Genomic DNA, 144,179 nt, shown 5'->3' on the forward strand with positions numbered 1-144,179 from the left:
CTCTCTTTGTTTTTTGGACCTGGAACTCAGTCACCAAGAGTCCAAAATTATAGCTAAAGGTTACACCAAGCCCACACCAGGGAATTCTTTTTTACATTTCACCAGCTGTCACCATCCGAGATGGGTTAAAAATTTCCCCAAAAGTCAATTTTGCCGGTTACGGCACAATTGCACTAGGTTGGAGGATTATAATGCACAAAGTGTTCATCTCAAACAGAAATTTATAGAGAAAGGCTACCCCCAGACCTCATTGATCAGGCTCATATGGTTTACAATACCGATGACATTCCAAAATCAAAACAGCAATCACAAGAAAATGTAGGACCAAGATTCATAACTCAATAATACAACAAACCCTGGAAAATGGAGAGCGTTTTTAAAAAACACTGGTCTATACTACAGCAAGACCCACACTTAAAAAACACTATTCCTACAGTGCCACAATTTGCCTATAGGAAGGCTCCAAATATGAAAGGGAAAATTGCTCCTAGCAAAATTAAATCTGCCCAATCTATTTCCAATAACATTCAACTAACACTCATTCCTCTGGTGGGCATGTTTCAGTGTAAAAACTCCCTGTGCCTGACTTGTGCTCATATTGAACATGGTCAAAAATCCTTTGCTCATAAGGGTAAGACATACACATTCAACACCTTCCATAACTGTTCTTCCATGTTTGTGGTTTACTGTCTAGCTTGCCCTTGTGGCATGCTATATGTGGGCCATACAATCAGAGCCCTTAGAGCCAGATTTGGGGAACATCGCAGATTTGTCGATGCTGGTCTCCCTAAACACAGTGTCCCCCGCCACTTTCTAGAATATCATAAACAATCATCCAAAGATCTAAAAGTTTGGGTCCTTGAATCAATTCCAAATAAATTTCCCCCAGCAGAACGTTTCAAAAGGCTGTGTCGTCAGGAAACATATTGGATTTTCACTTTGGATACTATGTCGCCTAGAGGAATGAACGAGGAGATCGAAATTAGCACTGTTATTTAATCAGGTGCTGGTGTGATTTTCCCCCGGTCATGTCTCAGTGGGTTGCCCGGTTACTGGTGAGTGGATACCCAGTTTTCTCCACTAAACAGCTCATTTGGGCAACAAACACAAATTTGTCACCGCTTTTTTTTATACCACTCCCTTTTTTTTACCACCTCTTTGTCCTTTTTAGTTTTCCCCCTTCCCTTTTTTATACAATATTATGTTCCCTCTAGAGAGTATTGGGACAGAAAGATGTTTGTATATACTCACGTATATACATGCGTTTGTTGCACATGTACATGTACGTGCAGGTATGTGGGTATGTATATGCATGAGCTATTATTGTATTTGTGTGTGTATGTGTATGATTATATGTGTGCACACATATATACACAGTAGGTAAGATCATACCAGTGCCCCAGGCTGCAAAGGGAAGACATTTATGAGACACCAGGACTGGCGATTTTCACCACATACTGAACTCATCTAATTTAACCTGTGAGTTACTACTTGTTTTTATTAAATATATGCTTTATACTGCACTCAGTCTGGCACCTCTCTGTTCCCATTAGTATACATACCTTGCTCAGAATGTATCAGAGCACAGAGCTAACAATCCAAAGAGCAGCATCAAAGATTAATGATCAGCAAACTTCAAGATAAGAAGACACCGTGTGATGTCATTCATATTATCTTAACTAGCATAATTTAGTGGCCCAAGCATATCTCTGTGAGGTGAGAGCCCATTAAGGCATTGTCCAAGGCTTGGATGTCCTCCCGTAATTCCCAGGTTTATTTAGCAGCCCTAGTGTTTGTGCTCACATATGAGGCTCTGGTACCCACCAGTACCCGTGTTCCCACTCTCCAGACCCTAGTTGGCTGGCTAGGACCAAAAGCCCCGGGAACTGACCTGTTCCTGGGCCGGCTGCAGGATAACTAAACTGCACACATTTTCAATCTGTCTACAGGCTGCCTCATGGGCAATATCCAATAAGCCGCTGTAATATCCAGAATATAGTATATTCAAAACGCCCAACTAATTTCCATAAGATTTACCGAGATTCTCTTTAAATGTGCCAAAGTGCGCTAAAATTTGGAGCATCACTCTGGTCAATATCTCCTTTGTCATATGTACACAATTTGCCCTAAGGTCTGACTGACTTCATTATCTATTACTGGACACCCAAAGCATCCCTTGCTTTTCTTCAGAGAGAGTTTTTAAATGTTACTGTTTCATTTACCCCCTATTTTTCTAAGCGTCAAGACATTTCAATTATATTTTTATGCAAATGATACGATGCTATCTCTATGTACCTTACTCCTCGACCCCATTACTTTTCAATAAAAACAAAGCACAAGAACATTTTGTAGGCTGGCAATGCTGACCTCTCCTGAAAATGTTAGTTGCCCAGCTTCCTAAAGATGCTTTGTGTTATACACTTTGAGTCATTGACCTGGAACAAGTACAGACACGGGGATTTCTGACTTTTCTCTGATTCCTATTAACTTGCATGTTTACAGTTTCATTGAAGTCAGTCATTCAACTAGCGTTTCCAGAAGACTTTAGCTTTCATAATGCTCTGATGTTTGTCAAACACTTCCCTGTGTTGCTTCATTGCAAAAAATACCCTCCTTCCCTTTTTTTTCTCCTGTGGGAGGGTCTGCAGGGGATAAAAGAGTGGAACTGTGTGGGGGATGACAAAGTCTTTAAACTGGTGCTGGTGACAAACAGAGAGGAGTCCTGCAGACATATAGGAGGGGCGCTTTACCAAATTTTGTGCCCTCGTATTATAGGGTGCCAAAAGAAAAAAAAATCACACTCAATGGCACCCCCGTCATTGTTTCTACTGGTCACAGCATGGATACTGGCCATCCATCATGCTACTACATGTAAGTAATATTGCATTTTGTCTCTGTAAGAATTTAAGTAGGGCTGATACAAAATATTTATGGAAAGCATTAAGCATTTTTTTCTTCTGCAATCCAGCCACTTGCATTGGACCACTCTGTAATTTAGCTTTCCATGCAATATTTGCTTAACTATTACAAGCTCACATATAGCAATTCTGGTCGGGCTGTAGGTGCATTCTGGTTGCATTTAAAGCTGCACTTAAGTGGCTGCTAAAAATACAGTAGATTAAAAGTGAACCTGTACTTTACAAAAACTAAGAGCTGGAAACTCAATAAAACATCAAGATTTCTAAATATGCAAAACAATTCCAACAAGACCTCTAACTGCTTTTAGAATCATTACTGAAATCATAAGTCATGCCTGTATGAATCAGCATATAATAATTAAGCTGGTGTATTAAGGAGCGGCAAACATGCAGGAAAGCTTTTTAGATCCTTTGCACCAAAACATTTTTTTGTTGAGATGTGACCTATGGCCAACCACAATTCTCTAAGCGCAGTAGCAACTGGTTTACTTGTATGGGGAAGGGGTAGTCCATACTGCTGGTATACAAAACTCCCCAAGAAATATAATTTCCTGCTCATGTGATTGGCTCACTGATATTCACAGAAGTATCTGTGTTATCACAACACTGTCACTGATCACCGATTATCAGCGTTCAGTTTGTGGGAAGTGACCACGTATTACATTAGATATGGCTGCATACATTTCTAAAATCCTTGAAATATATGTTACAATACTGACCAATAAAGTTTTATTTTTTGTCTCAGTAACACTGTGGGGTTGATTTACTAAAACTAGAGGGTGCAAAATCTGGAGCAGCTGTACATGGTAGCCAATAAGGATGAGCTCTGGCGCGTTCGCACAACCCACGTGCAGAGCCCGCCAAAGAAGTCGGCACTGCACTGCGCTAATCACAGGCAGTGAGACATTGTCCTAACTTCAGCTTGTTTAATTAAGATTTGACAGAAAAAAACAAAAAACTTTGCTGATTGGTTTCTATGCTGGACTGCACCTAATTTTGCACTCTCCAGTTTTAGTAAATCAACCCCTTTATGTAATAAGGCAACTGTAGTGTGCAAAAGGCAGCCACAATGTATAAAGTGCAACAACCCAAGCCAATGAAGAAGCAACTGGTTTTAAAGTGGTTGTAAAGGCACAAGGTTTTTTACCTTCATGCATTCTATATATGTGTATGTCAGTGTATGTGGTTTTCATTTGGGAAAGTCCATTCAGTCCAAAAATGAATGTTAAAGTGGTTGTAAACCCTTACAAACCACTTTGACCTACAGGTAAGCCCAGATTAAGGCTTACCTGTAGGTCCAAGAAATATCTCCTAAACCTATATGGTTTAGGAGATATTTGACCGAAAACAGGCACCGCTGTCTACGGCGCATGCGCGTAGACAGCGGCGCGCAGGCGCACTGAGCGCGGCATTCTCAACGACGGAGCTGCCGCGCGTGTCGGCTCCCGTGCGCATGCGCGGGAGTGACGTCATCGCGGCTTCGCCGAATGACAGCGGCGGAGCTGCGAGACCCCACCAAGAAGATGGATGCGGCGGACTACAGGGGACAGTGGCGACTTCGCTGGCTCCTGTGTCAGGTAAGTGACACATAATGGACTACTATGCGATGCATAGTAGTCCATTATGCTTTCCCTTTGCAGGGAATGAAAGAGGAAGTAAACTCATCAGGGTTTACATCCTCTTTAAAGGCAAACTAAATGTTGAAGCATTTTCAAACAACATACATAAGGCCATTGGATGTACCGAGAATTTTCGGATGAATGTTTTATCTAAAGTTTCCCTGCAAACGCTACAGATGTCTTCCAGTGTAATCTAATCTGTAGATGATTGGTCATTATTTTGACAGTGGAAATCCCAGTAAGCAGAATGTGTGTCTTGTGTAAGGTCATATTTCATGAAGTGTCATATAGAGAAGCTTGAGCAGACAAAGAGAGGGCATGTAAAGTATGCGAGATTCGTCAGAACTCTGGGAGGTGTGCTATGCTCTGAGAAAGGAAATGGGGACACCAGAGAGTAGTGATAGGAGCCTGGGTTGAATGCGGAGTAAGTGTAAGGTGATGCCCTTCGCGAGAGAACCCCATATACTCTACTAAGCTGCATGGGTGGGGTTGAGAATACCACACCATCTTGATTCTATGTGTTCTTCTGCCTGATTTGCAAAGCATCATTCTGCCCAGATTTAGTTGTGAGGCTCTCCAACACTCAGTGATGTCCAGGCAATCTCTAGATTACCTGCTGCATCCAGACTCACTGTAGACATCCATGCCACTCCTTGCTTTGCAGACATCCCAACCTGCAAAAACAGATTTTAGGGAGGGGGCAAACTCATTTCAGGCCTGCAACTCCAACCCAACCAAACCCCCCCGCGGCAAAATAAAGTAACTTTTTAAATATTTTTTTCGCAGTGCTTCTGGGGAAGGGGGTGGGTGGTATGTGGCAGTGGACGGTGTCAGTCGTTTTTTTTTTTTAATAATAGATTTTTTTACAATTTAATTTGTTTTAAAAATAAATCAGTGTCTTTTGGGGGGAGGGGGTTGGTGGGGCAGTGGACAGTGTTGGAAGCGCAGGGCAGAGTGATGTCAGTAGTTTTTTGTTTGTTTTTTTAGAATTTTTTTTACAATATTTTTTTTTATATTTTTTGGGGGGCTTTGGTGAGAGGCAGTGAACAGCACATACAGATAAGTGTTTGGGGACTGGGGGAGTAAAAGGTACTGGTGTGTTTTTACCTTGAAGTGGTTGTAAAGCCTTAAAGTGGTTGTAAACCTTTTACAACCATGTTAAACTACAGGCAAGCCTATAATTAGGCTTACCTGTAGCTGCACTGGATATCTCCTAAACCTGCGTGGTTTAGGACAGGGATATGCAATTAGTGGACCTCCAGCTGCAGATCCCTGGTTTAGGAGATATCCCTGTATTTGCATGAGCCGACGTCATGCGGCACATGCTCACTTAAGCCAACTGAAGCAATGAAAGTATGTGTCGTTGCTTCAGTTGTACTGTGCCATTCGCGGCGGGTCCCACGCTCATGCGCGGGAGTGACGTCATCGCGGCTCCAGCCAATCACAGCACCAGAGCGGCCTGAGGGGGAGACGAGGATGGCGGGGGGGATTCGTTCTCGGGTAAGTAATTCATAATGAGCTAGTATTCTAGCTCATTATGCCTTTATCTTGCAGGGTGTGTTTTTATTTTATTTTTTGCAGGAGGGTTTACTTCCTCTTTAAGGTAGAATGCATTGAGGTTGAAAACCCTACTATGCTGCAGCACCCTCTCAGCTATCCTCCCCCCCCTTTTTTCCTTACCTGAGCCCAATCAGACCCAGCGATGTGCACAAGCACAGTGGCTCCAGCTGCTGTCTCTCTCCTCATTGGACAGATTGATTGCAGCAGGAGCAATTGGTTGCTGCTGTCGATCAAATCCTGTGACACGGGAGCAGGGGGCGTCAATAGACGCAGCAGCAGGGGGACGCGGGAGCGAGAGCACATGGGTGCCCCCAGGGAAAGTGGCTTTCAATGGGGGCACTCTATAAAGAGGAGGGGCCTGGAGCACTGGTGGGGGACCCCAGAAGAATAGAATTTGGGCTGCTCTGTGCAAAACCATTGCACAGAGCAGGTAAGTATAACATGTTTGTTATTTTAATAAAAGAAAACAAGGGTTTACAATCACGTTGATGCATTAGTTATTGTAAAAGCACCTACTATTTCGTAGCATTCAAAGTGAATACTATATTATAAATAAATGGCACAGCTCAGGACTTGTTGTGTTGTCTTACACATACTTGTAATCTACTGATTAGGAACTTGGCCAATGTAAACATTTGTCACAAAACCAGTTCTCCCAATTCATGTCGCAATCACGCTATATCCCTGGACTCTGATCTGAACAAAGTGAGGGTTTCTTGTGACACTTGTCCCTACGGCAGCATATTCATTTATTTTTGAAAGGTTTCTTGCACCTACTGTATAAGCATTATCATACAGATAATACATTATTTAACAGTATTTTGACTAAAAATGACTCATGCACAAAAAATCATAAAAGCTCACTTCATTATGCATAGTGAAAAAGGATGTTGAGCAGACATAGGAAGTTGTACCATGCACTTAGCAAGTGACAACAGATTCCAATATGCCATAAATTTTAGGATCTTAGCCTTTCACACCAAGGGTGTTTTGCAAGCACTATAGCGTTAAAAATAGCGCCAGCACTCTGCCCAAACAGCTTCATTGTGTCCAGTGTGAAAGCCCGAGGGAGCGGTGCGCTGGCAGGAGGTCAGGAAAAGTCCTGCCAGCAGCTTCTTTGGAGCGGTGAAGGAGCAGTGTGTTTACCGCTCCTCCACCGCTGCTCCCCATTGAAATCAATGGGGCAGCGCGGCTATACCGCCGGCAAAACGTTGCTAATGCAGCGCATTGCGGGCGGTCTTAATTCTTTCTAGGCCGCTAGCAGGGTTTAAAAGCACCCTGCTAGCGGCCAAAATGCGCCTCAAATCCAACGATAAAACGCCTATAAAAATAGAGGGGTTTTACCGCCAACGCTATGGGTGGCGCAGTGTGAAAGGGGCTTAAGAGAAGTGTTATTGTGCAGTGTCCATGTAAATACATTGTATAATAACACCAGTGCTAATAATTACACCAAACATACAGTACAAGAAAATGATGTGAAGGACACCTATTAGCAAAAGTATGTAGGCATAGGACACACCCCCTGTCACACCCCCTTAAAAGGAGAATTATACATACAAAATATTAGTTAAAGTGGACCTTCAGTCATTTCTTTCAACTTTCCATCCATTAAATCTTCTTTTTTTTTATTTTGTTTTTATGCAACTTTATAGATCAGACCAAAATTAGGGACAAATGAAGAGGACAGAGGGACAGAGGGACTTAGTTCCCAATCAGGGACAGTTGGGAGCTATGCATTCTGCATATAGCTATTACACCAGTAGTAATAATTACACATACAGTACAAGGGAAAACTTTCCAGGCAGTCCACATACAGATATAACACCAGTCCAGTACTAATAATATCACCAAACACACAGCACATGGGAACATTATATTGTGCAGTCTCCTTATAGTTATTATACCAGTACTAATATTATTACCTAACATACAGTACAAAAGAAATGATACTGTGCAGTCTCCAGATATAATACCAGTACTAATAATAACACTGGACATACCGTACAAGAGAAATAGAGAGGCCTGGAACGGAAAGAAAAGAAGAAAATAGTGCAGGGCCGGGCATGACAGTGTGCAAGGGGAGACAACAAAGGGTTAACAAATGTGAAGCTAGAAAGGGTACCGGGAAGGGTTGGAACAGTTTGGGAAAGACTGAGGGGGTGGGGGCTCATCGGTAGTATGTTCCCCTCTGGTGTATTCCAGTAGAACGGTTAGCTGGAATGCAGTAATGGTTGTACTGTGGGAAGGGGGTTGTCTCCGAGCTGGTGGTATGGCTGGAGGCCTATCATGGAGAAAGGTCCCGCAGTGTAGTGGTGGAAGAAGTGTGAAGTTTGGGGTGCCGTCAAAGACCAACAGACTGAGGGTGAAAAGTTGTCTTTACAGATGTTATGTTTAAAAGTTTTGAGTGATTGATACTTTGTTAATAAAAGGCTGCTATGGCCAGTTATACTCCAAATTCAGGCGTGGTCTTGTTCATTTAGAATGGTAAGAGGGGGTTGGTGGAGTATGAGTAGTTGGGCAGTCTAAGAAGGTTGGGGACATAAGGATTACACTGGTCATGTACTGTGCAGTGTCCACGGCCAGTGGACTTGAGAAGTGAAATTATGTCCATACATTATTGTGTCCATACATACAGAATAAAACAGAATTGAACACTGCCCATTTAGGGCCAACCTCTAAGCGATACTCACTTACTTGTACTTACCTTCCGCATGCTTCCCCACCTTTTGCTCCATCACTGTCTTTGGTAAATACCCAGTGCATCCGTGTATGTGAAGCAGTACCCAGGCCTAAGAGTCACACAGTCACCCAGTAAGGAGGAAGAAGATGATTCCGCCAACTGACCTGGAAATTACTGATTGTTAGACTCCCACCTTCGACAAAGGAACACTCTATGGGGGAGAATTATGAAGGTAAGTATTAGTGGGTTTGGGAAGGGGGGGGGGGGTGAAGATTCTTAATGTCAACCCAAAGTGGACAATGTGACAAAGTCTTTTTAAAATTGCACCTAGCATACAGAGCATTGGTACTGTGCACACTCCATATGTACAGAGCTATGAACTCCCCTCTGACAGCGCTGATTCTCACACAGAGTGGAGCACATTCCCCTCCATACACAGAAGTACCAGGAATTTCCTTTAGATTCCAGTGCTGAATAGCATAGCAATGGCAGGAAAGCAGAATGTGCTAGTGGGGATGGTTGGCAAGGGGGAAGGTGGAATGAAGCAAACCAGTTTTTTTTTTACCCTGGATGAGCAGAACACAGGTTTGTTTTAACCACTTCAGCCCCGGAAGGTTTTACCCCCTTCCTGACTAAAGCACTTTTTACAATTTGGCACTGCATCAATTTAACTGGTAATTGCGCGGTCATGCAATTATGTACTCAAACGATTTTTCCGTCCTTTATTTCCCACAAATAGATCTTTCTTTTGGTGCTATTTGATCACCTCTGCGTTTTTTTTTTTTTTGCGCTATACACAAAAAAGAGCGACATTTTTTGAAAATAAAAAACAATATTTTTTAAGTTTTTGCTATAAATATCCCCAAAAATGTTTTTTAAAAAACGAATTTCTTCATCAGCTTAGGCCAATATATATTCTTCTACATATTTTGGAGAAAAAAAAATCACAATAAGCATATATTGATTGGTTTGCGCAAAAGTTATAGCGTCTACAAATTATGGGAAATATTTATGGCATTTTTTTTTTTTTTTTTTTTTTTTACTAGTAATGATGGTGATCTGCGATTTTTAGCATTTTTGCGACATTGCGACGGATAGATCAGACACTTTTGACACATTTTTGGGACCATTGACATTTATACAGTGGTCAGTGCTATAAAAAGCACTGATTACTGTGTAAATGACACTGGTAGGGAAAGGGTTAGCACTAGGAGGGGATCAATGGGTTAAATGTGTGTTCCCTCAGTGTCTTCTAACTGTATGAGGAAATGACTGAGTAGGAGAGGAGACATATCGCTGTTCCTACTTACTAGGAACAAACGACATGTCTCCTCTCCTCTGACAGCATAGGGATTTGTGGGTTTACACCCACAAATCCCAGTGCTGGAGCTCGTTCACGCGATCGCGCATGGCTGGCAGAGATCACAACTGCCAGCCACGCGCATCGGGTGCCCCCGCCGTGCAGCAGGAGCCCGCGCCCTCTGGCGGCTCTTAACCACTTTCAGACCGGACCATCTTGCTGACTTAAGACCAGACCACTTTTTGCGATTCGGCACTACGTCGCTTTAACTGACAATTGCGCAATCGTGCAACGTGGCTCCCAAACAAAATTGACATCCTTTTTTCCCACAAATAGAGCTTTCTTTTGGTGGTATATGATCACCCCTGCGGTTTTTATTTTTTGCGCTATAGACAAAAATAGAGCAACAGTTTTGAAAAAAAACGCATTATTTTTTACTTGTTATAATAAATATCCCCCAAAAATATATAAAAAAAATTACTTTCCCTCCGTTTAGGCCGATACGTATTCATCTACATATTTTTGGTAAAAATCAATCGCAATAAGCGTTTGATTGGTTTGCGCAAAAGTTATAGCGTTTACAAAATAGGGGATAGTTTTATGGCATTTTTATTAATAATTTTTTTTTACTAGTAATGGCGCCGATCAGCGATTTTTATTGTGACTGCGACATTATGGCGGACACATCGGACATTTTTGACACATTTTTGGGACCATTATCATTTATACAGCAATCAGTGCTATACAGATGCACTGATTCCAGTGTAAATGGCACTGGCAGTGAAGGGGTTAACCAGGAGGTGGCATTGTAGGGGTTAAGTGTTCCTAGAGGCGTGTTACTAACTGCGGGGGGCTGGGCTTTGTGTTAGTGAACACTGATCGCTGCTCCAATCCAATCACATGGAGCAGAGATCAGTGTCACTTGTTGCTAGGCAGAACAGGGAGATGCTGTTTACAACGGCATCTCCCCGTTCAGCCTCCCCGTGAGACGATCGTGGGTATTCCCGCGGCGATCGAGTCCGCGGGACCTGCGACCGGACTCATGGGGGTCCCGACCGGCACGCGAGCGTCCCGCCAGCGGCACGCACGTGATGGCAGGGCGGCATATAGAAATGGACGTACCTGTACGCTAATATGCCTGCCCGTGCCATTCTGCTGACGTACATCGGCGTGCGCCGGTCTTGAAGTGGTTGAAGGAACCCTGTACCCATACGAGTTTCACGCAGGGGAGACATTCTTCCCCTGTAAATACAAGTGAGCTGATTGGGAGCCGGTTAAAGAGACCCTGTCACCAGAATATTTATTTATACCAAAACCTTCCAATAAGATTTTATGAGCATGAAATGTGTTTTATGCATGGAATTTACCTGTAAAATCCTCCCATGTGTAGTTCAAAAGCCATGAGACTGCTGCTGGGTGACCCCATCTTTGATGCAATGTCAGCAGCCTCAGCAGACTCAGAGCTGCCACTCAACGGGCAATCTATAGTATGTTCCCCCAAATTCTACATACTGTAAAAGTTTAGGGGAGGGGTGGGGAAGCTGGACCAGCACAGAGAGCGATTTAGACACTCCCAGAAGAGGAGAGGACTATGACATAAGAGGAGGGAGGGGACTTAGGGAATTGACTCTCCCTGGAGTAGTTACATTTTCTATCAAATTCAAAGGAACATCACAAGTGAATAATAATTAAAAAAAAAAAAGGTATGGAAAGGAAAAATGCTGCAAGTAAGCATGGCTACTTTGGCATGAGGTCATGTGACCAGGAATGGTGCATGGTTTCCTTGTTACAGCAGACAAATACGTTTGTGCCGAATCTGCAAAGTATTATTCATTCACTTCCTTCATGATCTAATTTTATTTCAAAGGAGAAAAGAAGCTTGCCAGTTCTGTCCTCTCTATCTGAAAATATAACGTGCCTGGCTGTAATACTGATTTAAAGGCTTTACCGTACTTTACCAGTTACTGACCTTCGACAGGTCCATGTCTCAAAGTAGTAGTTGAAGCCAGAGACCCTTATCCATGTGTCCAGCCCCTTTCTGGACACCGGGACATGGATTCTAATGCGGAGGAGCTGTTTTTTTTTAAGAACCAATTACAGCAAGAGGCTCTAATATGCTTCAATATAAATGGGCTCAGGTCGCAGAGTGTGCATCCAAGCCCATCCAGGTGTGTTACAACAGCAAATCAATATTCGCTGTTGTAACACTGATTCTCCTCCTGGCCTATCAGAAAGCTGGTTTTGACACCGGTCACCCGATTGGCTGAAAGGACAGGCGATCCTATTGGACACCTAGGAGGAGGAGGGAGGAGCCGCTGTGATGCGGAGAGGACACAAAAACCGCTTCCCGCCACCCATAGGGTGGCGGGAAGCCCACAACCCGGCCGCTGCCCGTCATCTGTAGGAGCCCGTCCGCGTGCAACTGATGGAGTAAGTGCCGGGGTGGGGGCGGGGGGTGCCGCCGACCGACCAACCGCCACTGGTGTTTTGTAGTATGTGTCCCCACTTCCTACCCTTTCCTAGAAGAAGTAGGAGTGGATTCCATCCTTGCCCTACGCTGACCAAAGTTGCAAAAAAATGTTTTGGCTGTAGCTGGTCATGCACTAGTAGAATTACATTTTGTTTTAAAGCGGAGGTCCACCCTAAAGTGGACCTTCCGCTCATTGGAATCCTCCCCCCCCTCCGGAGCCACAATTGGCACCTTTCAGGGGGGAGGGGGGTGCAGATACCTGTACAGTACAGGTATCTGCACCCACTTCCGGCGTAGATTCTGCAGAAGGTACGCCCCTTTCCGCAGAATCTACGCCCCTTTCCGAAAGTCCCCCGCTGCCTGCTGGGAAACACACGGATCCCAGAGACAGCGGGGACCATCCTTATTACGCAGCGCGACTCGCGCATGCGCAGTAGGGAACCGGGAAATGAAGCCGAAAGGTTCCACTTCCTGATTCCCATACCTAAGATGGCGGCGGCAGCACCCGAGAGACGATCGAGAGATCGGCTTCGGGTGCCGACATCGCGGGCGCGCTGGGCGGGTAAGTGTCACTATTTTAAAAGTCAGCAGCTGCAGTATTTGTAGCTGCTGGCTTTTTTTTTTTTTTAAACGGTGGAACTCCCGGCGGACTCCCGCTTTAAGAACGTTTCTTCGATTTTCTAATTGTTAGCGGGGGTTCAAATTGACATTTGTTTTTGGCTGTAGTGACAAGAAATATCCAAGTAGTAGGATGGAAATTTTTTCTTGAATGAACAAATATATAACAGTGTATGTGTGTTTTTATTTGGCAAATGACATTCATTTTAAAATTGAATGTTAAAAGCAATAAAATTCTAAAGTACTTTTGAACGACATTTGTCATCAACTGTACTGAGAATGTTCATACAAAGTCCCTATACTGCAGGAACATAACACTGTTTACTGTAAGTAGTTAAACAAACTATTTTAATTTGCCCCCTTAATGACCAGACCATTTTTTGCGTAACGGCACTCCGTCGTTTAAACTATCAATTGTACAGTCGTTCGACATTTTACCCAAACATGTCCTTTTTTTCCCCCCACAAATAGAGATTTCTTTTGATGGTATTTGATCACCTCTGTGGTTTTTATTTTTTGCGCTATAAACAAAAAAGGCTGACAATTTTGAAAAAAAATATTATTTTTTACTTTCTGCTATAATACATATCCAAAAAAATATATATATATATAAAAAACAAATGCATCACTTTAGGCCAATATGTTTTCTTCTACATATTTTTTGGTAAAAAAAAAATCACAATAGGCGTATATTGGTTGCTTTGAGCAAAAGTTATCGTGTCTACGAACTATGGGATAAATTTAGGGACTTAAATTGTATTTTTATTGTTTTTACTGGTAATGGCGGCAAACTGCGATTTTTACCGGGACTGAAACATTGCGGCGGACAAATCTGACCCCAAATGACACTTTGTGGGGACCAGTGACATTATTATATTGATCAATGCTATAAAAATGTATTGATCAATGTATAAATGACACTGATAGGGAAGGGGTTAACAGTAGGGAGCGATAAAGGGGTTAAATGTTTTCCCTCAGCGTGTTCTAACTGTTGGGGGGGGGGTGGACTGCCTTGGACATGACAGAGATCGATGTTCCTGATCACTGGGAACAGCAGATCTCTGAGATGCCCCTTCTCAGAATGGGGATCCGACTTGTTTACAATGGCAGATCTCTGACCTGCTTCTGTGTGCCTGTGCGTGCCCACAATCTCACATGCACAAACTGACATACGGGGACGTTGGTTCGAGCAGCAGAGTCGACCTGCTAGATTATAAGTGCGGTGGCTGGTCAGCATGTGGTTAAGTTTGGGCTTTTAAATGATTGTTGCCCAGTCCAGCATGGTTGGCCATTCTGAAGCCACACAAAGGAATCTGTAGTAGCCATGACAAGAGAGAGGGCTTGAGAATTGACGCGCTCCATATCTATAAAAAATTGTTGCCTAATACAATGGTAACCCGTTAAAAAGGGCAGTTGGACTTAACCGTTTTTTATAACAACCTGCAAGGGTGAACAAAGCCTGCATTATGTAAGGTTGGCAAGCAACTTCAATGCCAAATTATTGCAAAATCTTCTCACTGTATAAGGAAGTGTTTAAAATAAAGTTTACACAATGTTCTGGAGTTATGCGTTTCCTTATTGTACTGTATATTGTCTTACTAGTTATCTAAGGAAGCTCAACCTATGCACAGGTACGGAAGAGTTAAGTGAAGTGAAGTACACGCATGGAGTTCATGCAAGGTGCACGGTGGGACCCCATACCGTTACTGGTAGTAAGATAGCAGGGATATGTCAAAATAACAAACAGCTGCATCTGACGTGGACTCCAAGTAAAGTTTATTGGAATATGAAAATATCCATAATGACACTAGAGGACACCAGCAGTGGTCAATGTAGACGCGTTTCACACAATAGAAATGTGCTTAATCATTACAAAGACATTCCTAACTGATACTTGCTATATACAGTATCTCACATAAATGAGTACACCCCTCACATCTTTGTAAATATTTTATTATATCTTTTCATGTGACAACACTGAAGAAATTACACTTTGCTACAATGTAAAGTAGTGAGTGTACAGCTTGTATAACAGTGTAAATTTGCTGTCCCCTCAAAATAACTCAACACACAACCATTATTTTTTAAAAAGCTGGCAACAAAAGTCAGTACACCCCTAAGTGAAAATGTCCAAATTGGGACCAAGGTGTCAATATTTTGTGTGGCCACCATTATTTTCCAGCACTGCCTTAACCCTCTTGGGCATGGAGTTCACCAGAGCTTCACAGGTTGCCACTGGAGTCCTCTTCCCCTCCTCCATGACGACACCACGGAGCTGTTGAATGTTAAGGACCTTGCGCTCCTCCATCTTCCGTTTGAGGATGTCCCACAGATGCTCAATAGGGTTTAGGTCGGGAGACTTGCTTGGCCAGTGCATCACCTCTACCCTCAGCTTCTTTAGCAAGGCAGTGGTCATCTTGGAGGTGTGTTTTGGGCCGTTATCATGTTGGAATATTGCCCTGCGGCCCAGTCTCAGAAGGGAGGGGATCATGCTCTGCTTCAGTATGTCACAGTACATGTTGGCATTCATGGTTCTCTCAATGCACTGTAGCTCCACAGTGCCAGCAGCACTCATGCAGCCCCAGACCATGACACTCCCACCACCATGCTTGACTGTAGGCAAGACACACCTGTCTTTGTACTCCTCACCTGGTTACCGGCACACACGCTTGGCACCATCTGAACCAAATAAGTTGATCTTGGTCTCATCAGACCACAGGGCATTGTTCCAATAATCCATGTCCTTAGTCTGCTTGTCTTCAGTAAACTATTTGCAGGCTTTCTTGTGCATCATCTTTAGAAGAGGCTTCCTTCTGGGACAACAGTCATGCAGACCAATTTGATGCAGTATGCGGCGTATAGTCTGAGCACTGACAGGCTGACCCCCCACCCCTTCAACCTCTGCAGCAATGCTGGCAGCACTCATACATCTATTTCCCAAAGACAACCTCTGGATGTGATGCTGAGCACGTACACTCAACTTCTTTGGTCAACCATGGCGAGGCCTGTTCTGAGTGAAACCTTTGTATGGTCTTGGCCACCATGCTCCAGCTCAGTTTCAGGGTCTTGGCAATCTTCTTTAAGCCTATCTTTATGTCCCATCATGCCTCTCCCTCTGGGTGTCATGCTTGCAGCTGTCAGTCTTGCTATGCCTCATGGGACTTGTAGTTCTGCAACAGCTGGAGGTCCGCTAATTACATATCCCTGATGTAGAGCAACAATTTATTTTTTCAGATCCTCAGAGAGTTCTTTGCCATGAGGTACCATGTTGATCTTCCAGTGACCAGTATGAGAGAGTGAGAGCGATAACACCAAATTTAACACACTTGAGGCCCTGTAACACAAATGAGTCATATGAAATGTGAGGGGTGTACTCACTTTTGTGAGATACTATAGATCCATCCCCTGTACAAGTGCTAGGGGAAGGACAATCGGAGGCAGGTGACAACCTTGATCAATGATTAAATCAAAACATACAAGTATAAACACATAAAAACAAATATTCACCAAGTCAAACATTCAAACAAAATGAAAGAATCAATAGAAGAAAAGAAACAAATTATAATAAATGAATACATACAGGATGATAAATATAAGATGTTTTCGACTAAAAAAGATATTGGGTAAACACAGACAAACTAGAATTAATAGTTCAGACTATATGACTACAGATACACACTAATTGTTGCATGTGGAAGCATATTGTACCATGTGACAACTCTGAATATATGTAAAGTCACACAAGGCCAAAAATATCACATCCACAGGTGGGCGGTAAAAGTTGGGGAAATATACTAAAATTCCATCAATCCTATAGGGTGGTAAATATACCAGTTACTTATGTCCACCCTAGACATGTATGAAACCATATGTGGTCAAAGATCTTACATCTGCAGATGGGCGGTGAAAATTGGGGAAAATATATTGAAATGTCATCAACCCTTTAAAAGTTGTTTATGATGATATATTAAGCCATGTGTCAACCTTGGACATGTATACAATCACACATGGCCAAAAGTATAATAGCTGGGCGGTAAAAGTTGGGGTAAATATACTAAAACCCCCAGAGACCCTACAAGGTGGTAAATCTACCAGTTACCCACGTCCAACCTGAACATGTATGAAACCATATGTGGCCAAAAATCTCACATCCGCAAATGGGCAGTAAAAGTTGGGGAAACTATACTAAAATCCCATCAACCCTATTAATATTGCATGTGAAAACATATTAAGCCATGTGGCAACCCTGGACATGTATAAAATCACATATGGCCAAAAGTGTCACATCCATGAGTGGGCGGCAACAATTGGAGAAAATATACTAGAGTCCCATCATCCCATAATATATAAGTTACCTATACCCACCCTGGGCATGTATAAAGTGATATATGGTCAAAAATATCACATACACAGATGGGTGGTAAAAGTTGGGGAAGGTATGCTAAAATCCCGACAACCCTATGAAATGGTGAAAGTACCAGTTACCTGTACCCACCCATTGCATGCAGGACAGGGATGTAGGACCAAAGTAAGAGAGATGTGGTTGGAAACAAATACTGATCCAGGGGACCAAGAGCCGGCAATGGGTATAAAAACTGAAAAAACAAAGCAGAGAAGAGCAGAAAAGAAGAACAGCCAGTCGGAGCTCTTCAGGTGATGGAGGGAAGTGTTGTTCAGACTCATTCATAGAAATGACTCATATCCCACTCAAAATTGAGTCCCAGGGGAATACGAGTCTGGAGATGGAAAATCCAAAAACACTCTCCTCTGACACAACAACCGAAAAGCATCTCCTGCCCTTTTGGGGACCCTGATCTTATCCATGACCTAAACCTGTAAAGATGCCTCTCCCGCCCCCATGGCATGTGTTGAAGTGTTTTGCCAAGTTCTTTCCTGTACTATACAGATGTTTCTAGAAGCGGTCACGGAGAGGCCTTGTTGTCCTACCCAAATATACCCACAGGGTACAAGTAATAAGATATACTACATACCTGGTGTTACAATTAAAGAAAGAGTGAATTTCAAATTCCTTCAGGTTTGTGGTAGAGCAAAACTTGTTTCCTCCATCAATGTGGTTACAACACGAGCACTCCCTTGCCCCGCACTTATAGTCCCCCTTGAAGTGTAACCAGATGAATGATTTGAAGGGTTCTTTATAAAAGAAACTGTGGAATAAATAGCGACCCAGCGTGGGGGCTCTACATGAAACCACATTCACTCCATCCCGAAAAATATCCATGCATGTTTCATCTGAATGTAGGATGGACAGGTGTCTATGGAAAATTCTCTTAATTTCATTGAACTCATTACTTTAGGGCATAGAGAGGGTGCATTTATTTTGTTGTTTATTCCTGTAGGGGTATCTTTTCCCTAAAATTTCCCCTCTACTCTTCCATTTGTCTATGGAGAAAGCCCTGACCAACATCCATCTGGGCTATCCCGATCCAAGAATCTCCTGTATAAAGACATAGCCTCCTGTTCAAAACATTCATCATCACTACAGATGACTCTAACTCACAGGAATTGGCCAACAGGGATACCTGATAGGGGTTTTCTATATAGTCTTGAAGACACCCTCCCATCACCTCCAGTTAGGTGAACATCCATGTAACACACCTCATTGTCATTCGCATATCCAGTGAAGGAAAGTTTTCTATCGTTTCAGTTAGGCCCCTTTCATACGGGACGGATCCCTCCAGAGAACATCCGCTTGCTCAGCGGGGATCGCTTTATTGATCCCCACTGAGCCGGCGGATGACAGGGCGATCCCTGCACACTGTGCAGGGACCGCTCTGTCAGATCTCCACTCTCCTCTATGGGGGACACGTCATCCACTGTGTCTCCTGTCCTCTTCTGTTGTCTCCCCTACCCCCCTCCCTCCCTACCTGTCAACTTCGTGTCCGTGTCTGCCCCCTCCCCTCCTGCTGCTGAAATTACACATAATTATTTTTCATACCATCCTCTCTGTTTAGTAATAATCTGCCCCTGTATCTGTGTTTTATTAAAAAAATAATGCAGCTATATACCTGATTTCAGATCGCCGATTGGCGCTCATGTGACCAGCCAACTCTCTCCTCTTCCCCTCCTGACTGACGTCAGTGGGGGATCTCAGCCCTGCCCACTGCAGCTCTCAGGCCGAGAGAGGAGAAAGCTGGCCAGCAGGGCAGGACTTAGGGTGGTGGGGGCCCCTGGGCTTGCGTCACTTTCGGGCCCTACCTTCTATACATTATCGTATTTACCGGCGTATAACACACGCACCCCAAGTTTAGGAGGGAATTTTAAGGAAAAAAAACTTTTAGGAGGGAGGGTTAAGGAAAAACTTACATTTAAATGCCCATCAATGCAGCCTTATCAGTGTCCATCTGCAGCCTTGTCCCAGTGTCATTTGCAGTCTTGAATTTGAAAAATGGTGCCACCGAGATACAAAGTCCTCTGTATCTCGGCGGCTCTCAGCAGTGTAACAACATATTCGGTGACCCATCGCAGTTTGCTACAGAAGTAATGTTCTGTCGCCGCCATCTTGATACACCCCACACTCGTCCACAGTAAGGATACACTAAGAAGGGGGAAAGCGGACATGTTGTTACACCCACCGGAGTTTTGCATTTTACACGTATTTATAACAGTAAAGTCAGTTTATATAGTGAATTACAGGACTTAGAACTCTGTATGGCTACTTAGATCTTGAATTTTAAAAGCAACGGCAACCCTGCTCATCTCACAGGTTTGCTAATCTGACAGAAGTTCGCTGCTTTTAAAATTCAACATCTAAATAGTCAGAGTTGTGAGTACTGTATTTCACTATATACTAACTTTAATATTATAAATACATGTACAATGCAAAACTCCGGTGGGTGTAACAACATGTCCACTTTACCCCTTCTTAGTGTATCCTTACTGTGGACGAGTGTGGGGTGTAGCAAGATGGCAGCGGAGCCGATAGTAGCCGAGTACTCGGCTCGGCTCACAGTCACGCCCAGTCCCTGTGTCATGTCCATCATAGGGCGGGACTGGGCGTGATTGTGAGCGGAGCCAAGCCGAGTACACTCGGCTATGTATCTCGGCGGGGCCCCCTATTGGGCGGGGCCCATGGGCTTGAGCCCAGTCAAGCCCAATGGAAATCCAGCCCTGCTGGCCAGTCATGTGAGTGCCGAGTGCCGCTCTGAAATCAGGTATATAGCTACATTTATTTTTTTATAAAACACAGACATGGGCAGACTACATTATTAAACAGAGAGGATGCTGTGAATTGTATATAGTGGGTTGACAACCACTTTAAACATGCTTGGGATAAACATAGATCTACAGTATATTCCGACAAAAAAAATAAAAAAAGGGCAGAGTCAATGGACCACTTTTCTGCCATCATTCTTCAGTGATTTTATGCTTTATGCTATAGCACATTGTAAATAATGATGTATTATTGTACTATTGAATAAGACACGTGTTTTTCTATTTAATAGGGGCTGACGATGTTCATTGTTATGCTGAGGTTAATGATGTGACAGGTGAATGCGAAGATTATCTTGGAGAAGGTGTGCCTGAGGTGGATTGCTGTCTGAATATAAAATATGCCTTTAAGCGGGATTCTCAGTCTGAATGTCAAGCCTGCCGGTAAGTGGGGTGAAATAAAAAAGTTGTCTGACAACTAAGTTGCATCCATGTTGTTGCTTATTTTCTTCCTTACTATTGCACAGCAGCTCTGGTGGTATCATTATTCCTGTGTCCCTCCTCTATGGCTGCGTCTCCCCCTCCTAACACATTGCCGCTGTGTGCTGTCATCAAGATTGTGCCACCACTCATCTATGGCTCTATCTCCTTGGTTCTGTACGGCAGGTTGTGCGCTTCCATCCTCACTGTCCTGTCCTGTAGACATGTGCAATTTTGCAAATTTGCTTTTTTGACGAAATTCGACAAATGTGTACATTTGGAAAAATTCTAATTAACAAAAACCCCATTGACAAAATTTTCTGAAATTCTGAAAGATGAAAATTCGAAAATCCAAAAATGTTAAAATTCAGAAAATTCGAAAATACAAAAATACGAAAATTCTAAAAAACAAAAATACGAAAATAAGTACGAAAATCTAAAAATGAGAAAACCCGAAAATTCAAAAATCTGAAATAACTAACTAATAATAACTATTACTGACTATTACATTATAGGTATTGGAATTTCCTTTCAAATTTGACTGTTAGTGAATGTAATGAATACAAATTTATCCAAGGTTACAAATTATCCAAAATAATGAATGGAACGCATTGAATTAATAATAATAAATGATAATAAAAAGTTTTTTTTATTATTATTATTTAATATTATTAATTTATTGCGTTCCATTCGTTTAGATACGGCATTCGTTATTTTGGATAACTCGTAACTTCGATAAGTTCGTATTCGTTACGTTCACCAACAGCCAAATTTGAAAGGGGATTCCAATACTTATAATTAAATAGTTATTATTAGTTGGTTATTATTTCGGATTTTCGGATTTTCGTTCTTATTGTCGGATTTTTGTTATTTCGAATTTTGGGATTTTCTTCCTTATTTTCAGATTTTCAAATTTCAGAATTTTCAGATTTTTTAATTTCCAAACTTCCAAATTTTTGGATTTCTGAATTTTCGAATTTCAGAATTTTTGAAATTACGAGTTTTCAAATTTAGGAATTCACAAAGTTATTCAAAATTGTGATCATAACGAATGACCCAAAAAAAAAACCATTAAAATGAAAACAAACACATTTTTGGGCAGTGCACATGTCTACTGTCCTGTCCCCTTACCTCTGGTTCTATCTCCTCTTAGCTCTGTACAGCAGTTTGCCTACATCTGCACTCTTCCTTTTTAAATTCCTCACCTTTGGCTCCATTCCTTCCTTGGCGCTTTGCAGCAGGTTGTGCGCTTCCATCTGTACTGTTCCATGTTATTACCTCTGGCTCTCTGTAGCAAATTGTGTGCTTCCATCTGCGATGTTCCAACCCCCACCTGTGGCTTTGTTTCCTTCTTGGCCCTGTACGGCAAGTTGTGTGCTTTCATCTACACTGTCCCATCCTCTTACCCCTGGCTTATACAGAGCCAAGGTAAGGAAAGAGCCAGGGGTAAGAGGATGGGACAGTGTAGATGGAAGCACAGAACCTGCTGTACAGGGCCCTGTACGGCAGGTTGTGTGCTTCCATCTACACTGTCCCATCCTCTTACCCCTGGCTCTTTCTCTTCCTTGGCTCTGTACTGCAGGTTAAGTGCTTCCATCTACACTGTCCCATCCTCTTACCCATATCTCTTTCTCTTCTTTGGCTCTGTACGGCAGGTTGTGTGCTTCCATCTACACTGCCCCATCCTCTTACTCCTGGCTCTTTCTCTTCCTTGGCTCTGTACTGCAGGGTAAGTGCTTCCATCTACATTGTCCCATCCTCTTACCCCTGGCTCTTTCTCTTCCTTGGCTCTGTACGGATGGTTGTGTGCTTCCATCTGCACTGCCCCATCCTCTTACCCATGGCTCTTTCTCTTCTTTGGCTCTGTACAGCAGGTTGTGTGCTTCCATCTACACTGTCCCATCCTCATCCCTGGCTCTTTCTCTTTCTTGGCTCTGTACGGCAGGTTGTGTGCTTCCATCTACACTGTCCCATCCTCTTACCCCTGGCTCTATCTCTTCTTTGGCCCTGTACGGCAGGTTGTGTGCTTCCATCTACACTGTCCCATCCTCTTACCCCTGGCTCTATCTCTTCTTTGGCTCTGTACGGCAGGTTGTGTACTTCCATCTACACTGTCCCATCCTCTTACCCCTGGCTCTTTCTCTTCCTTCGCTCTGTACGGCAGGTTCTGTGCTTCTAACTACACTGTCCCATCCTCTTACCCCTGGCTCTATCTCTTCTTTGGCCCTGCACGACAGGTTGTGTGCTTCCATCTACACTGTCCCATCCTCTTACCCCTGGCTCTTTCTCTTCCTTGGCTCTGTACGGCAGGTTGTGTGCTTCTATCTACACTGTCCCATCCTCTTACCCCGGCTCTATCTCTTCTTTGGCCCTGTACGACAGGTTGTGTGCTTCCATCTACACTGTGCCATCCTCTTACCCCTGGCTCGCTCTCTTCCTTGGCTCTGTACGGATGGTTGTGTGCTTCCATCTACACTGTCCCATCCTGTTACCCCTGGCTCTTTCTCTTCCTTGGCTCTGTGCGGCAGGTTGCGTGCTTCCATCTACACTGTCCCATCCTCTTACCTCTGGCACTATCTCTTCTTTGACCCTGTGCGGCATGCTGTCTTCTGTCATCCGCACTGCTCCCCCCTGACCTGTACCTGGGTAGCCCATAATGACTAATCAGATTTTGAATGATTGTTTTCTCTCAGCCTTCTGTTTATCCACATCGCATTGGCACCATGTTTATAATATGACTGTCTCTCCCAGTTTAGCAGAGTGGTCCCAGTGGGGTGAATGGAGCCCATGTACTGTGTCGTGTCAAATAGGAGTTCAGAAAAGAGAGAGGGTCTGCATAGGTCAGGGCGACTGTAATGGGGACAAATTGGAGGTCCGTTCCTGCTCGCTAAAAGAATGCTGTCCTCGTGAGTATGAGCAAAAATTGACTGCTGGAGCAAAATAAGTGCATATTAGTTTATTGTATATTTCTAAATATGAGCTATGAATATTGAAATACCTATCCTGCAGAAGTGGCCTCCTTTCCTGCTTTCTGTCTAGCCTCCATGTATAATAGACAGATCAGCCTATGTAAAATTATTTCATATTAACTTTTCCAAAACATTATAAAAAAAATAATGATAATGAAAAACATTTGTTGATCTTTGAACGGGCTGTTTAGGCAAAGTGTAAGCTCTCTCAGGACAATGGCAAGAGTGTGCGCCCGCTGCCAGACCATAGACATTAAAGTAGGAACATACAATATATTACCAAAAATATTGGGACGCCTGCCTTTACACACATGAACTTTAATGGCATCCCTTTCTTAGTCCATAGGGTTCAATATTGAGTTGGCCCACCCTTTGCAGCTACAACAGCTTCAACTCTTCTGAGAAGGCTGTCCATAAGGTTTAGGAGTGTCTATGGGAATGTTTGACCATTCTTCCAGAAGCCCATTTGTGAGGTCAGGCACTGATGTTGGACAAGAAGGCCTGGCTCGCAGTCTCCACGCTAATACATCTCAAAGGGGTTCTATCGGGTTGAGCTCGGACTCAGTGCAGGCCAGTCAAGTTCCTTCACCCCAAAACTCACTCATCCATGTCTTCATAGACCTTGCTTTTGTGCACTTGTCCAAATAATTTGGTGGAGGGGGGATTATGGTGTGGGGTTACTTTTCAGGGGTTGGGCTTGGCCCCTTATTTCCAGTGAACTCTTAAGACATCAGCATTCCAAGACATTTTGGACAAGTTCATGCTCCCAACTTTGTAGGAACAGTTTGGGCTGGCCCCTTCCTGTTCCAACATGACTGTGCACCAGTGCACAAAGCAAGGTCCATAAAGACACGGATGAGCGAATTTGGGGTGGAGGAACTTGACTGACCTGCACAGAGTCCTGACCTCAACCTGATAGAACAACTTTGGAATGAAGCCAAGCCTTCTTATCCACTTCAGTGCCTGACCTCACAAATGTGCTTCTGGAAGAATGGTCAAACACTCCCATAGACATCCTCCTACATGGGTTTCCCGCACGTTGTTCTAGTGTGAACCGCCACTTAGTTATGTACTCACTTTTTAGAAGAACCCACTTTTTATTTACGGTATATTAGAAAGTTGTCAGGCTGTCAAGATTTTTGTTACAGTATAATGTAAAGGGCTTATTTACACTTGCAGTCAGGGGTGGGGGTATGATAAAAATAGTTAGTTGAGGCAAGGTTTTACCAACCCTCTCAGGTTGCAAACATGCCCTGGAAAAACGTATACTCCCTGTAATTTTCAGTGGGCAGTACAACTGACAAATGCAACTCATTCAAGCAAATGAGCCGAACCACAACCTCTTTGCAACCACGTGTAAAAGTGCTGGCTTTTAAGGGTTAAAATGGTCACTGAGGAGCTTCCCAGTTGCTTGTCAGCCACCATCTGATCCACCATAAATCAGTTTATAGAGGAGTGGCAAGGGCTGCCACGAACGTTAATTAGGTTTAAATAGGCAGTTTTTTCAGTGCCTCTGTTGTGAATTTTGAAGATGAGTTTATCCACAATGCATATAGCTACAGGGTAAAATAAGGCTAGTTGTAAAGTTCATTGTTCAGACTACAGTATGTAAATACTTTAAATTGCATAGACTGGCAACAGGTTCACTTTAAAGTAATGGCAAGAGATGTGTGCTTTCTTTTACAATATTTATTGAGCCCTAAACTCTATACACAGGACCCACATGTTATTAACTTTGCTGCAGGCAATACCAAATAACAGATTCCTGGGAAATGGAGGTCAATGGATAAAATAATACAGAAAAAGCAAAAGATTACCTGCAACTTGTTCATTCTGTGTTTAGACATGTTAACTCTAGGTAGACAAATTGCATGTGTACTGATTTATACCATCACACTGACACCCCTTATCAAATAAAGCAAAACATATACAAATTGTGCTCTCAGTATGTCACTACCCTGTTTAGGATAACTTCCAAGTTTTAATTACATTTTTGTATTATGGAATATTGTTAATTAACAGAAGCTGGAGGCTGGTCACAATGGAGCGCATGGTCTGCATGCTCTGTGACCTGTGAAAGTGGACAGAAGAAACGCACCCGGGAATGCAATAGTCCTTCTCCATCGTGCGGAGGGTCATGTCGTGGTACTAATGAAGAGGTTGAAAAATGTGACACATTTCAAATCTGCCCAAGTAGGTGACCCCAATCTTTTAATACACTTTTCTGTATACACTTTTTATCGCTTTGATATGAGCACTACTATCAATGTAAAGTTCAGCTCCAAACAAAGCTATTGTTTTCATTTTCTGGTCTCATGTATCTCTTAGGAGCTGGTGAAATAACCCCAGGAGAATTGGCAGCTCCTCTCATCTCTTTTATATATGCCAAGTCTGGAGTTGTGTTTCTTTCCGTAGGTTCAAAATAATATTGAAAAAATTACTTTTCTTCCAACTGTGTATCTGTGACATCTTTTTGTGAATGGATGGAGAAATTTGCCCATTATGGTCTCTAAATAATACCAAAAAATGGTAGGCTAGTATTTTGGAAAATAGTACCCGTCACCTCCCTAGGATCTAGAGATATCAAAGTGGCAGAGGTGACTTTCAGGTTCCAATGCTGACCTACTCAATATGCAAGTTGCCTTGCCATCATGCCTAAAAAATAGTTGGATGCCATTCTGCATCATTATTGTCATCTGTGAACCAAACAAGAGCTCCTTCACACCCCCCTTTTGGATTCTCCATAGAAATATATGCAGTGTACAATTTACACAGAGGAACTAGGCAGCTGTGCTCACAAGAGTTAAAGTACCAGAGGTGGTGCAGTTCGATATCCTCCTCCTTCAGACCTGTTGTACTTCAATTAGTAAAGAAAGGCTGTTTTAATTTGCCACATTTGAACTTAAATGACATGACAATAAAGAGTAATAATGGCTTTTAGATCTTTTATTACATTTTTTTTCCTCCTTCCAGCTCATGGACAATGGGGTGCCTGGGCAGGCTGGGGCCTATGCTCCTCTACTTGCATTGTTGAAGGTTCTGGAATATTCCCAATTCAGTCTCGATTCCGACAGTGTAACAACCCAAGTCCTTCAAGCAACCCCCCAGGAAACCAATGCCCAGGAAGTAATCGTGACTCTACAGATTGCACTAGCCTTCCCTTTTGTCCAGGTGAGCATTTAACTCTTAGGGTTGCAACAGTCATATTGTCATGTCCTCGAGATGATGTAGTGGAGGCCTGTATAGCCCCAATATTGACAACGTGGCCCAGACTGGCTATAGGGCACACCGGGCACACGCCCAGTGGGCCGGAGCCACCTAGCCACATGTCCTGGCAGAAGTGGCCTATTGGTTACCGTACCACACAGTGGAAGGTGGGCATTGGCCATGGTCTGGACAAGGCTGACCCAGGCCATGGTCGCCGCTCACCTCCCGCTGTGGGGCCATGCAATGTGTTTCCTCTCCCAGTGTAGCGTGAAGACTTGTATCCTTTGCAGCAACCACGCATGCGCCAGATTCAAAATAAGCCAAGGACCAAGCTGCATTTGAAGAGGTAACTGAAGTTAACTCCTTACATGCTAAATTGTCAGGAGGGACACAGGAACGACACAAGCTCGGTCATCTTGACAGCCGAATGGGGGCACAGTCACGAGTCATCCTTATTAACAGTGGGTATAGGCTGGGGATACATAATTTCACAGTGGCTGTAGCATGAAGATTGGGTGAGGGGCGTTTGAAGCCTGTCAGTGGAGGGAGGGGGTGGTATTTGGGGGGTTGGGAGTCTGTCAGTGTGGGATGGAGGTCAGTAGTTGGGTAGTGAAGGTCTGTGAGTGGGGGAGGGCACTGGGTGGGGAAGGGGTCTGTCAGTGGTGGGAGGGAGCAGTAGCTGAGGTGCAGGAAGGACAGTAAGTGGGTGGGTCTGTCTGTTGGGGGTGGAGGATATTTTGGGGGGGTGGCAGTTGGTGGGATTTGCGTTTTGGGGGTGTCCTCCTTATCCTGGTCCCTGGAGGAATTGGCTGCTTGGTCTGGAATGACCAGCCTGTCTTTTGTCCCAGTCCGGGCCTATTACCAACTCCAGTATTATGCTGACCTTACACCTATTGAGAAAATGGTTATTGTATCAACACAGAGTGGTACAGTGGACACTACATATATATAAGGTGCCAAGCCTCATTTAGATTGGAAAAAAATTGGATAAAGAGAGCTTGGACTTTTTAGGCACAACAACACAAAAGTTACAAAAATATAAATTTATTTAGCAAAAAATTAACAAAACATATATAAAACCACACTGATAAAATTAAACAATGAAGAGAATATATAGCTAAATATAACCAACTTATAGCTGCATGGAATCTGACAACAAACAAATTTGCTGTATAGTAGCGGTGAGTCCAAGAGTAAGGTTATATTGCAGTGAAGTTATATCTTGCTCTACGTGTTATGCGCCTTGCACTTCTTTAGGAGAATTTAACCACTTTGCGCCCGCGCTATAGCCAAAAGATGGCTACAGCTTGGACGCCAACTGCCGGTAGGACGTCCCTGAATGTTCTCCTGTTTACTTCCCCTCTGCACGCCGCTGCGGGCACGCATTGGGGAAGTTCTGTGTTGGCCCTTGGACAGATCGTGCTAAATGGCCAAACACAGCGGCCATTTAGCACTCGAACGGCATGTCCAATGAGAGGTGATCTCATATGTAAACATATGAGATCATCTCTCATCGCCGGCTCTCCCTCCTCACACAGAGACAGCGTGTGAGGAGGGAGAGCTTCCGTGCTGCAGCTGCAGCATCAGTGAAACGTGAGTGAACAATAACACAGTGAAACACACATAAAACACATGCCCACCTGTCCCCAGTGCCACCTATCAGGGCCATCTGTCCCCAGTGTGACCTGCCAGTGCCATTTGTCCTCAGTGCCACCTGTCTGCAGTGCCACCTTTCCCCAGTGCTACCTGTCAGTGTCACCAGCCATCTATTATCAGTGTCACGTGTCATCAGTGCCACGTATCAGTGCCATCTGTCATCAGTGCCACCTGTCAGTGTCACATGCCACCTGTTATCAGTGTCACGTGTCATCAGTGCCACATATCAGTGCCATCTGCCATCAGTGTCAGGTGTCATCAATGCCACGTATTAGTGCCATCTGTCATCAGTGCCACATCAGTGTCACGTGTCATCAATGCCACATAGTGCCATCTGTCATCGGTGTCATGTGTCATCAGTGCCACGTATTAGTGCCATCTGTCATCAGTGTCACATCAGTGTCACGTGCCATCAGTGGCATGTATCAGTGCCGTCTGCAATCAGTGCCACGTCAGTGTCACGTGTCATTGTCCTTGTGCTCCAGGACCTTCAAAAGTGTAATAGGTAGACAACAAGTTAGATGTGTAATTTATGCTCTTAGAACATCTGATGGTGCTCCCTGCATGTTTGGCCTCTCTATGTGGCCAGGCTGTGAAAAAGTCCCACACATGTGGTATTGTAATACTCAGGAGGAGTAGCAGAATGTATTTTGGGGCATTATTTGTGGTATACACATGACATGTGAGCGAAATAACCTATTACAATGACAATTTTGTGGGAAAAAAATAAAATAATCTTCATTTTAAAAAGAATTGAGGGAAAAAATGACAACACGAAAAACCTCACTATGCCTCTTACTAAATACCTTGGAATGTCTACTTTCCAAAAAGGAGTCATTTGGGGGGTATTTGTACTTTCCTGGCTTGTTTAGGTCTCAAGAAATGACATGAGGCCACCAGTACATCAGGTGTGATCAATTTTTTTATAATTTGCACAACAGCTTGTAGACTCTCTAACTTTCACAAAGACCAAATAATATCCACTAATTACGGTTATTTTTGCCAAAGATATGTAGCAGTATAAATTGTGGCCAAAATTCATGAAGAAAAATTAATAATTTGCAAAATGTTATCACAGAAAAACAGAAAAATGCATTTTTTTCAAAATTTTCGGTCTTTTTTCATTTATAGTGCAAAAAACCCCCCAAAAAACCCAGAGGTGATCAAATACCACCAAAAGAAAGCTCTATTTGTATTAAAAAAAAAGACAAAACATTCATTTGGGTACAGTGTTACAGTATTTGTCATTCAAAGTGTGAGAGCACCGAAATCTGAAAATTGGTCTGGGCAGGAGGGGGGTTTAAGTGTCCAGTAGTCAAGTGGTTAAATAACTATTTAAATATGAAGAAAAGACAAATACAACATAAGAAACATATAATGAATACAAACATTTGACAAGGTATAACAATTGTTACGGTATTCCATTTCACCCATCCCGCTATGAGGTGGGTAGTGATGGACGAACTTCCGACGGGACGTTTCGCGAACGCGAAACGCGAACGGACACAAACGTTCGCGAAAACGACCGTTCGCCGCGGGCTCCATTGACTTCAATGGGAGGCGAATTTCGCAAACCTTTAGGTCGAATTTGCGGCCACGGGGTAATTATTAGGGGGTAGCACGTAGTCCCACCACCTGGACAATAGCATAATACATGTATGAGGTGAATTTGGGATCGATAACTACAAGCATTTTTTTTTTATTTGGGAAATTGTTCTGACAATTCAGGACTATGGAGCTAATGAAGGCAATGGAGGAGAGGGAAGGTCAGGGACCAGGGTAGGCAAACAAGAGGGTGCAGGAGATACAGAGCACTGACAGCAGCACCGTAATACAGAGCACTGACATCAGCACCGTGACATACAGCGCTGACAGCAGCTCCGTGACATACAGCGCTGACAGCAGCTCCGTGACATACAGCGCTGACAGCAGCTCCGTGACATACAGCGCTGACAGCAGCTCCGTGACATACAGCGCTGACAGCAGCTCCGTGACATACAGCGCTGACAGCAGCACCGTGACATACAGCGCTGACAGCAGCTCCGTGACATACAGCGCTGACAGCAGCTCCGTGACATACAGCGCTGACAGCAGCTCCGTGACATACAGCACTGACAGCAGCTCCGTGACATACAGCGCTGACAGCAGCTCCGTGACATACAGCGCTGACAGCAGCACCGTGACATACAGCGCTGACAGCAGCTCCGTGACATACAGCGCTGACAGCAGCTCCGTGACATACAGCGCTGACAGCAGCTCCGTGACATACAGCGCTGACAGCAGCTCCGTGACATACAGCGCTGACAGCAGCTCCGTGACATACAGCGCTGACAGCAGCACCGTGACATACAGCGCTGACAGCAGCTCCGTGACATACAGCGCTGACAGCAGCTCCGTGACATACAGCGCTGACAGCAGCTCCGTGACATACAGCACTGACAGCAGCTCCGTGACATACAGCGCTGACAGCAGCTCCGTGACATACAGCGCTGACAGCAGCACCGTGACATACAGCGCTGACAGCAGCTCCGTGACATACAGCGCTGACAGCAGCTCCGTGACATACAGCGCTGACAGCAGCTCCGTGACATACAGCGCTGACAGCAGCTCCGTGACATACAGCGCTGACAGCAGCTCCGTGACATACAGCGCTGACAGCAGCTCCGTGACATACAGCGCTGACAGCAGCTCCGTGACATACAGCGCTGACAGCAGCTCCGTGACATACAGCGCTGACAGCAGCTCCGTGACATACAGCGCTGACAGCAGCTCCGTGACATACAGCGCTGACAGCAGCTCCGTGACATACAGCGCTGACAGCAGCACCGTAAGCAGCCCCAGGAGGAAGTCAGCACAGCACAGGGATGGTGTGATCCCCTCATAATAAGAACCCCCAGGAGGAAGTCAGCACAGCACAGGGATGGTGGGAGCCCCTCATAATAAGAACACCCAGGAGGAAGTCAGCACAGCACAGGGATGGTGGGAACCCCTCATAATAAGCAGCCCCAGTAGAAATATGACACCGCTCAACCTCTTCAAAGAGGAGGGTAGGGGCATATAGTACGGTGTGCTTTTTTGGGTCAGGGAAGTGAGCCAAATGAATTAAGAAGGTCTGTGTGCTTGATTCCAAAAATTGTTTATAGACATATACATGGTCTACTGATCACATGTGTTGAATTCCTCCGAGATCCATGCCTCATTCATTTTTAGAAATGTGAGGTAGTTAACACTGTGGTGAGCTAGGCGAGTACGCTTATCGGTCACAATCCCCCCTGCTGCGCTGAACGTCCTTTCGGACAGGACACTGGATGAGGGGCAAGCCAACAGTTCGATTGCAAATTGGGCAAGCTCTGGCCAGAGGTCAAGCCTGCCCACCCAGTAGTCTAGGGGTTCATCACTCCTCAGAGCGTCCACATCGGCCGTTAACCCAATGTAGTCGGACACCTGACGGTCTAGGCGTTCCCTGATGCTGGATCCGGATGACACCTGTCGATGGGTCGGCTGAAAGAATGACCTCATATCCGAAGTCACCAACACATCTTCAAACCGGCCTCTTCTTGCAGGCGCTGTTGGATTGGTACCCGCAAATCCTTCTCTGGGAGTGGGAATTGCTCCTCTGCCAGCGCACGCAAAAGCAGAATGCAGCATTTCTCGAAGCAAGGCCTGGAAGTGCTGCATTCTGACAGCCCTCTGCGACGGCGGTAACATTTCCGCCATTTTGTGTTTGTACCGGGGGTCTAAGTACGTTGCCACCCAGTACTGGTCCTTGACCCTCATGCTTTTTATACGGGGGTCCCTATTAAAACACTGGAGCATGAAGGCCCCCATTTGCACTAAAGTGGAAGCGGTGTGGTGGCCTGGCTCCTGCTCATCATCCAGGATAATGTCGTCCTCTTCATTCTCCTCTCCCCATCCTCGCACAACAGGGATCCCAGAAAGGTTTAAAGCATGCTCTTCTTGCTCCTGCTCATCCGCCCCGGCACCATCCTCCTCTGACTCCTCATCAGACTCCTGTTGTTGACTTGTCTCAGATAGAGTAGCCCCCCCTGGGAATTCATCCAGCATTGCGACTTCCTCATCTTCCCGCTCCTGCTCCTCCACAGCCTGATCAATGACACGACGCAATGCACGCTCCAGAAAGAAGGCATAAGGTACCATGTCACTGATGGCGCCATGGCTGCGACTGACCAGTTTGGTGATCTCCTCAAATGGCCGCAGAAGTCTGCATGTGTCGCGCATGAGCAGCCACTGGCGCGGTGAAAAAAAACCCAGCTCCCCAGAACCGTTTCTTTCGCAGAGTTCATACAGGTAGACGTTAACTGCACGTTTCTGCTGGAGCAGCCTATCAAGCATATAGAAGGTTGAGTTCCATCGCGTCGGGCAATCGCAAATAAGACGTCTGACCGGCAGATGGTGTCGCCGCTGAATGTCAGCAAGGCGAGCCATGGCCGTGTAAGATCTTCTGAAATGGGCCGAGATTTTCCTTGCCTGCCGCAAGATGTCCTGGACCCCAGGGTATTTGACAAGGAATCGCTGCACGACCAAGTTTAAGACGTGTGCCATGCACGGCACGTGCGTGATTTTGCCCTGTTTCAATGCGCTAAGCAGATTGGCACCGTTGTCACACACCACTTTACCAACTGTCAAATTGAGCGGTGTTAGCCACTCATCTGCCTGTGAACGCAAAGCTGAAAGGAGTGCCGGGCCAGTGTGGCTCTTTGCTTCCAGGCACAACAGACGCAGCACGGCATGGCAACGTCTCACCTGGCATGTGGAATAGGTTCTGGGGAGCTTGGGCGGTGCAGTGGAAGAGACGCTAGCAGCGGAAAAGGAGGAGGCAGCTGAGGAGGAGAGGGAGGAGGATGGAGTAGGAGGAGGAGAAGAAGAGTCAGGCCTGCATGCAATCCGTGGCGGTAAAACCAAATCTACACGGGTGCCACGGGTTACATGCTTGACGGCCGTCAGAAGGTTCACCCAGTGGGCAGTAAAACTGATATACCTTCCCTGCCCGTGTTTGCTAGACCACGTGTCTGTGGTCAGATGTATCTTGGCACCGACACTGTGTGCCAGAGATACATTCACTTGCCGCTGAACATGGCCATATAGCTCTGGGATGCCCTTCTCTGAGAAATACTTCCTTCCTGGGACCTTCCATTGTGGTGTTCCAATGGCCACAAATTTGCGAAAGGCCTCCGAGTCCACCAGTTTATATGGCAGTAGTTGGCGGGCTATGAGTTCTGACAAGCCAGCCGCCAACCGTTGGGCAAGAGGGTTATCCGGCGTCATCATTTTTTTACGCTCAAACATTAGGCCCACGGAAGCCTGCCTTTTTGCAGAAAAATGTGAGCTTGGCGTGATGGAAGGTGGAGTGGAGGACAATTGTGAGGAGAGAGGAGAAGGAGAAGTAGAAGACGAGGCTGGACGGTGAGAGCCTGCAGTGTGGCTTTGTGTGTTCCGTTGCTCCCACTGGGCTCGGTGATGGCTGCTCATGTGCCTTCTTAAGGCGGTCGTCCCTAGGTGAGTATTGGGCTTACCGCGACTAACGCGTTGACTGCAAAGATTGCAGATGGCAACGCTATTGTCAGCAGCGGACACGTTAAAAAAAGCCCACACTGCGGAGCCATGTGCCGGTGTCCTGGGAGCGCCAGATGTGACCGTACATGGTCGATGACTCGCTCCTGATACATTTGCAGTCTGCTTTGTCCCTGCTGTGCAATGTAAGTCATTGCTGCTTCTCCTCCCTATCTGCTGGTCCATATCTCCCTCTGAACTCCCCTCCTCTTCCTCTCTTGTGGGCACCCACGTGACATCACTAGACACGTCATCATCAACGTCACCTTCCCCACCGCTATAAGTAGAGTAGGCAGCAACACCGGGGACCAACCTCCTCCTTGGGCTGATCTGGGTACTGGCGTCAGACTGCTGAGTAGCGCTTGTTGCTACCTCCTCTTCCTGATCCAATACCAAGAGTGGCTGCGCATCAGAAATGTCCTCTTGATATGGATCGGAAAATAATTCCAGTGACTCAAGCGGAAGGTATGTGGTGGTGGTGGTGGTGGTCGTGTTGTTGGTGGTAGTGTCTTTGGGGGTGCACATAGCAGAGAGTGAAGAAGAGGGTGCAGATCGAGAGGATGAGGAGGGTGCAGAAGAGTAAGGCTGAGCGAGCCACTCAACCAAGTCTGGTGCATCCTTTAAAGTAATTGAACGCACCTTCTGCAACTTCCCACTTTGGCTCAAGCCTGTTGCTCCTGCCCTACCCCTACCACCCCTGCGGAAGGGCCTGCCTCTTCCTCTGCATGTCATTTTTTAAATGACCCTGTGACAAAACTCTTAGTCCCTATACCGCTGAAGGACTGCTGCAGTATAGGTGAGCGGTCAGCAGTGGTGCACGTCAACCCTATCTATTGTGGACCTATAGCGGTCCTTACAGAACAGCAGACTGTACCGCACTCAAGCCTATGTACCGTAGCACCCTATACCAAGTTACCAGTCCTTATAAGAACTTTTGTGGACCAAGCAGGTTGTGTATTAGTGTTTAGCAGACTGTACGTCAGTCCCTATACCGCTGAAGGACTGCTGCAGTATAGGGCAGCGGTCAGCAGTGGTGCACGTCAACCCTATCTATTGTGGACCGATAGCGGTCCTTACAGAACAGCAGACTGTACCGCACTCAAGCCTATGTACCGTAGCACCCTATACCAAGTTACCAGTCCTTATAAGAACTTTTGTGGACCAAGCAGGTTGTGTATTAGTGTTTAGCAGACTGTACGTCAGTCCCTATACCGCTGAAGGACTGCTGCAGTATAGGGCAGCGGTCAGCAGTGGTGCACGTCAACCCTATCTATTGTGGACCGATAGCGGTCCTTACAGAACAGCAGACTGTACCGCACTCAAGCCTATGTACCGTAGCACCCTATACCAAGTTACCAGTCCTTATAAGAACTTTTGTGGAACAAGCAGGTTGTGTGTTAGTGATTAGCAGACTGTACGTCAGTCCCTATACCAATGAAGGACTGCTGCAGTATAGGGCAGCGGTCAGCAGTAGTGCACGGCAACCCTATGTATTGTGGACCGATAGCGGTCCTTACAGAACAGCAGACTGTACCGCACTCAAGCCTATGTACCGTAGCACCCTATACCAAGTTACCAGTCCTTATAAGAACTTTTGTGGACCAAGCAGGTTGTGTATTAGTGTTTAGCAGACTGTACGTCAGTCCCTATACCGCTGAAGGACTGCTGCAGTATAGGGCAGCGGTCAGCAGTGGTGCACGTCAACCCTATCTATTGTGGACCGATAGCGGTCCTTACAGAACAGCAGACTGTACCGCACTCAAGCCTATGTACCGTAGCACCCTATACCAAGTTACCAGTCCTTATAAGAACTTTTGTGGACCAAGCAGGTTGTGTATTAGTGTTTAGCAGACTGTACGTCAGTCCCTATACCGCTGAAGGACTGCTGCAGTATAGGGCAGCGGTCAGCAGTGGTGCACGTCAACCCTATCTATTGTGGACCGATAGCGGTCCTTACAGAACAGCAGACTGTACCGCACTCAAGCCTATGTACCGTAGCACCCTATACCAAGTTACCAGTCCTTATAAGAACTTTTGTGGAACAAGCAGGTTGTGTGTTAGTGATTAGCAGACTGTACGTCAGTCCCTATACCAATGAAGGACTGCTGCAGTATAGGGCAGCGGTCAGCAGTAGTGCACGGCAACCCTATGTATTGTGGACCGATAGCGGTCCTTACAGAACAGCAGACTGTACCGCACTCAAGCCTATGTACCGTAGCACCCTATACCAAGTTACCAGTCCTTATAAGAACTTTTGTGGACCAAGCAGGTTGTGTATTAGTGTTTAGCAGACTGTACGTCAGTCCCTATACCGCTGAAGGACTGCTGCAGTATAGGGCAGCGGTCAGCAGTGGTGCACGTCAACCCTATGTATTGTGGACCGATAGCGGTCCTTACAGAACAGCAGACTGTAACGCACTCAGGCCTATGTACCGTAGCACCCTATACCAAGTTACCAGTCCTTATAAGAACTTTTGTGGACCAAGCAGGTTGTGTGTTAGTGATTAGCAGACTGTACGTCAGTCCCTATACCAATGAAGGACTGCTGCAGTATAGGGCAGCGGTCAGCAGTAGTGCACGGCAACCCTATGTATTGTGGACCGATAGCGGTCCTTACAGAACAGCAGACTGTAACGCACTCAGGCCTATGTACCGTAGCACCCTATACCAAGTTACCAGTCCTTATAAAAACTTTTGTGGACCAAGCAGGTTGTGTGTTAGTGTTTAGCAGACTGTGCGTCAGTCCCTATACCGCTGAAGGACTGCTGCAGTATAGGGCAGCGGTCAGCAGTGGTGCACGTCAACCCTATCTATTGTGGACCGATAGCGGTCCTTACAGAACAGCAGACTGTACCGCACTCAAGCCTATGTACCGTAGCACCCTATACCAAGTTACCAGTCCTTATAAGAACTTTTGTGGACCAAGCAGGTTGTGTATTAGTGTTTAGCAGACTGTACGTCAGTCCCTATACCGCTGAAGGACTGCTGCAGTATAGGGCAGCGGTCAGCAGTGGTGCACGTCAACCCTATGTATTGTGGACCGATAGCGGTCCTTACAGAACAGCAGACTGTAACGCACTCAGGCCTATGTACCGTAGCACCCTATACCAAGTTACCAGTCCTTATAAGAACTTTTGTGGACCAAGCAGGTTGTGTGTTAGTGATTAGCAGACTGTACGTCAGTCCCTATACCAATGAAGGACTGCTGCAGTATAGGGCAGCGGTCAGCAGTAGTGCACGGCAACCCTATGTATTGTGGACCGATAGCGGTCCTTACAGAACAGCAGACTGTACTGCACTCAGGCCTATGTACCGTAGCACCCTATACCAAGTTACCAGTCCTTATAAAAACTTTTGTGGACCAAGCAGGTTGTGTGTTAGTGTTTAGCAGACTGTGCGTCAGTCCCTATACCGCTGAAGGACTGCTGCAGTATAGGGCAGCGGTCAGCAGTAGTGCACGGCAACCCTATGTATTGTGGACCGATAGCGGTCCTTACAGAACAGCAGACTGTAACGCACTCAGGCCTATGTACCGTAGCACCCTATACCAAGTTACCAGTCCTTATAAGAACTTTTGTGGACCAAGCAGGTTGTGTGTTAGTGATTAGCAGACTGTACGTCAGTCCCTATACCAATGAAGGACTGCTGCAGTATAGGGCAGCGGTCAGCAGTAGTGCACGGCAACCCTATGTATTGTGGACCGATAGCGGTCCTTACAGAACAGCAGACTGTACCGCACCCAAGCCTATGTACCGTAGCACCCTAGACAGACCAAGTTACCAGTCCTGATAAAGAGCTTTGTGGAACAAGTGAGTTGTGAATGATTAGCAGACTGCAGCAGAAGGGCAGCAGTCAAGTATAATATTCTTTCTATATTTGGAAGAAAGAATATTATACGTGTACAAGCCTATTACCGTACCACTGATACCAGTCCTGAAAAGAACCTTTGTGGAACTAATAGTAACAGCAAGTCTTTAAAATTATCCTCACTGCCTGACACACTGCTTCCTGCCTGTCCCTATACAAATTGGCAAAAAAGAGTAGGCTGGAACGATTAGCTGGAACAGCTCTTTTGTGGACCTGATAGTAACAGCTAATGATGATGATGATGATGATGATGAAGAAAGACTAATCTGGCTGAGCTGTCCCTAAAATAGCAGCATACAGCGCTCTGTCCCTTTATCTAAACTGACAAAAGAAACTCAGGCTGCTGACCTAACACCTATACCAGTCCTGAAAAGAACTTTTGTGTACCAAATAGCTAGCGTTTTCTCTGTCCCTACTCCACACAGGATCCTTTCCCTACAGTGACAGAAGAAAGAATGTAAAATGGCCACCGGATCGGGTGTATTTATAGGTTAGGGGGAATGTCCAAGTGTCCATGAGCTGTCATGTCTCAATTGGTTGTCCTGTAACACATGATAAACGTGTCACGAAAGGTTAAAGTTCTTGTATACATTAAACACGTAAGTCCGCCGGGGCGAACGACGGAAAAAGGCGTTCGAACCCGCGGACGGCGAAAGTCGGAAATTCGCCGCGAAACGACCGCCGGGCGAACCGTTCGGCCATCACTAGAGGTGGGTAGCCCACAAGGCAACCACACAGACAATAAAAGCAAACCAGACAACTATGGGGACGTGCATAACATGATATTAAGAATAAAAATAATGTATAGTATATAAGTATACTTTAATGCATGAAGTAAATCAATTGGGTATACATCCAGTACTTACAATCAGAGGCGGACTGACCATTGAGCCACTCGGGCACTGCCCGAGGGCCCTGAGCCACTAGGGGGCCCCATCAGGGTTGCCAGCCTCAGTAAAACCAGGGACAGTATGTAAAAATCTGTGTTTTTTTTTTTACATCTGTCTCTGAAATGTCCCTTACCGACATCCTTTTGGCCTTAAAATCCTAGACTAGACTGCGTTCTAAACCCTGCCAGAGATGACAGTGCCACCTATGATCAGGCAGAACACCATGCAGATCCAGCCAGACTGGTGCTGAGGTCACAATTTGAATTAATTAAACCCAAAAACAAACTGTGGTTTAAGGATAAAGTTAAATGACAAAAACACATAGCGCGTGCTCTTCAGGAGTCGGCGCTACATATGCAAATAATAATTGGGGTTTAAGTGTGTTTCTGTCCAACAATCTATTGTTCAAAAATGCATATAAACTCCAAAAAACAGTGTCTGAACATATCCATAAATCGGTGAAAGACTTAAAAAGAAAACAATAGTGTCCAATTAAAATTAATTATGAATCCTTTTGGTGTTTTCCAGAAGTGATGAAACAAACTCGAATATTTGTGTTCTTGTGAGTCACACCACCGCCACTTATATGGGGATACTCTCACCTAAAATAAATGACCAGTTGGCAACAAGGTCTTTCAAACATATCCCTTTTAGAGCCAGGATAAAGGCTATCACTCCTCCAATGGTGGTAAAGATGTCAAGGCTTCCAGGATAAAACGACTTTGGCAAACTTAAGGAAAACAGAACAGGAACAACATAGTGCTCACTGTACAATTGGTATTTATTTAACAGAGTAAAATGCACTTACTGCATGCCTTTTTTTAAATGTAAGTACATTTTTCTCTGTTAAATAATGTAAATACCAATTAGATTATGAGCACTATGTTGATCCTTTTGCATTTTCATTGAGTTTGCCTAAGTGGTTTTATCCTGGAAGCTTCAACATCTTTACCACCATTGGAGGAGAGATAGCTTCTGTCTTGGCTCTAAAAGGGATATGCCGACAAAACCTTGTTGTTGAAATGTAATTTCCTGTTCAGCAGTGGAAGTGTATTCTTGGCATACAGCCCAGACAGCTGATTGGAGGAACGGCACACACTCCCACTTCACATAGGCAAAGGAAGGAAGGAATGTGCAGAACTGTGCTGTGACAAGAGAAGCTCTTTGCTAATCTATTTATAGCAACCTCCCACTTTAAGGCTGGTTTTATCTTATGTCAGAAGTTATTATGCTGATAACAGAGCAAAGAAACAGCAGAAACACACAGGACTTAGTGTTCTGGAGAGAGATAAGGAAACACTATAGATATATGCACTCAGGTCAAATTTCATGAATCAAAGTTTGATCTAGGTCAGTGCCAGGTTTAAAGTTTGGGTCAGGGTCAAAGGTCAAGATCAAAGGTCAGGATGAGGTTTTTTTGGACAGGATTTTTTTATCAGTGTCAGTATCAGTGTGTTTAAAGTGGTTCTGCAGACATTTGGCTATGTTTGGCTCAATCGTTTCTACATGCACTAAAGAGTTCACAATGGACGTTTAAATACCTTTTTTTTCAATCGTACCTGTTCTGCTTTTCAAAGTTATTTTTCTGTCCCTGCGGCAGTGGGCGGTGTTTATGCGGGTATCCGCATCATAACCGGTGACCGCCGCACTGGGATCTTGTGTAATTAATCCGAGGAGTCAGTGTGGAGGTCCGATGCGAAATCTCGCGTTATTTCAAGGGCGTGACGTGACGTCATTGTCATGCCAACATTTAGAATTACGCCGCTCGTAGCTGTAGCCACTGAGCATGCGCGGGAACCAACAAGGAATGCTGGTTCCTTCAAATTGAGAGAAGGAGGAAATGATTGCTTGTGGGCTTCAAATGCCCACAAGCAACATGACATCGGCTGACAACAATTTTATAAACAATTGATTCTATATAAAAATGGACCTGGATAACGGGAAGCATCATTACAAGTAAGGATGTTGTTAACAAGACCTCATTTTTAAACGTTAAAAAAAATAAAAAAATAAATAACGTCAGTGCAGAACTGCTTTAAGATAGGATGAAATAAAAAAAAAGCAAAAAGCACACTATTGTTTCTGGGCTGTAATATGGGCACTACGGGTACAAGCTACAAATAACATACACATATGTAGTATCACTGCGATTGTCAGGAGCAGGAATTTATTTTACCGTATATACTCGAGTATAGGCCGACCCGAATATAAGCCGAGGCCCCCAATTTACCACAAAAAAACTGGGAAACTTATTGACTCATGTATAAGCCGAGGGTGAGACATGCCTGTCCATCCCTGTGTGTCCGTCCATCCCTGTGTGTCCGTCCATCCCTGTGTGTCCGTCCATCCCTGTGTGTCCGTCCATCCCTGTGTGTGCAGCCTTGTGTGTCCAGCCTACCTGTGTCCCGAGCCTGCGTCCCGAGCCTGCGTGCTTCTGCCATGCCAGGATCGCCACTCTTCTCGTCTGACAGACGGCGTCGGCGCCTCGGCGGCCATTCCACTGTTCAAAAGCCGCGCCTCCGTCTGTGATAGGCGGAACACTCAATTTCCCAGCAGTCTGTGTTCCACCTATCACGGACATCCTCTCATCCTCGTCCGTAGTATGAGGATGAGCGGATGTCCGTGATAGGCGGACCACTGACTGCTGGGAAATTGAGTGTTCCGCCTATCACAGACAGGGAGGCGCGGCTTTTGAATAGTAGAATGGCCGCCGTCTGTCTGCTCAACACGCTGATCGGGCAGGCAGACGGTGATGACTCGAGTATAAGCCGAGGGGGGCACTTTCAGCCTCAAAAAAGAGGCTGAAAATCTCGGCTTATACTCGAGTATATACGGTAGGTTGTTCTTTGGTGGTATATTTATAGTAGTAGCAAGAAATATACAGCTAAATAAAAATTTTACTATTTTTGGCCAGTTTTCCTTTGATAATAAAAAAAAATAAAAATCAGCAGCTATCCATTACCATTTGCCACCAAATGAAAGCCCAATTTGTCTTGAAAGAAACAAGGTATAATCCACCTGGTTTGAAAAATTAGTTGTGATGATATGTACAGTTTTACTAACACATATCAAAGTTGCAAAATTGGGCTTGGGCATTAAGATTTGCTTTACCTTTAGGCGCAAAGGGGTTAATAAACTTTAAACTGGGAAGCTGCAATGGCAGACTATATGGTTAAAGAAGAATTCTACCTTTTGCAAAAAAGTATTAAATGCACATATTTTGCAAAAAGCAAATATGTGCATTTATTTCATTTTTACCTAAAAAAGTATTGCAATCGCAATCAGTGAGCCAAGGGTGCAATGCTCTGGCTCTTGTAGGCTCTTCCTCCAACCCCTGGTCCATACAGAGATACAGACCTTCAGTTAAATAGCTGGGAAAGTATTAATACGATGCAATAATGGACTCCAATAAGAACCCTGGTCTCTCTGGTGCAGTGGCCTATGAGATTTGTTTTTTCATTCACACATCCTTGTGAATGAATGATTCGGCTGTATGGGCAGAGCCAAATACAGTTTGTTGACCTCAAATCTGACAGGAGCCATTGGTAATAAGGAACCTGTAATTCTGTAAGTGTGGTTGCCAGTTTGGGGTGGGAGACTTTGCACTCTGATCATGTTTTATACTACACCCTAAATATGGGTCTAACATGAAATATGGTCTGGCTGACAATAAAAAGTAAATAGTGAAGTCCAGGAAAATGGTCAAAAACTAGGAAACGGTGGGTCTCCACAGACTAGGTGGTTGAAAAAATATGAAAATGTATGAAAATGTCAGGAGTCCATACAACGATGTAAGTCAGTATATCAATAAAGTGACTACTTCTCCAATATGTCACATCATAAACTCAACTCCCATCTGTAGTGTATATCCAGTAAAAAATTAGCTCACAGAACTCTCGCCTCAAATCTATATATAACCAGCATCAACAGCATATCGCCAGCCTTTTTTTTTTTTTTCAAATATAGTTTTTATTAAACTCCACAAAGGGGTGGAACCCAGGCAGTACAGAGATATTCGGTATTCAACAATCATGGTGTGTGCTGAGATTTCTAAAACAGAATGTATCAAAAATGCTAATGGATAATTACCACTCAGTTTACGAGTTGGTGTACACAGTGTGCGGTTGGCACATTTCCGATAATCCCATGTTTGTATAATATTTATTCTTATTTATATTCAATTTCGTATTCTGACCGTAGGCCACCCAATCTACCTTTTTCTGTTTTCTACATAGTTAACAAACAAAAAGAAAAACTTAAGAACAAATTGCAGAGAGGAAGAGAGAAAAGAGAAAAAGAGTGAGTTAAAAAGCAGTACCTGGTCCAAGGGATCAGTAAGAGGAAGAAGAGGACGGGGAAGGGACGGCAGTATGACATGGGACTTGTTCTGCTACTCCTGTTTCGGTGTTTATGATCCAAAGAGGGCTTTTCCTTCATCTGAAAATTTGTATAGATTCCAATATCCCCATGTTTTGTTGTAGGTCTCCTGTTTATCTTGCCCCGTAAGGATTAAGTCTTCCATTTTATTTATTTATTCTATTTTCTCTATCCATGTTGATATTTTCGGGGGATGTTGTTGCTTTCACAAGCGAGGGATACAAGTCTTGGCAGCATTTAGTAGATGTCTTATGATGGATTTTTTGTAAACTCTAGCCGATATGTTCGATGCATGCAATAGGAAGAATGCTGGTTCTAATGGTATAGCGTGCTCAGTAAGCCCTTGGATGACTTCGCGTACATTCTCCCAGAAATTTTATAACTTCGGGCAGGTCCAGAAGATGTGTAGCATCGTTTCTCTTTCTTTTGACACCTCCAACAGAGATCTGACATTTCAGGAAAGATTGTATGCAGTCTACTGGGCGTGAGATACCAACTATGTAGTATTTTAAAGTTAGTCTCCTGTATTTTGGTGCATATGGAGGATTTAATGGAGAATCAGATAATGTTTTCTTTCTGTTTTGAGGTGTATGTGCGTTGTAATTCTAATTCCCATTTTTCTATACCTGCTAATTTTGGTTGTGCCTGGGGTGAGTTCAGTAGGGAGTAAGCTTTAGAGAGGACTTGTGGAAGGTGATCAGTGCCTAATCAGTATTCCTCATAGGTAGTCAGTTGTCGTGTGAAATTTTGGGGGTTTGGGATGGTGTTAGAGGTGCGCGATTAATCGCAAAACAATCGCGATCTTGATTCACCCCCCCCCCCCCCCGTGCGATCTAAGTTCTGGGTGACCCGCGATTTTCTTTTAGCGACGCCGGTTCCACATAATCAGCGTGGAATGCAAATGGCGGATATCGGAACTGACGTCAGTCATTGGAGCGTGCGATGTGGCGTGGCGCTGCCTGGTTGTGGGCGGGTACAGTGGCCGGGAAACAGCAGTGCGAGTACGGACTGCTATACACAGTAGCAGTAATAAAAAAGACAGGCAAGATCACAGATTAAGTATTCCCGTGAAGGTAACCTAGATAGGACAAGGCTCCAGAGGGTTTGCAACGCCATTATTGAGTCATCAGGACATATTTACACACACGGATTAAATAAAAACACAATTCGGAAAGTGGAGGTGTTTTTCAAAAAAAGATTGACATCTGGACCTGCATAAATCAGCAGCCAGTGTAAGCAAGCCACGGCGCTGCCAAACAAATAAGTGTTTGGATAAAATCTGCAGATCTATTCTGTACCGATGCAAATTCATTACTACATCTGCAAACATCAACGGACAACATTAAACTAACAAAGCTCTGATAACCTAATGTTCTCAGAGATTGTACATTTTTCAAATAAAACAGTTTTTTGAGAATCGTGAGAGAATCGTGATCTTCATTCTAAGCAAAAGAATCGTGATTCTCATTTTTCCCAGAATCGTGCAGCTCTAGATGGTGTGTAGGAAATGGTGGATTTTCACAGGGCCTGTAAAGACCCATACACACGATAGGACTTTGTACAAACTTTCCCTTGGATTTTTGTACAAAGGGCGTCGGCCCTAAACTTGTATTGCATTCACACAGCAGGACTTTTTCAGCCAACTTTCACCAAATCACATGGTTTTTCTGCTCTTTACTGCCACCTTTGGTCAACTTCTGTATTGTTGTCTGATCTTTTGCATTGGTTCTGAGCATGCCTGTTTGTACTTTGTACAAAAGTCCTATGGTTTTCTGTACACACGATCAGACTTTGCTCCATCGGACTTTTGTTGCCAGAAAGTTTGTCCGTTCGCACAGCCAACAAAAGTCCGATGAAAACCAAAAAAGTTTGTCTGATGGAGCATACACACGGTCGGATGTTGCTCCAAAACAGCTAATTTGCATGTTTGTTGTCAAAAAGTCTGATCGTGTGTATGGGCCTTTAGAGGTACAAGTATTTTGGCAGGATACTCATTTTTATGAGATTACATCTGCCGAACCAGGAGTGGAAGCCTGTATTCCATTTATCTAGTAGTATTCGGGTTTTGGCCAGCAAAGGGGGGAAGTTGCGTTCGAAAATCCGGGATAGGTCAGGCGTAATGTAGGTGCCTAAGTATTTAAGGTGCGAATTTGTCCATTTGAAGCTAAAATTATTTTGTAGGTTTGGCAAAAAGTGTGGGGGCAATGCAATCCCCATAGCTTCAGATTTAGAGAAGTTTATTTTAAGGTGAGACAATTTCCCGTATATGTCAAATTCCTGTAACAAATTAGGTATCCATATTGTGGGGTTTGTCAGAGTGAAAAGCATATTGCCCGCGTAGGCGGATATCTTGTGTTGAGTGTCTCTGCATATACCTTGTATGTCAGGGTTCAGTCTGATTCTACTCAAAAAAGGATCTAGTGAGAAAGCAAATAGGAGCGGAGATAATGGCCATCCCTATCGCGTCCCATTCCCAATAGAGAATGGACTGGACAGGGTGCCATTTGCTTTTACCTGGGCCGTCGGGTCAGAGTATATTCTGGCTATCCATCTCTGCATCACCTCCCCCAGGCCAATGTGTCGGAGAACTGAAAACATAAATGTCCATGTTACCCTATCGAACGCCTCTGTATGCTATATGAAGAAGGTTCAACACTTTAGTTGTGTTGTCTATAGCTTCTCTGCATGGGATAAATCCCACCTGATCTAAATGAATTAATTGCTGGAGATGCTGAGCTAGACGGGTAGCGAGGATTTTTGTAAATAATTTGAGGTCTACGTTCAATAATGATATTGGTCTGTAGCTACTGCATGATGTAGGATCTTACCCCTCTTTATGGATTACCGATATGTGTGCCCTTAGGGTGTCCCTGGGGAGGTCTACATCAGCACTCACAGCATTAAAAAATTTAAGCATGTGTGGGCTCAGAATCCGGAGGAGTACTTTGTAATACGGTATGGTATAGCTATCTGGGCCTGGAGACTTGCCCGGCTTCATTGATGCTATAGTCTGCTGGACCTCCTCCAAGGTGATTGGGGAGTCTAGTTCTGTTCCCACTTCTGTTGATATAGAGGGGAGTTGGGAGGATGTGATATATTTATCTATGATATTTTGAGGTGGCAACTTATTTGGTAAGTTATATAATGAAGTGTAGTAATCTCTAAACTCCTTTGTAATGTGTGTAGGTAGCACTGCTTTCTGCCCCTTGGGAGTTATTATTTGGGAGATATACATGGACATTTTGTGTTCTCGAACCATCTTTGCAAGGTATTTCCCACATTTGTTACCTGAGTTCTTGTTTGAGGGTGTGAGAAGGGGTATGCTTGTGGTTAGACTCAATGTTTGCAAGTTTTTTAAAAAGTATGGATAATTGTTTGTTACGTTCTCTTTTAATTCTTGCACCATGTTTTATCAGTACCCCCCGTATGACTGTTTTGTGAGCTTCCCATATGATGCCTGGGTCGCAGTCCAGTTGGTCGTTTGTTTGGAAATAATGTTTCATTTCTTTGGATACGTCCGCTAACACCTCAGGTGTGTGCAGTAGGCTGTCACGTACCTTCTAGTAGCGAGCCCGGATTGCGGAGAGAGGCCTCCTTTACGACTCCCACTACCGGTTTCCTGGCAATGTAACAGGGAACACAGGAGTAAGGAGGGGTACAGGTGCCTGGCAGGATCAACAGATGGGTAGGATGGGTAGGCGAGGTTCAGTGGAGCAGGTAATCACAGTGAAGGGATCAGCAGGTAGTTTATAGCAGATACACAGTTCAAAGGAGCAGGCAACTTGGCAATAAGCAGTGCAGGAAAGCAGGCCACTTGTAGCAGGTGAACAGTGTAATATACACAAGTGCTTGCAGCAGATAAACAGTCAATATAAGCAGGCACTAGGAGCAGATGGACAGTGCAATACTAGCAGGTTACTTGTAGCAGATGACACAGTTCAGTATAAGCAGGTGACTTGCAGCAGATAGGTAGTTCAATATGAGCAGGCACTTATAGCAGATGAACAGTTCAGTATAAGCAGGTTACCCTTTTAGCAGACGGATGGTCAGAGCAAGCCGGATCGGATACCAGACAGGAACGAAGTACAAGGGAACAGGCAGGAGAATAGTCACAACAAGCCGAGGTCGGGTGCAGGCGGATAGCAGATAGGTCACAGGCAGGCCGGGTCAAACAGGAACAAACAATACGGATCAGGTCACACAGATATAACGCTGTAGAGCAGACAGCAAAGACTGTTGGCAAGAGGCTGGTTTAAATAGGCCGTTTGGCGCCAATACGGACGCACGCACGCGACCGTGCGCGTGCCCGCGCACACGCACCTGTGTACGAACATAAGGGCGTTCGTACGATCGTGCGTACCCACGACGATCGTACATCAGAAGACCTGGAGGACAATCTCTTCGTGAAATTTTCATGACATAGGCTCTCGTTCAGGCGCCAGAAACGGGATCTCAGAGCGTCTATAGGTCATCAGGATGGGGGCATGATCTGACCACGTTATGTGACCAATGGAGGTATCTTTTACTGCTTGAAGTTGGGCGTGGGGAACTAAGAAAAAGTCTATCCTAGTGTAGATTTTGTGTGGGGGGAATAGAAAGTGTAGTCGCGTTCTCCGGAGTGTTGCAAGCGCCACACATCTATTAACTGGGCCTTGCGAATTGCATCTGTGGCTCTCTTCAAGTGTCCCGGGAGGATTGATGATGAGCCGGAGGAGGTATTCTCAGAGGGGATCAAAGGGATATTGAAGTCCCCTCCTAGGATCAACTGTCCTGAGAACTCTAAGCTCCTGTACACACGGTCGGACATTCTGCCAACCAAATCCGTTGGATTTTGTCCGACGGATTTTGTCCCATGGATTGGGTCCGAAACTGTTGCATACACACGGTCGGACCAAGTTGTCTGATTTTGTGGTTGCCAAGAATGCGGTGACGTAAGCCGTTTACGGCGGGACTAGAAAAGGGAAGTTCAGTACCACGTCCGGCACCCTTTTGGCTCCTTCTGCTGATCTTGCGTCTATCGCGTGTTAGTAGAAGTTTGGTGAGAGACGATTCGTGCTTTTCAGATTTGTGATTCAGATCGCTATCGCTCTTCGGTTTGTGCTTGTCTTTGCGTATCTGATAATCAGTGCGTGCAGTCAGTAAGTATTTGTTGATCATTGTGGACTATATCTTGGTATAGTACGCTTTGAAAGGCAATTTTTATTGTCCGCTTGCTTCTGCTTTTCAGGTAGTTCTTTTAGGCCTTGCCGTTTATCGGTGCTTTCTGGTGTCCGTTCTGACCAGCCGACCGTTTTCAAACCATGTTTCGTCTATGTGCTCGTCGTAGAGTTTATGCTGTGCAGGGGCTTCGTGTTGGGGTTCTTACTTTGACACAAGCCCGGTCCATGAACAGGGAGGGGAGGCGTTTGTGGACCAAGAATTGGTTGCGCCAGCGTGACCAGTTCTCGCACATGCCTTTGCTCCGTGAGATCCGGGAGAATGATCCTGATGATTTCAGGAATTATCTCCGGATGACGGACCCCGTTTTTCACCGTCTGCTGGCTTTGCTGACCCCTTATATCAGCAGGCAGGATACCTGCATGCGGCAAGCCATCACTCCGCAGCAGAGGCTCATCGCCACGTTGCGCTACTTGGCGACAGGGAGAAGCCTTCGTGACCTCAAGTTCTCTACAGGCATCTCCCCCCAGGCTCTGGGGATCATTATTCCAGAGACCTGTTCTGCCATCATTCAGGTCCTGCAGAAGGACTATATGAAGGTAAGTTTTATCCTTTAACATCACATTCTATGTATTTCATGATTGCTAATGTCTTGCATTTCTTTCCTCATTCCCTAATTAACATCATTGCAATATGCTCTAATTCATATGCTCTGCCCCTTTGTGCCTCACTAACTTCCCCACCATGCTCTTCTTGGCCCATAAAACTATTAGTCACTTAACAATGTCTTTTGGCAGCTCCATAGTATTCCTTTCGCCTAAACACCCCCTAAAATGTCTACAAATGTTATGTGTGTGCTTCAATTTATTCAGAGTGACATTTTTTTTTGGGGTTGTGGCAAACTCATTAGGAACCCCCCTCCCGCCAACTGCTAGCTCAGCTGATAGCAATCCTCGATCTGCTGACTTTACCAAACCCAATACACACTATACCTACCTTTTTGATGCTCACATTTATGGATGAATTCACCTAAGCATGTAGTGCAAGGGCCTGCCTCAATACTTTCAAATGCTATTTTTTTTTTTAACCTATTAATTATCTCGATATGTAATAGCAGAATGTCGAAAAGTGCTTCCATTTTGGTTTCTTTTTGGTATTATGACACTTCTTACCTGTCTGGTGGGCTGCCAATAGTGTAACTAAGGAGGGGCTTCCCAAAGTAGCACACATTATTTAGCCATTCAGCTCTCAATCAAGTGGAGAGGGTTACCTGTCCTAAACACCCCCCCCCCCCTCATTTTTTTAGCAAGGGCTCATCAGATGGGGGATATGGGGGGTGGGGGAGGGATGGGGGTGATGACTCTCATAAGGGGACATTAGACTTTAGGCTTTAAATACTCAGTTCCCAAAATGTTATACTAATTTTGACAAAAAATGTTGGTGTCTAAGCTACTTGTAATGTTGATTTGTCAAATTACAAATTTTTGTTCTTGTTTCACTCCACAGTGTCCTTCAACGCCACAGGAATGGCAGACTGTGGCCTCCCACTTTGCCAGTCGTTGGGACTTTCCCAATTGTGGAGGAGCAATAGATGGGAAGCACGTCCGCATCGTCCCACCACCCAACTCGGGGTCGTACTATTATAACTACAAGGGGTTTCATAGTATCATGATGTTGGCGGTGGTGTCTGTGACATATGAGTTTTTGTATGTGGACGTGGGGCAAAAGGGATGGATGTCGGATGGTGGAGTCTTTGCACGGACGGAATTCTACTGGCATCTCCAGAGTGGCAGTCTGGGCTTGCCACCCCCAGAGGAGAATCAGGAAGGACTCCCTTTCATCTTTGTCGCGGATGAGGCGTTTGCCCTGGCAAACCATCTGAGGACCCTCACCCCAGACCAGAGTATTTTTAATTTCCGCCTGTCCAGAGTGGTTGAGAACACTTTTGGTATACTGGCCAGCCGGTTCCGCCTTTTTCTTACGCCTATTCACATGGCGGAATACAAACTGAATCACACAGTGCTGGCGTGCTGTGTTCTGCACAATTATTTGAAAAAAATTTCTGTGAACTATGCGGTCTCAGTTGGCCAACAAGAAGCAGACTTGATGGAAAATGCAGATAATCTCACGGGCCTTGAACATGCTCATCCTGGCTTGCCCCCCCAAAGCGCCCATGAGGTTAGAACACAATACATGGACTACTTTGTGGGTAGGGGGGCCATTGATATGCCAGACAATGTCTGAGCCGCATTTTAATAATACATTTTGATCTGAAACGCCTTCATTTACTGCTTGGTTTGGTTTTAGGTGTCTCCTAGGTATAATTAAGTTTTTTGAAGTTGTGCCTTTTTCACCAACAGTGCAAACCCAAGTTCAGAGCGAGATGAGGGGACAGTCTCTTCTTCAGATAATGTTATTATGTTGTGGGTCTGCTACACACACCTTTTTGTAACTAATGTATGTAGTGCATTACTGACCAAAATCGTGCTCATTTTCAGCAACATGGCAGGAAAATGGCATGATTGTCAAAATTTACACCTCACTGTGGGTGTTTTTTATTAAAGGCACATCCACTATGCACTACAAGTGCACTGCAAAAGTACACCTGAAACTGCACTTGGAGTGCAAAGTGGAGTTGCCTTTAGTAAATCACACTCCTTCTCAGCACAAACTTAAATTTTACTCAAAATACATTTTTGGTGCCATGAAAAAGGAAGCCACACATTGTTGATAATTAATGTGCTTTTCGAAAAGGTTTTTACAACAAACCAAGAAATTGTGTGTTTCAAAAACAGAGTTTAATCAAAATTTGGTTTACTTGGTGTTTTTGGGTAAACAGGCATGTATCAAACTGTAAAATACAGAACACAGGAACTTACAAAGTTCAACCTTGAAAAGTGAAGACAATATCAGACCTGAGTACGTACAAACTGGGCTGATATTGCCTTCATCACATGGGGTGTCACCCCTGAAAAATCCAAATTTGGAAGATGCACACAGTGTGTCAACATGTGCTATCTCCCATCATGGGGGATCAATGTACATGCTTTGGGGCTGCAACCCCTTCATCTCAGACACTTTCCACAAAACACGTACATACCCCATGATGTGAGATAGCGCATGTTTACACACTCTGTGCATGTTCCAAATTTGTAATTTTGAGAAATACAACATTTTGTTTTTAAAAGAGCAAAAATAAGACCCTATCTAGTTTTTGGTGTTTCACACTCTCCCCAAAACATCAATGATGTTCTTTAATTTTTTTTTAACATCATTGATGTTTTGCAGGATATTTTCCAAATCTCGATTGCACCCCATTATCTCCCCAATCTGGATCTGGGCACTTTCACTGGTAAAACTGGAATCTTCTTCCACATCACCTACAAAACAAAGAAAAAAAAAAAAACACCATGTAATATAAATATGGTGACCTACATTGATGAGCTTACCGGAAGCTGTGTTCTCCGACACTCACCTGTTGTGGTGACAATTTGCCCAACCTCCACGATCTCTCCTTCCTCCTCCTCCTCCTGCTCCTTTGTTTCTGCTTTTGGAAGTTGGCCTTCTTTGGGAGGGGTGGGGTCCCTGGTGTCCTCATACTTGCCGAGTCTTCTCTCCCCTATGAGAATGGAAAAAAATAAAGAATTAGCACACAGAGGGCAGAATTAACAATATGAAACATTGTTTGGAAGTGTTGTTCAATTGTTTATTTTGGCCGAGCTTCAAGGTAATAACATTATTGGGGACACTGTGTTCAGCTGGAATACTTACCAAAAGAACGATGTTTCCTACGAACGAATGAAACCATGAACTTGAAAGTGGCCATTTTAAAATGCAAAACATGAACTCAAAGCACATGGAGCAGTATGCAAGCAATAATAATCATATGAACACACGACAACTACTTACTTTTGTTAAGAACACGCTTGATCCTTATGTACTGCTCGTGCTCCCTCAGTTTCAGGTCTGACCATTGTTTTCTCAGTTGATCCATGGATCGGTGTACACCAAAATTATGCAGAAGACTCTTCACAACTTTATTCAGGATCTTGGCCTTTCTGATATTTGACTTTGGGTAAGGTCCATACTTCCCATCATAGTCGGTCCTGCTCAATATGTCCACCATCTCCAACATCTCTCCAAAAGACATATTTGAGGCCTTAAATCTTCTCTTCCTGGATTGGGACGTTTCAGGCTCCGGGCTTTCCTCACCCTCCTCCTCGTTAGTGGAACTATTATTAGTGCGCACCTGTGTTCTCTCCGCCATGTGCTCTCCCCACTGCGCCGGAAGCGAAGGGGCGGGGAATAGTCTGGAAAGAACGTCAGGGGCGGGCGGAGTTTCACGCATGCGCACTGTATATAAAACGCAACACGCGTGTGTCGTCCGTACGATCTGTGAACAGAGGGAGAAGCTGAGGCGACGAATGTGCAAACGAAGGTAAAATTTTGAACTTGGTACATCACTAGGCTACACTGCTTCTAGATTGAGGCCTGCATTAGTGGAGTTTAGCCTGACATTAGGGTTTGTCTTGTGTTGTGTCTTGCAGACATTATGGACGGGTTCAATGACCATAGCTTCCTCCCTCTGTTCATCGATAAATACAGAGACATGCCCATCCTGTGGCAATCAACACACCCACTATTTAGTAACAAACAAAAGAGGCAGGCAGCACTGTTGCAACTGGTTGAGTTTGTGAAGCCGGTGGTCCCCAGGGCAGATGACAAATATATAAAAAAGAAAATTGGGAACCTCAGGAGTACATATCTGAAGGAGAGGAAGAAGGTGCTGAAGTCTGTGAAATCTGGAGCTTCAGCAGATGACATTTATGTACCCACCCTGTGGTATTATGACAGGATGCATTTTCTGGCAGACCAGGCTGAGGTCAGAGAATCCCTCCCCTCTTCCTTGCACGCGTCCTATGCTCCATTCCACACCCGCTGAGTCTTCCGACGCCCAACCTGGGCCTTCCACTCAGGAAGAACTGTGGGAGCCCAGCTTGAGCCAGGTATAGTATTGTTGTACATATTTGTGGAGTCAAAATGAATGATGTTAACTTGATTTTTGCTCCCTAATTGCTGAGTTTAGAAAGTGTTTCACATATCAATAGACAGTAGTGGCCAAAACCTTTGGGACAAGAAAGAAAAATGCTGGGCTCAGAATGATAGTCTTTTCTATTGGTTAACAATTTGCAACAGTTTTGATGTGAAAATTGTGTGTGTGTTTGATGAACCAAAAACTAAAACTATGTCCCTTTTTCATATACAGGAAGACATCAGCCAGGAGGAGGGTGTGGAATGCAGCAGCCAGGAGGTGGCTGTGGAAAGTGGCAGCCAGGAGGAGGCGGGGGTAAGAGGCAGCCAGGCGGTGGGCAGCCAAAGGAGCTTCACAGAATGCCAGGTCCCTCCCCTCCGCCTTCCACGCAAAAGGGCGAGAAAGGGGGGAATGTTGAGGAGTCGGCCCTGAGGCTGATTGGTGAGGCTTCTGCGGCACTCCAAGCAAAACCCACTGACCAAGAGGCCTTTGCCACCATGGTTGCCTGCAAGCTTGAGAAAATGGAGGAGGGGCAACAGATCTTGTGTGAGGAGGTTATTCTCCACACCCTCCACAAGGGTCTGTTGGGCAAAATGACACAAACAACACACTTGTGTGATTTGGCCCATGCCCCTCCTCCTCCTCCTCCTTCTGCCACACCTCCAGCACCACAGCCACAGCCTGGAAAGAAGCGTGGAAGGAAGACCAGAGAGTGATGACCTGGGTTCAGTCTGGTCTGACAGAAGATGCAGCCTGTTGTAGTACCACAGCCTGGGAACATAGATGTCATCTGCTGCTGTTCCGGGTTTCATGGACTTCAGGACCAGACTTCTCTCCCTCAGACATGTACTCCTCAGGCCACCAATTTTTGCGTTGAAATAGTTGATGTGTGCCCTGGGGTCCAAAGGCTTCATGAATCTCCCCAGTTTCAACATTACTGCCTCCCTCTTTATTTGTTACTGACACCAAAATAAAGGTATTTTTTGTTTTGAAGAAATACATGCGTATGTGTTTTCCTTCCAAAAGGCCAGTTTATTTGTGAGCAGGCAGGTACATTTCAAAAATACAAAGTGAAATACATAACAAGGGGTACCAACACTAAACAACCTGTAGATTAAAAAAGAAAAAGAAAATATAAAAAATAGAATAATGTTGTTGTGGTAAGTTTACACACCAAAAAAAAAAAGGAGAAATGAGCAAACTGTCTTTAAATTAGATTTTTAGGGAATCCCCAAAAAAAAAATCCAAAAAAGAAAAAACCAAATCTAAAATTGTGTAGATGTGACGCAAACTAAAATTGTATTGCTGAAATGGTTAAAAAAGAGTAATGAAATCCGTTCGGGAGAAGTGTGTGTGACTATGAGCATCAAAAGAACTTCGTTCTTGCAGCATTGTAAAGAACAAGAGAATGCGCTTGATGAAAGAATTTTTAACATTTCAGCAGGATGAATGTGCTATATCGCTTGCGAGCAGTAGTTTTACCACAAGCACTTCCGTGTCGGAATTTGAATGTGAGCATGCGTGGCACCTTATCCGTCGGAGTAGGCTACACATGATCGGAGTATGTCCGATCGGCCCAGTTGGTCGGGAAATATTTCCAACAAGTTGGAAAATTGGGTCCGACGGATATTCCGACGGAATCAGTCTGATGCATACCACACACAGTCGGATTATCCAACAACATGGTCCGATAGGACACATTCCGACGGATTCTCCGACAGTGTGTACAAGGGCTAATAGTTTTTTCAGGGTGACGCAGAGAAATGTATCTTAGCGTTCATTAGGAGCGTATATGGTTGCCAGCGTCACAGTGGATTCACCTATCGATCCCTTCAGGAAAAGGAATCGTCCCGTGTGGTCCTTGAGAGATTCTTGGAATTTCCAAGGGAGGCTATTTGAAAGCAGAATGGATACCCCTCTTGATTTAGTGATTGGGTTAGGTGAATGATACGGTAGGGGGAAAAATTAGTTTTGGAGGATTTTGTGCTTATCGCTTTTAAAATGTGTTTCTTGTATAAGCGCTATATCAGCACGTGAATGTTTTAATTCATTCAGTAGCATACGCCTTTTTTCAGGTACATTAAGGCCTCTCATGTTTAGTGAGAAGATTCTGAGAATATCCGTCGCCATGTCACCTGCCGGGAGGGGGGGGGGGGTCAGATAAGGGTCAGATAGGTACAGAGATAGTAGGGAGAAGAGATTTAGGAAAAGAGAAAAAGTATGAGTAGTTTAGAGTAGCAGTAGATCTAGATTGAGCTACTAATTTTGGATATTATATCCAGTACTTCTAGGCTTTCAAGTATTAAAATTATATAAGCACACTATCTCCAACGAATCGGTGAAGTGTGCTATCCTAGGGGGAGGAGGTTGGTCAGGACCCAGGAGGCGAGCGTCCAGCCACCCCTCCCACCCCAGCTTAATCGTTTACCATAGCTGTATAATGCACATAACATAGCAAACCAATTATATAGTTATCAACCATTTATTCTATCAACTTTACATAACCAGTAACTTTGGATGTATCTATTCCAGCCCTTTACCATCTATCATGTCCCTTCTGTTTATGTCAGGAGGGCCTGTGTCCTTGTTTCAGTGCGTGTGTACCCCTTTTGTGTCCCTGTCTGTAGGTATCTGTAAATTGTTAGCACCATCTCTATCCCTGAAATAAGCTTTCCCTTCCTGTCCTATTCCTCCCTCCTACATGTGCTAGTGTAAGCCGGTCCTGGTCTTCCCAAAAGTTCCTTATCGTTGAAGATGAGATCTTTGTTTCCCATCCCAAATTCAGTTACATGGAATCTCGTCTAAAGGGTAGTGTGTCTGGAGTTTATTGTCACTCTGTGTTCTATGTGTTTGTACTTTATGGATTCTCCCGTATGTTCCTGTAATAAGGGGTGAGCGTGTCGTCACGTCGTCTCTCTCAGGAGGCTTCAGTAGTTGTCTGACTCCCCCCTTCTCAGTCAGTACTCTCTGTGTGGATATCTGTGAAAGTTGCCTTGTACTGTTCTATTGTGAACAGTTACAGGAATTCACTGTGCTGTTATAAGGAGAGAGTTCCGTGTAAATGCTCATTGCACCGTGTAAACTCAAACCCTGATATGCAGTTATTACAGCACTATCATTTCTGGAATCTTAGTGCTTCACACATTCACTGCTGTAGCTGCGCAGAATTAATTATATAGTGGGCCTGTACCTGTTTCCCTCACGCTGTTAGGTAAAAAAAAACAACATCCTGTTATGCAGTTAGTAGAGTAACACCTATCTTCAGTATAGTGCTAACCTAATGGTAGCTCAAAAAATTAAGGCTCAAAGTCCTTCTAAACATCTTTGCAGTGCGGGGGTAAGGTGTACCCTTTCTTAAAAAAAAAATTTGAAAATGTCTCATAGGGGAAGCCTTTGAGGTGGACATTCATTGGGGGAGGAGGACTCTGGTCAAAAGAACAGGAAAGAGTGCAGGTTTAAAAAAAAAACAGGAAGGTACTACAAAAGTAACAGAGGTTCACTGTTCTGTGTTGCAAATATTTGGGGGACAGTTCAGAGACAGCAAGGGCTAACTGATGTGTAGTATTTAGGACTCACGTGAACCCTCCTGAGACTGTCGGCGAGCCTGTCGGTTATCTCCTCCGCGTCCCGGGTCTGAGGCTGCCTGCTTGCTCGGATGGACCTGGTCTTCCCGCTGATCTCGGGAGAAAGGAGAGCCAGTTCGGGACTGCTATGGGGGTTGCTCCTAGGAAAGAAAATAAGGCAGGGAGGGATTCTGGAGCTCGCAGGGTAAACAAACGCTGCTCCTTCTTAAAGGTGACCGAGTGTGTGTATCCCCATCTGTGCGTGAAACCTAGCCTCCTGGCTAGGTCTAGCAGCGGGTGGAGTTTGGCACGTCACAGGAGAGTAGCTCTGGACACATCTGGTAGTATCTTCAGTGCAGCTCCGTCGAAATCTATCTCCCCTGCTTCCCAGGCTCCATGGATGATGGACTCATTGTGGATGTAATGGTGCAGCCTGCATATTACGTCTCTGGGTCTAGCAGGGTCACTCGAGCGGGATCCCAGAGCTCTGTGGAGCCTGTCTAGTTCCTCCCTCTCTGGTAGAGCCACTCCTGGTATGCCTCTGAAGATATCGGTCACTGTGGCGGCTAGGTTCTCTGGCCCTGTGGCTTCAGTGAGTCCCGGAGCCGAAGATTGTTCCTTCGGCTCCGGTCTTCCATATCTTCCAGATGCAGTTGAAGCTGTATGTCCGCTGCTATGTGCTCATCCTGCAGTGCCTCCAATGCTGACATTCTTTGGTCTTGTGTTGATAATGAGGATTCACACACTGACAGTCTGGAAGATAGTGCTTGTACTTCCTTCCACACTTCTTTGAGTTCTTGTCTGTGTGCGGTTTCTACTTGACTAATGAGGGCTTCTATGTCCGCCTTAGTTGGTAGGGCTTGGAGGAGGGAACGTAAGTCACCATTGTCTCGGGGTGTAGCAGGTGGGCTGTGTAGCGATCCTCTCGGTACTGACCGTACCTCATTCGGCATTTCTGAGTATGTCTCCGGTACGGTAGGAGAGTCCGGTGCTGTGTTGGAGGCTTGGAGTTCCTCCTGGGTTGCATGTGTCTCCGCCATCTTGTCCTCCATTTGTTTTAGCTTGAAGAGTCTCGGAATCTCTCCAGATGAGGAGGTGGAGGGAAAGTCTTTAGCAACCTTCGCAGTCTTTTTGGCTGATTTCTTTTTGGCTGAGTGCATTTTGTGTTAAAATCTGCTGTTGTAGCTGGGGTAGGTAGAAGATGGTCAGGAGCTCTGTGAACACACGTCTGTCTACTCGGCCATGTCCAGACCACGCCCCCCTATCGGCAGCCTTTGACCTTCTATTCCTCCATCCTCCACTAGGGCATCTCTGTTTTTAAAAAATTCTCCAGGTATCATGCACTGAGTACTGAGATTAGATGATGGACACACCATGTCCAGCCCTATATGCTCAAATTCTGATAAAAATCGCCAAAGGAGGGAAGGAAAGGAATGCCTCCGATAGTGTAGTACCGGTATGTTAAATAACTAATAGTAATTTATTAAATGCAACTGGTTGGACTCTTACATTAAATACTTTCTGACCGCCGGCAGTCAAATGATGACCAGGCGGCACACCTATTGTGGTGGGAGGCCATCATATGACGGCCTCCCGCTTTAAACAGGGATCATGCGCGCACATCCTTGTTTCTTCGGTGGTGGCGTGTCATGGAGACACCGCTCGCCACCGAAGGGGGTGAACAGCCATTGGTTATGGCGGTTTACCACATGATCGCAGATGGTCACACCCCCACTATACACGGCACATGCGCGCGATCACGCTGCGCGTGCACGTCGGTGGTGGCGTGTTCCCCCGGGAACACTGCTCATCACCGACGCTGGTAAACAGCCATTGGCTGGCTGTTTACCCACGCGATCGGCTGTGATGCTTTCACAGCCGATCACTAAAATGTAAACAAACCGCGGTAACGAGATGTTACCAGGTTCTCCTCCTCACACACCGATCGTGTGTGAGGAGGAGATTGCGGTAACATCTTGTTACTGCCTACAGTGTACACCAATCACACTGATTCCCCCCCCCCCAATAAAGAGGACCTGTCACCACCCCTCATAGTACCTGTCAATCACAGTCCATCAGAGTACCTGTCCCAGTCCAGAGTATTTGAGTACCTGTCACAGTCCATCAGAGTAACCGAGTACCTGTCACAGTCCATCAGAGTACCCCGAGTACCTGTCACGGCACATCAGAGTACCAGAGTACCTGTCACAGCCCATCAGAGTACCCGAGTACCTGTCACAGTCCATCAGAAGACCTGAGCACCTGTCACAGTCCATCAGAGTACCCAAGTATCTGTCACAGCCCATCAGAGTACCCCGAGTACCTGTCACGGCACATCAGAGTACCCGAGTACCTGTCACGGCCCATCAGAGTACCCGAGTACCTGTCACGGTCCATCAGAGTACCCGAGTACCTGTCACGGTCCATCAGAGTACCCGAGTACCTGTCACAGCCCATCAAAGTACCCGAGTACCTGTCATTGTTCATCCGAGTACCCGAGTACCTGTCACAGCCAATCAGAGTACCCAAGTACCTGTCACGGTCAATCAGAGTACCCAAGTACCTGTCATGGTCCATCAGGGTACCCGAGTACCTGTCAGGGTCCATCATGGTACCCGAGTATCTGTCGCGGTCCATCAGAGTACCCGAGTACCTGTCACAGCCCATCAAAGTACCCGAGTACCTGTCACAGCCCATCAAAGTACCCGAGTACCTGTCACAGCCCATCAAAGTACCCGAGTACCTGTCATTGTTCATCTGAGTACCCGAGTACCTGTCACAGCCCATCAAAGTAACCGAGTACCTGTCACGGTTCATCCGAGTACCCGAGTACCTGCCACAGCCCATCTGAGTACCCGAGTACCTGCCACAGCCCATCTGAGTACCCGAGTACCTGTCCCAGTCCATCTGAGTACCCGAGTACCTGTCACAGTTCATCTTAGTACCTGAGTACCTGTCACAGTCCATATGAGTACCTGAGTACCTGTCACCGCCCTTCAGAGTACCCAAATACCAGTCACCAAGCCATCAGAGTACCCGAGTACCTGTCACCAGGCCATCAGAGTACCCGAGTACCTGTCACCAGGCCATCAGAGTTCCCGAGTACCTGTCACCAGGCCATCAGAGTACCCGAGTACCTATTTGCAGCTACTTCAATGTTCGGCCTCTCTATGTGACCAGGCTGTGTAAAAGTCCTACACATGTGGTATCGCCATACTCGGGAGGAGTAGCAGAATGTGTTTTGGGGTTTAATTTTTGCTATATGCGTTTTTTTGATTTTTTTTGCACATATTCCAAAAACTTCGGGGAAAAAATTAACTGTTCAAAAAACTCATTATGCCTCACAGATTATACGTTGGGGTGTTTGCTTTCCAAAATGGGGTCATTTTATGGGAAATTCCATTGTCCTGGTACTCCAGGGCCTTCAAAATTGTAATAGGGAGAAATGAGATGCGTCATTTTTGCTCATAGAACGTCTGAAGGTACTGCATCAATGTTGGTGCTCTGTATGGGGCAAGGCTGTGTAAAAGTCTCACAGATGTGGTATCACCGTACTTGGGAAGAGTAGCAGAATGTATTTTGGAGTGTAATTTGTTGTATGCATATGCTGTGTGTGAGAAATAACCTGATAATATGACAATTTTGTAAAAAAAAAAAAATAATAATAAAATAAAATCTTCATTTTGCAAAGAATTGTGGGAAAAAATGACAACTTAAAAAAACTCACCATGCTACTTACTCAATACCTTGGAATGTCTACTTTGTAAAAAGGGGTCATTTGGGGGTATTTGTACTTTTCTGACTTGTTAGTGTCTCAAGAAATGAGATACACCTGATGTACTGAAGGCCTGATCAGATGTGATCAATTTTCAGCGATTGGCACCATAGTTTGTAGACTCTATAACTTTCACAAAGACCAAATAATATATACTAATGTGAGTTATTTTTACCAAAGATATGTAGCAGTATAAATTTTGGCCAAAATGTATGAAGAAAAATTACTAATTAGCAAAAATTTATGACAGAAACAAAGAAAAAGGTATTTTTTTTTACAAAATGTACGTTTTATTTTATTTATAGCACAAAAAATAAAAAACCCACTAGTGATTAAATACCACTAAAAGCAAGCTCTATTTGTGTGGAAAAAAGGACACAAGTTTCACATGGGTACAGTGTTACATGACTGAGTAATTGTCATTCAAACTGTGAGAGCGCTGAAAGCTGAAAATTGGTCTGGTCAGGAAGGGGGTGTAAGTGCACTGTATTGAGGTGGTTAAAAACAAAATATAAAAGCATGAAAGATGCAAAGTGTGGCGTTATTTCTGTCTATTAGTGTGTATTCCCATTTAGCTGTTTCCTCCCTGCCATCATCATGATCTGTGTATTGTTTCAACAGTGGATGGACAATGGGGAGCATGGCAAAAGGACTCCGAGTGCTCAGTCACCTGTGGCATAGGAAAGGTGGGGCAGAAGAGATCTTGCGATAATCCAGCACCTAAACATGGAGGAAGATATTGCGCTGGATCTCCTACCAGAAATACTATGTGCAATACACTCCAACCATGTCCAAGTAAGTAAAGAGATGTCTGTGTGGCATACGTATAGGAGCTGCTAGAAATATGCCCAGGGCTCCTTTTCCCAACAGTAGTAGTCATTTTTCAGTTCAGGGGTTTTCTTTCTGGTGTTTTTACTTTTGGGTAACTTGGATGAGGTTAGGGAATTGAGTGGGTTACTCCACAACTATGGACGTGAGGCACTACCCCCCGTAGGAGTTGCAATTGTCAGGGTTTCCCACTGCTGCACAGCCAGTCACATAGCATTTCCTTCTTGCATTCAGACACAGAAAAACAGTCCTTGAGCTTGTTTTTGTTGTTTCTATTTAGGTTATAATAACTTGGATGGGGTTAAGGATTATGGGATACCCAACTTGACAATGACAAACAAAACCAGGGACAACCCCCCCCCCCCCCTTTTATGGCTTCCACTTCTTCGTTCTGCACAAATCTCAATCATTTCTACAGCTTCATTGGGTTCACTTACTTTAGGAGCCAACAGTCTTTTGTTAGCTCAGCAAAAGCCCCTTACAGGCTAGGAACTCTTAGTCCCTTGAAAAAGTAGCACATGTGGAGTGAACTGCTTCCTACAACACCTGCTTTCCTGTAGACACTGGTTCCAGCTCTACTCCCTGCAGAAATGCTAGCCAACCTGGCTGCCATTTCACCAGTTCACCTGGCTGCTTCTTTTTCCCAGTCTACCAATTGACACACTGAAGATCTCCCAGGGCAAGCTTGGATGAAGACACAACACTGTCTTCAAGAGAGACCTGCTACATGTGACAGTCTCTCCTCTCGTCTGTCCCTGCACCATGCTGATCTACCTACTCTGTCTCTCTTTGCTCTCTCCACTGCCTTCCTGGAAAATTTCCTTCAAACTGCCTCCTGTGGTAGGATCCTTCCATGCCAGCCACCTGGGCTCCAGCCTGAGATAAAATATCTCTCCCAGCAGGGGCCCTCAAGGGCCACCGACAGACTCATTCGGCACCCCTGGCATGGCTCATGTCTATTTAAGGGCTCCTTAGTTCCCTGCCAGGCCCACATCCTAGGGATCAGCTAAGGGCCCCTAGGTATGCAAGACAACCCTCCTAGCTTCCGTCCACTCATTTCTAGAGCATTTTTTTATATTCTAGAACCAGGGGGAGGCACCAGATAGCTGCCCGGGTTGAGTCGTTCAGCCCTGAACTGTAATGAATCCTGACCCAGATTCCATGGCACAGGTTTAGCCCTGAGACAGACTATAATTTGCCCTTTACTACCACTAGTAGCACACTAGAGGGTACTACGCTCATCTTCCTCTAAATATCCATGTTTGGATTGGCTGGGAAAACATCACAAAAATTACTCCTGCACCCAGGGGCCAGGGTATTCCATAAGATAGTGGACGGGTGGGGGGGGGGGGGGGGGGGGGAGAGAGAACTAACTCGGAAAGGGGCTATGCACAAATAAATACATGGTATCAAAAAAAAGAATATGTAAAATTAAAAAAATAAAACATACACATAGTATATGTACATCCTGACTACAGACCCCTGTAGCCAGCAAATGTACATGTACACTGGATCACCTCTCCCTTAAGGGAAGCCCTTTCAGTAGGAACATAGAAAAGTCACAACATCCAGTTCTCCAGTAGGAAGACAGCGTCCATGATGATTCCTCTAGAAACAGAGGAAAACAGGGTAAAAAAACAATCTAACACTAACCAACTAACTGTACATTCTGTAGCAGCAGTACTTTAGGCCTTACCACCAAGTCTTCTCCATGGAGTTCCCCCCAATGCATCAGTTGCTTTTCTTCAGGCTGGAATCATGTCTAGATTAGGCAGTCTGATCACTTCTCCACTGGGACCCCTTTGGCAATGGAGTAGCTTCTGCTGGGTCATATGGTTTTAAGGAAAATGGCTTGGTCCCTGTAGATGCCCTTTCTAGGCTCCGCACCCTCTGGATATCCTGGAACTGGGCCCAATAATCTTGGCTGTGAGGTTCTATCCCCTCTGGGGTTTAGGAACATACAAGTAGTCCCAAACTAGCTCCTCTTCCCAGTTGGCTCGGGAGACCTACACAATGTGTCTGCATGACATCTTTTAGGACATAAGGAAAGTCCAGTCCCCACTCCAGAGCAGTTCTTCCCTGCACCTCCCTGGGCTTTCCTTTTATGGGAAAAACACAGGCCTGTGGGGACTGGGTGATCCACATCTTGTAGGCTGTGTCCTGTGCCTGCAACCTGACCCTGGTGGCAGTTGGCTCTGCCTAAACCAGGGATGGGGCAGAGGCACAAAGGGGTTGATTTAGTGGAGTTGGTAGCTGTTCTGGATGATGAGTGCTTCTGCAGATTCACCTCCGCTGCCCATTCTGCTTCTTTAGGGGTAACGGTCCTCTCACCCTGTTCTCCCCCGGGTATCCCTGCTGGCAGATCTTCACCTTCTTGAGCGTCCACCCAAGTCCACTCTTCCTCTGACTCACTATATGGTGGCCACTCAGCCTCCACTTCTAGGGGCCCAAACTCAGCCTCCAGTCTGGGAGATCCTAAATTAAATTTTACCACCATTGCCACTCCCCTCAAGCTCATCTGAAGACTCATGGTCCTTGACAGCTGGCTCCTTCCAGGTGGAGCTGACAAGGTGGGCTTCAGCAGCTGGTTTCTCCGCTGGGGTGAATTGAGCTGGGCTGACATCTCTCACCTCTTGCCATTGCTCTTCCTTCCCCGACCCTTGACCCAATGCTACTCTCTAGCAGGGGCGGACTGACAACTCATGGGGCCCCTGGGCAATAGGAGATTATGAGGCCCCCAGGCAATCAGAGAATATGGGGCCACACAGTATAAACAAACACACACTCACAGTATACAATCACACAGGTTACACATGCATGTACACACATTATACACAAGATATGTTTCTATTGGCTGAGAAGGTACTGGAGAGGTGGGGCAGCTATAATATTGGGATTTTTAGACCAAAAGGATGTCGGTAAGGAACATTTCAGAGGCAGATGTAAAAAAAAACTGATTTTTTACATACTGTCCCTGGTTTTACTGAGGCTGGAAACCCTGATGGGGCCCCCCTAGTGTCCCGGGAGTAGTGGTAGATGCCTAACCTGACTGCAGGTGTGCAGACCACTCACCCCTTGACTTCCTCTAGCTGACCGGGATTCCTTTTTCCACTCCACACACAGTCCTGATGACAGGTCCACAGAATAAGTGACTGGTGGCAGATTGCTGGGCATCAGTAGGCACAATATGCACATATTCTCCATGGAAGCATAAAAAAAAATTATTGCGCAGGTAGACATGGACAATATGTGAATGCAAGCTGCTGGCAACAGCACAACAGGACTGTTTGCAGTAAATGTAATAAAAAGAAAACGTTGCTAAGCGTAGATAATGAAAAAACAAGTGTCCATAAAGTGAAGATAATTCATATTTTTATAAATGGTGGATTTCTTGGTGAATATTCAACTGAAGTGAATGAGACAAATGCACGTTCTGGTCACCCAAGTGCACCTCCACCAGAAAACATAGGAGTTGCCTCCTTAACAGAAGTCTAGACTCCAAGTTATAAGAGCCTAGGGATGGGCCAATTGACCCCCTGTTCGGTTCGCTCCAGAACTTTCAAACATTGCAAAAGTTCTGAACTGAATAATGAACCCCCTTGAAGTCTATGGGACCCGAATGTGAAAAGTGCCTATTTTGAAGGCTTATATGCAAGTAATTGGGCGTACGATGCTTAAGGGGGTCCCGGTATTGCCCCGGGGGACATAGAAAAAAAAAAGTTTGTAAAAAAACTCATTCATCAGTGATTTATTGATGCTTAAAGTGAAAGCCTAAAAATGAAAAATTCCTTTCAATATCTTGCCTGGGGGGTCCCCTTAGTCTACCCAAAATGTGGCACATCTGTACTGTGTATAGAAGCTGCTGCAGCAATAATTGCATTTATAAAGCCAAAAAAATTAAATTTTCCCTGCAAGCTTTATTTATTTTGTACGTAACCGCTTGTGGAGCCAGTCTGTATGATGAGTCCACAATGTAGTGCAAACAAGATTAGAGATTTTTTGGATAAATTCTGATGTCTCTTCCACAGACTTTGGATAGAAGTAACAGGTGTGGCAAAATTGGTCTTTGGGTGTTGGTGGTGCCTTCACAGTGTAACCTTATAGAGGTACTCTTGATGAAAGCAAGAACCGGCCTTGCTGTCAAAAATTGCAATGATATGCACTTGTCAAAGAGTTGCAGAAAAATTGGTCTTTGGGTCTCGGTGGCGCCTTCAAACTGTAACACTATTGAGGTACTCTTAATGAAAGCAAGAATTGGCCTTGCTAAAACTGAGCTTGCAGAAACACCGCAACTCGCCAGCTTGCCACGACAGCACATAGCACAGTTCTCAGCAAATAAAGCTGACTTTGGTATAGCACAAGTAGCTGTCCTAACAGCCAGTTGGAATAAAGAAGCATCCTTTCCACTGCAGTGCTTAGTTTCCAGTCCTTTCAACACCTTAAAAATCTATTTCTGTAGCAATGTACGTTTCCTTATAAGCTGTTCTGTGAAACCATCTGTATCATGGTTCTTTTTATTGATGCTCTCCCAACAATAATAAACACAATCTCTTTTTCCTTCCTTGCAGTTGATGGAACATGGACCAATTGGGAGGAATGGTCAGAATGCAAACGTCTTTCATCAGATGCGGTTAAATGTAAACAAAGAGTAGCACTGCAGCACAGGAAACGCCAATGTGTTGGTACAAGGTTTGAAGGAAAGTGGTGTGAAGGTGAAGCCAGAGAAAGCCGAAGTTGCTACAACGTAGACGGTTGTATCTGTAAGTTAATTAATTTTCTTTTCTTTGGGCCTATAGGCTGCATGTTTTGTATATTGCTCTGCTAAACAACTTTGCTATAGGTAGATGGCAACTCCAGGCTAAGCAACATATGGGTACAGCGCAGCTTATATCCTGGTTTTGGGCACACTGATGCGCCCCCTGCTGATTTGTGCTGTGATTGGCTACAGTATGAGTCTGTCAACAGGTTACAGCCAATGATTTTGGCTGTATACCTGCTGATCGGCTGTGTGGCCAATCACAGCACAGACCTATGTGTGTTTGTAAACAGAACGCACAGGATCAGTCCGGTTTCTTCCTCCCTGAGCACTTTTCATTCAGGGAGAGAAGCAAGCCAGATTCTGTGTGAGTGCAAACAGCACATATACAGCTGTGGCCAAAAGTTTTGAGAATGACAGAAAAATTTATTTTTACAAAGTCTGCTGCTTCAGTTTTTATGATGGTAATATTCCAGAATGATATGAGGAGTGATCAGATGAATTGCAATTAATTGCAAGGTCCCTCTTTGCCATGAAAACAAACTAAATCCCATTAATGTTTCCACTGCATTTGTGAAGAAGGCTTCAGGGTGCCCCAGAAGCTCCAGCAAGCGCCAGGACCATCTCAGACAGGTGTGAATGTATCTGCATGCACAGTGAGGAGAAGACTTTTGGAGGATGGCCTGGTGTCAGGAAGGGCAGCAAAGAAGCCACTTCTTGCCTGGAAAATCATCAGGGACAGACTGATATTCTGCAAAAGATAGGATAGGATTGGACTGCAGAGGACTGGGGTAAAGTCATTTTCTCTGATGAATCCCCTTTCCAATTGTTCAGGGCATCCAGAAAAAACCTGGTTCGGAGAAGAAAAGGTGAGTGCTACCATGAGTCCTGTTTCATACCAACAGCAAAGTATCCTGAGGCCATTTACGTGTGTGGATGCTTCTCAGCCAATTGCTCACTCACAATGTTGTGAAAACAGCCATGAATAAAGAATGGTACAAAAACATCCTCCGAGAGCAACTTCTCCCAACCATCCAAGAACAGTTTGGTGATGAACAATGCCTTTTCCAGCATGATGGTGTACCTTGCCTTAAGGAAAAAGTGATAACTAAGTGGCTTGGGGAACAAAACATCAAAATTTTGGATCAATGGCCAGTAAACTCCCCAGACCTTAATCCCATTGAGAATTTGTGGTCAATCCACAAGAGACGAGTGAACACAAAACTCCCCCCACAAATTCTGACAAACTCTAAGTAGTGATTATGCAAAAATTGGCTGCCATCAGTCAGGATGTGGCCCAGAAGTTGACGACAGCATGCCTGGGGCGAATGGCAGAGGTTTTGAAAAAGAGTCAACACTGCAAATATTGACTCTTTGCATAAACTTAATGTAAATGTCAACTAAAGCTTTTGACACTTATGAAATGCTTGTAATTATATCTCAGTATCAGTGGCGGCTGGTGCTCGATAATTCAGGGGGGGCACCAACCTCCACAACCCCACCCCCGACGGGAGATGGTCCAACCAGCCTCCACGGGGAAATGAAGAAATGAAAGCGGTGAATGTGTCCCCCCTCTGCAAGATAGATGGCCTCCTTACCTCCTCACTCCAATCTCCTCTCCCTCCCCTGTCCGAGCTGGGGAGCACCTTGGCGGGTGGGCCAGTTCAGTGGCAACTGCTGGGTCGGCGGGTCTTCTCCTCTCTCCCCCTCCTCGTCCCTCCTCCTAGGCGTCCAATAGGATCGCCTGGTGTTTTGGCCAGTCGGAAAACAGGTCTCATAACTCGCTTCCTGATTGGCCAGGAGCAGGATTAGTGTGAGAATAGGGAATATTCAATCGCTGTTGACACACAGCTGAGTGGTTTTGGAGTGCAGTGCTCTGCGCCACGGGCCCACCCTTTTTTGAAGCCTATTGGAGCCTTTGGCTCTAATTACGTGCTTCAAACCCCCCTCACCCTATTGGAATCCATGGACCGGCATCCCTGTATGTAGGTCAGGGGGCTGGACACATGGACAGGGGGGCGGCGCCCATGCGCCCTCTATGGACGGGCCGCCACTGTTCAGTATACCATGGTGGCATCTGACAAAAAAATCTAAAAACACTGAAGCAGCAGACTTTGTGAAAATTAATATTTGTGTCATTCTCAAAACTTTTAGCTATGGCTGTATACTTGCATACACTTGTTAGGCACATTAAACCCCTTGATTGCCCTCAACAGTTAACCCTTTGATTGCCCTGTCATCCAGCCAGTATCATTAGTACAGTGACAGATTACAGTATTATCAGTGATCACTGTATTGGTGTCACTAGCGACGTCAGTGTTAGTTATGCCCCGTACACACGAGAGGACTTATGTCCGACAGACTTCCAAAGGAGTTCCGCCGGAATTCCGCCGGAGTTCTGACAGACTTTTCGGCCGAACGGACTTGGCCACACACGATCACACTAAACTCCGACGGATTCGAACGTGATGACGTACGACCCGACTCGAATAAGGAAGTTCATAGCCAGTAGCCAATAGCTGCCCTAGCGTCGGTTTTAGTCCGTCGGAGTAGCATACACACGAGCGGATTTTTCGAAGGGGTCCGGGTCCGGCGGAGTTCCGTCGGGAAAATTTGAAGCATGCTTCATTTCTAAAGTCCGTCAGACTTTTGCGAAGCTAAAGTCCGTTGCAGCCCACACACGATCGGATAGTCTGACGGACTCGGTCTGACGGACTTTGGATGTTGAAAAGTCCGCTCGTGTGTACGGGGCATTAGTGTCCCTCCCAGCCAGTGTCAGTTAGTGCCAGATTTCCCGCCCACTATCACAGTTACCATAAGTCCCTGATCACCGCTAATACTAGTATAATGTCTGTATGGATCAGTATCTTGATCAAGATCAGAACTATATTAGTGTCCCCAATAGTATAGTGTCCCCAAGAAGGCAGTATGTTTTTTTACCAAATATATTGTATATTTGCGATTAACGTTTTATGTTTTTTTTTTTCAGAAAATGTTCGGTATTTTTTCATTAATATAATAAAACATTAAATACCCAGTAGTGATCAAGTACCACCAAAAGAAAACTCTATTTGTGTGAAAAAAATTCTATAAATTTAATTTGCATATAGTGTTGCATGACCGCACAATTTCCAGTTAAAGTAGCGCAGTGCTGAATAACAAAAAATGTCCTGGTTATGAAGGGGGTAAAAGCTTCAGGAGGTCAAGGGGTTAAAGGGTCCGTCCAGCCAAAGGTGATATTTTGGACATAAGTGGAATATGGTGGGCTGAGTCAGTCCCTAGCTTTTTATTTGTCTTTATTTGCTCCATCACTGAGATCCCCCTGCCATAATTCTTGATTCTGTTCATGTCTACCCGTGAGATTTTTGTGTTCCCATGATTTGTGTGGGCTGGTATGCTGTATAATAATCAGGATTTTTTTTTATATGTATTGTAATCATATGTTATGCACTTTGTGAAGGTATAGGTACGCTTTATTATATCTACTATAGACATTATTGGTGGATGCATAATCATTGTGCCTCACTATATCATAGGAAACAGAACCAGAACATGATGTACACCCATGCCTGTCCCAAAGTACTGTACATCTAAAATTACTTTTTTTTTAACCATTAAGATTTAGGCGTCTATGTATAAAAAGTTCACTGAACTAATTTAACACACATCCACACAGCTCCAATGAAACCAAAATACCTTTATTATCCTAATTGCGGTATTTAAAACCAAATACTGCATTGTGACCACTAGATGGCACTTGTGATCGTGGGAAATAGTTATACAGAATATGGCAAGTTTTGTTGGAGCTCCATGGATGCTTACCTCCCAAATTTTTGAGATGGGAACGAGGGACACCTATCAGCAAATGTATGCAGGCATAGGACACACCCCTTGCCACACCCCCTTAAAGGAGAATTGTACAAAAAACAAAATTGGTTAAATCCACAAGTGCTTGTTTACCACTACTATTCCTTTATATAGGCTTTTGGAATTTACAAATGCAGCAATTTAGGAATCAAGGTTTAGCGCTGGAAAACGCTTTAGATAGATAAAAAGTGCATTTTATATACGTCTATATAGATCAGACCAAAATGAGGGACAAATGAGGAGGAATGATGGACCGAGGGACATTGCTCCAAATCAGGGACAGTCCCTTGAAATCAGGGACAGTCCCTTGAAATCAGGGACAGTTGGGAGCTATGTGGATGTGTATCACATTCATTCAGCAAACATTTTATACACAGACCCCTAACTGTTGAATTACATTGTGTGGATTGATTTCACAAGCAGAACTTTTTTTTTTTTTTTAAGGAAGAATGCCTTTAAAGCCCCTACCACTGGCAGCTAGACATAATTTAAAATGTCTTTGGATTGTTGGAGTAACTAGAAAATCTTCAAATGAAAATGACTCTAAACCCCAGTTCTAAGAAAATCCTATTCAAGTGTTTATTCTGAATTTTAAAATATACTTTCTAATGTTCTCAGCCTCCTCCAAATCTACAAATTCCTTTTTGTTGGTATAATCCAAATCCCTGTTAAATTTACTGTAATATTCTACATTAGTTCTCAATAGTCCCACTGTATGTAGGAACATAACCATAGTCTCTTGCTTGCTCCTGAGAATGTGAATTATGGGATTTGTAGTGCTCACAGAGTATTGCACATGACCCAAACCAATCACTGTTTCATAGTTAGTAAGGTTGAATAAAGACACCAGTCCATCCAGTTCAACCTGAGTGTGTGTCTACAATTGCCCCTATCCCTGTACATTGCACACTCACATCAGTCCCTACCCTCAAGGAGCCCACAATCCAAGGTCCCTATTCATATACTAGGGCCAATTTTTTTAGACAGAAGCCAATTAAACTACCTGCATGTCTTTGGAGTGTGGAAGGAAACCAGTGTACCTGGAGTAAACCCATGCAGGCACAGGGAGGACATGCAAACTCCAAGCAGGTAGTGTCATGGTTGGGATTCAAACCAGCAACCCTTTTTACTACTAGGTGAGAGTGCTAACCACTACACCACTGTGTCCCCCATTCCATGCTGTTCATTCCAAACAAATAGAAGTGAGGGGGGAAAAGGAGAGGTTTGGTTTGAACTCACCTCACAGAGGAGGCAAAAAAACACTGTAAGGATGGGTTCACATCTGTGCAGCCGCGGTTTCATGCCTGGGGTACGGAGCGTTCCTGTTCACTGGTTCAGATGGGATTCAGGTCTGAATTTTTGCCTGAATTTGCACCTAAACTGGACCCAAAAAGGCACAGGACCCTTTTGCAGTCCGTCCCGGACGTGTGTGAACCGGCATCATTGAGTGCCGGGCACACTCACATGTCATGTGAATTGGATGCAGTGAAAACCACATCCAATTCTCACATATGTGAACCCAGCCTCAAACTATTTAATGAAAAAGAGATTACAAGTAGTGGATGTGTATGGATTATATTTGAAGAATAAGGACATTGTTTAATGCATAGCTCTCAACTTTTTGAGATGGGAACAAGTGACGCCTATTAGCCAAAGTATGTAGGAAATGGACACACCCCTTGTAACGCCCCCTAAAGCAGAATTATAGAAAAAAAATATTTGTTAAAGTAACCTACAAGTTTTTTTTTTATTTTTTTTTTTAACCACTACGATTTCCTTTATATTGGCTTTTGAAATTTACAAATGCAGCAATTTAGGAAATTAAATGAAAGGTATAGCACTAGGAAACACTTTTTGAAAGATAAAACGTGCATTTTATATATAACTATATAGATCAGACCAAAATGAGGGACAAATGAGGAGGAAAGAGGGATAGAGCGATTTTGTTCCAAATCAGTGACAGTTGGGAGCTATGCTTAAACGGGACCTTCAGTCATTTTATCATCTTTCCATCTATTAAATCTTCTGCCCTTGTTGTTGTTTTAATTTTGGATAGAAAAACATTTTTTTCTGTCAGTAAATACCTTATACAGCCCACTTCCTGTTTCTTGTCTGGTCATTAGCCTAGGCTTATGACATCATGCTCAGCTCTTTCTCTCACTCTCATGAGAGTTTGCCAGGAAGGGAGGGGGGTGAGTCATAAGAGAGCCAATGAGGGCTACAGAGCTGGAGGTGTGCCTCTGTGTGTCTGTGTAAATCCAGGAAGTGAACAGGCAGCAGCTTCAGCTGCCCACAGTTAAAATGGAAGCAGCCAGACTTAGTGGAGGGAGATTTCTGCAGCATATTTGGCAAGTACAAAATCACAGTATATGTAAAATAATATGCAAAGTGGTTGGAGAGAAGCTCCAGAATGGCAAAGATGTTTTTTTTTACAAATTATGTGAGCAGTCTGCAGTTCCTCTTTAACCCATTAAAGACCGCCTCCTGCACATTTATGTCGGCAGAATGGCACGGCTGGGCACAATCACGTACCTGTACGTGACTCTTTAAGTGCCCAGCCGTGGGTCGACCCGGTCCCGAGCTCCGTGACCGTCACAGAACTGAAGAACAAGGAAAGGACTGTGTAAAGAAACCTCTCCTCGTGCTACCTACTGTGGCTGTCACTGATTGTCTGTTCCTTGTATAGGGAAAGACGATCAGTGACGTCACATGCCAAGCCACGCCCCCAACAGTAAAAAAAAAAACACGCACACGTCACACATAACCCCTCCCCGCCCCCTAGTGGTTAACCCCTTCACTGCCAGTGTCATTTACACAGGAATCAGTGCATTTAAATAGCCAATGGTCCCAAAAATATGTCAAAAATGTCCGATGTGTCCGTAATAATGTCGCAGTCACAATAAAAATCGCTGATCGCCGACATTACTAGTAAAAAAAAAATATCAATAAAAATGCTATAAAACTATCCCCTATGTTGTAAACGCTATAACTTTTGTGCAAACCAATCAATAATCACGATTTTTTTTCACCAAAAATATGTAGAAGAATATGTATCGGCCTAAACTGAGGAAAATTTTTTTATTTTTTTTTATATAATTTTTGAGGATATTTATTATAGCAAAAAGTAAAAAATAATGCATTTTTTTCAAAATTGTCGCTCTATTTTTGTTTATAGCGCAAAAAAATAAAAACCACAGAGGTGATCAAATACCACCAAAAGAAATCTCTATTTGTGGGGCAAAAAAAGACACCAATTTTGTTTGGGAGCCACATCGCACGACCGCGCAACTATTAGTTAAAGAGACGCAGTGCCGAATCACAAAAAGGGGCACCTGGTCCTTTGGCTGCAAATTGGTCCGGGGCTTAAGTGGTTAATGTCACTTTACAGTGTAACGGTCATTCTAGTCAAACTCTTTACCTACAGTAATAAAGCATGTCACCACCCGAATAAGCCATGTATTGTTGCCAACATCCCTGGTACATGGACAAAAAAACAAGTACCCCCCCCCCCCCCCCCCGTACTAGCGGGACTTATAGGGGCAACGATGAAAGCACAGAGGGATAGAATGAATCAAATTTTATTATAAAAGAGTAAATATAAAGCAGGTATATACATCTCCAATAAAAACATAAGTGTGTAAACATATGAAGAATGACTGTTGCCGAGTCCTTGAAAATGGTCCTATGAGCCCAACGCATTTGAGGGAACAGGATACGTCCCTTCATCAGGGACATTAATACATAAGAATCACAAAGAGGTGTTATGTTCTACAAGAGAGCAATCATATTAGTCATAACATATGACAGGGAGAAAGACACATATTTTGCATATTACGTCATAGCAAAGGCAGCAAACATGAATAAAATGCCTATAAAACAGTCCGCAAAAGAATCAGCTGTGGTCTACCAGCAAAAATCGCTGTGCTGTATGGGGAGGAGTCCTGGACCCTGGAAGGGGCAGAGGGGAGGTGGACAGTAGAGCCCCATAGATTCCACACAAGTATCCCGAACAACCTGCAGCCATGATGGGAGTGGTGTCATAAAGCTCATCCTCAAGGGATGAGATGGTCTATAGGTAGGAAAGAGCAAGAAAAGAAGAAGAAAGGTGCTGTAATGCCCAGTACACATGATCTGACTTTTTCAACGGAAAATGATGGATGAGAGCTTGTTGGCAGAAAGTCCGACCGTATTTAAGCTTCATCGGACAATTGTTGTCTCACTTTCCGCCAACAAATGTTGGCTAGCATGTTCTCAAATTTTCTGCCAACAGATGTGTGTTCTCGGACTTTCCGATCGTGTGTACACAAGTCCGTCAGACAAAAGTCCAAAGTTCAAGCACGCATGATCGGAAGCAGAAGCGGTCGGTCTTGTAAAATAGCGCTTGTAATGGAGAATTAACATTCGTGCCACGGAAAATTATGAAATCTCCAAATGCAGCGCACAATCTCTTCTTCTTTCATGGGATAATAATGAAACTGCTTTGCTGGTGATACTGATGAAGTTATTACAAACTAATTTTCAAAGGCTTTTTTTTTCTAGTGATATCAAGAATAATATTATGTTTTTTTTTTTTTTTGTTTTTATTTGTTAATTAAAAAAAAAAAAAAATTAGACATGCCAATAGAAGATCTGCCAATAGAACTTAACCAAAAAGTGCATTCTATGCATTCAAAAATATAGCGACTATACCAAATCAAATCATTATTCAACCTAAAAAATAATGTCAAAGCAATAACTCCAAGGCCAATAACAAATAACACGTTATCTCCTCCTATTCACGTCTGGTTGACAAAAGGCCATTCAGAAACAAACTGAAAAGCACGTAATGAAAAATGCGTAAAGAAAAGCCAGAATCAACACTCGTCAGACTTCTACTAACACAAAATTAGCATAAGGAGCCCAAAGGGTGGCACTAAAGAGCTGAAAAACCACCTGGTACGTCTAGTACGTCACTACGTTCGTAATTGTTGGCCAACAATTGTTTGACCGTGTGTATGCAAGGCAAGTTTGAGCCAACACCCTTTGAACAAAATTCCAAAATTCCATGGTTTTGTTGTCGGAAAGTCCAATCGTGCTTTAGTCTCCCAGCAAACCTTAAGTCATGATCCTGTTCCTAAACGCGTTGGACTCATAGGACCATTTTCAAGGATCCGACAACAGTCATTCTTCATATGTTTACACACTTATGTTTCTATTGGTGATGTATACACCTGTTTTATATTTACACTTTTGTAAAAAAATATTGATCCAATCTATCCCTCTGTGTTATCATTTTTGTCCTTAAAGTCCCACTTATACCAGGGGGTACTTGTTGTTTCTTTGTCTTTACCTACAGTAGACCCCTTTTCTTTAAAAGAAAACTTTACGACTAATTTCTAAAAAAGCTAGTTTGGAATTAAATGAGGTTTCATATTTCAGTCCGCAGCTTTAAAAGCAAAGTCCACCTTTCTGACCATGTTTCATGTTAGCCTCCTATTTAGGGTATAACATGAAACATGGTCACAGGCCAAAACCCTACACCCCAAAACTGCCCCATTTTACAGATTCCAGGGGTTATTCTCCCTGCAGCATCCTGTCACTTTTTCTTTCTTCAATTCGGCGTATTTGTGCTTTACCTGCACAGCCCCCTCATCCATTCACAGACAGAACTGTGGTTCTCAATGACATCACTTGTAGGCCATTGATACTTTCTCCCACCCCATAACCAAAGGTCAATACTGGGGATGGAGGGATACTCTAAAGGGGCCTGTGCATTGCAGCAACTTGTAGGAGGGACCTGTATAAACTACCCACTCTGGATGGATTACACATCAGCTTTCACAAAGTAACTTAAGTCATTATTTGGCGCTGAAACAGTCACAGTATATACATGTTTGGCCCGCTGTAGAATAGAACAGTCCAGCTCAGCTTGTAGTCCTGTGCAACATTGTAACATTACAGGAGGATGATTTCTGCTGGAGGGGTGGCGTTATGTTGTTCAACCAGACTGCACTAATCCACTGAAACGGAATCCTCTGAAAGTTTTATGGCACCCCTTGACAGCATTATGGCACCCCTGGACAGCATCCCTTACACTGGCCCCACTCACCAGAAACTTTCTCCTACGCTTTATGATGTCCCTAACCAGCAGGTTCCTTTCCCTAACCTGCCACGCTTTTAGAAAATCTCCTAAATGACGAGGGATCCTTCATTAAGATGGCCACCCTAAACTGGGTATCCAATCAGATACCTGCTTCCTCAGAGAGGACTAATGGAGCCCATAAGGGGACAATTCCCCTATCAAACTCCTCTTCCCCTGTACTATCAACACAGTGCCACCTGCTGGCGATAAGAATACCCTAACCTGCCTACACACCAATTTTCCCAAAAGTCTGCACAGAGCTGGAAAGGTCATTAGAAACATCTTCTGCAGTATGAGTTCCTTGTGGCCACATGACATACTTTAAAACTCACTTCTGATTTGAGAACAGCTGCAGCAATGAATGCTTAGCGTTATCAGTTTACAAAATGATTTTGGCTTATTGCTGAAAATTGCTTGTTCAAGAAATGTGTATGGTATATTTTTTTAGCAGTTCAAAATGCTTATGCTTTGCAATGTTTGTAGACAGAAACCTAGGTTCCTGGGCTGAATGGAGCGAGTGGGGACTTTGTTCCTCCCCGTGTGGACCATCTGAGAGAAAAAGATCCAGAGAGTGTTTGCCAAACCATCCAGATTACCCGTAAGTCATTCCTCCAGCATCCAACTGTGTCGCAGTCCTGTGCTATCTGTGTGATAATTCTGCTGCTCCTCCTGAAAAAGTGTCATTACTGATTTAAAGGTACACTCCAATTGGAATTGAAAATGAAACCTTGAGGAGAGCATAGCCCCTTAGTAGTTGTAGGACAGCCATTCTCAACCAGTGTTCCGTGGAACCCTGGGGTTCCTCCAGAGGTTGCTAGGGGTTCAGTCCTGTCTTGCACGTTTGATTGTGATTGGTGATGCATTAAGTAGATAGATTAAAGAGGGATTCCACCAAAAAAAAAATATTAAAAGCCAGCAGCTATAAATACTACAGCTGCTGACTTTTAATAAATGGACACTCAACTGTCCCGGGTTCCAGCGATGCCGGCAGCCGAGGCCGATCGATCGCTCGGCCCTCGGCTGCTGCCGCCACCATTCTAGGTGAGGGAATCAGGAAGTGAAGCGAATCGGCTTCACTTTCCGGTTCCGTACTGCGCATGCGCGAGTCGCGCAGCGCAATAGGAATTCTCTGCGCTGTCTCTGAGACCCGTGTGTGTCCCAGCAGACAGCGCGGCAGGACAGGAAATGGCGTAGACTCCCACGGGAGTCTATGCCCGGAAGTGGGTGTAAATACCTGTCTTTGACAGGTATCTCCACCCCCCTCCCCCCTGAAAGGTGCCAATTGTGACACCGGAGAGGGGGAGGGATCCGATCAGCGGAGGTTCCACTTTAGGGTGGAACCCCGCTTTAAGTAGAGGAATTTAAACAGCTCAATGAGTACACGACCCTCAATGGAGCTGTGCATGCTTTTTCTGCAGGTGAACATACAGAGCTAAGATTAATGAAATATGAACAAAGCATATCCCTCTATAGTGTATACTTGGCACAATTAAAAATACTAAGGGGTTGATTTACTAAAGGCAAATAGACTGTGCACTTTGCAAAGTGCAGTTGATCCAGAGCTTAGTAAATGAGGGAGAGCTCTGATGATTTCCATTATCCAATTATGTGTAATCATTGATCTTTTTAGCCATTTGTAAGGGGGGACTTCTTCCCAATGACCATCACACTAAAGTGCAGTGAGATGTGGATATAGTAATTATCAGCAGGGGTTTTCAAAGGTTCCTCCATGTTTAGGCTGCGTTAAATTGTGGCCCATGGACTTAGCTTCCTTTAAAGTGGTTGCAAACACTTACCACCAACTTTGCCCTACAGGTAAGCCTAGATTAAGGCTTACCTGTAGGTCCAATAAATATCTCCTAAACCTATACGGTTTAGGAGATATTTACCCGAAGACAGCCACCGCTGTCTACGGCACATGCACCGTAGACAGTGGCGCATAGGCACACTGGGCAGGCCACAGATCGCGGCGATATGCCGCCAGTGTCGGCTCCCGTGCGCATCATCCGCGCATCATCCGCATTATCTGCTCCGGTGAATCACAGCGCCGGAGCAGCGAGACCCGGAAGTCACTCCGGGATCCATGGCAGCGGCTGACATGAAGACGGAGGACCGCTTCGGGGGCTTTGTTCTCATGTAAGTTATTCATAATGAGCTCATATGCTATGCATACTAGCTCATTATGCCTTTGCCTTACAGGGTGTGTTTTTTTTTTCTTGTTTTTTTTTTTTTAGCCTTTACTTCCTCTTTAAGGCTGCTTTCACACTGGGGCGGTATTCAGGCGTTACAGCGCTAAAAATAGCGCCTGTGTAGCGCCTGAAAAAAACCGGCCCCTTTTACTCCAGTGTGAAAGCCGGAGGTGCCCTTTCAAGGAGCGGTGCGCTGGCAGGACAGTGAAAAAAGTCCTGCTAGCCGCATCTTTGGAGCGGTGAAGGAGCGGTGTATTCACCGCTCCTAAACCGCTCCTACCCATTGAAATCAATGGGACAGCGCGGCAATACCGCCAGCAAAGCGCCGCTGCAGCGGCGCTTTGCGGGCGGGTTTAACCCTTTTTCGGCCGCTAGCGGGGGTTAAACCCACCCCGCTAGCACCCGCAGACCGCCACTAAAACGACAGTAAAGCGCCGCTAAAAATACCGCCGACGCCCGCACCGCCCCAGTGTGAAAGCAGCCTAAGTCATCAATGTATATAAATGAGATCTCCATAACGAATAGTTTTTGTTTAAGGATTTACAGTTCGCAAATCCTTCAACTAGGAAGTGCCAGTGGTGCCATATCTCAGAAGATTTCACAGGTCCGATGTTTTTACAATGTAACACATAGAGCAGCAGATACAAATATAATTTGTTCTTGTGCTGATTGTGAGAGGCATGGGCTCCATAAAATGTTTATATCTCTTTTTCTGAATTATATACACCATATTACCAAAAGGATTGGATCTGCCTTCGAAACATGAACTTTAATGGCATCTCAGTCTTAAGTCTGTAGGGTTCAACATTGAGTTTGGCCACACTTTGCAGCTATAACAGCTTCAACTCTGCAAGGTTCAGGAGTGTGTCTATGGGAATGTTTGATCATTCTTCCAGAAGTGCATTTGTGAGGTCAGTCACTGATGTTGGACGAGAAGACCTGGCTCGCAGACTCCACTCTAATTCATCCCAAATGTGTTCCCAAATCGGGTTGAGGTCAGGACTGCAGACGAGTCAAGTACCTCCATCCAAACTTGCTCACCCATGTCTTTATGGACCTTGCTTTGTGCACTGGTGTGCAGTAATGTTGGAAGACTAGGGTTGGGATGCTATTAAAATGCATGTAAAGGCAAGTGTCCCAATACTTTTGGTAATATAGTGTACAGTGGGGATGTAAAGTATTCAGACCCCCTTAAATTTTCCACTCTTTGTTATATTGCAGCCATTTGCTAAAATCATTCAAGTTCATTTTTTCCCCTCATTAATGTATACACAGCACCCCATATTGACAGAAAAACACAGAATTGTTGACATTTTTGCAGATTTCTTAAAATTTAAAAACTGAAATATCACATGGTCCTAAGTATTCAGACTCTTTGCTGTGACACTCATATATTTAACTCAGGTGCTGTCCATTTCTTCTGATCATCTTTGAGATGGTTCTACACCTTTGAGTCCAGCTGTGTTTGATTATACTGATTGGACTTGATTAGAAAAGCCACACACCTGTCTATATAAGACCTTACAGCTCACAGTGCATGTCAGAGCAAATGGGAATCATGAGGTCAAAGGAACTGCCTGAGGAGCTCAGAGACAAAATTGTGGCAAGGCACAGAACTGGCCAAGGTTACAGAAAAATTCTGCTTCACTTAAGGCTCCTAAGAGCACAGTGGCCTCAATTGTCCTTAAAGAGGAAGTGAACCCTGATGGACCCTGATGGACCCTCACTTACCTGACACAGGAGCCAGGGATGTCACTGCTGCCCCCTGTAGTCCGGAGCGTCCATCTTTTTCCGGGTATCGCTGCTCCGGCCACTCATAGCGCCGGAGCAGCGATGACATCACCCCTGCGCATGGGAGCCGCCACTAACAGCTTGGTGAGAGAGGTAAAGAAGAACCCAAAGATCACTGTGGCTGAGCTCCAGAGATGCAGTTGGGAGATGGGAGAAAGTTGTAGAAAGTCAACCATCACTGCAGCCCTCCACCAGTCGGGGCTTAATGGCCTGACGGAAGCCTCTCCTCAGTGTAAGACACATGAAAGCTCACATGGAGTTTGCTAAAAAAAAACACCTGAAGGACTCCAAGATGGTGAGAAATAAGATTCTCTGGTCTGATGAGACCAAGATAGAACTTTTTGGCCTTAATTCTAAGTGGTATGTGTGGAGAAAACCAGGCATTGCTCATCACCTGTCCAATACGGTCCCAATAGTGAAGCATGGTGGTGGCAGCATCATGCTGTGGGGGTGTTTTTCAGCTGCAGGGACAGGACGACTGGTTGCAATCAAGGGAAAGATGAATGCGGTCAAGTACAGGGATATCCTGGACGAAAACCTTCTGCAGAGTGCTCAGGACCTCAGACTGGGCCGAAGGTTTACCTTACATCAAGACAATGACCCTAAGCACACAGCTAAAATGACGAAGGAGTGGCTTCACAACAACTCCAAGACTGTTCTTGAATGGCCCAGCCAGAGCCCTGACTTAAACCCAATTGAGCATCTCTGGAGAGACCTAAAAATGGCTGTCCACCAATGTTTACCATCCAACCTGACAGAACTGGAGAGGATCTGCAAGAAGGAATGGCAGAGGATCCCCAAATCCAGGTGTGAAAAACTTGTTGCATCTTTCCCAAAAAGACTCATGGCTTTATTAGGTGAAGAGGGTGCTTCTACTAAATACTGAGCAAAGGGGCTGAATACTTAGGACCATGTGATATTTCAGTTTTTCTTTTTTAATAAATCTGCAAAAATGTCAACAATTCTGTGTTTTTCTGTCACTATGTGGTGCTGTGTGTACATTAATGAGGAAAAAAATTAACTTAAATTATTTTAGCAAATGGCTGCAATATAAGAAAGAGTGAAACATTTAAGGGGGTCTGAATACTTTCCGTCCCCACTATACATGAAGAAATACAGTTTTTTTTTTTTAAAGGCTGTGATATCATGTTATGCTACCACTTTAAAACAAATAGTGGAGTTTTTATTGAATCTGGCTGTCCATCCTTTCATCCTCACATTAGGTTGGTTGTGGAAGGAGCCACAAAATTTGTAGACGTCTTTTTCTGGGGAACACCCAGGTTTAAATGTGAGGCGATTAACGGACAAACAAATCGGGTGGAAGAGACAGAAGAGTGTAGAAACACCCCGCCGTGCTTATAAGGTAAGTTCACCATTGACATACAACAGGACTTACCATATTTGCCGGTGTATAAGGCGACTGGGCGTATAAGACGACCGCCTATTTTTCAAGTGAAAACATAGCTTTTGGGCAATACTCGCAGTATAAGACTACCCTCCCTCTGAGGCAACACCATTTAAAAAAAAAACATTAGAACCATTAAAAAATACAAAACCAGAATGCCAACTACTCATCCGCCATGCTGTGATATGTCATAAAGTAAATCAAACAATAATAACACAAACAGAGATCTATTGAATGCTACAACTCTGGAAAGTAGAATTTTTCACTAACCAAACCTATACCACTTTTAGGTTGCATTCTATGGGAATTGTCCACCAAAATGCATTTAATAAACCCCCTGTCATATGTCCCAGATTTACCTGTCCCTCTTGGGTGCCTGGGACCTCAAAGGCAAACAGCAGGATGTATAATAGTAGGAGATCAGTGAATGGATTTACCCAGGGAAGTATGATGAGCGGTGTATTATTATAATGAATACAACGCCTGCTTGGATTGGCAGAGGCTGTAGCATTATCAGCCCTTTCCTCTCTTTCTCTCAAAGCCAATCCGAGCAGGCTAATCTATGTAGCCTGCTCGGATTGACAGAGGTTGTTACTCCAATCCAAGCAGGCTCTGTATTCATTAATAGAATACATCGCTCGCCGGGATTGGCTCAACGGCGTATACTGTTTGTAGCTGAAGCCACATACAGTATTAGTAGACATTTGGGGGCTGACATCCATTGGTCAGCATTGTATACCTGGCGTATAAGACGACCCCCGATTTTGGGCATTTTTTTAAAGTGTAAAAGGTAGTCATATACGCCAGAAAATACAGTAATACTGCAGCCTCAGTAATTGTTATGCCAAGCGCCAATAACCACAGAGATTACTTTAAGAGATGTTCTTAGATGCATCTGCCTAGAAATGCCATTTTTTCCATGAGCCGTTTAAAGTTTATTGTCAGTAAAGCCAAATAATGGAGTAAATGTAAATCTTTCATAGGTAAGCCTAAAAAATGTTATAATTAAAAAACAGAACTCTTTGTTTTGTGTGTGTTTTTTTTTTTTTTGTTTTTTTTGTTTTTGATGGAGTGGACAAGGGTTAGAACAAATATCAGCTATCTAAAGTATATCACCACTGGGGAGACTAAAACTGGCCATACACTGTATAAAAGTCACCCTGTGGGTTGTCCTGTGGACCTGAAGGCATGAGGCTGATAGCGCTATTTACTGCAAGATAATTAAAAGCGCTGAGCGGAAAATTGTCAGCCAAAAGGTAGCTGCATCCAATCAGATGCAGCTGCTGTTCAGGTATTACACAACTACAATAGGCACATTCAAATTTGTATAAACTATCAATGCATGGCCAGCTTTAGGGCCCTTACAAATGGGCAGAAGTTCTTGCCACCCTCTGAAAAGCATTACATGGTGGATCATTTTTCAGATAGTGGTCGACAGGCAGCTGCTTTTCACCACCTTTAAGCTTGAAAATCGAATTTCAGGGCACCATATTTACTTACTTGGGACATATTTGGCTGCAGTACTGCCCACCAAACAGGACTGGGTTTTTTTCCCCTCTGTTTTCACCTGTTGATCTGGCCAGCAGTGGCGTAACTAGAACCTTCAGGGCCCCGATGCAAGAAACCATGAAGGGCCCCCCTGAACCCCAGCCAGGGCCCTTCTCTCCGAGTCCGGCGGTGGAACTCCAGGGCGTGGTCACAGGTATGACCTTTGTGAACCCTGTAGTTCCACCACTGGCATCAGTAGTTTTTTTTATTAGTTTTTTATTACATTTTTAGGTGCCCCATTGGGCAGGATGGGGTCCCCGTCCCCAGAAGAGATGAGGTCCTTTTCTCCAGGGCAGAAGAAGTTACTGCCCCCAGGCGAGAAGGGATCCCTGTCCCCAGGGGAGATGGGAGTCCCTGTCCCCACGTGAGAAGGGGCCCCTGTCCCCAGGAGAAGATGGAGGGGTAAGTAATGGTGTGTGGGGGATGGGGTCCTCTCACTCACCATGACCAAGCTGCAGGCCGCGCACTCATCCATGTTGGCCTGGGCTCCATCCAGTGTGCTGGACGGGTGATCAGCATATCTCCCAGAAAGACCTTTCATCATCTGTGTATGACGGGGGAGGAGGGGGGCTGGCAGACAAGCCTGCAGTGTCCGCTGGGGAGCCGGCTCTCATAGGGCTGCACTGCATCTGTGTGCTTAAAGTTTGTTTACCCGGGAGAAGTATGCAGTGCAGTGTGGGCCGGACTCAAGGGGGGGGGGCGGGACTCTGGCTGGGGAGAACAGACATGGGACTGAGCGGCAATGCATGGAGCAGGAGAGGGGTACTCTGAGGAGCCGGCCGAGGACACAGGTCATGCAGGGAATGCACAACTAAAGAGCAGCCAGTGCGATAGTCAAGCATGGAGCTCTGCTAGTCACCCTCCACCTCCAGCCACCCGTGTGCATGGTGCACTGGTACCCCTAGCTGCCTATGCTGCTGCCGGCCATATGTAGAGGGGGCTGCATGGGCCCCCTGCAGCACAGGGCCCAGTTGCGGTCGCGACTGCTGCACCCCCTATAGTTACACCCCTGCTGGCCAGTAACACACCTCCTGTATTAGCGAGACACAACTGGAGGAATGAGATAGGAGGAACAGTAGCAGCAGCATTGTCAGTCTGGGGGGTCAGTCTGGGGGGGAGGGTTTTTCCTTTTGGGATAAAGGTTTTGCATGAATAAATAAAAGGTGATCATTTTAATCCCCCCTGCCAGTATTAATCAGGGGTGACCCATCCATTAGGGGCACCCGGGTGCTGCCCCCTCTCTGCAGGCCACCAACTATATGCAATGGATAGATTCATGCATATGTAGCAAGGTCTCTGGCCTTGTCCAGTCTAATGAGTAAGTTAGCTGACATCCTTCTTGGATGTAAAAGAGGTTTTATTTCTTTTGACAGTCCTTTTTGTATTTTTGGGGGAAAGAGGGTTTAGGGCCAGGACACCCCCAAGTAGTTGCAGATTCAATTGACAGACCTGGAGTCTTCAATAGGAAGACAGCCGTGCAGGGAAAGGCCCCAGCAAAGCACCACTTCTGCAAATGCAGGAATGATGTCTCCTCTGGTGACAGTCTTTAACAGTTCCTAACTCAAACGTAACAGTCCTTTCAGCTCCACTACGACAGCTCCTTGTAGTTCTTTAACACTGAGCTCCCGGCCTCTAACTAGACCCTCTGATTCACTGACTTTGAATCCCTTGAGCTCCTCCAAGGTTTTGAAATGGTATCCTCTCAAGTGTCACCCACGCTTCTCTGCTGGCTCCCTAGCTTGGCACTCCAGATACTTAAGCTTCACCCCTGCTAACTGGCGAGGTCCCTGGCTTGACTCACAAGCCTGCTCTGCAAGCATCTCTTCCCAGTTGGGTCCCTGACTAGATCACCGCCTGAAGTTTACCGATTCTCCACCATGCCCTTTCAGTGAGAATGTGGTTCCAGTTACTCACTGTGGTCCCTGGTAAAGGTGGTTGGTGGCGACAGCTTCACTAATACCTCCGACCACTGACTGTTTCATCCGGCCCAGCTCAGGACATACCACACATGTCCACCCAGACACCTATCCAGGTGGCACAGAACACAGATCACCTGTCTCCACCCAAATATATAGATGCTCCCATCAGGCCAAGAGATTCAAGAAAGCCCCTGCTTATTGGCTGAGATACCCTATATACCAGGGATATGCAATTAGCAAACCTCCAGCTGTTGCAGAACTACAGGTCCCATGAGGCATAGCAAGACTCTGACAGCCACAAGCATGAGACCCAGAGGCAGAGGCATGATGGGACTTGTAGTTTTGCAACAGCTGGAGGTCCGCTAATTGCATATCCCTGCTATATACCCATAACCTGACCTTGAGTTGCCCTTCTCATATCTAGTACCACCAAGTACCCGGCCCCCTAGTGGTTGAAGAAAAAAGTCCAACAAGGCCAAACTTAGGGAGAAATCAATAGATCTCTATCAATCAACCAGGATAACTACTCCTGGCAAGTAAATTTGTGAGGAGCTCCCTGTCCAAACTACAGGGTGCTACATCTAATATGAATCTATCCATCGCCGCCCCCTATTCATGTGTCCAGGCCCCTTTCAGGGCATGGACGCATGAATTACAGCATCCAGGTTTTTTTTTAAGCACCTGATTAGAGCCAGAGTATCTGATAGGCTTCAAAGTAGGGTGGGCTCAGGACACAGAGAGTGCAACCAGAACCCACCCAGGTGTGTTGGAAGAGCGAATGAATAATCGCTGTTGCAACACTGATCCTCTTCCCGGCTAATCAGGAAGCTGATACCCATCATCCAGTTGGCTGAAATTAACGCCTAGGAGGAGGGGAGGAGATGCACCGCGGAAGCGAGGAGAAGAGCCGATGCCTGGATGCCCGATCCCTGCTGCTCCTTGGATGCCTGATCCCTGCCGCTGCTTCTCAGATGCCCGCCAATGCCCGCTGCCTAAATGGGATAAGTGCCGGTGGAGGGGGGGGGTTGGTTGTTTTCCGCCCCCCCCCAACAAAACCACCAGCTGCCACTGGTATTAAGTGGTATGTCTCATTCATTGCAGAGAGTGCAAGGCATTATAGGATGCATTAAGGTGAAAGAACATAAAGCCTTACAACCCCTTTAACCTGCAATGTGCCTCTGAACTTGCTAGGGAATTGACGCTGCAGAGAGTGTAAATTGATTATGTGAATAATAGTCTTCCTTTAATATTTTAACAATTATTATGTTTTCTTGTTTGTTATAGATTTCGGAGACCCGTACTAGTTGACTTCTTTTATGGTTGCTTTTCCCAACTGAGTTTCTACATTTTTATACTATGGTGACAGAATATTATGTACCTGTAGCAGTCTTAGAGAGTTTTTTATGTGAAGCACAAAAGATATGTTACAACATGGAATATTATACCATGCAACTTTAGGGAATCCTTTTCCCCACCTTGATCCATCCAAGCTCTGTACATCTAAACATTATGTACCTGTGCCACACTTGGTTCATTCAAATAAAGATTTTCTTTGGTATTTTCTCAGTACAGAGTGTTTGTGGAATCATTGTAAAAAAATTCAATACATTCTGCACATCTGGCACAGCTCTAGTACAAGTTAAGCAGGCCATAGTATATTTTTGAACAAACATTCTTATGAATATTTGCGCAAGCATCAGTTTTAAAATTCTTGGGACGTTTGTTGATTTGATTAATATCATTCAAAATGTAATTTGCTGTAAACAATCGTCTTTGGAATGAATATCATTTCCTGAATAAAAACCACATTCACTAATAGAAATATGTTCGTTCAAGTATATTTTTCCATCCTGCTTCTTCAAATTTGCTCATCACTGCAGTCAAAAATGAATGTCAGTTTGACCCTACTAATGATTGGCAAACCTAACAAACATTCTTCACACCTTTCCAATCTCTAGCAGGTGTCTCCAAACTTTTTAAACAAAGGGCCAGACTTAAAAGGGTGGTTAGTAAAAGGAGTAATTGTGCCCCATAACTAGTATTCATGACAGGAATAATGCCTTATCATTGGAATCAGTGGGAGGAATAGTGCCTCATCATTGCTGTCAGTTGGAAGAATAGTGCCTCATCATTGGTGTCAGTTGGAGGAATAGTGCCCCTTCATTGTCATCTGTGGGAGAAATAGTGCCCTATCGTTAGTGTTGGCGTTGGTTATCCTACTTGTGTGGATCTTGTTGCATTATCTAAAACTATTAGAATAGTGTTTACATTTTAGAATGGGGTGCCTCGAGATTGTCCATAATTTGTGAAGGGTGACTTGACTGAAAAAAAGGTTGAGAAACACTCACAGAGGTGTCCTGTCCAGGAGGCACTTGGAGCAAGGAGAGGACAGCGGAAGAACACTGCCAGGCAAGTCTCCAGGAGGAACAGAGCGTCGATTTTGAAAAAAAGGCATTATTTTTTACATTTTGCTATAATAAATATTCTCCAAAAATATATTAAAATGGTGGCAATCAGCGATTTTTATTGTGACTGGGACATTATGCGGACACGTCGGACATTTTTCACACATTTTTGGGACCATTGTCATTTATACAGCAATTAGTGCTATACAAATGATTCCTGTGTAAATGACACTGGCAGTGAAGGGGTTAACCACTAGGGGGCAGTGTAAGGGTTAAGTATGTCCTAGGGAGTGATTCTAACTGTGGGGGGCGTGGCTACGTGTGACACATCACTGATCTCTCCTCTCGATCACAGGAAGCTATGATCAGTGACAATGTCACTAGGCAGAATGGGGAGATGCTTGTTTACATTAGCATCTCCCTGTTCTTCCTCCCCGTGAGGCGATCGCAGGTATCTCCGCAGCGATCGAGTCCACAGGACCCGCGACCCTACTCACGGAGGTCTCAGCCGGCGCACGCGATGGCACGGCAGCAAATTTAAAGGGACCTACAGGTACGCCCATTTACCCAGCTGTGCCATTCTGCCAACGTACATCGCCATGCGCTGGTCTGGAACCGCTTAAACAGGTTTTCATTTCTAATTAAAGTCCCATGGGCAAGATTCTTTTTAGGTTTCTATATGTTTTAAAGGACTGAGTTCTGCCAACATCTTAGTACTTGTGGCCCTTATCACTTTGTCAGGTCTCTACTATCCCATGGTCTCAGCTGGGAGACACCCTGGCTTGCAAAGAAGGACCCGTACAGCAGGGGCCTGAACAGTCGTCTTTTCTGAGGCAGCAAAATTTCCAAGGACAGTGTTAGCACCTCTACAGCCCCAGGGCCAAAAAGGGTTAAAGCCGCTGGATGTATTATCAAGCAAGCTTTTTGGGGACTGTGCCAACAAGCTGTGATCCAATCCCTTGTCTTGGGACATTTCACTAAGAAGCCAGGTGAGCTGGTATTTTCAAGAAAGGGTACATAGAGCTCCGGCAAGTGGAGATTCCACTAAAATTCTAATTTGGGGACACAGAGCTTCCATAAAGGGGATTTCTTTGCCAAGGTCATAGACTGTTGTGCTCTGGAGGGAATACAGTCAAGTGTTAAAGGACAGTAGACCTCAGGGCCGGACTGGCCTACTGGGATACCAGGAGATTTCCCGATAGGCCGCCTGCCCTGGGGACACTTTTAGTTGCGGCTGCATACATTGGTCCCCTCTCTCCTCCTATTGATAACACGGAGCTGGCTGGCTCTGTGTTCGGCTGCCGTGCTGTAACACAGTCCCTCCCCCCCAGACTGGCTCGCGTGATAGGCGTTGATTCTATCTACTATCACATGAGCAGGTCTGGGGGGGCGGGACTGTGTTACAGCGAGGCTGCCGAACACAGAGCCAGCCAGCTCCGTGTTATCCATAGGAGGAGATGCTGGCCGTACAGCCCCATGTGCCTGGATAGGAGGATCGAGGGGGGGGGGGGGCTGCATATAGAAGAAATGAGCTTTCTACATTCCTCTATGCAGCCGCTGAATGCTTGCAGGAGGGAGAGGAGGAGAATCAAGCATTCAGTGGCTGCATGGAGGAATATAGAATGCTAATTTCCTCATCCCCCCCCCCCTCCCAGTTCTCTCTACCCCTGTTCTTTCTGCCCCCCTGCTCTCCTCTCCCCTCAGTTCTCTTCCCCCCAGTGCTCTCCCCCTGTGCTTCTCCCCCCAGTGCTCTCCCCCTCAGTCCTCTTCCCCCCTGCTCTCCCCCCAGTGCTCTCCCCCCAGTGCTCTCCCCCCCTTTGCTCTCCCCTTTGCTCTCCCCCCAGTGCTCTCTCCCCAAGTGCTCTCCCCCCAGTGTACTCCACTCCCTCAGTGCTCTCCCCCCTGTTCTTTCTCACCCCCAGTGCTCTCCAGCTCTCCCCATCACTCTGCAGCCTCCACTCCAGTGCTCTCCAGCCCCCCATTCTCCCCACCCCTGTTCTTTCTGGCCCCCTGGTGCTCTCAAGCTCCGCCCATCACTCTCCAGCCCCCCGTGCTCTCCACCCCTGTTCTTTTTGGCTCCCCCTCAGCACTCTCCACTCCTCACCCCTTTACTCTCAACTCCCCCCTGAATTTTTCCCCACCCATGTGCTCTCCAACCCTGCCAGTGCTCTCCACCCCCCATAGTGCTCTCCAGTCCCCCGTGCTTTCCATCCCTGTTCTTTCTGGCCCCCACTGATGCTCTCAAGCTCCCCCCCCCCCCCCATTGCTCTCCACTCCCTGCTCTTTGTACCATCCCAGTACTCTCCAGCCCCCATGCTCTCCATACCTGTTTTTCTGCCCCCCCCCCAGTGCTCTTCGCCACACCACACTCTTAGCCCCCCCCCCCGTGCTCTCAGCCTACCGTGCTCTCCACCCCTGTTCTTTTTTGCTCCCCCAGTGCTCTCAAGTTCCCCCCCAGAGCTCCCCACTCCCCCCTGCTCTTTGCCCCCACCCATGTGTTCTCCAACCCCACCAGTACTCTCTGCTCCCCCTTCTCTCCAGCTCCCATCCAGTGCTCTCCACTTCCCCAAGACCAGAGGACAGGCTGACTGGGGCCGGAAAATGAGGATGGCTGAAGGTGCAGGTGGCCAGGGACCACTCCATCTCACAGCAAACAGATCCTCTGGAAGGAGCACCGTCCCCATCCAAAACGAGAACAGACCCTGCCTGCTGCTGGCCGTCATGGATATCCTGCTGGTATGCAAGGTACCGTGCCGAGCATCAACAACACACCTTCCCACAGACAGGGACTGCAGACTGGGACAAGGGGCACAGGAGGGGCATTGATGGGGACAGTGAGGCTGCGTTTGATGGGCACTGGTGAGGCTGCATTGAGCTCTTGCATCAAGTCTGCAGTCTCTGACCATCTCCTGTATCATGTCTGCAGTCTCTGAGGGAGTCTGGAGAGGAGTCAAGAGTGGGAGTGCTGCTGGGATGGAGGTCATGGGAGAAGTCAGACTTGTGTGGACTGTGGAGAGGAGACTATAGGATAAAACCAGAGCCACCAAGCTGGAGCTGACTGACTGAGCCCTGCACAGTGCACCTGAGAGGAGGTCAGTGACAGCACCGCCAGGCCAGTCTGAAGAGGGGGGAGGTCACTGATGTAAGGGGGGAGTGAATACGATAATGTAAGGGGGCACTGATATAAAGGGTTTCCCCCTTATATTAGTAACCCATCCCCCTTACCTTAGTGTATTCTTTCTGCGAAAGGTGGTCCCCCCCCCCCACGTTCTGAGTTCCTGGGGTCCCCCAGGATGATTGACCACTTACCACTTTTAACTGGAATTCAATCTCTTGCAGCCTCACTTATAGCCGCCTTCTGTCTCCAGACGCACTCCATACACAAAGTGCGGCTGGAGACAGAAGGCGGCTATACGTGAGCTGCGGTGAGGCTACAAGAGATTGAAACTCCTTCCCTGGTTCCCTGGTTTTCCCTTAAAGGCTATATATGCTGTATACCTTACAGCTGTGAGGTAATCACCCAGTGTGCTCATTGAATACTCGGATATCACCTTTGTTGTGGCGATTGCTTTGCCACAGATTCCCTATTGTGTTATATAGTTTCACCTTAAAGTGACACTTTCACTTTGGACTTTATTTATTAATTATATATTTTTTTATTTCACTTTGAGTGACACTACCACTTGGCTTTTTGATTCATTTATTTATTGTTTCTCTGCTGCATTATTGTATTTATTTATTTATTCACTTATTTATGTACTTTTTATATGTAGGGATATATTATGCACATCAGCACTTTATTGGTTTTGGACATGAATAGACCACTGCACAAGTGACACGTTTTTATACTTTAGATTGGTTTATTAATAATGATTGGGTTTTTTCTCTGATATGTATACTTATATTCACGTGTGGGAACGCAACACCACTTTTTTATTATCTCATAAGGTGTGTGCAACATCCATATAGACGTTATTTTTCTTCATCCCATAAATAGCGCAGGAGCTTACATACACAAATCATTTATTTAACCACTTTAGCCCCAGAAGATTTTACCCCCTTTCTGAGCAGAGAACTTTTTGCGATAAGGAACTGCATCACTTTAACTGACAATTGCGTGGCCATGCGATGTGGCACCCAAACAAAATTGAAGTCCTTTTTTTCCCACAAATAGATCTTTCTTTTGGTGGTATTTGATCAACTCTGTGTTTCTTTTTTTTTTTTTGTGCTATAAACAAAAAAAGCTATAATAAGTATCCCCCAAAAAATATTAAAAAAAAATTTCATTCTCAGGTTAGGCCGATATGTATTCTTCTACATTTTTTAGGTAAAAAATCCCAATAAGCGCATATTGATTGGTTTGCGCAAAAGTTATAGCGTCTACAAAATAGGAGATAGATTTATTGACATTTTTATTATTATTATTATAATTTTTTTTTACTAGTAATGGCAATCTGCGTTTTTTTATTGTGACTGCGACATTATGTCAGACACATCGGACACTTTTGACACTATTTTGGGACCAATGTCATTTATACAGTGATCAGTGCGATAAAAATGCACTGATTACTGTGTAAATGACACTGGCAGGGAAGGGGTTAAACACTAGGGGCGATCAAGGGGTTAAGTGTCCTAGGGAGTGAATCTAACTGTAGGGTGGGGATTTTCTCACTAGAACATGACAGAGATCACTGCTCCCGATGACAGGAAGCAGTAGATCTATGCCATGTTTCTAGGCAGAACAGGGAAATGCCTTGTTTCCCTTGTCTCTCTGTTCTGCCGCTCAGTGACATGATCGCAGTCCGCAGGACTCGCGATCACGCTCACAGAGTACGCGGCGCATGTGCACTCACAATGCTATGATTTAAAGGGGACGTACCTGTATGCCCATTTGCCCAGCCGTGCCATTGTGCCGATATATATCGTCAAAGAAGACAAGGATCAGCATGTATTGTATAGGGATCGCCAATTAGCGCTCTCACCTGCGTTCCAGCCGACCGGAAATAACGTATCTCAAACACCACCCAACAGTCTACATCTGATGTCTTCGGGTATTATGACATAAGACATTTCCTTCACTTTGTAGAAATCTCCTTATATTTTCTGTATTGTTAGCAGAGTAGAAAAATCTCAGTAGGACAAAAATGTTAAAAAAAGGGGAGGTTTTAACCATTCCCTACTCTTTCCAGTCTTGGCTTAAGACTTTAAATGCATATTTTGTGTTATGTTCATCGTGGTAATAATTGCATTGTTTTCAGACACTAATATAAAGATTACAGTAGTGATGTCTCCATGGCACATGGTCAGATATTTGTTTTTTAATTTTGCAACTTTAAAACGGTTATGGGATTTTGTTCTTTGCACATTAATTACAGCTGTTTTCTAAATAAAACCTCAGCTTTTTGTTTTGTAGTTTTCCCTTTGTTTACCCGAAGAGCATGCATGGAATTACATCCTCTGCCAATCTGTATTTACATGTAGGATTATGGAAAGTATAATAAAGCTGTATCTTTTGTCCTGCAATTTTGATACGTGAAGTTTCTCTCTTGGGCTACTCAGACTGTAGCTGTGGTTCTGTATTTGTATTGGTCTTTTTTAATGGGGAACTTTCTTGTAGAACTGACCTGTGTGTTGCATTCTGTATTATAAACACTAGATGGCAGCAGTGTGTTATAGTACAAAATGTGCAAGTACCTAAACTAATATTTACACAACTTCTAAATCCACTTTATACTGGGAATATAATTTTCTCGCTTCTTTCTAACGGAAGAGCCGTTAATGTAGGGTTGCCACCTTTTCTGCAAGTCAAACCCGAACACTTTAGCGGCGCACACCAGGGGTCTCCAAGCTTTCTAAACAAAGGGTCAGTTTACTGTTCTTCAGACTTTAGGGGGGTTCCAGAGTGTAGCTAGTCTGAGTAGAAAATATCCTGGCATCAATGGGGTGTAAACAGCACCCCATCTTTAGTATCAGGGGGAGAATGGTGCCCCTTCATTGGTATCAGTGCTAGTGGCTGTTACAGCCGCTGGCAATAATCACTGCCTTTTCCTGGCAAGGATGGCTTCCCCTGCCCACCACCACCCCCCACTGGGGGAAGAAAATGGCCCAGAAGGAGGAGTTACCACATCAACACTATCTGTGTTGATGAGGGAATCGAGTGAATTTCTTTCCTGCAACCACAAAGAAATTTGCCATATGGCCGGCCTATGTTTAGTTAAAAATTTATTTTTCCACTATAACTGCAGTCACTTGTGTAGAAATATTCTCTGCAGGGTGCCTGGTCCTCCTACTGGCACTGTACATCGGGTATGGCTTGGGTTAAAAGCTTTGGGACTTCAGGCTGAGCTGCATTTAAGCAGTCCGATGGAGACCCGCTCCCTCCTTTCCTCTCATTCACTGAAAAAAGCCTGTGCATTGTTTACACATAGCTCCCAACTGTCCCTGATTTCGAGGGACTATCCCTAATTTGGAACAAAGTCCCTCTGTCACTCATTCCTCCTCATTTGTCCCTCATTTTGGTCTGATCTCTAAAGTTGTGTATAAAATGCAGTATTTATCATCAAAAAGTGTTTTCCAGCACTATACCTTTCATCTGATTTCTAAATTGCTGCATTTGTAAATTCTAAAAGCCAACATAAAGGAAAAGTAGTGGTTAAAAAAAAAGAAACTCAATAGCCACACTTGTCTCCAAACATATCCCTTCTGTTTCACACCACTAGACTGTCTTATAGGGGTCCATGGTAACCGGTGGGGCAGGGTCTCTCTTGAGTGACATACATCCCGGACGAGCCCCCATGTGTAGCACTGTTCCCGAAGGAGCTGCTAGTTTGAGTTGGGCCTGCACTCTTCTGAAAAACCCCCCTCCTGTGTAACTCGGTCCCCTTGGCACAGCTGTGGTGCAGTAATAATACAGTACAATGTAAACAGTGTAAGGTACCTATATCAATCCCTCAGGATCCTCTGGCTCAACCTGATGGGGAAAGACAGTAAACCACACACTTGTACTCTTAACCAGAAATACTTTTACTGGAAGTATAGCAAATAAATGGTTACAGGGAATGCACTGTCGTCCCAATGTAGGACGTCAGTACAGCATTAATCAACAGTTAGATACAATAAACAACATGCAAATATATTATCATCTAGACCTGGGAGCTCCCCTTACTTAAAGTCTACGTGAGGCCTCACTTAAAGTATTTCCTCCTTTATCTTCTTTCTTCTCTAGCTCTGGTTTCTCAGGTAATTGTAATCCAAAAGGGTAAGTGGAGAAAATTAACTCTAAATACTCCAGGTATAACTCCAAGAATTTGTAATCACACTTGGGCGCTAAAGTGAACTGGGCCTCAAGCCTACTAAATGTAAGTTGCTCAGTTACGCTTCTGTGGAACAACAGGTTCAAGCGAGACCTATGAGTGCGTCTAACTGTGTGCAATAGTATTAAACAGTGGGCCGTAACCCGCTCACCACTGGATCAGAGTTCGGGGTGATGAGTTCGGGGTTTGGTCCCACAACTGCAACTTGCTCCCGCTTAGTCTAGGCCAAGTGTTCCGTGTCGCTCCGCTGACTGGATCCAGTCCTCCGCTACTCCGACAAGCGTCTTCGAACCTCGTCAAACCAATCACCAGCTCTCAGGCTCCGTCAAGTCACCTACAAACAGGCCGGTTTGCACTAAGCGGTGACTGTCCGCCAATGTGTCCAAGAACCTCACACACAGTTGCGCACAGGCAGGCAGCGTGGTCCCAAGAGACCAAATATGGCCACTGCAGCTCCTTTTATCTTCTACCCAGCATGCACTGCATATCAGAGTGTTCATGAGTAGGTCACATGGACTCCTGCGTAACAAAGGTCGATCCTCTTATCAAAACAAATATCACTTCCTGTCAAAGTCTTTAGTGTTTTAAAATCACCATATCTGTGCATTACCAGATTGTATCAGTAGATGGCTCAAGACACTGAACCATCGCAATGTCCACAGGTTTAGCACTGATATAAACATAATTACATTAATACACAATTATGTCCCCGCTACACCAATCTTGTTTTTTTTTGTACAATTCTCCTTTAAGGGGGCATGGCAAGGGGGTGTGTTCTATGCCTGCATACTTTTGCTGATAGGTGTCCCCCATTCTCATCTCAAAAAGTTGGGACATTGGAGTGCACCGCTCCAAAGTAATCACCTCTCCTAAGAACAGCTGTCTCAGCAATCAGGCAGGGTGCTGGCTCTGTTTACAACAGAAATAATGGAAGAAGTAGAACGCTGGATAGCCGCACTCCAAAAAAGTTCACCTTTATTAAAAAATGGATATCAAAGCATCACAGGGCAATACAGACTAACTGCACAGCAATTGACGTGTTTCGCACCAGATATGGTGCTTAGTAGGGATGAGCTTCATGTTAGAGTCGAACATACGTTCGACTCGAATATCGGCTGTTCACCCGTTCCGCGAATACCAAACGTTATGGGCCGTTTGCGCCAAATTCGTGTGGCGCTCACGGCCCACAATGCACTGCGCCATCGCAGTGCATTGCTGGCTCATGACTGGCCAAGCATGCACTGTGACCCCGCATGCTTGGCCAATCACAGCGCCGGCAGCAAGGAGAGCCATGATTGGCCACAGGCAGGATGCCTGTGGCCAATCATAGCTCAGGCTGTGTAGTACACACCCCACACTATATAAGGCCGCCAGCGCGGCGGCCTTGTGTAGTGTGTTGGCGTCTGTAGGAGCTAGTGGGTGTTCTCTGTGTACCTTCAACACAGTATACACCGTTCATTATCGGCCGATTTTGCGTTCTTGCTCTTCTGTAATTGAGCTGTTAGCAATCTGCAGGAGTTTGTGCCTATTTTCTGCATCCTCTGACCGCAGTATACACCATTATATCCACCTATATAGCTAGCTATATTGCTCTTTTGTAATAGAGCTTGCAGTCAGTTGTAGGAGATTGTGCGTGGTCTGCGTGCCCTGACCGCAGTATACACCGTTATATCCACCTATATAGCTAGCTATATTGATCTTTTGTAATAGAGCTTGCAGTCAGTTGTAGGAGATTGTGCGTGCTGTCTGCGTGCCCTGACCGCAGTATACACCGTTATATCCACCTACATAGCTATATTGCTCTTTTGTAATAGAGCTTGTAGTCAGTTGTAGGAGATTGTGCCTGTTGTCTGCGTGCCCTGACCGCAGTATACACCGTTATATCCACCTATATAGCTAGCTATATTGCTCTTTTGTAATAGAGCTTGCAGTCAGTTGTAGGAGATTGTGCCTGTTGTCTGCGTGCCCTGACCGCAGTATACACCGTTATATACACTTACATAGCTAGCTATATTGCGCTTTTGTAATAGAGCATGCAGTCAGTTGTAGGAGATTGTGCCTGTTGTCTGCGTGCCCTGACCGCAGTATACACCGTTATATACACCTACATAGCTAGCTATATTGCTCTTTTGTAATAGAGCTTGCAGTCAGTTGTAGGCGATTGTGCGTGTTGTCTGCGTGCTCTGAACCCAGCACACAGGAGAGCAGACGTGTGTGGAAGAGCTCTGAGGAGAACCACGGCTGTTTTGGACATCTGGCCTTATGGCGTCGGCCAGCCCAGGCTCGGGGCCTCTTTCCCGGCCTGGGTCTCAGACAACCCCCCCTGGGGTGAGAGACCTCTCCAGGGAGGAGAAATTGTTCTTGGTCACACAGTCTGAGTTAATGGACTGGACCTGGGCCCAGCCGGGAGAGGGCCCAAGCAAGCTCCAGAAAAGGAGAGAGAGGGCAAAAACCCTTATACAGAAGGCCGTGGCGACTTATGCACAGCGCTCAGAGCGACTGGCCAACCTACGAAATCGCAGGGACCGCTCAGCCAGCAGCAAGCGTGGTGAATATAGGGAGACCATAGACGGCCTGAATCTTGAATGCAGGGACCTCTGGCGGCTGCTGGGCGGTCTCTGCGAGCGTGGAAAGGGTGAGCGAAGTTTTTTGGCAGAGGTTAAGAAAGAACTTCTAAAGACCAGCCAGGAAGGAACCCAGGCGGTGAGACGAGGAAATGCCCCCCTGAAGTCCCCCCTGAAACTCTCACCAGACCCCAGTGGAAGCAACGTTTTTTGGAGACGACCAATCCATGGCTGGTCAGGAATGTATGACCCCCGGAGCTGTCAGTGCGGAGGGTCCCCGGATTCCTGTGTTAACACCTGCCATGCCTATGGCCGCAGTCCAGGAGGATCCGGGTAGGGTACCCGATGAAGCACGTAAAAGCTCCGGTGGAATCGCAAGTCACAAGAAACTGATGGTGGTCCTCACCAGAGAGCCGTCGGAGGGGCCAGTGAAGGCCAATGGTCAGAAGACCCCAGTGGACAGTGCAGTCCGACCCCCCCCCCGGGCCCCATCGGTGACCCCGACGACTCCCGCCAGACCCATAGCGGTGCGAGGAAAACCGGCCATAATGGCGGCCCCTGCCGCGGCCGCGGCCGCATGGAGAGAGGGGGAGGTGCTGATGGGAACGGACACGTGTGCGGTCTCGGATAGACAATGTGGACAAGCATCTTCTGCTGACACTGGGAGGAGTGGTGGGATGGGGGCGGGTGCATCACTTCCTGTTCCGGGTGACGAGACAGGAAGTGACCTCATTGACTTCCGGGAACCGGAAGTGATGTCAGCGGTGACCCCGGAAGTCCTAAAAGGGCCTAAAACGGAAGTGGGGACACTGGAATTTCAGCTAGGGGGGCCGTTGGTGTCGCTCGTTGGGGGAGAGGAGGCGGTGGTGTCGGAGACCTCCCTGGAGATAACAGCTTTAGCGTCCTCTGGGGATTTTCTTCCAGCAGGACAAGTATGCTGGGGTGAGTCCCCGATGGGGGATTTGAGGAGCGAGTGCTCGGCCCTGGATTTCATACGGGGTTTGGAGGGGTCACAGGAGCGGGGTCCTGAAGAAATGGAGGTGGCTCCCCCCCAGGATCATATAGCTGTAGGGGGTACTGCTCCTTCCCCCGCGGTAAGGAGTGAGATGCCGGTTGGTGGGGATGCGGTGGGTAGAGGTACTGAGCCAGGGAGTCCGGTCCGTCAGGGGTCTGGCCCTTCCCCCACAGACCCAGTTTTCATCTTGGGCACACAGGAGGAGGCAAACCTCTTAGGTGCCCTGAAGGCTGGGCGCTCGTTTGCACAGGTGGCAGGTTCCTCTGTCCCCCTGGGTCCCCTGTACGGCCAGTTTGGCGCCCAGAATTTCCGGGCTCCCCCTGGGGATCAGCCCCAGGGTGCGCAGGCCTGGACGAGGGGTACGGGGGGCCCTGAGAGGCGCAGGCGGAATGTGGTGCAGCTCAGGTGGGAAGGGACGTCTGCATGTCCCAGCAGGGGTCAGGTCATCGACTATCTGCTGGGGCTGCGCTTTAAAGTTTCGGACTTATTTGCAGTCATACATCCCACAAACTCGAAGGAGTTTGATGTAAGTTTCGTCTCCTTGGTCTCCATGGAGCTTTTCCTGACACTGTACGAGCTCGTCAGGAAGTCAGATCCATGGAAAAGTTTTTTCGGGGTGATACCTCTTTCGAGGCAGGAGGAGGTAAAGAATGTGACTGTACTGGTCAGGAATGAGTCCCTCCCACCTGAGGACATCGCGACCTGGCTGGCGCGGTACGGGCAGCTCCAGACAGGGCTGAGGAAAAGTTTGGATGAGCGCGGGGTCTGGACAGGTGCGTGGTTGGTCAGGATCCGGCTCAAGCGCCACAACAATACCGTGGCGCATGTACCTGGCAGCGCCTTCATAGGTAGAGACCGGATCCTGGTCTTCTACCCTGGACAGCCCCGTCGCTGTTTCAAATGCGGCAGTCCCGCGCACCTCAGCGCGGACTGCACAATGCCCCGCTGTGTGAGGTGTAATGGCTTCGGCCACTCACCTGAGGGTTGCAGGCTTATTGTCTGCAACCTCTGTGGGGAAATAGGACACCCCTTTAGTCGGTGCCCCAAGGCGTTCAGGGGGTGCCAGGCTGAGGGGGGTGCCCCAGGCCCGGAGGGTGAGGGGGTCCCTAGACGAAGTGGGGATCCCAACCCCTCAGGGTCACAGAGGGAGGGGTCCCCCCTCCCTCAAAGGGTCAGACCCCCCAGGCGCGGATCAAGGACAGGAACTGGCGTAGTGAGGGAGCCGGCGAGTTCTCCGGCCCCGTCTGACCCTGTGTCAGATGGGGCAACGGCAACAAAAACACCTGGGAAGCCGGCCAAGGCATAAAAGCCCTCGCCCAAAAATCACCCTCCCCCTTCCCCCTGTTTCCCCCCCGTCCTCCTCCCTTTCCCCTGCCCCCCCCTTCCCCTCTCCCCCCCCTGGTCTCCCCCCTCCCAGCTTCCCCTTCTTCTCCTTTAACCCCTTCCCCCCCCTCCCTTCAGTAATTAAATCTGCGGGTAAACCGCACCCACCCCTGGATCAGGCGGCTATACTAATGCCCCCTCCGGCCTCTTCGGTGGTCGTGGGTGGTCGGCAGGCTGGTGCAGGAGGGGTAACCCCGATGGACATCTCAGGGGCCGGTAAGGGGGTTAATAAGAGAATTAAGGAGATCTCCAGTGGGAGGTCCGATGAAGAGAGTGGGAGGGAACCTCCCAAAGTGGAATGGGAGAAGAAAACCAAAAAGAAGAGGAAGAGGAAGGTTTCGGGGAAGGAGGGTGGTGAGGACCCCCAGCCCAGTATGAGTTCAGGGGCAGGGGGGGGCTCCTCACTGGCCCTATGGAACAGATACGGGATCCTTTCCTCCTCGGACTCCGAGGAGGATTGATTCTTTTAGAAATGTAAAATAGAGAGGAACGTAAAATTCAATCACTAAGGATGGCGGTACCCGCTCCAATACGCCTTGCGACCATTAATGTCGCAAGTGTGCGTTCTGCGGTGGCTAGATTTTCAGCCTTTGATTTTCTCGGCCGGGTTGAAGCCGACATTTTGTTTTTGCAAGAGACCTGGCTGGCATCTGTGGCAGAGATGCACCTAGCAAAGAGGGAGTGGAGACATGGGCCCTCCCTCTGGTCTCTTGCGGCTGAGCCCTGCAGTGGTGTTGCGGTCCTTTTTAAGACTGGTTCGGTGGCTTGTCGATGAGTGATTGAATTAGAAATCGGTAGGTGTTTGATTGTGGACGCAGTTGTGAGGGGGGAATCCCTCCGCCTCATCAATTTTTATGGACCTCAGTCCCAGAGGGGGAGGAAGGACCTTCTCACGCTGCTGAAACCATACCAGTTTACATCCCAGCAGGTGGTCTTTGGTGACTTTAACATGGTCACCAGGTCAAAGGCCTGGGCAGGCACCTCAGGCCCTCTGGGATATGATAGTATCTTTTTGAATAGAATAGTGAGGGAAGCTGGGTTGGTGGATGTGCACGTTCGCCACTTCCCCAACCTCACTGGTTTCACATATTCCAGAGGTAGTTGTAGGAGTAGGTTAGATAGTTTTTTTTTTGAAGGGGAACTCGTCCTTTGCAGCTCCTGCGCTGCATGCGGTTGAGTTCTCTGATCACCGTATGGTGTCGGTCGCTCTGAATGTGGCAGACACCCCTCAGAAAGGAAGGGGCCTGTGGCGACTAAACGGGTCGCTACTTGAGGACCCTGAAATCAGATCGGCCTATGAGGACTTCTTTTTAGAACAAGCCTCGCTCCTTGAGAGCGGCTGCTCCCGCCAGGAATGGTGGGAAGTGGTGAAGAAGAGGTCGGAGGGCTTCTTCCGGGAAGTCTCGGGCCGTCGGGCAGCATCCCGGTATCAGGCCTACCAGAAGTTACGCAGGCAGCTAGATCGCTTGGTTTCTGATGGTGGCCCTCAGGACCAGATCTCGGATCTGAAGCTCCAGATGAGGGAGTGTCAGTATGACCGTCTCGCCTCCCTGGTGCTGAAGATGGATTACGGGAAGTTCACCAACCCGGATCCCTACAAAAGCTGTGGGGACGCGGTGAGTGGGAAGGTCATACATGGACTGAGAGATCCCTCGGGTTCCCTGGTAAGGTCCAAGCCAGGCATCCTGGGGATCATCAGAGCCCATTTTTCAGACATCCTTCGGAAGAAGCCGTTGGATCTGAGGAGAGCCAAGGAATTCCTTGACGGGACTCCACTTGAGGTGGGGTCTGACCCCCTAGACTCCTTGGTGGAAGAGATCTCAGTGGCCGAAATTGAGCAGGCTATTGACTCGTTGTCTCTAAAGAAGTCGCTGGGGCCTGATGGGTTCACGGCAGAATTTTATAAAACCTTTAAGAGCCTTTTGGCTCCTCGTCTGAGGGAGGTGTTCAGTGAGTGTTTGGCATATGGCCTGCTCCCTCCCTCAATGAGAAGGTCGGCCTTGATCCTTCTGTCCAAGGGGAAGGATCCGTCCGTGGTTGAGAATTGGCGTCCTATCGCCCTTCTCTCCACGGATAGAAAGATTCTGGCAAAGATTTTGTTTACGCGTATGTCTGCTGTTGCGGGCAAGCTGCTGTCTGCCTCCCAGCACTGCACAGTTCCCGGCCGTAGCACCTTTAGTGCAGTCCTTAACTTCCGGGAGGCTGTGGAGAGGTGCAGGGCAACGGGTGATGGGCGGTATCTGCTGGCATTAGATCAGGCGAAAGCTTTTGATCGGGTAGACCACGAGTACCTCTGGCTTCTCCTGGGGAGATACGGCCTGCCTGATCGATTTATTGATTGGCTCAGGACTTTATACAGAGGGGCCGAGAGCTTCCCTCTGGTCAATGGTTGGGTGGGTCCTACCTTTCCGGTGGACTCTGGTGTTAGGCAGGGCTGTCCGCTGAGTCCCCTGCTCTATGTCTTTGCAGTCGACCCCTTCGTAAGAAGGCTAGACTGTGGGCAGCTGAGGGGGGTCCTGATGGAGCCCGGCAGTGGCCCGGATAAAGCGGTGAAGGTGGTGGCCTACGCTGACGACGTCTCGGTGGTAGTGACTAGCCGAGAGGAGGCCCAGTTTGTGGAAACACAGATTGGAGGCTACTCCGAGGAGTCTGGTTCGTTGGTCAACTGGGACAAGAGTGAAGCTCTCTGGTTGGGAAGGGAGGGTGAGCAGTTCGACCTCCCGGACGTTTTTCCCCTGCCCCGACCAGAGGTTAAAATCTTAGGCATTTATTTCGGCCAGGGTGATTATCCCAAGCTAAATTGGGAGCGCAGGCTGGTAAGTGCCACCCAGAAAGTTAACGCCTTGAAAGGCTGGAAGCTGTCTTTGAGGGAAAGGGTGAGCCTGGTTAAAACCTATTTGCTTCCTGAGTTCCTCTATGTCAGTTACGCATGTCTGTTGCCAGAATCACTCTATGCGCGGGTCTGCGGTCTGTTTTTTCTGCTTTTGTGGGGAAACAGACTGAACCTGATAAAAAGGGAGGTCACGTATCGGCGGAGAGGGGAGGGCGGTTTGGACATGATCAACCCCACGTTTTTTTTCACTGTGGTGTTCCTGAAGTTCAATCTGCAATCCATTTTTGTGGACGAACCCTCTCTGTGGGAACGTTCGTGCAAGAATTGGTTCCTAGTGTTCCTGAGCAGGTGGGAGGGGGGCGGTCACCCGGGTGACCTTCGGAGGTCCCACGGGTACCTCCCCGCCTATGTCCCAACCGCCCTGAAGGTACTAAGGCGGTGGAGGATAACGGCCTTAGAGGTAGGCTCCCTGGGCAGGCGTGAGCTGTACCAGAGGGTCATGGCCTCGGACGTTCTGAGACCACTGGCCTTAAGGGACTGTCCAGACAGGGTTCTCAGGGAGGGAATAGCCCTCCTGAATTCTAAGAGAATTCCTGCCAAGTTCTGGGATCTCGCATGGAGGGCGTTCCACGGACGACTCTATGTGAGATCGAACTTGAAGTACCGGAGCCCAGAGGACAGAGGCTGTCCTCGCCCTGAGTGTGGTGGGGTGCTAGAGACCATGGACCACTTTTTGGTCGAGTGCCCTTTCAACTTGGAGGTTCTGGGGGAGGTTGGAGATGCCATTGGCTATCCCCGTCTCCGGGCCCTTGCCTATCCTGAGAGGGTGTACGGTGACTTCAGAGCCCGGAGGGGTTTTGTGTTATCATCACTGTATTTAGTTAGTGTCATATGCCTTTACTACACTTGGCACGCTTGGTGTTTAGTGTCCACTAGGGGCAAGTTCCTGCCCATGCATGAGGTGGCTGGTGATATCGTTCGGGAATTGGGTATGGTGAGGTTTCTTGAGGGGGAAAGAATGGGTAGGGAAAGGTGTGCTAGGTTGTGGAGAGGGTTCTCTTTCCGGCCACCTTGATGATCTCCCCCTTCTTTTCCTTAGGTGGTGGTCTGTCTGTCCTTTCACCCCTTTTTTTTAGCTTTTGGGCAACTTAATTTTAAAAACATGGTATGCACCGTCAGTTTCTTTACGTTCCTGCCTATATGGGGTATGTAATATAAATGTACATAGTTAGGATAATGATTGGAAATTGTTTGGATAGGTTTTTTTTTTTTAGTAGTCCAGATGATCATGGGACTAGGGGTCGTCCGATATGGGCGTTATGGGCAGTTTGAATAGATCCTGTCTATCTAAAAGCATTTGTACAAGTTGTTCTTTTGTTCTTTTTTTGCAGTTTTATTTTAATAAAAATTTCCACCTATATAGCTAGCTATATTGCTCTTTTGTAATAGAGCTTGCAGTCAGTTGTAGGAGATTGTGCGCCCTGTCTGCGTGCCCTGACCGCAGTATACACCGTTATATCCACCTACATAGCTAGCTATATTGCTCTTTTGTAATAGAGCTTGCAGTCACTTGTAGGAGATTGTGCCTGTTGTCTGTGTGCCCTGACCGCAGTATACACCGTTATATCCACCTACATAGCTAGCTATATTGCTCTTTTGTAATAGAGCTTGCAGTCAGTTGTAGGCGATAGTGCGTGCTGTCTGCGTGCCCTGACCGCAGTATACACCGTTATACACTGTTATATCCACCAATATAGCTCTTCTCTTATCTCTTGAGCCATCTGCCATCTGCAGGAGTTAGTGGGTGTTGTGTGCCTCCAGCACAATATACACTACCCAATTGCTGGTTTACCCATCTCCCTTCAGGCCATTACCATGTCTGGAAGGCCAAGAAGGAGAGGCAGACAGGCGCAAGCCGATAAAAGAGGGCAAGCAGGCCCTGTGTCTAGAGACAACTGTGCTGGTCATGGACGCGGTGCATTGTCATCATCAGCACGTGGCCATGGGACACTCTTGTCCTTCTTTTCGGCAGCTGGACATGTTGAGCCGCATCATGCCGAAGACTTGGTAGAGTGGATGACCAAGCCCTCTTCATCCTCCTCATCCTCTCTCACCCAGCCTCAGGGTACTAGCAAAGCAGCTGCCAACGCATCGTCTTCTCAATGTCATCATCAGTGACTCCTTCCCTAGACCCACCACATCCTCCTGAGGAGTCTCCTGAACTCTTTGAGCACAGTGTTGGGTACATGCTCCAGGAGGATGCCCAGTGTTTTGTAGGCTCTGATGATTATACTCAGCTAGAGGACGGCAGTAACGTGAGCGCAGAGAGAGGGAATGCTCAAGAAGGACAGCAGTCTGGCAGTCATGTTCCACAAGCTGCAGCATACTGCCAGGTTTGCTCCAGCGATGAAGAGGGAGGGGATGATGAGGGCACTGACTCCACGTGGGTGCCTGGTAGGAGAGAGGAGGAGGAGGCACATGTTCAACAAGGCAGGATGCCCTCCGGGGGCCAGCTTAGTCGGGGGACACCGACTGAATCACACCGCAGAGCTCCGCCTGTGCAGGGCGCTGCCTCTGCGCGTTATTCTAAAAGTTCTTTGGTTTGGGCCTTTTTTGAGACGAGTGCATCAGATCGCACCGCTGCTATTTGCAGCATATGTCTCAAGCATATCTCGCGTGACCAAAACATCAGCCGCTTGGGCACCACATGCTTGACCAGACATATGTTGACCTGCCATGCAGCTCGTTGGCAAGCGTACCTCAAAGACCCACACCAAAGAACAAAGCAAACCTCTCCTTGCTCCTCATCAGCTGGGATCTCCAACTCCACTAGACCTTCAGTCCTCTCTGAAACCTGCTCTGAGAGGAATGCAGGTATAGAATTAGGTGTGTCACAGCCAAGTGCTTCCGGGCACTCTGCTAGCAGTACACCCACATCCGATTATAGCAGGCAAATTTCCCTGCCCCAGCTGCTGGACCGTCGAAAGAAGTTCACTCCCAGCCATCCACATGCCCAGTGGTTGAATGCTAGCTTGGCTAAATTGCTAGCACTTCAACTGCTGCCTTTTCAGTTGGTATCTCGGCCCCCTTCCGTGAGTTTGTACAATGTGCGGTTCCTCAGTGGCAGGTCCACAAATGCCACTTTTTCTCACGGAAGGCAATTCCGGCTCTCTACCGGCATGTGGAAGGCAATGTCCTTGCCTCGCTGGACAGGGCAGTCAGCGGTAAGGTGCATATTACCACTGACTCATGGTCCAGCAGGCATGGACAGGGATGTTACCTGTCTTTCACGGCCCATTGGGTCACCCTTCTGGCAGCTGGGAAGGATGCAGGACAAGGTGCAGTAGTGTTGGAGGTTGTTCCGCCACCACACCTCCAAAATGCTACTATTGGTTGTGACACACCTCTCTCCTCCACCCCCTCCTCTTCTTCTTCGTCCATGGCCTCTTCCAGTTCTCTGTCCTCAGAACCAGCGGTGCTCCGTAGGCGTTCAAGGGGCTATGCAAGTACGCAGGAAAAATGATGCCATGCCTTTGTTTGGGGGACAGGAGCCACACTGGGGCAGATATTTTGTCAGCTCTGCAGGGGCAGGCCGAGAGGTGGTTGACGCCACGCCAGCTTAAGCCAGGAATGGTGGTTTGCGGGGCGTGGTCGGATGAGAGAGTGAGTGAGTGAGAGGACGCCCGGGCCTCGTCTCCCTCGGTTCCCTCGCTAGAAGTTAGAAGCCAGAGGCAATGCTCAACTCTGAGTAAGCAGCAGCACATACCATGCCCGTGCTGTCTTTTCTTCCCCTACGATAACTTGCGGTGGCTGTCTGAAGAGGAGTGGTGCCCGTGTTCCTGAGGCTGGTGGTGGAAGATCTCGCGGTGGGTCGAGCTATCGTGAGACTCCTCTACAGTGTCTTCCGTGGAGCAGCGCAGAGCGAACAGCGTCCCCGAAGGTAGCCGAAGGTTGCCGAAGGTAGCCGAGAGGACTCGAAGGGAAGCCACGCCGCTGGTCCGAGACATCGCGAGACTGCACACGCAGCACAGCGCGGTGGCGGGCGGTTTGAACCCTGCTTAAAGACCGGAGACCTCGGAAGCCGGAGAACGTAGTGAAGCACTACAATAGCCTGTGGCAACGGCCCAGGCTAAGCGGTAACATGGGGGAACGAGGGGGGGGGGGCGAGGAGAGAGCAATATAGCCAAGGCGCAGTTGGCAAGGCTTATTTTGTATGAACATTGGGAATCATCAAGATTGTATGCAGATATATGCAGTTAACACCCCCCCCTCCTCCTCCTTACCCGTTCCCTGACCAGTAAAACCCTAACTATTGGCTTGGAGTGTTGAAGGTTGAAACAAGGAAGCAAGGGATCAAAGGCACTGTATAACTCAGATTACTTGATATTACATGGCAACCACACTGAATCAAGGTCTGTGATTATATTGATCCGGAGGTGGGTGAGCACTCGGACCAAGGGCGCTGTGTTATTTGCACTGTATTCCATTGAAACCATACAGAGATTAGAGAGACTCAAGGGCCCTATCTACCCTTGGTATATAACCTCTATATTACCACTACATTACTAGTCAAACCGCTCCTAGGGGAAGGCCATGCTTAGCAAAAGGGCTACGGAGGACTCACTACATAGTGACGGGAATCTAAAAACCCGTGCGGGCAAAGAAAAAGCTAGCCAGGCCTCAGCGGCAGCCGCTGCAAAACTCGAACGTTATGCCCATACAATTTCACCAACCAGGAAAGGACACCATCAGACAGTTGGGCAGGCAAGGTCACAAGGGGCGCCCTCGGATAGGAGAAGCATTAGCCAACTAGCACCAAATCCTATCGCGTCACCTATCGGAAATAAAGCAAACAACTCGGCGCTAGCAGATGACACGGCAATACATAATGCAATAGGCCCAGTAATACCTCCATCAATAGGGGAAGGTGAACCTACGCTGCGTGATATATTGGCTGCAGTCAATGAATGTAAAGACTCTATCCGCGGTCTGAATAATCAGCTAACTAGCATTAAGATGGACTTACACTCCATGGGCCAATTGTTGAGTAATACCGTGGAGAGAACCACAGCACTTGAGGAAAGACTAAGCACGATTGAAGACGAGTTTCATCCACTTCAGCAAAAAATAATTGGGCTACAGAAGCAGATTACTAGCCAGTCATCAAAAATAGATGAAATAGAGAACAGAAATCGCAGGAACAACATACGCTTGATTGGCCTACCAGAGGGGAGTGAGGGCTCGAACCCTATCGCCTTCTTGGAAAACTGGTTTAGAGATCTTCTGGGAAATGACTCTTTTTCAGCACTCTTTGCTATAGAAAGGGCACATAGAGTGCCAATTAGAGCTAGGCCACTAGAGGGCCGCACTAGGCCGCTGATACTGAAATTTGTGAACTATAATGATCGAGCTATTTTGATGAGAAGGGCCAGAGAATTAAGGGACATTCTCTATAAGGGGACTAGAGTGTCATTTTACCCAGATTTCTCACCAGACCTACAGAAGCAGAGGGCCGAATTTATCCCTATTAAGCGAACCCTTCAGGAACACAATATAGCCTATGCTTTGCTATACCCGGCCCGATTACGTATGACCGCCCTGGGTTCAACCCTTTTTTTTAGCACTCCAAATGAGGCGAGACAGTGGCTGGAGGAACATAAAGGGGACCTCTAGTGGTTTCCAGCATTTTTGGGTTCGTCCAGCTGGGGATCCCTCTTGGTCCCCCCTTCCTCCTGCCACTTCTTCCCCTCTTGTTTTTTTTTTTTTTTTTTTTTAAGTCGAGATTTATAGGAAGTAGCAATTAATTAATAGGATTGAATGCACAAACAGAATCACATGTCTAGAAGTAGTATTTCATGCAATTTGGGACACTGTTATATGGAGAGTAAACACGAGATTGACATGAAGGAAAAATGACACCACATGTATATTATTATAAGCACAAATGATATTTATAGATTAGAGTTGGAGTATTTAGCAAATTAGGGGATATTAGGGACACTAATTAATTAATGTGATATTTATTAGATAGGTGGAGGCTATGTATGGTCCCCCCCCCTTTTTTTTTTTTTTTTTTTTTCTTTTCTTTCTTTCCCTTTCGCCATATTTGGGCGAAATGAACAATAGCGCCATTAGTTTAGTATGTGTAAAGGTTTTAGGAGATAAGAAGCACTAAATATTGTCACTTGGTGAAATGGTATAACTTGCTGCTGTTTTGAAATTAGGGTTCACGTAGGTTGAAATGGTGAAGGAGGTGTATGGATGGGTTACCTGCTAGAGACTCTTCTGATGCAGGGCCCCTCCTTCTCTCCCTTTTATTTTTTTCTTTTTTTTTTTTTCTTTGCGGTTTTAGGAGATGGGCTTAATCGAACGATGGGTCTTGATTGTGCTGGGTAAATATCAGGGGTGGAAATAGACAAGACGGGTTTCTAGGTGGAATAGAGGGGCGGGGAGGCGGGTTAGGGCGCCCTGAGTTCTGGGGTGAATGTATAAGAGGGCCACGGTGGGAACCCCTAGGGGATGCCCTGATGGGAGGAGGGGTGGGGGTGGGGGGGCGGGGGGAGGGTGTTGGGTGGGCAGGGGAGGGAGGGACGGGGGGGAACTTCGAGCACACGCTGTGGGTATGGGGGGCTGAGGGGGAATATGGGGGGGAGAGGGGAGGGGGCCTGTCGTGGGCCTCCCCCTCTCCCCCCCTGTCCCCAATTAACCTGGCAATTACCAAGGTTTATGAATAGTGTAAGTATTGTTTCATGGAATGTGAGGGGGTTGGGAGATTTAAAGAAAAGAGCAGCGGTCATGATCGAAACAGAGAGAGACGGCCCTGGTTTACTCTTTTTACAAGAGACGCATCTAACCCCCAGCACAGCACCACAGCTAAACAATCGGAAATTCCAGTCTTATTACCACTCCTTTCATACATCATATTCAAGAGGTGTGAGCGTTTTAGTTAGGAAGGGTACGGATTTCCTGTGCAAAGAGTCCTCTATTGATGAGGAGGGGAGATTTGTTTTTTTATATGGTCTCATGAGAGGGCAACACTATATCCTAGCCAACATCTACATCCCCCCGCCCTTTAAGCTGGAGGTCATGTATAAACTGTTGGTGTTTTGCCTAAATAAGCCGGGAGTCCCGTGGATAGTATTAGGCGACTTTAATGAAACACTAGATGAGAGCCTGCATAGGTTTCCCAAACCTGACGGGGCTAGAGCAGGGCGATTGCAGGGATTCTTGTCCGAAATAGGATTGTACGATCTATGGCGAACACGACACCCTCAGGAGAGACAGTACTCCTGCTTTTCTAGGACTTATTACACACTATCAAGAATTGACATGGTCTTGGGCAATAAAGAGGCAGTAGAGGTGGTACAGGAAATAGAATATGGGGCAAGGGGGGTCTCAGATCATTCCCCCCTGTCCATGACTGTGAGCCTGGGAACCAGTACAGGTCTAGGGGAGTGGAGAATAAATCCTGGCTGGTTGGAGCTAATGGATAGTTCTTCCCCCTTCTTAGATAAGATAGGGGAATATATCCAAATAAACAAGGGCTCAGCTTCATCTGGAATGGTATGGGACTCCCTAAAAGCCTATATTAGAGGCATACTAATTCAACAAATTGCAATAATTAAAAGGAAAGACCGAGAACAGGAGTCAGTAATACGAAATAGAGTGGCTTTGGCGGAGAGGGCATATATAGAAGCTCCATCCCCTGTAAGCCAGAAGGCGTGGCTCGATAGCCAACAAGTCTATAAAATATCCCTTTTAAAAAAGTCAGAGAATAGGCGAATTTTTCAACGCCAGCACTATTTTGGCGAAGGAGAGAGGGTGGGACGAGCCCTCTCCCTTTTGGTCCAAACTAACAGCTCGCCTACAACAGTCCAGGTGATTAAGTCACCAAATGGCGATCTCATTTCTAGCCCCCCTGCAATTATGGGAGTACTCCATGACTATTACAACGACTTATATAAATCAGCATTGCGGGGTCAAGGTAGCTCTGCCACTGACTTTTTACTCCAAGCAGCAATTCCAACATTATCAGAGCAGGATAAATTGAGTCTTGACCTACCACTTACGCTGGAGGAGCTAAAAGAAGCAGTGGCCGCAATGCCTAATTATAAATCTCCAGGCCCAGATGGGTTGCCGGCAGAAATATACAAGCGCTACGGTGAAGTGCTACTGCCGGAACTCTTGGAAACATTGAACCATGCATTCGAGGTGGGTGAACTTCCCCCCTCGATGCTGGAAGCTAATATAATTCTAATACTCAAGGAGGGGAAGGATCAACAGGAGGTCTCATCATATCGGCCAATATCTCTGCTGTGCTCAGATATTAAAATTCTAGCCAAAGCCCTAGCAACCCGCCTAAATAAATACATCCACAAACTAATACACCCAGATCAGTCAGGTTTTATTCCGGGCAGGTCAACCAGCATTAACATTAGAAGAGTCTTCCTAAATATCCAAACTCCCAGGGACAATGATGGGTCGGGAGCTATCCTGGCCTTGGATGCGACTAAGGCTTTCGATAGCCTGGAATGGGACTATCTGTGGGGAGTGTTGGAGAGGTTTGGTTTTGGCCCCCATTTTATCCAATGGATAAAACTACTATACAATAGACCTAGGGCAAAAATTAAGATGGGAACTGAGTTTTCCGAGGTTTTCCAGTTGGAGAGAGGTACAAGACAGGGGTGCCCACTCTCTCCCCTCTTGTTTGTACTAGCTATGGAGCCCCTGGCTGTCCTGGCTAGATCAAGCCCGGACATCCGGGGATTCCAGCGCGGAGTAGAGGAAGATAAAATTGCCCTGTTCGCGGATGATGTCCTGTTCTTTATTGGAGACGTGGATTCAACCCTGAACAGGGTAGTGCAGATGATGGGGGAGTTTGGTCAACAATCTGGTCTTGTAATCAATTGGAGCAAATCAGCTCTTCTGCCGCTATCCAGATCTGGGGTCCAATGGGCATCACCGACGGTTATTGGTCTAGAGACAGTGCCTAGATTGAAGTACCTAGGTATTTGGATCTCGGGGGAAGTGAACCAGTACCTTAATGAGAACTTAGTACCACTACTAACGAAACTGAAGCAGAAACTTAATAGGTGGTGCGGTCTCCCTCTCTCCGTGGCGGGACGCTGCAATTTAATAAAAATGATCTGGCAGCCCCAAATATTATATATCCTACATAATTCTCCAATCTGGATTAACCAGAAATGGTTTCAAAGAATGGACTCTCTTATTCGAGACCTAATCTGGAAAAAGGGGCATGCCCGGATCGGGCTTCAGACGATGCAGCTTCCCGTAGCGGAGGGAGGATTGGCCATACCCCACCTGAGAGCATATTTTTTAGCGGCACAACTCCAGCATTTAGAGGGGGCAGGGCTCCAAGAGGGAGGGTCGCCAAACCATAAACTGATGATGGTTGGGGCACCCCATAGGTTATTGCTTGAAGCCTTGGAGGCTAATTCATTCATCCATAGAGGCCCTACTAACATACTAATGAGAAAGGTGTGGCATAAGGTAAAGCAAAGTATGGGATATGTGGGAGTAACTACTCATACGCCCTTATGGCATAACCGCTACCTATCCGAATTAAATAAAATAGACAGATCTCCAGAATGGGGCAGGCAGGGCATCAACAGGTTGGTGCAATTATACGAAGGGAATGTAATGAAAACCTTTGAAACTCTTAGACAGGAATTCGATGTCTCTAACAAGACGTTCTATAAATATCTACAGCTGAGGCATGGTATTCAAGCTCAATTTGGATCGCTTGAGATTGAAAGGACTGAAATCCCCCTGCTACAGGGACTTATGGATCATAGGCAAGGAAAAGGCCAGATCTCCAGATTTTATACAAAGATTAGGGGCAGGATCCTGAAGGGAGAGGGCCTAGATAAAAGTAGGAGGGGGTGGACAGGAGATGTGGGCCCGATTACCCAGGAACAATGGGACAAGATTCTTGCACAGGGGAGATTGGTTTCTATATCCCCATCGCAGCAGGTATCACATCTGTTTCTTATAAACAGGGTATATTATACTCCCCAGAAATTGTGGAAAATGGGTAGGAAACCCAGCGATGGCTGCCCCAGATGTGGGGCAACGGGGGACCTTCTTCATATGGTATGGAAATGCCCAAAACTGTATGGGTACTGGTTAGAAATAGTACTCAGAATAAATAAGATTTATAAGACCAACTTGAAACCAGAGGCTAGGATATGCCTATTGGGGATTTTTGAAGAGGATAGTATCCCCCCCCTAATCAAGATACCTGTCCTGAGATGTCTGTACCAGGCCAGACGGCTGATAGCCATAAATTGGCAAGCCAAAAATCCCCCGGTAATCGAACAATGGGTTAACACAATTAACGCCACCATCTGGTGCGAGAGAGCAACGTTTATTAAACAAAACAATCTTAAAAGATTTGGAGTAATATGGAATTCTTGGTTGATCGACATGGGATATCCCGTAGGGGAGCCCACCGAGAGGGTGCCTTAGTGTATACTAGAAGGGCTGGGGGCGACGGATTTCTCTCTCCGACCCCCCCGGCTCATTGCCGCGTGTCCAAATGAGTGTTTATTACACCCCAACCAGCCAACCATTATAGGAAGGGCTGGTACTAGCAGCGTGTGCTCGAAGAGGGTGGGGGGAGGGGCAGGGGGGGGAATTGGGGTGTAGGGCGAACCCGGCGTGAGTATGGGTTGGGTACGCCCTCGCCATTGTATTATATATGTATGTAATGATGATCTCTATGAAATGTGGGACACATTGTTATTTTGTATTGAAAAATTTTCTTAATAAAGATGAATTAATAAAAGGAATGGTGGTTTGCAACAATGGCACCAACCTCCTCTCCGCCCTCCGACAGGGACAACTGACCCATGACTGGGCTATTAATATTCCTGGCTATGCACTCTTTCAGAGAGACAGGGTAAAAAGGAAAGGTGGCGGGGTCTGTCTCTATGTGAGAAGTGATCTCAAAGCAAGTGTGAAAGAGGACCTGGTGGATGGAGAGTGTGATGAGTCTGAAGCATTATGGGTGGAACTGCATTTAGATGGGTGTAGTTCAAAGTTAATCGTTGGAGTTTGTTATAGACCACCCAATGTTAATGAGGAGGTGGAGACTCAGCTCCTTGCACAGATGGAAAGGGCTGCAAGGGCTGGGACAGTGATAATAATGGGGGATTTTAACTACCCAGAAATTGACTGGAGTAATGGCACTGCTGGGACAGTTAAAGGGCAAAAAATGATAAACCTATTACATGACAATTTTATGGTCCAGTTTATTGAGGCCCCAACTAGAAATGAAGCTCTGTTGGACCTGGTAATCTCAAACCATGCAGAGCTTATTACTAATGTCCAGATAAAGGAACACCTGGGTAGCAGTGATCATAACATGATTTCCTTTGATGTTAGCGCTAAACAAGAAATACTTACGGGTAAGATAAAAACACTTAACTTCAAGAGAGCAAATTTTCCAAGGATGAGGGCTGCTCTCCAGGACTTAGACTGGGAGAGAATATTTGCTTCAATGGGCACAGAACAGAAATGGGAATTCTTCAAAAAGACTGTTTGAGACCTCACTGCAAAGTATATTCCCATGGGCAATAAGTTTAAAAGGCTAAAAACAAAACCTATGTGGCTCACAGCCAAAGTTAAAAAAGCTATAAACTATAAGAGAAGAATTTTTAAAAAATATAAAAATGAAGGATCACTAGTGACATTTAAATGTTACAAAGAATTTAACAGAATATGTAAAAAGGAAATCAAGGATGAAAAAATTCAAAACGAACGACAGATTGCAAAAGATAGCAGGACAAACCCCAAAAAATTCTTCAAATATATTAATAGTAAAAAGGTCAAGTCTGAGCATGTAGGCCCTTTACAAAATAATCTAGAGTTGGTGACTGGGGACAAAGAGAAGGCTAATTTATTAAATACTTTCTTCAGCTCTGTGTACACAAAAGAGCATGGGGAAGCGCATGTCCATAATGGGGGTGATAGTGACACAGCCCCAAATGATCCACAATGGCTCAAAAGTGATATGGTCCAGAAATATTTAGACAGAATAAAGGTGGATAAAGCACCTGGCCCTGATGGCATCCACCCACGGATCCTAAAAGAATTGAGCTCTGTAATTTCAGAGCCATTGTATCTAATTTTTAGGGACTCATTAATGATGGGAATAGTCCCACTGGATTGGCGCAGGGCGAACGTGGTGCCTATATTTAAAAAGGGATCAAAGTCTTTACCAAGTAACTATGGACCTGTTAGCTTAACTTCTATAGCTGGGAAGATACTGGAGCGTTTAATAAAAGACCACATCGACAAGTTCTTGCTGAACAAAAACACTTTAACTACTTTCAGACCGGACCATTTTGCTGGTAAATGACCAGAGGTCTTTTTACACTTTGGCACTGCGCTGCTTTAACTGGTAATTGCGCGGTCATGCAATATTGTACCCAAACGAAATTTGCGTCCTTTTCTTCCCACAAATAGAGCTTTCTTTTAAAGGTATTTGACTGACTCTGCGATTTTTATTTTTTGCGATATAAACGTAAAAAGACCGCAAATTTTGAAAAAAAATGATATTTTCTACTTTTTGTTATTAGAAAAATCCAATAAACTCAATTTTAGTCATACATTTAGGCCAAAATGTATTCAGCCACATGTTTTTGGTAAAAAAAAAGTCAATAACTGTATATTTATTGGTTTGCGCAAAAGTTGTCACATCTACAAACTAAGGTACATTTTCTGGAATTTACGCAGCTTTTAGTTTACGACTGCCTATCTCATTTCTTGAGGTGCTAAAATGGCAGGGCAGTACAAACCCCCCCCCCCCCCCCAAATGACCCTATTTTGGAAAGTAGACCCCCTAAGGAAATTGATAAGTGGCATGTTGAGCCCATTGAATATTTTATTTTTTTGCCTCAAGCGATTGAATAATGACAAAAAAAATTTTTTTTTTTTTTTTTTACACAAAGTTGTCACTAAATGATATATTGCTCACACATGCTATGGGCATATGTGAAATGACACCCCAAAATAAATTCTGCTGCTTCTCCTGAGTACGGGGATACCACATATGTGGGACTTTTTGGGAGCCTAGCCGCGTACGGGGCCCCGAAATCCAAGCACCGCCTTCAGGCTTTCTAAGGGCGTAAATTTTTGATTTCACTTCTCACTACCTATTACAGTTTTGAAGGCCATAAAATGCCAAGATGGCACAAAATCCCCACAAATGACCCCATTTTAGAAAGTAGACACCCCAAGCTATTTGCTGAGAGGCATGTTGAGTCCATGGAATATTTTATATTTTGCCACAAGTTGCGGGAAAATTACAAACTTTAATTTTTTTTTTATTTTTTTTTCACAAAGTTGTCACTAAATGATATATTGCTCACGCATGCCATGGGCATATGTGAAATGACACCCCAAAATAAATTCTGCTGCTTCTCCTAAGTACGGGGATACCACATGTGTGGGATTTTTTGGGAGCCTAGCCGCGTACGGGGCCCCGAAAGCCAAGAACCGCCTTCAGGTTTTCTAAGGGCGTAAATATTTGACTTCACTCCTCACTACCTATTACAGTTTTGAAGGCCATAAAATGCCAAGATGGCACAAAACCCCCACAAATGACCCCATTTTAGAAAGTAGACACCCCAAGCTATTTGCTGAGAGGCATGTTGAGTCCATGGAATATTTTATATTTTGCCACAAGTTGCGGGAAAATTACAAACTTTTTTTTTTTTTTTTTTTTTTAACAAAGTTGTCACTAAATGATATATTGCTCACGCATGCCATGGGCATATGTGAAATGACACCCCAAAATAAATTCTGCTACTTCTCCTGAGTACGGGGATACCACATATGTGGGACTTTTTGGGAGCCTAGCCGCGCACGGGGCCCCGAAAACCAAGCACCGCCTTCAGGCTTTCTAAGGGCGTTACAGTTTTGAAGGCCATAAAATGCCAAGATGGCACAAACCCCCCCCAAATGACCCCATTTTGGAAAGTAGACACCCCTAAATTTAGGGGTACACTAGTGATACTAGGTAATAAATGGCGGGTGCCCTGAAACTATAAAAAAATAACTAACCAACCAGTGTCACCTGTAACAGTTATATGGTGATCACTGGTGAAAGGGTTAACTAGGGGGCAATCAAGGGGCTTTATGCGGTAGTATATGGGGGTCCCTGGCGCTATAAAAAGCTGCGGCGAACCTAAATACCTACCTGCCTAACTAGCGTCACCTGTGACACTAATACAGCGATCAGAAAAACGATCGCTTATTAGGCTGGGTTCACACTGGAGCGATGCGGGAACGCCACAAATCCGCGGCGGGTTCCCGCATCGCATGCCTCCCAGCGGCAGTTCACACTGCCCTATGCTGGGAGTGTCAGTGAAATGTTAATGACACCCCCAGATCAGTTTGTATATCGCCGTGCCATCTGCAAACTCGGATCGCATGGTGTGAATACACTGTCTAATTGGGCGACTATGTGGCAGATGAGGTTTAATGTTGATAAATGTAAAGTTATGCACTTGGGGGCTAAGAATATGCATGCATCATACATGCTAGGGGGAGTACAACTGGGGGGATCCATAGTGGAGAAGGATCTGTGGGTTTTGGTAGATCATAAGCTCAATAATAGCATGCAATGCCAAGCTGCTGTTTCCAAAGCGAGCAAAGTCCTTTCTTGTATTAAGAGAGGTATGGACTCCAGAGAGAGAGAGATATCATTTTGCCCCTGTTCAAATCATTAGTAAGACCTCACCTGGAATATGCAGTTCAGTTTTGGGCACCAGTTCTCAAAAAGGATATCGGGGAACTGGAGAAAGTGCAGAGAAGGGCAACCAAACTGATAAGAGGCATGAAGGAACTCAGCTATGAGGAAAGATTAGAGGAACTGAATTTATTCACTCTTGAGAAGAGGAGAATAAGGGGGGATATGATCAACATGTTCAAATATATTAGGGGTCCATATAGTGAACTTGGTGTTGAGTTGTTCTCTGTACAGTCAACCCAGAGGACAAGGGGGCACTCTTTACGTCTAGAGGAAAAGAGATTTCATCTTCAAGTACGGAAAGGTTTCTTCACAGTTAGAGCTGTGAAAATGTGGAATAGACTCCCACCAGAGGTGGTTCTGGCCAGCTCAGTAGATTGCTTTAAGAAAGGCCTGGATACTTTCCTGAATGTACACAATATAACTGGGTACTAACATAGGTAAAGTTGATCCAGGAAAAATCAGATCGCCTCTTGGGGGATCAGGAAGGAATTTTTTTTCCCCTGCTGTAGCAAATTGGAGCATGCTCTGCTGGGGGGTTTTTTCGCCTTCCTCTGGATCAATTGTGGGCATAAAATTGGGTATTTGGATTGTACGATTATTTTTTACTTTATTTATTTGTTTTTAAGGTTGAACTGGATGGACTTGTGTCTTTTTTCAACCCTAACTAACTATGTAACTATGTAACTATGTATGTACCCTGTGTGGCTCACGTCCTTAACCTGGTGGTGCAGCGGTTCTTGGGCAGGTACCCAGGCTTACAGGATGTCCTGAAGCAGGCCAGGATAGTCTGTGTGCATTTCCGCCGATCATTTAATGCCTGTGCTCGGCTGGCTGAGCCCAAAAAGGAGTTGAACCTGCCCAAGAACTGCCTTATATGTGACATGCCCACCAGGTGGAACTCAACGTTGGCCATGCTGCAGCGGCTGCACACGCAGCAGAGGGCCATCAATGAGTACCTGTACGACTACGGCACCAGGACATTGTCAGGGGAGCTCGGTTTTTTCTCACCACGCCAGTGGGGCATGATCAGAGATGCATGCACTGTCCTGTCACCGTTTGAGGAGGCCACAAGGATGGTGAGCAGTGACAGTGCATGCATCAGTGACACTGAACCTCTTGGCCACCTGTTGGAGCATACGCTGCGTGGAATAATGGACAGGGCACTTGAGGCAGAACAGATGCAGGGAGAGGAGGACTTCCTTGCCTCTCAAGGCCCCCTTTATCCAGACAGTGTTCCTGCTGTCCCACCCATCACACAGGAAGAGAACGAGGAGGAGGAGGAGGAGGATGATTGTGTCAGCATGGAGGTGGAGGCTGGCACTCAGCATCAGCAGCAGCAGCAGTCTTGTAGGGATGATTTACAGTCCCAAGAAACCCGTGGACTTGTACGTGGCTGGGAGGAGGTAGCTGCGGATCATGTTGTCCTTAGTGACCCAGAGGACTCCGGACCGAATGCCTCAGCTAACCTACGCTGCATGGCCTCCCTGATCCTGCAAAGCCTGCGGAAGGATCCTCGTATTCTTTGGATCGAGGATGAGGGACCATTACTGGCTGGCAACTCTCCTTGATCCACGGTACAAGGGTAAGGTTGCCGACCTTATCTTGCGATCGCAGAGGGAGCAGAGGATGAGACATCTCCGGGAGGCCTTGCAGAAAGGTCTGTGCAACATGTTCCCACAGACTGGAAGGTTACAAACTCCTGGTCCTGGACAACGTGTTGTTGAGGCATCGGTCAGAAGGAGCGGTGGAGAAGGTGGCCGTCTGACCAATGCGTTCAGACAATTTTTTAGTCCGCAGCCCCAAAGTATGATCGGTTCCAGCAACCATCGCCAGCGTCTGATTTACATGGTGCAGGAATACCTAGGGGCAAACTTGGACTTGGACACCTTTCCCACCGAAAATCCTCTGGCTTACTGGGTCTTGAGGATGGATCACTGGCCAGAGCTTGCACAGTATGCAATTGAGCTACTGGCCTGTCCTGCATCCAGCATTCTTTCGGAACGCCCCTTCAGTGCTGCTGGTGGCTTTGTTACCGATCACAGGGTGCGCCTGTCCACCGACTCGGTTGATCAAGTGAGCTTCGTAAAGATGAATCAGTCTTGGATCACCCACAGCTACCAAGCACCTGAAGCTGATGTAACCGAATATTTTTTTTTTTAAATATCACATCCCTTCAAGACTGTCTATGCTGATGCTGAGTGACTGTCATGGTATGTTGATTGTCTATTCTCTTCCTCCTCCGCTGATATGTTGGAAGAACATTTTTGGTTCTGGGTGATGCCACCAGACCAATTTTTCAGCCCCTGTTTAACAGGGGCGCCTAAGTACAATTTTTGATGCAATGCTTTGCAGCAGGGCTCATTCCTGCACCACAACTAGAGTATATGGGAGAGGTTGCAGTATCGTGGCACCAGCACCAGTCCCTAAGGCCCAATTTTTAAACCCCTGTTTAATAGGGGCGTTTAATTACAATTTTTGATGCAATGCTTTGAAGCAGGGCTCATTCCTGCACCACAACTATATGGGAGAGGTTGCAGTGTCGTGGCACCAGCACCAGTGCCAGCAGCCCAATTTTTCAGCCCCTGTTTAACAGGGGAGTTTAAGTACAATTTTTGATGCAATGCTTTGCAGCAGGGCTCATTCCTGCACCACAACTAGAGTACATAGGAGAGGTTGCAGTGTCGTGGCACCAGCACCAGTGCCTAAGGCCCAATTTTTCAGCCCCTGTTTAACAGGGGCATGTAATTACAATTCTTGATATAATATTTCACAGCAGAGCCCGTTCCTGTGCCCACCCAGAGTAACTGTGAGGACTTAGTGTTGTGGCACCAGCACCACAACCACCAAAGGTCAATTTTTCTACCACTGTTCAACAATGGCATGTAATTACAATTCTTGATATAATCGTTCCCAGCAGGGCCACCAAGAGTCACTTTGAGGGCTTACAATGTTGTGGCAACACCAACACCTTGTTCCGCCATTTCTGCAGAGCATATAGGGCAGGCCCCTACTTTCAAACATCCAACTTACAAACGTCTCCTACTTGCAAATGGAAGGAGACAACAGGAAGTGAGATGAAAAAAGACGCATGGCAAAACAAATTATACAGGGGTGATAGCCCTTCCCTATGTTTTCCAAAAAGCTTAAAAATTGATTTTTTGACTGGAGCTACACTTTAAAAATGTACCAGTTCAAAATTACAAACAGATTCTACTTAACACAACAAATCTACAGAGTCCCTGTCTTGTTTGCACCACCTGTATACTGCTGTTCTGAGTATATAGGGCCTGGGGGCCCAACGTCTTTCCTTTTTTTAATATGGTTACGGGGTTCCCCTTAATATCCGTACAAGACCCAAAGGGGCTGGTAATGGGCAGGGGGAGCTACCCATGCCATTTTTCTCAATGATTTTCATCCATATTGCCGGAACCAGATATTACATTAAAAACGCAAGCAGTTTGAAATGACTTTTTTTCCGTTAAATGTCATTTTGTGCAGGGACTGTTCTAAACACAGGAAACACGTGGCACTTCACAGGCATACTATATGCACCCCCAAGGCACGATATTTAAAGGAATATTTCACTTTTTTTTCACGTTAATCGTTATTAAAATCAGTGCTCCCGCCAAAAAGGCCATTTTTAAAAACATTTTAGGCATTGACCCATGTCCCCTGGGGCAGGAGCCAGGTCCCCAACCCCTTTTTAGGACAGTATCTTGCATATTAGCCATTAAAATTAGCATTTTTTATTTCGAACTTCGAGTCCCATAGACTTCAATGGGGTTCTAAAGTTCGTACGAATTTTTGGTCCGTTCGAAAGTTCTGGTGCAAACCGAACCGGGGGGTGTTTGGCTCATCCCTAGTGCTTAGTCATAGCTAATGATCTGGTGTGAAACGCACCAGCTGCTGTGCAGTTAGTCTGTATTGCTCTGCAATGCTTTTTTTTTTAATAAAGGTGAACTTTTTGGAGTGCGGCTGTCCACCGTTCTATTTCTTCAAAAGGTTGGGAGGTATGTTTACATGGCATGTCAGGTTCTTTTCCCCTTTTAGAAATTAGAGGAAGAGGTGGAGGTTCTCAACTGGAATGTCTTGAATGCAGCTCAGCCGGAAGACCCCAAGCTATTAATTCCCACTGTATTGGAAGTTCAGAGTCAGGAAAAGGACTGAGCACTCTACAGAGAAGATATATATATGAAATAGCAGCATGCATAATGTGGGAAATACTTCATTACAGGTAAATTAAGTGACTGCAGCTATGACGGAAAACATTTTTTTGACTAAACTTCAGCTTTAAAATAATCCCTGATTGATCTTGTGTCTGCAAACTCTGTGGAGCAGTTCATTCTCAAAGGTCATAACAGAGGGGCTGCGGTCAGGATCTGGTCCTTTTATCAGCAGGTATAAGTGAGTCGGCAGTCTCCCAGCTTTCTAAAGTGTTAAAGTGGAACTTTAGGATTGTTATAAATTCCTCAGCCCCCTGCCACCCTCCTCCAGTTTTCTAAAAAATATTGCATACCCTTTTCACCGCAGTCTTCAAGCCTGTCTGATGATGTCACAAGAGGCTCCTCTTCTCCTTCCAGCAGCCACGGGGCACCCTTCAGCACCTTTAGTACTGTGTATCTAGCTTATGTAATGACATGCCCCCTCCGAGGCATCCAAACAACAAGTTGGGCTCACAGGAAACATATACAGTGCCTTGCGAAAGTATTCGGCCCCCTTGAACTTTTCAACCTTTTGCCACATTTTCAGGCTTCAAACATAAAGACATAAATTTTAATTTTTTGTGAAGCATCACCAACAAGTGGGACACAATTGTGAAGTGGAACAAAATCTATTGGAAATTTTTAAAACTTTTTTAGCAAATCAAAAACTGAAAAGTGGTGCGTGCAAAATTATTCGGCCCCTTTACTTTCAGTGCAGCAAACTCACTCCAGAAGTTCAGCGAGGATCTCTGAATGATCCAATGTTGTCCTAAATGACTGATGGTGATAAATAAAATCCACCTGTGTGTAATCAAGTTTCTGTATAAATGCACCTGCTCTGTGATAGTCTCAGGGTTCTGTTGAAAGCGCAGAGAGCATCATGAAGACCAAGGAACACACCAGGCAGGTCCGTAATACTGTTGTGGAGAAGTTTAAAGCCGGATTTGGATACAAAAAGATTTCCCAAGCTTTAAACATCCCAAGGAGCACTGTGCAAGCGATCATTTTGAAATGGAAGGAGTATCAGACCACTGCAAATCTACCAAGACCTGGCCGTCCCTCTAAACTTTCAGCTCAGACAAGGAGAAGACTGATCAGAGATGCAGCCAAGAGGCCCATGATCACTCTGAATGAACTGCAGAGAACTACAGCTGAGGTGGGAGAGTCTGTCCATAGGACAACAATCAGTCGTACACTGCACAAATCTGGCCTTTATGGAAGAGTGGCAAGAAGAAAGCCATTTCTCAAAGATATCCATAAAAAGTCTTGTCTAAAGTTTGCCACAAGCCACCTGGGAGACACACCAAACATGTGGAAGAAGGTGCTCTGGTCAGATGAAACCAAAATCAAACTTTTTGCCCACAATGCAAAACGATATGTTTCGCGTAAAAGCAACACAGCTCATCACCCTCAACACACCATCCCCACTGTCAAACATGGTGGTGGCAGCATCATGGTTTGGGCCTGCTTTTCTTCAGCAGGGACAGGGAAGATGGTTAAAATTGAGGGGAAGATGGATGCAGCCAAATACAGGACCATTCTGGATGAAAACCTGTTGGAGTCTGCAAAAGACCTAAAACTGGGACGGAGATTTATCTTCCAACAAGACAATGATCCCAAACATACAGCAAAATCTACAAAGGAATGGTTCACAAATAAACGTATCCAGGTGTTAGAATGGCCAAGTCAAAGTCCAGACCTGAATCCAATCGAGAATCTGTGGAAAGAGCTGAAAACTGCTGTTCACAAACGCTCTCCATCCAACCTCACTGAGCTCGAGCTGTTTTGCAAGGAAGAATGGGCAAGAATTTCAGTCTCTCGATGTGCAAAACTGATAGAGACATACCCCAAGCGACTTGCAGCTGTAATCGCAGCAAAAGGTGGCTCTACAAAGTATTAACGCAAGGGGGCCGAATAATTTTGCACACCCCACTTTTCATTTTTTTATTAGTTAAAAAAGTTTCAAAAATCCAATAGATTTCGTTCCACTTCACAATTGTGTCCCACTTGTTGGTGATTCTTCACAAAAAATAAAAATTTTATATCTTTATGTTTGAAGCCTGAAATGTGGCAAAAGGTTGAAAAGTTCAAGGGGGCCGAATACTTTCGCAAGGCACTGTACATAATAAAACGTAATTTTTCCCTGAAGAGGACATCCGATGCTGGACTGAGGAAATCAGGGACAGTGCTATACAGCAGAGAAGGTAGGGAAGGTAGGTAGCCATTGGGACCTTTTTTTTTCTACAGAAGGGTTCCGAACAGAAAAAAAAAAGAACCTTTTTTCCGGAGTTCCACTTTAACACAGGTGCTAGAAGGGGGGAGCAGGTGCTCTGTGTTTACATTAGACTGACAGATCTCTGCTGGAAGAGAGCACAGTATAATCCTGGCCATACGCGGTTAGAAAGTTGAACGTGCATGCGATAGCACTGTCTGTGTATCCATATATGTTGCCTAATTATTGGCATATCATGGATCGATAACAACATAAACGGAACATTTTTCTTCGATCGATTACCCAATTTGGGGTTACATTTTAACACGTGTATGCGCTGTTTATTTTTTTTAACTTTTAATTGATTCCACTACTAATGTTTAGAAAATCAATGATTTAGGCTCAAAGAATCCAACATGAGGTTTTTTTTTTTCCATAAAACTTTGCATTTCAATATTTAAAATTAGCCCGCTGACATTTCGAAAGTCAAACGATCGTGCGTATCAAACACTTTTTCAAGCAATTTTGTAACCGTGTATGGCCAGCAATAGTTGAATCTGCTGAAAATCCAACTACAGCTGATTAGAGTGCCTCTGTTTTGAACTTTAAAAGCCAGTTCACAACAGAACCCTGTGCGGGAAAGGAGCGTTCCATGCTCATCTCCTGCATCGCGTTCAAAATACACTGGGTGTGTGATCTGCTGCAGGTGGCAATATATTCTTAATGACACCCCAAATGCAGAATGCAAATGCAGTGCATTTGCTTGGCCCGGATCGCATAGTACTGCAGTACCATGCAATTTGATGCAATGCGTTTTTGAAAAGTAGTGCATGCACTACTTTTTGTGTGATCCAGTACAATTTTAGCCAATCCAAATGAATGGACTGAAAATCCCACAACACTGAGTCGCATAGGAATCACATTCCTGTGTGATTCAGGTGTGAACCAGCCCTAAGGGCTCTTGCACACAGGTACCAAAAACACCCCATTTTAAAGCATTTTGGGTGATTTTTATTTAGTGGTCTGAATGCAACCCATTGCTTTCAATGGGCTTGTACACACAGGCATGCACAGTATATATCAACCATATAAACTAGCACCATAAGGATAGGACCCTGCAACTCCTCCCACTACAGGATGCCTGCAGAACATTTCAGAGGGGGCAGATACAAGACCAGTCACCTTACATCAAGAAAGAGAACAGCAGTGACCGGTCTTTATTACAGGAAGTTCCTGCACAGGGTTGTTTCATGCTGCACTGATACATAAATGTGGAAGAAATATGCAAAGTACACCAAGACTCAAGAATACACATGGCTCTTGTATTTAGACAATGGGTTTAGCCTGGAAATTAGCTTTAAGGCTGCATTCACATTGCCGTAGTGTATTAACCATGCACGTTAACACAAAAAATAGGAAGTTGCAAATGACGATGTCAGATTACATACAATTTTATTAAAACCAGACAAACACATTGCTACCTCGTGTAGGACCACCCCTCACTTCTGGCTGTCCTGCTGAGTTTGTGGAGCTTGGTTGGGCTCCCTTTGGTTATCACCTGGTGTTCCAGATGCAAAGGATTTTAATCAGGCTTGGGGGGGTGACATCTCTCTATGTGCTTAACCAGGGCCGTGGATAAGGGGGTATCACTGATCCTCCTGTATGGGGCCCCGGCCAGCAAACGTTAAGCATAGGGCTGCTGTTAGAAACCTATGGGCCCCATACAGCCAAACTGACAGCCCCCCCCCCCCCCCCAATTAAACATAGTTTACTGTGCTTCAGTAATGAATGAAGACAATGAGTGATCAGTACTGATCATTTATTGTGTTCATTCAGGAAAGGAAGGGGCTGGTATATATGACATATTTACTGGACCCTTCCACTACTCTCCATCCTAAAGTATCCTATTGTGACCTTGCAGCTGCAGCAGTTACTTGAACGGACCCCCTGTATGACTCTCTCTGCAGCAGCTAAAATCTGGCTTCTTCTCCTCTCCCTCCCGCATACATACACACAGGGGTTGATCTCCTGAAAGCAAATATGCTGTTCACTTTGCAAGTAAAATTTCCCTTAGCTTTGTGAATGTGGTGAAAATTCACTTTGCAATTGTAGCGCTACCCCCGTAAGGGTTTCTGAATTAACTGGTTCCTCCCTGCTAAGTGCAGAAACTGCCTCTCCACACAAGCAATAGTCCATTCACACTAACTCCATTGAACAGTCTAGAGGATATCTTTTTAAGGTTAATTGCTTGAAGGAACTTTTAACAGGAGAGGGGTTAGGGGCATGGCATGCTCAGTAGTAGGTAATAGTTAGAGGACAGTCTCTTCTAGTAGTAGTAGTAGCAGTGGTAGCTAGTGGGAACAGTCCAAGGCCCCACAGCTGAAGATCATGGGGCAAACTTTTGGGTGTCTGGTTAGCCTGCACCACTGTGCAGCTGTCGGTACACAATGCGGGGTCCAGAACACAATCTCAGGGATCAACTTATACCGCGTACACACGATCAAACAATCGGGTGGAAAAGTCCGGCAAACTTAAGTCTGCCGGACAATCCCCCCGTGTGTAGCCTCCGGTATACTTTTTTGACCCGAAAGCACGGCGGACTTAGAAAGTCGTTTTGCACTCCAACCTTCCCGCCAGACTTGCATTTTGGCCGATAATCCGGCCGTGTGTATGCCAGTCCGCCGTACTTTTGAAATGAACTGACTTTTCCCGCCCGGAGAAAAGTCCGCTCATTTCGAGCGGGTCTCCAGGTAGGCGGGGCCCGCGAAGTAGACGTCGCTGGCCCCGCCACCTGGTATGGACTTAAAGGGGAACCCCAACGCCGAAAAAAATCGGCGTGGGGGTTCCCCTCAAGTCCACATTAGACCCTTGTCCAAGCACGCTACCCGGCAGGCCAAGAAAGGGGGGGGCGCTCGTTCTTCCTGAGCCGTACCAGGCCGCGTGCCCTCAACATGGGGGGTGCCTTGGGGAAGGGGGGCCGCGCGGCCCCCCCACCCCAAAGCACCTTGTCCTCATGTTGATGAGGACAAGGGCCTCTTCCCGACAACCCTGGCCGTTGGTTGTCGGGGTCTGCGGGCGAGGGGCTTATCGGAATCCGGGAGCCCCCTTTAATAAGGGGGCCCCCGGATACCGGCCCCCCACCCTATGTGAATGAGTATGGGGTACAATGTACCCCTACCCATTCACCTGTGAAAAAAGTACAAAAAAAAACACAACACAGGGTAAAAATAGTTTATTGCACAGCTCCGGGGGTCTTCCGTCTTCGGGGGGTCTTCTCACCGGACTCCTCCGCTATCTTCTTCTAGCTCTTTTGCGCCGCACACCGTTTTTTTCGGCGTTGGGGTTCGACGTCTCCTTCGCGGGCCCCGCCTACCTGGAGACGCGCGCGGAATGAGCGGACTTTCCTCCGCGTGTGTGGGCGAGTCCGTTCATTTCAAAAGTAGGGTGGATAGTACAGCAGACTTAGTACGCCGTATTAGTCCGCTGAAAAAGTGCCGTGTGTGGGCAAGTAGCTAGTTCGGAAAGTCCGACGGACAGTCTGGCGGGAAGTCCGCCAGACTAAGTCCATCAGATAGTCGGCTACATGTGTACGCAGCATTAAGGTCACCACTCACAAGTTCCCAGAACAGCTGCCTCTTTCCAGACACCACTGGCCACAACCCAGTGAGTGAGACAGTACCTCACTGGACTGTGCTATGGTTCTCCGTTCAGCTCTGAGTAAAGTCTATTTGAGCCCTTGATCCTGGCACCTCTGAAGGCTTCCAAGAACAGCCTGCCCAGTACATGGGCTGCCTGGCAACAGCTACCCCTGCACCTCTGGGACCCTCCTCAGCAGAAATAACCCTGCTCTCCAATGTCTCAGACTACTTATCTACACTTCAACACCCTTCTAAAAACTTCCCCTCTAAGGATTGGCCATAACTCAATAAATATTCAGGTAGGTAAATTTTAATCTCCCACCCTAAGCTCTTGACGCATATTCCAGAGGCAGAGAGAAGCAATCTCCCTGTCTGTAAAACCCTGAACAGGCTAAACCAGTGATGGCGAACCTTGGCACCCCAGATGTTTTGGAACTACATTTCCCATGATGCTCAACTACACTGCAGAGTGCATGAGCATCATGGGAAATGTAGTTCCAAAACATCTGGGGTGCCAAGGTTCGCTATCACTGGGCTAGACCAAACAATCACTTCTCCCCTGATTGCAAAAGAAGCCAAAGCTAAATTTCCCTAGCCACCTATGCTAGGAGACTGCTTTGAATACCCAAACAAATGCAAGGAGAGTAAAAAAAAAAAAACTGTATTTTTCCTTGTACATGATTGGATGATGGAAGTCAGTAGAGCTTCACCTCATTCACTAAGACCTCTTTCACACTGGGGTGTTTTTCAGGCGCTTTAGCGTTAAAAAAAGCGCCTGTAAAGCGCTTGAAAGAAGCCTCATCTGCAATCCCAATGTGAAAGCCTGAGTGCTTTCACACTGAGATCCCTTTCACACTGATGCATTTTTCAGGTGCTTTAGCTTTAAAAAAAAGCGCCTGTAAAGCTTGAGTGCTTTCACACTGAGGCGCTGCGCTGGCAGGGCATCAAAAAAAGCAGCTTCTTTGCAGCGCTTTTGGAGCGGTGAATACCCTGCTCCTAAAGCTCTTCCTTCCCATTGAAATCAATGGGAAGCGCCTGCAAAACGCCTGAAAAGCGCTTTTAGCAGCAGTGCTTTGAGGTGCTTTTAACCCTTTATTTGGCCACTAGCAGGGGTTTCGGCGGCTGACATTGTGAAAAGGCTCTTAAAGCACTTGGGCTTTCACATTGGGATTGCAGATGAGGTTTCTTTCAAGCACTTTACAGGAGCTTTTTTTAACGCTAAAACGCCTGAAAATGCCCCACTGTGAAAGGGGTCTAAGTTCTGAGGATAATCCCCTTGCAAAGTGAACAGTCTGTTTGCCTTTTATATCTCTCTTTTGTAACATAATTTTCCTGCAGCAGGTATATCAACTTCCCACTCCCCATTTATTTTTGCCTTTCTGATTGGGCAATTGTCACCCAGTGCTGAGGGTGGATCAGTCAATGGTTGGGATCAGTTGGTTTATGTTCTTTGTATACGTCATCTGCATGAGTACTTATTGTTTATGCTATGAGGCTTATTAAGATGAATTCACGTCTATTAGCATATTCATTTTTATTGATGCATCTGTTTTAAAACCCCATTAAAAAAAAACATAAAAATTCCTGCAACTATAAAAAGCTAATATCGTTATGTTTGGGTATATATTTAGATTGTTTACTAGTACCATTATTTTACTGTGTTTATTAGTAATTATAGTATTTTATAGTATTACTTTTTTATTACATTGTTTTCTTTTATTTAGAACAAATTACATATATCACAGGACATCTAACTCTAATAAAAATATACAGCAAAATATGGAAGAAATGCAATATATCTCCTAGAGAACACAAGAAATGCTTTTATTAAGATCACAAGATGTATTTCAAATATTGTTCTCAGCTATCCCCAACCATTTCTTCTCTAAGAGGGTTACACACTTCAACAGAAATATATAGAACATCAATAAAATAAAAAGAACAAAAGTAAAGCTAACAAAAAAGGAAATGAAGTAGAAGTAAAAACTCAACAAAGCATTACCTTTATTCTTGAGTTTAGAAATAGAATTATAAACCAGGTCAAAAAGTTCACTTCAAAATGTGACAAATTCAGTCTGGTAAGACGAAGCATTACATTTCTAAAGGCTAGATTACTTTATCGATTTTTCCTACACAGAGAAAAATGCATCTTCCTTGTTTGATTTCCCCCAAACCAGGTTTATAACTATAATGCCGCGTACACACGATCGGACTATCCGGCAGACAATCCGACGGACTTTGCAGCTGAGGACCACCAGACTTTTAAGCGAACGGACTTGGCCACACACACAGTCACTCCAAAAGTCCGGCGGATTTGAACGTGATGACGTAGAATAAGGAAGTTTATAGCCAGTAGCCAATAGCTGCCCTAGCGTCGGTTTTAATCCGCCGGACTAGAACACAGACGAACGGATTGTCCGGCAGACAATTTTGAAGCAAGTCTTATTTCTAAGTCCGACGGACTTTTGGGAAGAAAAAGACCGCTCGAGCCCACACACGATCGAATTGTCCGGCAGACTCTGGTTCGCTGGATAGTCCGATTGTGTGTACGCGCCATAACAGTTACCTTCTCAGGTGAATAAAACTCACTACAAAGCTCTACCTACCCCATGAGGGCTGCTAATAGACTGTAGCCCAATGATTACCTCAACTCTGCAAATCCTCCATTACCTCTAGCACCCTGGGTTTAGTCATTTTACCAACTGTGTTAATAAGGAGAGACTCACACACAGTATTAATGAAACAGTTCAAGTTTGTTCACTGTATTAGTGAGAACACAGAAATAAGTATATCTCAACACTGTAAGATAATAAAAAGGCACTCTTGCAAATACTTTATACTTACGAAAAAGGCAATAAAGTGATATCAAGTTCCTTCAACTGTAAATGAACACAGAGATTAACCCAATTTATAGACACCTATGTGAACAGGTCAGCAGGAGGGTAGAGAGCTGGCACTGTATCTTCTATGTCAGGCTCCTCCCTTCTGTCTCCTCAACCAATAGGCCATTAAAACTTGCACAACATAAAGAAAACAATATGCACACTATTATATGCAAATTGGCTGGCTCCCTTTAAATTAAGTCAGATGCAATTAAAGCAGGAAAAGGATAACAAAAGGTAAAAGGATATTCCTTGAAATACAGATGTCTTCAGCTAGCCTTGTTGTATTGTACCTAAGGTAATCCTTGATAACAGGGTATAGCAAATTTGGCAGAACTTTAAGGTATCTTTGTTGTATTGTAACTTCCTCTCATATTATCCTAATGGTGTTATCCAGTATAGCTACAAGAATCAATAATGTGAACTAAGCATAGATGTCTGCTGTCAGTGTTTGTTATAGCATAAGAACTGACTTCCAGTGAAATTACAAGTACAACCAAGCTGAAATGTGTGAATGATGTCTGAAAGCAGCATCTTTTAACAACAATATGGGCTATGTCCGCTCACCACTCTAAAACTCAGATACAGCTGGCAACGATGTAGGTGATGGAGAGGACTCTATCAGGAACTCTCTCTGTATCCTGGCTCTGAGAAATGGTGCCCGCCGCCCCATGCTGCAGCCCACTTGGATCTGAAGTGCAGGCGTCTCTGGGTGACCTGGAACACCCTCCGGTCTGCTGCAAGGAAGAAGCGATGCTGTCCGCAGAGGTCCCTCTGGGTATAGCTGAACAGCTCCTTGCAGTGTAGGCCGTAAAACTGACCAGAACACCTTCTTCCACATGTGTGCTGTGTCCCTCACATGGCTTCTCGCAACTGCAAACAGGACTTCTTATGGATTTCTTTCAACAATGGCTTTCTTCTCACCACTTTTCCATAAAAAACAGATTTGTGGAGTGCACGACTAAAAGTTGTCCTGTAGTCAGATTCTCCCACCTGAGCTGTGGATCTCTGCAGCTCCTCCAGAGTTATTATGGGCCCCTTGGCTGCTTCTCTGATTAATGCTTTCCTTGCCCGGCCTGTCAGTTTAGGTGGATGGGCATGTCTTTGTTGGTATGCAGTTGAGCAAATAAATTCTGCACTATAGAGAAATTGATTCATTGGTTCCACATGTTTGCGTGCTAAATAGTTATCAAAATATTCCAATGTGACATGGAATAAATACTATTTCACTGCTGCTACCTTAAATATAACAGAAAAAAACAAGAGTTTCAAAGTGCAATCAATTACTAGTCTCTCTACCAGTGGCCCTGTGATATACAAAATTCTATATGCTTTAAAGCAATCAAAAGTGAATTAAACCAAACTAGGTCAAGTATACTAACGCAAAACAATAAATAAAATAGAAACAAACAAAAGAGCCACAACGAAAAAATATCACAATGAAAAAATATCACATGAAGTCCATCCAAGTCAATCGTGCAAATAAAAAGTCCACCAAGTGTTAACTAATTGTAACTAATTGTTAACAGTGTATCCACTCTTCCTTAATTAGGAATATCTTCCAAATGGAGAAAACACTTCCTCATGAGTACAGGTGATCCTCTCCCAACGGAAAAAAAAACTCACCAGACAGATATGCCTCCACACTTTATTACAAAGCATTGTCTCTCTCCCCCTATGGGTGTCATTGAATGCCTCCGTCAGGTATATAGAAGGCCAAATGACATATAAAAGAAAAATAATTCCTCCAATAGTACAGAAAACATGCCAAACGATTTATTAAAATTGAAGATTCAATTACACATTAAAACCAAGTTTTGGGGGCGTGGCCTAGCGCGTGGAGCGGTAAGACGTGCCTCTGTGGAGACGCCATACATTTCAAAGGCTCTCCAGTGACTTTACTCCCCGATATTTCCAAGCTGACCCTGGACATGCGGTGGGCCCTGAAACCACTTACTGGGGCCCTCCAAGCAAAGCAAATGAAATATCGATGGGGATTTCCATTCATCCTCTCTGCATCCCATGAAGGGAAGTCTGCGACATTCCGTGCTCTGGGGGACCTCCCGAGGTTTCTAGGAACTTTTGAACTGCCGCAGATCCCCATTCCAGACTGGCCTCTCCAGGCGGCCACCCCAGCATTCCAGGTCACCACGGACTGGCAAAGGCAATCTAAAAAGAAGACCAAATGCTCCAGGCCTGAAGCCTCCAAAGCATCTGATGGATGACTACCTGATGCAACTACCTTGACTAACTTTTTTTTCCCTTCACAGGCTTCTGACCAGTGAAGATGCACCTGCATACACTGTTGTTGGGACATTCTGTTAATCTACCTAATCCCTTATCCTTTATTTCTTATCTGCATATGAAGTTATTATCACTCTGTTTCAGGGTACAGGCCCCCCCGTGATAGGAGGGACCTGTATGTTATTGTCTAATGTCTCTTGCTCACCTTGGGCTTCCCCCCCTCTCCCCCCATCACCCCCCCACCTGGTCCCTCTCCCCACCCTTCCCCCACCTCTCCCTAATGATGATGTCTCCTGTTCAGCATAAGAGTGAGTTTCCCTGTGTACTGCTAGATGCACATAGTTTAGATGTGGACCCCTGGGACATTCGTTCCAGGGGCCCACATATGGTAGTTTTACATTTAACTAGCACTACAGGATTTTGAGCTTTATAATGACTAACAGAAATTATATATGTTTTGCCCGGTGTGTGCAGGCCTCTCCACGTGTTGACCACGTTTCCCCCCACTTAGGGTTTTCAGCGCCCATAGCGGTTTTAGCTGATATGTTGATTGCAACTTTAATAGTCTGGCCTAGTTTCCTTTCTTTTCTCTCTCGCTACATCTCCTCTCTTCCTGCTTCTTCCCCCCTTCTTCCCCCTCCCCCCACCCAGAGCCACTGGTTCCTTCTTCTCCACTTCTCCCCCCTCCCCCTCCGAGACAGCGGGCTTCACCTTTGATACTCAAAATAAGCCTATTATTTTGCCCAACCGATGGCAGCACCAGCTTCATTGAAATTTTCCTCTCTTAACTGCAGAGGCCTTAACACCCCAGAGAAAAGAAGGCAGATTCTATATCATTTTCACAAGTTGGGGACTCAAGTATTGCTCTTGCAGGAGACCCACTTTAGATCAGATGCTATCCCACAATTACCGCATAAATACTACCCTACTTGATACCACAGCACCAATCCCTCAGCAAAATCCAAGGCGTCTCTATTGCATTTCACACCTCTTTCTCCCCAGATGTCCTTGATACCTACATTGATCCCCTGGGCAGATATGTCTTTATCAAATTGTCACATTTTAACATAATTTATACTGTGGTTAACATTTACTCTCCCAACCAGGAGCAGCAGCATTTCCTTATTAAAGTGATCTCACGCCTTAAACGGTTTGGCAGGACCAACGTGATTCTGGGAGGGGACCTCAACGCCACCTTGATACCACGCCTTGATGCCTCGACTGGTAAGTCATCGCTCTCCCCAGTCTCTCTAACCAAAATGCGCACACTCTTATCTGACATATCCCTAGTAGACGTATGGAGACTGTTACACCCTACCGTTAAAGACTATACTTATTTCTCCCCGGCCCATTCCTCTTACAGCCGACTTGATTACTTTTTTGTCTCTCAATCCCTACTGGACTACTCCCCCTCCACCTCTATAGGCCTTACCCTATGGTCTGATCATGCCCCCATTCATATGGGCCTGGGAAGACTACCCCCACGAAATAAAAGATCTTCCTGGAGGCTTAACGACAACTTGCTATCTGACTTAGTTTGCACACAGGATATCGTACAGACTATTAAACACTTCGCATCAGATCACGCCCACGATACCACCAACCCATTTATGCAGTGGGAAGAGCTTAAATGCGTAGTTCGGGGTAAACTTATCCAACATGGTTCCTGTATCAAGCACGCACGTACTGATGATATCACACGTCTCCTCAATACTATAGCCACTTTAGAGGCTTCGCACAAGAAATCTCCGGTCGCCACAACGTTGCTAGAACTTTCTAACGCCAGGAGAGACCTATTGCAAATCTTTTCCCACCGTGAGGCAGTAGCAAGGGATAAAGGGCGCTTTGTCCATTATTCACGTGCCAACAAATGCGGTAGACACCTAGCGTATACACTTCAACCCAGACAAGCCAGGAAGCCCATCCCATTTATTAACTCCCCGACAAAAGGCAAAGTGATGAATAACATGGCCATAACAGAGGAATTCCGCCAATATTACTCCAACTTATATAATCTTACCCCTCTGTCTTCCTCTCCCCCATCTCACCTGCAAGACCTATCCACATATGTCCAGGACACTGCACTCCCCACTATTCCAGTCACTAATAAAGCAGATTTAGAATCTGCCTTCACCAATGCAGACTTTCAGCCGGCCATAAAGCACCTTAAAAATGGCAAGAGCCCCGGCCCAGGTGGATTCTCTGTGCGCTTCTACAAGACCTTTGCACCCCAGGTTATCCCCTTGTTAATTTAAAGCTTTCAACGCCATTGACAGGAATTTTACCCTTTCTTCTGCCCTCCTCCAAGCCCAAATAGTTGTCATTCCAAAACCGGGCAAAGACCTGTCTCTATGCCCTAATTATAGACCTATCTCTCTCTTAACCACTTGCCTACTGGGCACTTAAAGCGGAGGTCCAACCTAAAGTGGACCTTCCGCTCATTGGAATCCTAACCCCCTCCGGCGCCACAATTGGCACCTTTCAGGGGGGAGGGGGTGCAGGTACCTGTACAGTACAGGTATCTGCACCCACTTCCGGGATAGCTCTCTGCGGAAAGGGGCGTAGATTACGCCCCTTTCCAAAAGTCCCCCGCTGCCTGCTGGGAAACACACAGATCCCAGAGGCAGCGGGTCCATCCTTATTGCGCAGCGCGACTCGCGCATGCGCAGTAGGGAACTGGGAAATGAAGCCGAAAGGCTCCACTTCCTGATTCCCATACCCAAGATGGCGGCGGCAGCACCCGAGAGACGATCGAGAGATCGGCTTCGGGTGCCGACATCGCGGGCGCGCTGGACAGGTAAGTGTCACTATTTTGAAAGTCAGCAGCTACAGTATTTGTAGCTGCTGGCTATTAAAAAAAAAAAAACGCGGACTCCCGGCGGACTCCCGGCGGACTCCCGCTTTAAACCCCCCTCCTGCCCAGACCAATTTTCAGCTTTCGGTGCTCTCACACTTTGAATGACAATTAATCAGTCATTCAGCACTTTACCCAAATTAATTTTTTGTCCTTTTTTTCCCCACAAATAGAGCTTTCTTTTGGTGGTATTTGATCAGCTCTGGGGTTTTTGTTTTTTGCGCTATAAATGAAAAAAGACCGAAAATTTAGAAAAAAAGCACATATTTCTTTGTTTCTGTGACAAAATTAGGCAAATTATTAATTTTTATTCATAAATTTTGGCCACAATTTATACTGCTACATATATTTGGTAAAAAGAACCCAAATTAGTGGATATTATTTGGTCTTTGTGAAAGTTAGAGAGTCCACAAGCTGTGGTGCGAATCGCACAAAACTGATCACACCTGATGTATTGGTGGTCTGTCTCATTTCTTGCGACCCGAACAAGCCAGGAAAGTACTAATACCCCACAAATGACCCCTTTTTGGAAAGTAGACATTCCAAGGTATTTAGTAAGAAGCATGGTGAGTTTTTTGATGTTGTCATTTTTTCCCACAATTCTTTGCAATATTAAATTTATTTATTTTTTCACAAAATTGTCATTGTAATAGGTTATTTATCTCACATGGCATGGGTATACCACAAATGGCACCCCAAAATAAATTCTGCTACTCATGCAGGGAGCGCCATCACGTGTTCCAGGAGCATAAATTACACATCTAACTTGTTGACTACCTATTACACTTTTGAAGGCCCTGGATCACCAGGACAATGACACGTGACATTGATGACAGATGGCATTGATACGTGGCGCTGATGACACTTATACGTGGCACTAATGACACGTGGCACTGATGACAGATGGCATTAATATGTGGCACTGATGACAGATGGCACTTATACGTGGCACTGATGACAGATGGCACTTATACGTGGCACTGATGACACGTGGCACTAAGACGTGGCACTGATGACAGATGGCACTAATACGTGGCACTAATACGTGGCACAGATGACAGATGCACTAATACGTGGCACTGATGATGCGTGACACTGATGACAGATGGCACTGATACGTGCCATTGATGACACGTGACACTGACAGCATATGGCACGTGACACCGACAGGTGGCACTGATGACAAATGGCACTGATACGTGGCACTGATGACAGATGGCACTAATATGTGGCACTGATGACAGATGCCACTATGTGGCACTGATGACACGTGGCACTGATGACAGATGCCACTTATACGTGGCACTGATGACAGATGGCACTGGGGACAAATGGCACTGACAACAGGTGGCACTGGGGACAGTTGGCACTAACAGGTGGCACTGGGGACAGATAGCACTAACAGATGGCACTGGGGGCAGGTGGCACTGGGGAGGATGGCACTGGGGAGGATGGCACTGGGCGAGGATGGCACTGGGGCAGATGGCACTGGGGCAGATGGCACTGGGCTAGGATGGCACTGTGGGTGGATGGCACTGGGGGCGGATGGCACTGGGGCGGATGGCACTGGGGGATGATGCCACTGGGGCGGATGGCACTTTTTTTGTTTTTAACTCACGGCCCGCTGCAGCAGTTGATCTCTCCCTTCTCACACGCTGTCTGTTTGAGGAGGGAGAGCGGTGCTGAGAGATGATCTCATATGTTTACATATGAGATCATCTCCCATTGGACACGCTGATCGCGCTGTAAAACGGCCGCTGTGATTAGCCGTTTACAGCGATCTGTGAATGGCTGTGTCCAGGGGACACGGCCAGCACAGAACTTCCCCGATGCGCGCCCGTGGCGGCGCGCAGAGGGGAAGTAAACAGGAAGACGTCCAGGGACGCCCTCCCGGCAGTTAGCGTCCACTCTGTAGCCGTCTTTCGGCTATAGGGCGGGTGCGAAGCAATTAAATATTGATTTGAAACTATACGCAAAAATTATTGCTACCCGCATATCACCTCTGCTCCCAGACATAATCCACACGACCAGGTTGGCTTTGTCCCCGGGCCGTGAAGCCAGGGACAACACCACCAAAACTGTTCACCTCATCCATTACGTTCAGCGCCACCAACTACTGACCTGCCTTCTCTCCTGCGATGCAGAGAAGGCCTTCGACAGGTTCAGTTGGCCCTTTCTTCATGCCACCCTGTCCCAACTAGGCCTAGGACCTATTATGATCTCCAGATCGGGTGTCAGTGCTGCCATCCTAACGAAGGGAAACAGACAGTGGAACCTTGCGGCTTTGTATTTCAAGGAGCGTGCTTATGTATTTTTTTTTTAGGATGGACCTCCGCTTTAAGGTCAGGATTCATCTTGCTTAGTGGCAGACCATAGTCATCTCACCACCTCCGGATGTCATTGGATTTCATCCTGATGGCTCTTTCTGTCAGATTCAGCTCGGTTTGCAGTTGTGCCCAGGCCCGGACTGACCATAGGGCAGACCCGGCATATGCCCGGTGGGCCGGGGCTGCCCACTCCATGGCCTGTTGATGATCAGGCCGCACAGCAGGAGGTAAGCGGTGACCGCGGCCTGAACATGGGTAACACAGGCCACGGCCACCTCTCACCTACCGCCATGCGGCCGTGCCTGTGTCATGCGGAACTGGCGGCTGCATGGGCTGAGCTGTGTGTCTCTCTCACACACAGCTCAGCCTCAGAGCTGCGCTGACAGTTCCGCTCTCCTCCTCCAGCCATGGGCGTCCACACGGTGGGGAGAGCTGTAGGCTGTTGTCGCGATATTCCCCCCTCGCTGCCCCTCCCCTTCTCATGTCGGCAGCAGGGGAAGAGAAGGCTTTCCTGTCTGTTCGTTTTCCCTCCCCATTGGCCAAAACAGAGGCCCAATCAGGAGCAACTAGAGGGGCATCATGGAAAATGTAGTCCCAGAGATAGGTGGCACCATTGGTCTCAGCAGGGAGCAGACTACAGTCTCCAGCATGCACTCTGCTGGGGTGAAAGAGAAAACCCAGAAACAAGCTGAGGAGTGCTTGTAGCAGCTACTACAGGAGACATGGAAAATGAAAGAGAGGACTGTGCTGGGGGAACTAATAGCCCCTGCACCACCAGAGAGCACCACTCTGTACCCGCACCACCAGAGAGAGAGCTACGCTGTACCCGCACCACCAGAGAGAGAGCCATGCTGTACCCGCACCACCAGAGAGAGAGCCCGCACCACCAGAGAGAGAGAGCCACGCTGTACCCACACCACCAGAGAGAGAGCCATGCTGTATCCGCACCACTAGAGAGCCACGCTGTACCCGCACCACTAGAGAAAGCCACGCTATATCCGCACCACTAGAGAGAGCCATGCTGCACCGCACCACCAGAGAGAGCCACGCTGTACCCGCACCACTAGAGAAAGCCACGCTATATCTGCACCACCAGAGAGAGCCACGCTGCACCGCACCACCAGAGAGAGCCACGCTGTACCCGCACCACTAGAGAGAGCCACGCTGAACCCACACCACTAGAGAGAGCCACGCTGCACCATACCACCAGAGAGAGCCACACTGTACCCGCATCACTAGAGAGAGCCACGCTGTATCCACACCACCGCTAATGTCTACCAACCCCCCCCCCCCCCCCCCGGTCCATGTAAAAGTTGGCTGCTCAGTCTAAAATGCCCAGGCCTATTTTTTGTCCCAGTCCGGGCCTGGTTGTGCCATACTATTTCCATTTTCTCCATTTTCGGATGATGGATTGAACAGTGCTCTGTGAGATTTTGAAACATACGGATATTTTTTTTAAAACCTAACCCTGCTTTAAACATCTCCACAACTTTATCTCTGATCTGTCTTGTGTGTCCCTTGGCCTTCATGATGCTGTTTGTTCACTAAGGTTTTCTAACAAACCTCTGAGGGCTTAACAGAACAGCTGCGTTTATACTGAAATTAAATTACACACAAGTAGACTATATTTACTAATTAGGTGACTTCTGAAGGCAATTGTTTCCAACAGATTTTAGTTGGGGGTATCACAGTAAAGGGGGTTGAATACAAATGCACGCCACACTTTTCAGATATTATTTTCAGTTATTTGTAAAACATTTTGAAAACCATTTATCATTTTCCTTCCACTTCACAATTATGTGCCACTTTGTGTTGTTCGATTACATAAAATCCCAATAAAATACATTCACGTTTTTGGTTGTAACACGACAAAATGTGGAAAATTTCAAGGGGTATGAATACTTTTTCAAGGCACTGTATGTGTTGTAATTATACTGTATACAGTTTGTACATGGGACAGTGATATTTGCTTATTACATATACAAGCCCTGATTCCTACTTAGTAGTGTTGAACAATGGTCATGCCTTACAGATCCTCATATCTCTGTGTATGCCTACTAGTAGACTATACCAGCAATCATGTGATCTATAGCAAGAAATATTTTTACCCTAAATTATAAACTGATCAGCTATAATTTTTTGACCCTCCCACCCAATATTGAGTAGGTCCCTTTTTTTGCTCCTAAAACAGATGTACGATTGGATTAAGATATGCAGAAATTGGAGGCCAATCTTGAATCATTTTGCAGTGTGGCAGAGTGCATTATCTGGCTGAAAAAGGACATTGCCATCAGGGAATACCGTTTCCATGAGGGGGTGTCAGCAAAAACATTTTAGTAGGTGGTACATTGCAAGTAACATCCACATGAATGGTAGGAGCCAAGGTTGCCTAACATTACCCAAAACATCACACTGGGGAGATGACGGAGGTATTGAATTTATTCTACTCCTCAGTCTTCACGAGGGAATCGGGGGGCTTCAGTAACCAAAACTGCAGTGTTTATCCTCAAGACACATCACAGGAAGCACCTCCATGGTTAACAGAGGACAGAATTAAAATTAGACTTGGCAAACTTAACATTAATAAATCACCGGGACCAGATGGCTTGCACCCGTGGGTACTTAGGGAACTCAGTCATGTAATTGCCAGACCATTGTTCCTAATTTTTACTGACAGTCTACTGACTGGAATGGTACCAGCTGAATGGAGAAAAACCAATGTAGCACCAATATTTAAAAAGGGCCCAAAATACATCCCTGGGAATTACAGACCAGTTAGCCTAATCTCAATAATATGCAAGCTCTTGGAGTGGATGATAAGGGACTATATACATGATTTTAGTGATGAGAATGGTATCATTAGCAGTAATCAGCATGGATTCATGAAGAATCGTTCTTGACAAACCAATCTATTAACCTTCTATGAGGAGCTGAGTTGCCATCTAGATAAAGGAAGGCCCGTAGACATGGTGTATCAGGATTTTGCAAAAGCATTTGTCACAGTTCCCCATAAATGTTTACTGTACAAAATAAGGTCTGTTGGCATGGACCATAGGGTGAGTATGTGGATTGAAAACTGACTACAAGGGAGGGTGGGGATAAATGGGGAGTATGCAGAATGGTCACAGGTAGGTAGTGGGGTCCCCCAGGGTTCTTTGCTGGGACCCAGGCCCGGACTGGCCATAGGGCAGATCGGGCATTTGCCCGGTGGGCCGGGGCCGCCCGTGGCCTGCTGATGATCAGGCCGCACAGCGGGAGGCAAGCGGTGGCCGTGGCCTGATCGTGGGTAACACAGGTCATGACCACCGCTCGCCTACCGGCTGTGCCTGTGTCATGCGGAACTGGCGGATGCATGGGCTGAGCTGTGTGTCTCTCTCACACACAGCTCAGCCTCAGCGCCGTGCTGACAGTTCCGCTCTCCTCCTCCAGCCATGGGTGTCTGTCACTATTCCCCCCTCCCCTTCTCACGTTGGCAGCAGGGGAAGAGAAGTCATTCCTGTATGGTCGTTTCCCTCCCCATTGGCCAAAACAGAGGGCCAATCAGAAGAAACTAGAGGGGCATCATGGGAAATGTAGTCCCAGAGATACATGGCACCATTGGTCTCGGCAGGGATCAGACTACAGTCCCCAGCATGCACTCTGCTGGAATGAAAGAGAAAACCCAGAAACAAGCTGAGGAGTGCTTGTAGCAACTACTAAGGAGACATGGCAAATGAAACAGAGGTCTGTGCTGGGGGAACTAATAGCCCCAGCACCACCAGAGAGAGAGCTTCGCTGCACCACACCACCAGAGAGAGCCACGCTGCACCGCACCACCAGAGAGCCACATTGCACCGCACCACCAGAGAGAGCCACGCTGCACCGCACCACCAGAGAGAGAGCTACGCTGTACCTGCACCACCAGAGAGCCACGCTGCACCGCACCACCAGAGAGAGCCACGCTGCACCTCACCACCAGAGAGAGTCATGCTGCACCGCACCACCAGAGAGAGCCACGCTGCACCGCACCACCAGAGAGAGTCACGCTGCACCGCACCACCAGAGAGAGCCACGCTGCACCGCACCACCAGAGAGAGTTACGCTGCACCGCACCACCAGAGAGAGTCACGCTGCACCGCACCACCAGAGAGAGTCACGCTGCACCGCACCACCAGAGAGAGCCACGCTGCACCGCACCACCAGAGAGCCATGCTGCACCGCACCACCAGAGAGAGCCACGCTGCACCGCACCACCAGAGAGAGCCACGCTGCACCGCACCACCAGAGAGAGCCACGCTACACCGCACCACCAGAGAGAGCCATGCTGCACCGCACCATCAGAGAGAGCCACGCTGCACCGCGCCCCCGGAGAGAACCACGCTGCACCGCACCACCAGAGAGAGCCACCCTGTATCCGCACCACCAGAGAGAGCCACCCTGTACCCGCACCACCAGAGGGAGCCACCCTGTACCCGCACCACAAGAGGGAGCCATCCTGTACCCGCGCTACCAGAGGGAGCCACGCTGTACCACGCCACCAGAGAAAGAGCCACGCTGTACCTGCACAACCAGAGAGAGAGACACGCTCTACCGCACCGCCAGAGAGCAGGTCAGTGTCACTGGGCCATGGACACAATAGGAGACAGACAGTACTGGCATGGCCACAATAGGACTGGGACACTATAATATAAAGGGGACTGCCCTGTAAAAGGACACTGTAATCATTGCAGTGCCCCTTTTTAGTGCAGTTCCCTTTATATCACAGTGTCCCTGCACATTACAGTGTGGAGGACCAACGCCAGCCACCCCCGCTCCCTGTAAAATTTGGCTGCTCAGTCTAAAATGCCAGGCCTATTTTTTGTCCCAGTCCGGGCCTGCTGGGACCAATCCTATTTAATGTGTTCATAAATTACCTACATGATGGGGTAAAAAGTTCAATCTCTGTATTTGCAGACGATACTAAGCTAAGCAGGGCCATAACTTCTCCACAGGATGTGGAAACCTTGCAAAAAGATCTGAACAAATTAATGGGGTAGGCAACTACATGGGAAATGAGATTTAATGTAGAAAAATATAAAATAATGCATTTGGGTGGCAAAAATATGAATGCAATTTATACAGTGGGGGGAGAACCTCCGGGGGAATCTAGGATGGAGAAGAACCTGGGGGTCCTAGTAGATGACAGGCTCAGCAATGACATGCAATGCCAAGCTGCTGCCGATAAAGCAAACAGAATATTGGCATGCATTAAAAAGGGGATCGACTCCAGAGATAAAACGATAATTCTCCTGCTCTAAAAGACTCTGGTCTGGCCTCACCTATAGTATGCTGTCCAGTTCTAGGCATCAGTCCTCAGGAAGGATGTACTGGAAATGGAGCGAGTACAAAGAAGGGCAAGGATGTGGAATTCCCTTCCACAGGTGGTGATATAAATGGGGAGCATCGATAGTTAAAAAAAACTATTAGATAAGCACCTGAACGGCCACAACATAAAGGGATATACAATGTTATACTGACATATAATCACACACATAGGTTGGACTTGATGGCCTTGTGTCTTTTTTCACCTACTATGTAACTATGTAACACTGCCTCTATTGGCTTGCCTTCTTTCCATAGTGTATCCTAGTGCCATCTTTTCCCCAGGTACACACCCGGCCATCCAGATGATGTAAAAGAAAACATGATTCATCGGACCAGGCCACCTTGCTCTGTTGTCCAGTTCTGATGCCCACATGCTCTTTGTAGATGACTTTAGTTGTGGACTCGGTTTAGCATGGGCACCTACACCGGTCTGTGGCTATGCAGCCCCATACACAACAAACTGCGATGCTCAATTTTTTGGCATTCAACACATCAACTTCAGGGACAACATGGGCCTATTATATTCCACCAACTTTCAGATGCCATTGTAACAAGATAATCAATGTTAAGGTTAAGGGATGCTTATTGCCCCACTTGGTGTTTTTTCTGTTTGTGTCCCAGTGACATTTCACTGGGACACAAAGGAGCGCCCCTCCCTCTATCACGCCACCCCCTATATGTAGAATGGATAGATTCATGCATAGCATGAATCTATCCCTGCCCATATTCTGGCATCCAACCTCTTTTGGGATGCCAGGCGCATTAATTACAGTGGCGGGGGTGTTTTTTTGAAGCACCTGATTAGAGTCTATGGCTCTAATAGGCTTCAAAAAAGGATGACTTGGAGCGTAGAGCATTGAGGACTCGGAGCCCACCCAGGTG

The 144,179-nt window shown here is 45.9% G+C and overlaps 2 protein-coding genes across 2 annotated transcripts; one reads left to right on the forward strand and one right to left on the reverse strand.

Moving 5' to 3' along the window:
* The first annotated feature begins 2,669 nt into the window (after positions 1 to 2,669).
* Positions 2,670 to 86,872, forward strand: LOC143974292 (properdin-like). The gene is made up of 10 exons (XM_077475510.1): positions 2,670 to 2,871; positions 20,629 to 20,779; positions 23,567 to 23,721; positions 25,807 to 25,977; positions 26,758 to 26,955; positions 61,501 to 61,674; positions 66,276 to 66,467; positions 76,935 to 77,049; positions 81,655 to 81,794; positions 86,588 to 86,872. Exons 1-9 carry the CDS (start codon positions 2,805 to 2,807, stop codon positions 81,791 to 81,793), a joined length of 1,362 nt encoding a protein of 453 aa, XP_077331636.1. The 5' UTR covers positions 2,670 to 2,804; the 3' UTR covers position 81,794; positions 86,588 to 86,872.
* On the reverse strand, positions 51,307 to 58,349 carry LOC143974286 (uncharacterized). The gene is made up of 4 exons (XM_077475497.1): positions 57,118 to 58,349; positions 52,419 to 52,902; positions 51,985 to 52,128; positions 51,307 to 51,889 (listed from the first exon to the last, which is right to left on the reverse strand). Exons 2-4 carry the CDS (start codon positions 52,855 to 52,857, stop codon positions 51,732 to 51,734), a joined length of 741 nt encoding a protein of 246 aa, XP_077331623.1. The 5' UTR covers positions 52,858 to 52,902; positions 57,118 to 58,349; the 3' UTR covers positions 51,307 to 51,731.
* Positions 86,873 to 144,179: the final 57,307 nt, after the last annotated feature.

The sequence above is a fragment of the Lithobates pipiens genome, unplaced genomic scaffold (genome assembly GCF_037356315.1).
Source record: "Lithobates pipiens isolate NorthernLeopardFrog02 unplaced genomic scaffold, aLitPip1_a1.2 Scaffold_1, whole genome shotgun sequence".
In the NCBI taxonomy this organism is placed as follows: domain Eukaryota; kingdom Metazoa; phylum Chordata; class Amphibia; order Anura; family Ranidae; genus Lithobates; species Lithobates pipiens.

Excerpts from the sequence above, each read along its gene's own strand:
- LOC143974286 (XM_077475497.1), bottom strand. The coding sequence starts at position 52,857 with ATGCGTGAAACTCCGCCCGCCCCTGACGTTCTTTCCAGACTATTCCCC. Across the intron at positions 52,129-52,418 it reads CAAGCGTGTTCTTAACAAAA|GGGAGAGAAGACTCGGCAAG; the intron begins GTAAGTAGTTGT and ends CCATTCTCATAG. Across the intron at positions 51,890-51,984 it reads GCAAATTGTCACCACAACAG|GTGATGTGGAAGAAGATTCC; the intron begins GTGAGTGTCGGA and ends TTTGTTTTGTAG.
- LOC143974292 (XM_077475510.1), top strand. The coding sequence starts at position 2,805 with ATGGCACCCCCGTCATTGTTTCTACTGGTCACAGCATGGATACTGGCC. Across the intron at positions 20,780-23,566 it reads TCTGAATGTCAAGCCTGCCG|TTTAGCAGAGTGGTCCCAGT; the intron begins GTAAGTGGGGTG and ends TGTCTCTCCCAG. Across the intron at positions 61,675-66,275 it reads TACACTCCAACCATGTCCAA|TTGATGGAACATGGACCAAT; the intron begins GTAAGTAAAGAG and ends CCTTCCTTGCAG.